The sequence below is a fragment of the Myotis daubentonii genome, chromosome 8 (assembly GCF_963259705.1).
Source record: "Myotis daubentonii chromosome 8, mMyoDau2.1, whole genome shotgun sequence".
NCBI lineage: Eukaryota > Metazoa > Chordata > Mammalia > Chiroptera > Vespertilionidae > Myotis > Myotis daubentonii.
This window is the reverse complement of record NC_081847.1, coordinates 13,910,804-14,054,172: the sequence shown is the minus strand read 5'-3', so window position 1 is coordinate 14,054,172 and position 143,369 is coordinate 13,910,804. Positions and strand designations below refer to the sequence as shown.

The window sequence follows — 143,369 nt, the reverse complement described above, 5'->3', positions numbered from 1 at the left end:
GAGTCACCTTGGCATTGCCCATAGCAGCTGCCAAATTATACTTCTTGAGTGAGGAAAGGGAGAGCATGGTCTCTAGAACTAAGCGTGCCCTGCACTCCTCTGAGGCCTCAGTTTCCTCGCCTGTAGAATGGGCACCCAAGCCGTTGCAGAGCAGTCTTCCCTGCTCCCCGCCCTCCCCCCCTCCCCCCCTCCCCCCCACCCCCCCTCCACAGCGCAGAGGACAGCAGGCAGGCAGGCAGGCAGGCGGGGCTGACTCCGGGCTGGGGTCCAGGGACCTGCTTGTCTTCTTCCCTGAAGGGGAGTCACCTCTTTGGGATCTTTTTCTTCATGATCAGCCCTTCCCTGTTAATTTCTCATGAGTCATCCTAAAACTGGTGTGACTTTTCAACTTTTTGTAAAATTAAAAAAGGAGCTTTTTGTTGTTTGTTTGGACCCCTGTGATGACTTGAAACTGACATTTTCGGAAACATGTAGCTAACTAAAAATAAAGCAACTTCAATATTTTTCATAACTTTTTTGTAACTTTACCAAAATCACTTAGAAACTAACATTACATATTCATCTGAGGTTCAGCCTCACCTGATTTCACTTCATTGTTTTAATTCTGCTAAATTCAAGCAAAATTAAATGTAATACATTTTATTTTAAAAAAAAACAGTTAAAGTGGTTACCTTGGAGAGTTTGAGGTATATTTTTGTTAAACTGTTCTGTATTTTTCAAATTTCCTACCCCAAAATAGGTAAGCTTATAATCAGAAAAAGCAATGGCTGTATGAATCCACAGTGGGGGGCTGGGGACCATGCAGTAACTGGAAACTGCTGTGTAGACTTCAGTGATGAGCAGAACCCAAGCTCCTTCCCCAAACAGTTCTTGTCAAAACCGGGAGTCAGTAAGCACAGCCCCCAGGAGTAGCGTCCCCACCTAGTTAGCATCAGCGTGCATGGGCGTGGGAGCCACGCGGGGAGCCGGGAAATGAAGGCCCCGGGCCTGACGCAGCCTGAGCAGCCCAGCTCCTGGAGCTCAAGGGACAGAAACAGCTTTCATGCTTCAGTCTTCAGCCCCTCAAGTGAGGGCGTCGGCTTCTGTGAGGATGTCATTTGAGGGCTGGACTATTGCGAGGCAGAACCTCAGGGACGCTGTGTGGAACGCGTGGGGGAGCTCACGGCAGCAGAAATCTCTAAGCCGGGAGCCTGTGGGGTTGGCGCTGCTGCTGCCCTCACACCCCCTCTCCACTTCCTGTTGCTTGGGCACCCCTGCCACATGCTAACCCTACCTACCCCCGCAGGACCCAAGGCCCTGCAGGCCCAGATGGCAGTCACCACCACGTGTGGCTACAGAGCACCTGACACCAGCTGGGCCACCGAAAAGCTGAACTTGACACCATTTAATTTAGCGAATGAAATAAAATTTGTGCCTGGGCCATTGCCAGCCTGTGGTGTGGCACGCTAATTTTTCAGGAACATCTGGGGAAAGTCTTAGTAAAGAGAAGCAGTTCACAGACCTAAAAAGCTTCTTCCCACACTCCCTCCCTCCTGGTTTACTTAGATTTTCCCCTAAAACTTTTAACTTTTTAATATCCAAGCAGTACATGACCACTGTAGTAAAATTGACAGATTCACCAGGAGCCAGCAACCAGAAAAGGCCATGTTCACGTTGCAATTCACACAGCCTGTGGGTGTTTCACATTCCCATGTTCTTTATAATAAAAGCCAATGTTCATAGCCTGGATTAGCACACCCCCCCACCGGGCCAGCCTGGCCTCTGAGCATTTCTCCCCACGCCCTTCTCGCTTTGGAGCGAGCCCTGGAACACCTCTGCCCCGCGGCCCACGCTCAGGCCCTCCATCCGGATCCGTGTAAACGGCTCAACCCGACCTGCTATCTGCGGACAAATCCCTGCCCAGCTCCTCCCTCTCCTCACTCCCTGCTCTGATGTTTTTCTTGCCTGTTTATTTGCACATGCGGGATGAAGAGGGCTCATCCCGTGGGGACTGAACCAAGGAGTGAAGTCAGGTTCTTCTTCAGGGAGGAGCCTCGGGTCCGCCTGGGCCTGCTGCTGTGGGGGCTGGGAGAGGAGGATGTGGGGAGCCGAGGAGGGTGCCGGGGTCCCTGGTTCTGCCTGGCTGTCAGAGGCTACGGTGTGCTGGTAGGGGAAGCCCCTCAGGTTGCTTTCCCCACCTTTTATCCAAACATGGGCCTCCTTGGGACAGGAAGTCCAGGCCTCCCTCCCTCCCTCCACCACTGCCAGCTCCATAAAGGAGCCATGTGCGATGAAGTCACCCAGGCCTGGCCCTGTCCTCAGACTTGTACCCGAAACAGTGCAGAAAGAGGCAGCAAGGTGAGGAGTACCAGGTGCTATGGTGCTGCCTGGGGAACGAGGCCCCTAGGAGCGAGGCCTGGAAGCTGGGGAGATGCTAACAAGGGCCCCGAGGTGGAGGAAAGCAGCAGCCTCCTTGTCGGTGAGAAGGCGGGACCAGCCTTGGGCACTTCCCTGTGGTCCACTTGTTGGAGACAAGCTGAGGGGTCGGGGCCAGATGTTGGCCTTGAAGGACAGCTGGAGCGACTTCTCCTGACACCCTGAGGCTACATCCTGTCCCGGGGCTCTGCCACCTCCAGACATGTTCAGGGTTTCTTTAAGACGCATTGGAAATAACCCTGGGTTCTGAAGGGGGCTGTGTGGGCAGGACAGGAACTGTATCTAACCCATCATCGTAACACCCACCTCGCCTGGTCCTCAGGGCAACCATGGGGATTCACAAGAATTGCACGGGGGGGGGGGGGGGGGGGAGAGGGGCGGGGGGAGGTTGTGGGGGGGGGAGGGGCTGGATGGGCCAGGGAGGGTGGACAGGAGAGCAAAGGGTAGGTGGTGAGGGGAGGATGGATCGGTGAGGGGAGGGCAGATAAGTGACAAGCTAGACAGGCTGGGGACCACACTGGGAGCAGAGAGAACTGAGCACCAAGGTGTGAAGACCCTGGACCAAGGGCCCCACTAACAACAGTATTCTTGTCTGGTTCTGTGTTTCTCTTTCAGATGTTTGTTCCCAGACCTTTAACTCAGGTGTGAAGCCAGGATTTCCCAAAACAATCAACACCAACAACCCAGGAGTCCTCAAAGCAGCCAGATACAGCGTTGAAACGTTCAACAACTGCACGAATGACATCTTCTTGTTCAAGGAGTCCCATGTCAGCAGAGCCCTGGTCCAGGTGAGGGTCTAGGTGCTGGTGGCCAGCATCTCCGGGGCCCAGCTGCAGAGGCTCCTACCCCACAGGGGCCCACCGTCCAGCGCCCTGGTCATCTAGAACACAAAACAGGCCAGGAGGCTGGCAGTGGCAGCCACAGAGAGCCTACAACCAGGCCACCAGTGTCACCAGACTTGAACAAAAAGTCCGGGACCGTCTCTTACGGAAACCAACTTCTTTAGGGTGGAGCCACTGGGAGTAGCACAGAGGTGGGCTGGGGTGGAATGGGGACTAGACGTGGGCCTGCTGAAGGCTTTGGGTGGGGAGAAACCAGAAGCTGGGCATCAGGAACCAAACTGATGAAGATGCTGCCCCTTGGAGGGGCCTACTGCACCACCTGCCACAGTTGCCCCGGCCTAGGGCCCCACCCCTGCCTCACCCCCTCATCAGAGCCACAGCCCCATAGCACCTTTTGACGTTCTCCACCTGGGACTTATTTCACATATGAGCTTTGCCCAAAATGCACCCCCTCCCCCACACAAACCCGTCCTCCACCAGCCTTGCCTCAGTGTCACACCCTGTGAAGTTGTCACAGGATGGCTCAGCCACCTCCCACCTAGAGGGGACTCTACAGGGCAGAGCCAGGTCTTGCTCATCTGTGTCCTGAGGACACAGGGTCAGCTTGGGATAAGGGATGCAGAATAGTGATAAGCCACAATGACGACGTGGCTGCCCACGTCTCTGCCTTTCCTGAAACCAGGGATACTGTACAGCCACTCAAACGGAAGGTCCCGGCTGTGGGAAGCTGGCTTTTGGACAAAACCCACACATTCCCATGGGTTTGGTGGTGCGTGAAGGAGGAAAGATGCTGACAGTTTGTACATAACTATTAATGGTTGGTTACCTTGGGTCACAGAATTACAGGTGATTTTTACAACCGTGTTTATTCTTTTGGGCAATTGCAAACTTTTTAAGAGCAGTGCATTTTTTTTAAGATTTTTAAAATTGATTTTCAGAGAGAGAGGAAGGAAGAGGGAGAAAGAGAGAAACATCAATGCAAGAGCGAAACATCAGTCAGCTGCCTCCTGTACACCCCCTACCAGGAATCGAGCCCGCAACCCCAGGCGTGTGCTCTGACTGTGAATGGAACCGGCAACCTTTTGGTGCCTGGGATGACACCCAACCAACTGAGCCACGCTGGCCAGGGCGAGCAGTGCCTTTTTATACTTAGAAAAGTACTTTCTAGAAGGCAGTCTGGTGTGGGAAGGGTTTTTAATAAGGTTTCCATGGAAATAGTCCGAGTGTCATCACTCCAAGGACACAGCTCCGGAGACTGTGAGGCCTCCTGCAGGACCACTGCAAGTGAAGATGCCCAGAGCCCAGTGCCCAAGAGCCTTTGGGGGAAGGGGTGCATTATCCCTCCGTGACGCTGGGGACTGGATTTCACTTGGTACGTGGTGGGGCGAGACCAGGTTGCTGCCACATCCAAGTGAAGAAAGGCTGTAACTGAAAAGAAAATGCCCACTCTGTTGCCAGGAATGGTGAGGAGCCAGCAGACACACTGCTTGCCCTCACCCCATGTAAAGGCCACACAGGGCAGGTGACTGTGGGTGACTGGGGCATGGGAGAGGGGCCAGGGGCAGGACTTCACCATGGCCCAGAGGCCGGGGCAGCCCCATGGCACCCCGCCTCTGCCACCCTCCTGATGCCCAATGGAGAGACCTGGGGAGGAAGGAGCTGTCCTAAGATAGGACACAGAGCCCACGTTTCGCCCCTGGAACCAAGAGCTAAGTCCCTGAGCAGGAATGAGAGGAGCGAAGAAAGGAGAGAACCGGGAGGGGTCTGGGGTCCAGTCACAGGCTTTCTTCCCATTGCGGTTCTAGTATGTTCCACATTCCCTCTCCACCACTCACTCCCTTTCCAGAGGGCAGGGAGGGACCAGTCCCATCAGGGCACCCTCACCACCTGTCCTAAAGCCGCCCTCTGCTGGGTTGAACCATGTAACCCAGGCCCTGCCCTCTGCTCTCTTTAGATAGTGAAAGGCCTGAAATACATGCTGGACATGGAAATTGGCAGAACTACTTGCAAGAAAACCAAGCACCCCAATCTAGACAACTGTGACTTCCAGACCAACCACACCTTGAAGATGGTAAACAAAGGGGCCTCACTCCTCAGACCCCTCCCCACTTTCCTAGCCCCACTCCCTCACCATGGCTCTGGGAAACACTCCTTCATCCTTTCTCTACCCCCACAGTTCCAGATTTCACTCTTGAATCCAGGTCTCCCAGTGTCCAACAGGATCCCACAGACACGGCAGGCATAGAGGGGAGACCCCCTCCTCAGAGGCACATCCACATTCAGGGGCAAGTTAGAGCAAAAAAAGACCTTTCAAATAATTCAGAAATGTATATACATAAGCAGGGGGAAACCAAATGCGGCAACATTTAAGAATTTGTAACTATAGGCAAAAGTATATGTTCTTGAATTATTCTTTCAATGTCTGTAGGTTTGACATTTTTTTACAAGGACCCTCGGGGTATGGAGAGAACTCCTCAGTAAGGAAAGCACACATGCATGCGCACACACATGTGCACGCACACACGTGCACACGCACACAGGCAGCAGCACTGGAAACTGCAGAGATGCAAGTGGCAGCCTCAGCAAGGCGGGCGGTCCCTGCCTGTGGCAAGCAGCTCAGTTCTTAAGGTGCCCTTCTTTGTTCCAGATCCTCAGTTGTTACTCTGAAGTCTGGGTGATCCCCTGGCTCCAGAGGTTCGAGGTGCCCGTTCTCCACTGTCACTGACGGCCTCTCAGCAATACCACAGCTGCTGGCACTTCTGAAGTAGTATCTCCCAGCAAGCAGAATGGAAGTGCCCACGGGCTCATTACAGAGTAACTGGGATGGAAGAGTGACTGCCCCACAGTTAAAATAAATACTTCGAATTCTCTCCTAAGCTAATTCTGCTGATGCTGTGTGCCTGGATTCAGAGTCTGAACATACAGGACTGAATCCTCCAGTGGGAATGTTCTGGGCTCTCAACTCCTGAAGGAGCCCCTCCCACCCAGGCCCTGGGTCCCCGATGCAAGCCCGAGATCTATCCTTTCGTCTGAATACTTGCACACTGGACGAAGGGATTCAGCTGCTATTGAGCACCTTGACCTTTCATCGATGAAGTTATAAATAAACATGAATAAGAACTGACCATCTCAAAGCAATGGCTGCTGCTTTACCTGTTACAGGGGCCTCAGGAAGGTGAGGTGGGCGGTGAGGGGCCCCCTCACTGAGAGCCTGACCGGTCCAGGTGACTTCCACAAAGCGTCCAGGGCTTTCCAGCCTTTAGTCCATGAAAACAACATACTGGAGACCAGAGAGCCAGAACCAGGCCAGCCTATGTCCATACCATGAACCGGCAGGGTAGGGGCACCCCAAGAGGGCGTCCACCTGCCAGCTGTGCTTCCTTCTGATGGGGGATGTCCACTCAATCCTCTCAGCTGCCTTAGAGACTCAGCAAATGCACAGCTGTGTCTGGACAAGTGGGTATAACAGGGTGCTGGGATAATATCCCACACATCCCCTCACAGAGATTCACCTAAGAGAGGGGCACCCGCACCCACAGACCCACCCAGAAGGGAGAGCACCCCCCCCACAGACCCACCAGGACAGGGAGCACCCCCACACATAGCCCCACCCAGAAGAGAGAGCACCCCCACACACAGACCCACCAGGACAGGGAGCACCCCCACACATAGCCTCACCCAGGGGACAGAGACCCCCACACACAGACCCACCCGGGAGAGGGAGTACCCCCCCCAGACCCACCAGGACAGGGAGCACCGCTACACACAGACCCACCAGGACAGGGAGCACCCCCACACACAGACCCACCCAGGAGATGAGACCCCCACACACAGACCCAGCAGGAGAGGGAGACCCCCCCCATAGACCCACCCAGCAGAGGAAGCACCTACACACACACAGACCCACCATTGAGGGCACAGGAGGAGACCACCCAGGGTCCGTGCAAGACAGGCCTCGCGCTCGCACTGGAAGGGTGCAAGACTGGACCGCAGAGCAGAAGCCCAGGACATGCCAAAGCCTGAGAGCCCCGAGGCTTCACTCAGAGAAGATGCCCCCAGACACCCCGCGCCAGTAAGCCTGGTGCAGATGCAGGCCCCCCTTTGGAAATTCTTCCTCCCAACGCCTTCTTCAAACTATGGGCTGGTACAAAATATGTTGTTGCCTTTAAAAAAAAAACACATGGACCTGGATCATTCACAGGAAAAAGGAAATCCGCATTAAATATGTATGGCAATTGGCACACGTCATAAACTTGATCAACGTGAATAACCAAAATGACCCACAGCTTCCTTCAGTGATGACAGAAAACTATGATTCCAAATCCTCAATGTTTTTTGCTGCCTTGATTCACCTCCTTCTGGTCATTTAATTCAGGGACAGGGGGAGCAACTATGACACAAGACATTTAATTTATCCTATGATTCCAAAGGCTCCTGAAGGCAATCCTTTCATAAAGAAAAGTGAGTTCACTCAGTGCTGTTGACCCCCTACATCAGTGGTTCTCAACCTTCCTAATGCCGCGACCCTTTAATACAGTTCCTCATGTTGTGGTGACCCCCAACCATAAAATTATTTTTGTTGTTACTTCATCACTGTAATTTTGCTACTGTTATGAATTGTAATGTAAATATCTGATATGCAGGATGTATTTTCATTGTTACAAATTGAACATAATTAAAGCATAGTGATTAATCACAAAAACAATATGTAATTATATATGTGTTTTCCGATGGTCTTCGGCGACCCCTGTGAAAGGGTCGTTCGACCCCCAAAGGGGTCGCGACCCACAGGTTGGCGACCCACAGGTTGAGAACCGCTTCCCTACATGAACAAGATGGCAGGAGCACCAACCCCAGGAGCATAAGCCGGGCGGGCTTTAGAACACAGCTCAGGGGGGCCTTTGTGGCTTGTGCACGACAATGCAGCAAATGAGGAAGACCCCAGATTCTGAGCTCCCGGTTAGTCCTCACTTACACTTAGGTACAGACCAGAGCTCACCAAGGCCAGGCCTGTCCTAAAATTACTCAGACCTCCAGACAGCCCCACCCCACTGGTTTAACAGGCAGGTCAGAAATGAGAACTTACACGAAGGAAGCTGTTGGGGAGAGCTGCCTCGCAGCCTCACAGCACACCTGCTAGGAGCTGCATTTGAACCCTCTTTCTCCGCCTCTCCTCCCTACCACCGCCCCTGCCCAGCCAGAAGACTATGGGCTAACCTTCCCTCCTGGCAGGGAAGAGAAAGCCTCAAACCCCATCTCAGAACTCTCTTTGAACCCTAACCTATACCCATGATATTCACACTACCACTTGGGTCCAGGAATTGACTGCCTCCTATAAATTGACAGTCTTAGAACTATGGTAAACCAGCCAAGACAGAAGCCAGTGGACTATGTACCCCAACCTCAGGCTTCTGCAAACCCTCCCTCCCTGAGTCCTCAGGGCCTGAATTCCAGGTAGAAAGGGGCTCTACTTTATAATACACCCACAGTTCTATCACCCCCAACCCCAATCTGTTTTACGCAGTGTCCCTCACAGAAGTAATTGCTTGTCTTCAAATACTCTTAAACCTCCCATGTGACACCAGAAGGAAAGGGGCTGGGTGGCAAGCCAGGGTGAAGCTGCCTTGTAACTTGGAAATCAGCAGCTGGCGTACCTTTGCCCCCCCCCCCCCCCAGAGCTGTGTCTACTAAACAAACCCCCGGAGACATTTTGCCCCAGCTTCCTGGAGAGCAGGCACTGCGTGCACTGACTGTCTGCTCCACCCAACGTTCCCATCCTCCTAACTCTGACCACGGTGAGAGACTGTTCTCTCGGGACTCAGCACACCAAAGCCCCACCAGGAAGGAGCCAGAGAGCCCTGCAGTGGGTTCAAACAGAGGAAACCAAGCCCCACATGGAGACAGTGTACTGACCGCAGGTGGCGGATGTCAACCAGTGACCTCAAGTCCTGAATTGTAAACCCAACTCTACCTGTTTTTAAAAACTCATCAGCTTTACTCTCCTCAGAGGGAAGCTGTACCATCATCTGATGGTATTGTCATGGAGAACATGCAAAGTTAAGTGCACAGTATTCTAAGAACAAAAAGAAGCACTTTCTCAAAACCATCAAAATTCTGTTAGTCCTGTCCTAAGGGACCTAGCTTTCCCTGGCCACGGCCCTCCACCCTCCTCCCCAGGCCCCCCGGCTCCAGACATTCACGCAGCCTGCGCCTCTTGAGGTTGCAGATAAGCTCAGACTGTGATGAAAGTCTCACCAGTACCCATGGAGACCACCTCTGGAAGTGTAAACCACAATAATGCCCAGTCCACCCCAGGGAGCTGGGCAGCCCAGGGAACTCTGCCCTGCAGCCAGGATCTGACCCTCAGGCTGGGCGGTGGCCACTGCACAGCCAGGCCCTCACGCCGCCCAGCCCCGTCTCCCAGCTTCCCCAGCAGATTCCACAGTCACAGAACAGATCCTGGCTCATTTGTGTGCTGGCTGTGACTCTGGGCAAGTCATTTACACAGCAGCCTCAGCTCCTACCTGTAAAATGAGGCCCTATCTCCTTGCATCGTTAAAAGGTCCGAGTACATGAAAACACTTTCTAAACTGTAGACCATTCCGCAAGTGTATAGTCATAATAAAAATATCAAAATGGGTCTTCTGTCCTATAAAAAGCAGTAATGAGTCATAATAGGGTTTTTATGATTGATAATAAAGAAGCACACAGTGAATGAACAACTTGATTTAATTTTAAAACCATGTTAGTAATTCACATTAGAGCAAATCCATTTTGTTTACAATAAAAGCGTATCACATATTCAAACCTAATAAGGTTATATTTTGCACCTCACCATGGCAAATAACCGAATAAAATACAGGAAATGACACTTTGAGACAAAAAGTCAACATCTAAATCAAATCAAGACTCCTTTGCTGAAAACTGTGAAAAGCAATTTACCAGCTTCTTTGTAACAGTAAAAATTAAGCACTAAAAGCAAAGCCCTTTCTTCTCATTCAAGAAGTCTACTTAACACCCAGCTGGTGTGGCTCAGTGGTTGAGCGCCAACCCATGAACCAAGAGTTCCCTGGTTCGATTCCCAGTGGGGGGTATGCTAGAGGCAGCTAATCAATGTGTCTCTCTTTGATGTTTCTATCTCTCTATCCCTCCCCTTTCCTCTTTCTCTAAAATCAATTAAAAAATATTTTTTTAAAAAGACGTCTACTTATTTAGGCCCCAAACATTTAAATTGATTTTTGTAGCAGAACGACGGGGTTTTACCCCATTATTCTTATATACTTGCTATATGGGGTACAACATTATCTATTTAAAATATTTAATAATCACTACTCAATTTCCTTTCCTATAAAGTTACATAAATAGTAAGTCATTCATCTGAGACAATGCGGGTTGCACCACCTAGACTGAAGCCAGTCTTTGACTCAGTTCTACTGTTGCTGCATAAAGCCGGCCGGAAGAGGGTGACAGAGATGAGGCCACCGCTAGACTCTGGACTTCCTTCCCCCGAAATCAGGCTGACCAGGGCATGGGCAGAGCTGGCTACACTGGAAAAGGGAGGGAAGGGGTTGGAGGCCAGCCAGTGTGACAAGACACAAAGGTTCAGATTTCACCACAGCTCTCAATCCCCTTTGAACTGTATCATTACCTATTAAAATACTGTCCAGTCAAGTTCTTAAAAACTATCCCAGAAGCCCAAACTGTCCTTCAGGACATTTCTTCAGAAACAGGTATCAGCCCCACTCTGTAGGTTGGAAAACAGGGAGCAGTGTGCTATCAACTTACCCAAAAATGAATCAAGGCCGGAGGCAATGGCCTGAGGCCGCTGCTGCCCCCTGAGGGGTCCCCAGAGGAACTGCTTGACCCTAAAACAAGATCCCAGCTAAAAGGATCCTCACATCAGCACGGGTTGGAGTCAGATTTCAGTCACTGATAATTATATTTAAAGAAGAGAAGAAACTCCTAGGCAACACCATCACAAATAGTTAATCAGCATAAACGTTTATTTAATTATCATCACTACAGAGGTCTCCCTGACAAAACTATGACCAGTGTGTAGACATAGAGCAACTTTGGGCTTTTGACACTGAAGCATATATGACATTAACACCCGTACTATTCACACCTGTGGGTCTAGAGGTGAGGAACAAAGGTGTGTAAATAGGACTGCCCTAAACTCACCCAGCTGCTGGGTCATTCATTCGTGTGGTAGGTTGTTCAGAGAGTAACCCAGGTAGTCCTCTTGGAGCTTTTGAAATCATGCTTCTCCTATGCACTTACTCAGATCCCTGCCTGTATATGACAGGACTCAGGAGTTTTTTTTAAAACCCTGTTATGAACCGGAGGAGGTTGGGGGTGGAAGCAATGGGAGGAAAAGGCCAGGGGTGGAGGCCGTGCCCTGCTCAGCTCTGGAGAAGTCGTGCTGAGGTCGCGCTTGCACAGGCCCTTTTGCACTGAGCACTCCTTGCCCTTCCTTTGCTCCTCCCCATAAGCAGGCATCACCCTGTTTTATAATGAAGATACTGAGGCTGGCAGTACAGAGCCAGATGCCTGGACAACTCATCTACTGCTCTATCCATCAAAACTCTGAGGCCTGCTAAAAGTGCATATCCCCCAAGTCCTAGAGAACTACCGTACTTAGAATTTTTTAAGAGAAAATGGCTTTACATGAACATATCTTCCAATGGCATATGCTAAGCTTCCCTCTAAGTGCAAAGTCAAACCCAGGTGAGTCTGTCCTGCAGGGGCACATACCTCCCCAGGGTCACACCACACTTCCAAGGAACAGTGCTACAAGTGAAAAGGGCTGTGTCCATGGTGCCTCCTAGACCAGGTGGTGCCATGTGCCAACTCCTGGCACAGCCACGATCAGGGCTGCCATCGGGTGGCTAAAGAGACTGAAGGCTGAGTCTGCAGAGGAAGGGGGACCTGAAGGAGCCCAGGTAGAGGTACCCGTCATGCTCGTGCGCTTCGCTGATGTAGGTGGCCACCTGCCCATCAGGATCATGCAGACTTCTCTGGATGGTACCACTGCTGCTGAGTTCTAGGGCGAGGCTATACCGTGGCACAAACTTCATCACCGTCTCCTGACTAAACAGCTGGAAGGGAAGCACAGTGTGAGAAGTTGACCTACTGACTAAAGAATGTGAGCAGATCCAACCTTTTAAAAACAAGATAACAGGCCCCCAGTGGAATCGCTGATAGTAAGCCCACGTCACCAAACCAAGACTTCATTTATTTACAGTTTAGGCTCCCCCAGAAATGGAATCTTAAGCCAGTCAATCAGGAATCAGTCCCTGATGAGCACTAGTTAGGTCATCTGCCTGACAGCCCTGAGCCCCCTACAGGAAAGTGACCTTGCAGCCACCAACATGATTTTTGCTCAGTGTGACATCCTTGTTCCTGTTCTCTCATTTTGTACAGCTTCTTGGAGCTGCTTTTTATCTGTTAGATTGCGTGCTGTCCAGTTCATGAATCATTGAAAAAGCCAATAAGCTCTTTAAAATTTATTCTGTTGAATTTTATTGTTTAACAGACCCTACAGCCCCTCACCATCTAGAAAGGGCCAGCTCCTCCAGTAACGAGGAAGCCATATAGGGCAGAGCCAGGTCAAACCAGTTCCCTACTCCCAGCACAAGGCCTGTCCCACAGCAGGTTTCCCCCAGCCTTGCCCCTTGCCTGGAGGAGATCAGGCCAAGGCGCCTCCTGTTACTTGCATACAAGAGGCAAGGCTAACCCAGCATGAGGACAGTGGCTATCCAACAGCCTTATGCGATACCCCCCAATCCTGCAATGTTGGTACCTCTGGATGCCCTGGCTGAACACAAAAGCACAAATCACATATGAGGAAGACACAGCGTGACATCAACCCCAGAATGCCAGCTTAAAACCAGCACAGCCCGACAGGAATAAATGCCAAGCCCTCTGATTATATTTAAGATATTTCAACTGTGCAAGATGCAAATGATGGAGATCTGAAAGCAGTTCACGTTAAAGACAAAAACCTCAGCAGGTCACATCAACAGTCCCTGCCCTATGAGACACGAGGCAGCTCTAGGCCCTCCTGCAGCCAGTGCAGAGACCAAAGACGCCCATGCTGAGCAGGCACCTCCAGGAGCCTAGCCCCTGGCTCGGCTGGGCCAAGAGGCTCCTGGAGCTATTGAAAGGTTTTAGCAAAGAAAAACATGATGAGATACATAAATTTCTGGCAGAGCAGAAGGATAACATGTAGAAAATGATGACAAAGGACACCACTGCATAAGAACAGCAAATGAAATCAATAGTCAAAGTTCAGCCTTCTAATATAAGGGGAAATAGCCACACAATTACAAATGTCCAATGAATAATGTCTCCTAGTCACTGGAAATGTTCAAATAGACATACAAGTTGACTGTGGTCTAGAACAGCCGTGGGCAAACTACGGCCCGCAGGCCAGATCCGGCCCGTTTGAAATGAATAAAACTAAAAATAAAAAAAGACCATACCCTTTTATGTAATGATGTTTACTTTGAATTTATATTAGTTCACACAAACACTCCATCCATGCTTTTGTTCCGGCCCTCCGGTCCAGTTTAAGAACCCATTGTGACCCTCGAGTCAAAAAGTTTGCCCACCCCTGGTCTAGAAGGTTCTATAGTGATGGATCAAAGTTGTATTACAGCTCAAAATATTCCATAAGGCTTTCCAGGACCCATGAAATCCCACCTCCCTTCAGCCATAGGTCCTCCTCTCTCCATCTTGTACCTAAGAGATCTCATCCCTTCTCGTTCGTTTAGTCACTTTCCCAGGAAGCTCTCAAATCTCTGCCTCTATTTCCGATGCCCAGAGCTAAATTCCTCACTACCTGGGAATTTCCACCTGGACTTTCTAACAGCTCTTCAAACTCAACAGACTCCCCAGCTCAGGAGATGGGGCTCCTGACACCAGCTGCTGAAGCCAGAACTCAGCCCTCACACTTAATCCCTCTCTCTCCAGCCTACCAGCCAGCACCCAGGGGTATTGTCATCTGTTGTGCATTACCAACCCTCCCTGGGCTCTGCCCACGCCTCTCCCGACCACTCTAACCACCTCCACACAGGCTCCCCAAGCAGTGGAACCCTCCTACAAGCTGTTCTCCACACGGAAGCTAGTTATCTTTTTACAACCTTCTTTATAACACATTACTCCCCTCTCAAACAGTTCAGTCAAGAAGCAGCGTGCGGGGCAAGTGAGGCAGGTGTGTGCAGACATACAGCAACTTTGGCACTGAGCAAAAGGGGAACCCCAGTGGCCTAGTCCAGGGAGTCAGTCTGAACAGGGTGAGGGAGAGTCCTCACTGAGGGAAGGGAAAGGACAGTGAGGCGGAGTAGGGGGTCAGAGCTTAAGCAGGATGAGGAGGGTGTTCACCTGGGGAAGCTCTGCAAGTATCAGAGCCCCTCGGAAGAAAGGCTGGCCCCACAACATGGCCACGAGGAGGGAGGAGGCCCAGGCTGGTGCTAGAGCCCTAGCAGAGACCATGTGCCAGGGGACAATGGCTACAAATTGGTGACATTTGGGGAATCTGATCAAATAGGTATGAAGGATAAGGGGATCCAGGTTTCTCACTAATAGAAAAAAGGAAGTACAAGTACAAAAGGAAGAAAACTAGAACAGACCCTGTGGTATTAAGCTGGATGTAGGGATACCAGCTTTACTTATGGTTTTCAATTTAAATAAACAGATGATAAATAAATGTAGGTGTAAATGTGTGTATGTACATTGTATATACGCATATGTGTATACATGTATGACTACACATGCAAAATACATTCCCTGCTTTGTCCATGAGGGGGCCTGGGAGCTGTTATGTGGCACTTAGCCCCAGATCTCCTCTAGAAGGAAGCAGGCTCCTTGAGGAAGTGGCTGATTCCAGAGCTGGGGTGGGGAAAGGATGAGATGAGCCAGAAAGTGAGGAACCACCCAAGAATAATAGGTGCATGTCCAAAGGCCACGAAGCCACACTGAAGGGCTCTCAGTGGCCACAGCTGGACAACCTAAGTATCAAAGTAAATAATGATAGCCCTGACAGTGTGGCTCAGTGGCTGAGCGTCAACCCATGAACCAGGATCATTCAATTCCTGGTCAGGGCACATGATGGGGTTGTGGGCTCAATCCTCAGTAGGGGGCATGCAGGAGGCAGCCGATCAATGATTCTCTCTCATCACTGATGTTTCTCTCCCTCTCCCTCTCCCTCTCCCTCTCCCTCTTCCTCTCCCTCTCCCTCTCCCTTTCCTTCTCCCTCTCCCTTCCTCTCTCTGAAATAACAAATAAATAATGATAGTAACAGATTATATAACCCACTGAGTAAAATAGGTAACCATAAGATAATACTGATATTTACTTAGTTATAAAGTGCCTCCCCACAATAAATAAATTAAATAATATTAATTAATTAATTAAAATAAAATTTAAAAAAGTAAAGTGCCTCCCCACAAAATACTCATTAATTACAAAGGGGAAAAGGGTGGCTTCACAGGGGAGAAGCCTGGCATTCACCACCGAATCAGATGAACTCCAGCATGGGACATGGTGGCATCAGCCCCCTCCTGCAGGACACACTGAAAACCAGCTGCACTCTGTGGTCTCTGCCAGAGATGCATACCCTGACTCTAACCACCAGAAACACCTGCACCCAAATGGAGAGGCTTCCTGAAATATAACTGACCCGCAACCTTCCAACAGGTCAAAACTGGGGAGCTGCTCCAGACCGCAGGAGAATGAGGAGGTGTGTTGGCTGGAGGCCATGTCTGATCCTGGGCTGAATAACCAAGGACATCACTGGGGCAACCGCAGCAACCTGAATGGGCTGTGCGGCTGGACAGCGGCAGGTGTTCATGTAACTTTCCTGCCTGGGCAGGTGGTCTTGAGGGAGAGTGTCCTTGTTGTAGGAAATACACTAAGTATCTGAGGGGCATCAGGCAACAACTTACTTGCAAACAGTTCTTGAAAAAAGTTCTTTGTGCCTTTCTTGCTCTTTTCTATGTCTGATATTGTATCAAAAATAAAAAATCCCCAATGACTTTGATCCCATTTTGAATAAAATCTAACCTCCTACAAGGCCGGGATCCTCACCCGCTTCCCCCCTGCTATCGTCTGTCATGTCTCAGGTCACACACAGATGCTGAGCTCTCCTGCCCCAGGGACCCTAACCATGTTCTCCGTCACCAGGAACACATCCCACTGCTCCAGCTCTCTCTCATATTTATGGTCTCAGCTCTCGAATCACTCATTTATTCAACAGAAACTTCTGAGTGCATACTATGTGCCAGACACTGTTCTCAGTGCTGAGGATAAAGGAGTAAACTAAACAGAAAAGTACCTGCTCTGATGAGCACACATTCTATCAGGGAGAGACAGCACGCACGACCGAGGGGCCACATCCTGGCTGAAGAAAAGCTAAGAGGGCCAAAAACTGAACACTTACTACACTCAGCTAAGGGCATTATGTGCATATTCACATTATATGTTTTCAGCACATAATGAATTGCTATTATTCTTCCCACTTGACAGATGGAGCAACTGAAGCAGAGAGACCACATCTGGTCAGCTGGTGTGATCTTCAAAACTCTTCTTCTTGCCACTCTACCCTTCTGCCTCCTCCTAGATTCCAACGGAAACAGATGTTGGCTCTGAAGTCAGCCAAACATAGAGGAGGGTGTGTTCTTTCTGAACTAATCAGGATTTGCTACACTGACCGCTAAACTCAGAACAACACTGAAGGCCATGGAACAGCCTGACCGAGCAGGTGTATGCAGCCCCTCACTGGGGCCCAAACACAGGGCCTGGCACCACATGGCCTCAGTAATTGATGCCTGCTACCTTTCAGGACTTTAAGTTATAAATATTTTAATATCTATGCAAATATTCAATATCAATTTCAGATACTATTCAGCCTGTAAAAAGAAGCTTTTCAGAAAATAAAATTTCTGTATGAAGGAAGTACCTGTATCAGGAAGTGACTCATCCCCACTGTAAAATGTGTTTTACATTCGGGGCATTTCATGGAAGCCACTGGAAGAAAGGGTAGGATGCTCAACATTTAAAGGCTGTGTTGAATGGTCTGCTGGCCGTTGGCAAGGGTGAATGATTTGTTTTAAATGGGGAAGAATCGGTGTGCTAAGATGTCAAAGGGCAAAATCCTATGGAGAGGGGTGACTGGCAGGAGGTTCCAAAAAGGGAGGAGGGAGCAAGGCAGCATGGGTCCAAGGTGAGTGAGTTACACGTATGGCCACAGGAAGAGGCACCTGGGAACCCTTTGAGGAGAAGCAGTGTCAACTGCTGACAGGGAGGGGATCCAGGGTTTGGAGGAGAAGAGAGACCTTAAAAAGCCATCTCAGAGCAGGAAGAGGGAGGCTGACCGGCAGGGTAGAGACACCAAAAGGTCATGCTGGTGAGGGTGATGATAAAAACGCCTAGACCAGAAAACCAGAAAAAAAAAAAAATCAAAGGGTCCAAATGTTTAAGTTTCATGTCATGCTGAAGAATAAAAGGTGTTTAAAGAAATCACTAAAAGCACTAAATATTACAAGCAGAACTAGAATTTTTAGAGCTATAAATCAAACTAGATCATAATTAGATGCATCTTCTAATTATAGTTTTGAATCTTAGAATTATAGTTTTCAGTTACCTTAAAAATCATTCTTTTAATATAAGGTCTCTCGGATAAGAAATCCAACATTGAAAACCCAGGGTTGGGGCGAATGCTCGACATGCAGACCCAGTAACCCCCGGAGCTGCTGGGCCGGATGTTGTCTGGGAATCCAGGCAGGTTCTCCACGAACATGTCGACCCCTCCCTTCATCAGGCCAGACACGTAGACTCTGAAAAAGTCACCCAAGTAGGTATGAGCAGCAGCCCTCCAATTTAAGGAAAAACTTTAGCCAACCACAAAATTAGTCTTGGTTCCAATAAGTTTATGAAAATAACTATAAGTATGTCCATTATGAACAAAAGCGCAGCTGCTGAAAGAGGCGCTCAAGCACTGGGCCCAGCTAGATGCGGTTTAGGGAAAATGTGGTGCGCCAAGACCCACCGATAGGGAAGGCACATGGGATGTGCATCAGCATTAAGTTAAGACTCTCCCAGATGGTGACACTCAAGTAGGTGAGACATGGGGGAAGGAAACACACCCTTGAGTATGATGTTTGACATCATTACACAAAGGAGAAGGTGCCCTGTCGATTTTCAAATTCTCTCAACTGACACCTCCACACCCACCCCGGGCACAAGGCTCTCTGGTGAACACGGGCCGCTCAGCAGATGCCACACGCACCTCCTTATCCTGGCCATGGTCAACTCTGCCACCAGGACGAAGTCCTCGTCAGGAGAAAGCTGCACTCCGTTAGCGAACCGCAACTGGTCCAGTAAAACCTTTACTTCTTTGGTCTCAGTATCGTACTCCAGCAGGCTGTGGGTGCCAACAGCAAAGGGTCACGCCGGGAGTCCACAACCCCCCTGCTGGGCTAGAGCCTGGCTCACCTCTGGGCAGGGACCTGCGGGAAGGGACTCAGACTCACACTGGAGTGACAAGGCCCCTGGTGGCCCCCTGCTCAGACCTGGGCCCAGGCTGGCCCCTAGGAGCCCTTCCCCACCCACGGCAGCCCCAGGCATCCTCTTCCAGACATCCCCCAGTCATTCTCTCACTGACCGGGAGCAGGCTCAACACCACAGGGCCACCATGGCTCCAGCCTCACCAGAGTTCCCTTTAGAGAGACAACCTAAAACCCAGGCCTGCTTGTAGGTCTCTCCCAGGCTGCCCAGACCACATCCTCACATGAACAGGCCTATTTTTATTCATCACATCAAAGAGAAAGTAAGGTCCCCTTGCTCTGTTCTGTTGCACCCATCACCCATTTCCAGAAGCCATTAAGGTCCTATCTGAAACGCTGAAATACTATGCTCAGAAACACTCCAAAGATTCCTAGAAGCAATCTGCTCTGCTAAAGCTACCCTGCCTGACTGATGATCTCACTGAGCAAAGATGTGAAATACACACTCACCGCCCATCATCCGTTCCCTCCATAACCAGAAGCAGAAAATCTCGTCTTTGCCATTTGCTGCTGGAATCCGTAAAATAAATCTTCCTCCCATCCCGAGTTATTGTAAGGTCGTTCACAAAGGACATTTTCCGCCCCTCGATGGGTATGTCAGAGGACAGCAACAATTTCACTTCACCTGAAGTGCAAAGAAGAAAAGGAGAAAAGGAAAGGAATGAAGAAAGGAAGGAAAGAAGAGAGTGACGTGCTTTTGTTCTAAGAACTCGTATCACAATAATTTTGAAATATTAATTAGCCTGATTTAAAAAGAAAAACTAAAATGAACCTCTCTATGCCATATGTCAAAAAATGCATTGCTTCTTACAATAAAGTGTTTTTCCGTTCTTCCATCAGTTAACTGATGAATACTTTTAGACTACATTAAAGCAAAACCCTTCCCCTGAGAATGAGGAACTTTCTTTTATCGAGATCAACTGACTTAAAAGTTTATGTAAAAGGCAACACTCGATTTGTTTGTTTGAGAGAAATATAAAATGTTCTATTCATCTGCTTTTAAATAAAGAAATAAGAGTATCTCAGTCAGTGAGGCTTGGGGGATTGAGTGTCATCCTATACACCAAGAGGCTGCCGGTTTGATTCCCAGTCGGGGCACATGCGGGGTTCTGGGCTTGATCCCCAATAGGGGTGTGCAGGAGGCAGCTGATCAATATTTCTCTTGCTAATGTTTCTATCTCTCTCTCTCTCCCTCTCCCTACTTCTCTAAAATCAATAAAAAACTATTTTTTTAAAGAAAGTAGTAGGTTTTTTAAATAGTAGAACATTTATTGAGTGTTGAACTCTTTCCATGTATATCATTGAAATCCTCACAACAATCCCACGAGGAAGGCTACTACATTATCCCTATCATGGATGAGGACAGTGTTCACAGCGAGACTAAGTAACCTGCATAGTCACACAGCCAGCCAATGGCATGGCAGACCCATGCAGTTGGTCTGCAGTGCCTGGACCCAGGGCCCCACGCACCTTCCATGATAACAAACTCCTCCATGGTACGACCCTTCCCTGCCAAAGCACATGCAGCGAATGTTATGCCACTGGTCAAGATGACATCATGACCAGACAGGGGAAAGGAACAGGAGGAGAAGCAAGAGAAAGAAAATGAAAAGACATAGACGAAGGATAAGGATAAGAAAAGACTGAGAGGCAGAAAACAAACAGGAAGACAAGACATCAAGAGAAACACAGAAAGCCCAGCCAGCATGGCTCAGTGGTTGAGGGTCGACCTATGAACCAGGAGGTCATGGCTCAATTCCCAGTCAGGGTACATGCCTAGGTTGTAGGCTCGATCCCCAGTGTGGGGTGTGCAGGAGGCAGCCGATCAATGATTCTCTCTCATCACTGATGTTTCTACCTTTCTCTCCCTCTCCCTTCCTCTCTGAAATCAATAAAAATATTTTTTTAAAGAGAGAGACAGAAAAATAAAGATGGATGGAGGAGGTCTAATAACCTCCTCTTGAGACCTGTGGCTAAAACACAAACGCCGGAGGAAATTAGGGTGCTGACGAAATGCACACAAGTAAGGATTTATATGGTGCTTATGCTAGCTGATGTTTGTAAGGCGATGCTTGCAGTACTATTCAATGAGTAAGAAATATCAGAGTCTCCAGCTGACTGTATTGAACAAATTCTCTTAAGTTCACTTATGCACATATTGTTTAAAAAATCTGAAATCATCACAGAAGGAAATAAGATATTGTCACATACGTGTCCAGGGATTCACTTCAAATAGTCCCTTGTATGCGTCAACCACAAAAAGGGTCCCATTGGGCCCCACCCGGATGCCCAGGGGTCTTCCACAAGTAGGCTCGTCGTCTCGGGTTTCTAGGGAAAGGAACGGACAGGAATCAGTGGCTGGTCTGTGCCCCCATTAGTGTGTAAGCACCTCATCCCACCATCAATTCCTAAATTTATGCATAGTTCTATATACCATGCAATGGGATACAGACCCGCACCCCAGTATTCTAGCACCTAGGATTTAGGACAACTGTCCAGCATGTCCAGAGGGACCACCTGAGAATCCAGGTCTGGGCATTTACACAGCAACTGGTACCCAAGAATCATGTTCACATCAGCAACCCAAGACTTGAACAGTTAACACAGGGATGTCATCAGGACCCAGGCCTCGATTCCAGAATCCCCACAGAACCTCAGGAGCTGGGAGGTTCATCCCAACGGCCTGATCTGAATACTCTGCCCATCTAGTAGCATGGTTTTCTCTCCTCCTGGCATAAAGGGAGAGTTCTATTTTATTCCTTAGGTTAACTCTCTTGCTCTACTACCTACACTCTTTTAAAACCTTTGGGGCCCTAGCTGGTGTTGCTCAGTTGGTTGAGTGCGGTCCCTGGCACCAAAAAAGGCTGCAGGTTCCATTCCTGGTCAGGGCACATGCCTAGGTTGCGGGTTTGATCCCCGGTCCGGGTGTATGCGGGAGGCAGCTGATCAATGTCTCTCTCTCACATGAATGTTTCTCTTCCTCTCACCCCCAGCCCTCTCTCTCTAAAATCAGTAAAACATATCGTCAGGTGAGGATTTTAAAAAACTGTGGCTATGCATATTTCCTGCAGGGTGCCCACTGTGGGGTGCCCACTGTGGGGTGCTTGCAATGGAGTGCTGAAAGCAGATGTTCACTGCAGGAGTGCTTACAACAGGATGCTTCCTACAAGGTGCTTACTGCAGAGTGTTCGCTGCAGACGCAGTTACAGCAGGAGGAGGGTGCTTACTGCAGGATGCTTACCAGAGGATACTTACAGCCAAAATATGGAGTGGAAAAGGGCAGGTTAAAGAACCAAATGTAAAGTATGAGTCCACCCCATATAACCATGGGTGGCTGTGAGTTTTCATGAACAGAAAGATATCTGAAAAGTTATTCACTAAAATGTTAATAACAATTACATCTGAGAAGACTCCGGGGTGATTTTTACTTTCTTCTTCGTACTTTTGTGCTGTTTGCATTTCACAATGAAAAGGCATCACTTAAAAAAAACACATTTCAGCTATTAAAAAATGATAAGAAGAAGTCAGGACTACCAGTGTTTAAACAATAAGATTTTTCTACTCTAGTTTTCTAAAATTCAAGTGACTTCATGGTATTTTCACTTTGAATGACACTGCTGAAATTCCTAAGAAGCTAATGTAGGAATCACATTTAAGTATCCAAGTAATGACAAAGCTGTCTGCTTTGCTATGGTAGCATTTCAACAAACCTATTAATTTTCAAGTTACCTTAAAAGTGAGCATGGGCCTCTGCAGAATAGAGAGGGGTGGAGCTAAGAGTAAGCGGCAGGTGCCATGGCCACTGCCTAGCTGGGAAATTGCAATGAAGGGTGACAACCAGGCACCGTGAGGTCCAAGGACCACCAGCAAATGAAGAGCATGTGATAACACCCAAATCAGCCTATTGCCAGATGATCATGGCTCTTTTTCTCCGAGGGTGAACCTGACTTATGGTACATAAGGCCCTTTTGCACCTTTCTGAATGACGAGACAAGACATACATGGGGAGGACTGGGACTAACTTACTGCATGGGCCCGACCCAAACCGGGCGATGGTATCTATTTCACCGTTTTCAATTTTTATGACCCGGCCATCTGCGGTACCAGTAAATATCACATCTGTTTAAAAAAATAAAAAGAATAAGAGTGTTACTGAGTTGGCCTAAAACTGTGATCATACTACCTTCTTCTAAAACATATGTGGCTTATTGGCCATTTTCATCTCCAGAGAAGAAAAGGCATTTCTGAAGATGGAGGAGAAGTGATGTCTGGGAACAAAAAGTCCTTAAAATGTGCAGCAGTAAAATTGTGGGGTTTTGAGGCATCTGCCTGTGGGTTTGAACTAACACTGAAGCAAGGGTGCAGCAGACACCAGGCAGTGATAAAACCACGAGGATTTTCTACTTTCAGAAGAGTACAGGCTCGTGGGCTAGCACTCAGGGGCACGTGCTCATGTCTGCCTCACATCAGTATCTGCTGTTGAGGCTGATCAGATCCAACTAAAAGAGAAGAATTGCTAGGAGGTCCCTCAGGATAAGATTAAAGCACAACAGGTGCTCACTTCAGCAACACATACACTAAAATTAGAAAAAAACAGAGATTAGCACTGCCGCACACAAAGATGACATGCAAATTCATGAAACATTACATCGTTTTAAATATTTATAATAAACTCTAGGGCAACCACTAAACAAATTATAACAGTAACTAATATGCTAAGAAAAAACAGAAAATAGAATGAACCACAAAAACCACAAAAGGTAGAGAGTAGAAGACAAACTTAGGAGCAAAAAATAAGGTCAATGAATAGAAAGCAGTAACAAATATGGTAGCTACTAATCCAACTGCACCAATTTGTACTTTAAACATCAATGGTCTCAACATGCCAAGTAAAAGACAGAGACTTATAAGTCAGAGTAGATAAACAAAAAAAAAAGCACTCAACTATACCCTGTCTATAAGAAACTCACTTTAAATATAAAGACACATATAAGTTAAAAACAGAGGATTAGAGAAAGATGTATCACGCTAACACTAAACAAACAAACAAAATCTAGAATAACTATATTAATTTCAGACAGCCAACTTCAGAGCAAGGAAGTTGTCAAGGGGGGAAAAATGACATTATAATGAAAAAGGGTCAATTCTCCATGAAGATACCTTTAATGTGCATGTGCCTAATAACAAACTGTCAAAATACATGAGGTAAAACTGATAGGACAACAAGGAGAAATAGACTTATCCACTATTAGAGTCGGAGACTTAAGCATCCCTCTATCAGAAATGGAGAGGTCCAGCACCCAGAAAATCAGTAAAGATATAGTTGAACTAAACAGCGCCACTGATCAGCTGGATATAATGAATACCTATCAGCTAGGTAATCCAAGCATACCAGAATATACATTCCTCTCAAGCTCACATGAAACATTCACCAAATTAGAACACATTTTGGTGAATAATAAACACACCTTAACAAATTTAAAAAGTTAAAAATTACATAATGCCTACTCTCAGATCACAATGGAATTAAACTAGAACAGAAAGATATCTGGAAAAATCCCAAAATACTTAGAAATTAAATAACACATGGGTCAAAGAAGAAATCTCAAGAGAAATTTAAAAATTTTTAAAGTAAATAAAAAAAGCAATTTATCAAAATTTGTAGAATGCAGTAAAAGCAGTAATTTGAAAATTTCAGTACCAAATGCATATATTAGAAGAGAAATCTAAAATCAACCATCTAAACTTCCATCTTAACAAACCAAAAAAACCCCCAAGAAAATTAAATCTAATATAAGCAGAAGAAACAATAAAAATTAGAGCAGATATCAATGAAATTGAAAACAGAAAACCAATAGAGAAAAATCAACAAAACTAAAAACCAGTTCTTTAAAAAGACCAATAATATTGATAATCTTCTAGCCAAAATAAGAACAAAAAAGAGCAAATGCAAATGATCAATCTCAGAAATGAAAGAGGGAACATCGCTACAGACCCCAAAGACATTAAAAAGATAATAAAGCAATACTATGAACAACCCTATGCCCCAAAATTTGGTCATCTAGATAAAATGAACCAATTCCTTGACAGACACAATCTGCCAAAACTCATACAAGAAGAAATAAGATAATTTGATTAAGCCTATATCTATTAGAGAAAAGAATCAATAATTAATAACCTTCCAAAACAGAAAACACCAGACTAAGATGGGTTAACCAGTGAATACTACTGCCAAACATTTAAGGAAGAAATGGTACAAATTCTCTATAATCTCTTCCAGAAGACAGAAACAGAGGGAATACTTCCTAATTCATTCTTTGAAGTAAGCATTGCCCTAATACCCAAACCAAAGTCATTATAAGAAAACTATAAACCAATATTTCTCATGAACAAAGATACAAAAATCCTCAACAAAATATTAGCAAATCTAATCCAACAATGTGTAAAAAGAATTATTCACCCAGCCCTAGCTGGTTTGGCTCAGTGGATAGAACGTCGGCCTGCTGACTGAAGAATCCCAGGTTCGATTCCAGTTAAGGGCACATGCCTGGGTTGCGGGCTCAAACCCAGTAGGGGTTGTGCAGGAAGCAGTCATCAATGACTCTCTTTCATCATTGATATTTCTACCCCTTTCTCCCTCTCCCTTCCTCTCTGAAATAAATAAAAATAAAATTAAAATAAAAAAGAATTATACAACCAAACAACTGGGACTTATCCAGGGTGTGTGAGGCTACTTCAGCATTTGGAAATCAATTAAGTAACCCACCACATTAACAGGCTAAAGAAAAATCACATATCAGTAGATGCAGAAAAAGCATCTGACAAAATCCAACAGCTATTCATGATAAAACTTTCAGCAAATTAGGAAGAGAGGGGAACTTCGTTAACTTGATAAAGAGCATCTATTAAAAAAAAAAAAAAAACCTACAGCAAATATCCTTAATGTTGTCAAACTAGAAGCTTTCCCACTGAGAAAAAAGAATAAAACAAGGATGTCCCTTCTCACCTTCATTTACAATATTGTATTAGAAGCCTTAGCTCATGCAATAAGACAAGAAAATCAATACTAATTGGAAAGGAAAAAATAAAATTGTCTTTGTTCACAGATGACAAAATTCTCTATGTAGAAAATCCAAAAGAATCAACAACAACCCCCCCCCCCCCAGAACTAATAAGCAATTATAGCACAGTTGTAGGATATAAGAATAATATACAAGTCAATCACTTTCTTATATAGTGAATAAGTAAAATTTGAAATTAAAAACAGGATACCATTTACATTAGCATCCAAAAGAAGGAAATATAGAGGTCTAAATATAATAAAGTATATAGAAGATCTATATGAGAAAAACTATAAAACTCTAACGAAAGACCAAAAAAAAATACATAAATGGAGAGATATCCCATGTTTATGGATATGAAGATTCAATATTGTCAACATGTCAGTTCTTTCTAACTTGATTTACATATTCAAAGTAATTCCAATAGAAATCCCAGCAAGTTCTTTTAATATACATATCTGCAAACTGATAATAAAGTTTAAATACAGAAAAGCAAAAGATCCAGAATAGCCAACACTATACTGAAGAAACATCAGAGGACTGTCACTACTTGACTTCAAGACAGCCACTTTGGAAGACAGTTTGGTGGTTTCTTACAAAATGAAATATATTCCTACCACAAGATCCAGCAGCTGTGATCTTTGGCATTTACCCAAATGAGTTGAAAACATGTCCACACAAACATCTACATGCAGATATTTATAACAGCTTTATTAATAACGAGAGGCCCGGTGCACAAAATTCGTGCATGGGGGGTTCCCTCAGCCCAACCGGCACCCACTCCAATCGGGTACCCCTCGGGGGATCACCCCTAACCTCTTTGCCTACCTGCCTGATTGCCCCTAACTGCCTGTGCCTGCCTGATCGCCCCTAACTGCCTCTGTCTGCCTGCCTGATTGCCCCTAACTGCCCTCCCCTGCCAGCCTGGTTGCCCCCAACTGCTCTCCCCTGCTGGCCTGATCTTGCCCCTAACTGCTCTCCCCTACTGGCCTGATCGCCCCTAACTGCCTCTGCCTGCCTTATGGCCCCTAACTGCCCTCTCCTGCTGGTCTGATCTTACCCCCAACTGCCCTCCTCTGCCAGCCAATTTGGTTCTGATTGGTCAGTTTCTATGCCAGTCAGCATCAAAAGCTCCGCCTCCTAGGCAGCCATTGGCTCCTCACAGTTGACCCAGATTTGGTTCTGATTGGTCAGTTTCTATTCCAGTCAGTGTCAAAATCTCTGCCTTCTAGGCAGCCATTGGCTCCTTACATACACCCAGATTTGGTTATGATTGGTCAGTTTCTATGCCAGTCAGCGTCAAAAGCTCCACCTCCTAGGCAGCCATTGGTTCCTCAATTCACCCAGATTTGGTTCTGGTTGGTCAGTTTCTATGCCAGTCAGTGTCTCTGAGCCTATCAACAGGGCCTGATCAGAAAGGCGAGGCTGATCAGCAGCCCCAGTGGAGGCCTGGAGAGAAATGGAGGCGCAGCTGTTGGTCAGGCGGGGAGAGAAAGAGAGGCAAGTTCTGATCAATGGCTGCCACAGAGGCTACGGATCAGACCCTGCCTCTCTCTCTGCAGGCCTCTCTCCGGGCCTGATCTGCAGCCCCCTAGGCAGTCAGTGCTGGGTCCGGGCACCTACAGCGGCCCAGTCAGTGCTGGGTCGCCATGGCAACCCAGCACAGACTTCCAGTCTGATCAAGCCTTCAGTTGTTATGAGCCTGGCTCTTTATTATATAGACTAGGGGCCCGGTGCACGAAATTCGTGCACTGGGTGTGTGTGGGGAGGGGAGTGTCTCTCAGCCCAGCCTGCCCCCTCTCACATACTGGGAGCCCTCAGGCGTTGACCCCCATCACCCTCCAATCGCAGGATCGGCCCCTTGCCCAGGCCTGACGCCTCGGCCAGAGGCGTAGACCCCCATCACCCTCCGATCGCCTGATCGGCCCCTTGCCCAGGCCTGATGCCTCCGTCAGAGGTGTCAGGCTTGGACAGGGGACCCCCATCTCCCCCTGATCACTGGCTCTGGCCCCCGCCCAGGCCTGAGGCCTCTGGCCCAGGAATCATGCCTGGGCAGGGGACCCCCATCTCCCTCTGATCGCTTGCTCCACCCCCCGCCCAAGCCTAACGCCTCTGACCCAGGCTTCAGGCCTGGGCAAGAGGACCATCATATCCCCCCAATCCCCGGCTCAGCCCCCCGCCCAGGCCTGATGCCTCGGCCAGTGGAGTTGACCCTCATCACCCTCCGATCACCAATCACCGGATTGGCCCCTTGACCAGGCCTGAGGCCTCTGGCAGAGGTGTCAGGCCTGGGCAGGGGACCCCCAGCTCCCCGCGGTTGCAGGCTCCGCCCCTGCCCAGGCCTAACGCCTCTGGCCTAGGCGTCCGGCCCGGGCAGCGGGGACCCACAGCTGCAGCAGCCCCGCGATCGTGGGCTCTGCTTTAGGCCCAGGCAAGGGACCCCTAGCTCCTGGGACTGCCAGCTTCGACCGTGTCCAGCTCCCATCGCTGGCTCCACCCCTACTTCCTGCTATCACTGGCCAGGGCGGCAAAAGCGCCTGATTCTCCGATCATGGCTGGGGGGCAGGGCAAAGGCGGCCCCAGGGCCGCCTTTGCCCTGCCCCCCAGCTCTTAGCTGCCCCCTGGGTTTCCGATCACTGTCAGTGGCAGGGGGCTTCTTCCTGCTTTCCCTTTTGCCTCCCTGCATTGTGCCTACATATGCAAATTAACCGCCATCTTGTTGGCAGTTAACTGCCAATCTTAGTTGGCAGTTAACTGCCAATCATAGTTGGCAGTTAATTTGCATATAGCCCTGATTAGCCAATGAAAAGGGTATCGTCGTACGCCAATTACCATTTTTCTCTTTTATTAGATAGGACTAGAGGCCCGGTGCACAAATTCATGCACCAGTGGGTTTCCTGGGCCTGGCTCTCCAACATCCCCCAAAGGGTTCCGGATTGTGAGAGGGCACAGGCCAGGCCAAGGGACCCCACCCACGCACGATGGGGGCGGGGAGAGACATGGGAGGTTGGCTAGCCAGGGAGGAACCGCAGGAGGGCCCCAGGGCTTGTCTGGCCCGTCTTGCTCAGTCCTGATCAGCCAGACCCCAACAGCAAGCTAACCTACCAGTTGGAGCATCTGCCCCCTGGTGGTCAGTGCACGTCATAGCAAGCAGTTGAGCAGCCTTAGCATATCATTGGCATATTATGCTTTGATTGGTTGAACAGGCAACTGTACACTTAGCATATTAGGCTTTTATTATATAGGATTGCCAAAACTTGGAAGTAACCAAGATGTCCTTCAGTCAGTGAACAGATAAATAAACTGTAATATGTCTAGGAAATGGAATATTATTCAGGAATAAAAAGGAAAGAGCTATGAAGGCATGAAAAGACATAGAGGAACCTTAAATGCATATGACTAAGTGAAAGAGGCCAATTTGAAAAGCTGCATGCTGTATGATTCCAACTGTATAAAATTCTGGAAGACAAAAACTATAACAGCAGTAAAAAGATCAGTGGTTGCCAGGACAAGTCGAGGCGAGGGAAGGATAAATAGGCAGAGCACAGAGGATTTCTTAGGACAGTGAAACTGCTCTGTATGATACTAAAATAATGAATGCATGTCATTATACATTTGTCCAAACCCACAGAATATCCAACACCAAGAGTGAACCCCAATGTAAACTATGAACTTTGGGTGATAATGTGTTAACTGTAACAAATATACCATCTGGTATGAAATGCTAATGGGGGAAGCTGTGCATATGTGGGGGGAGGGGTTATATGGAATATTTCTGTACTTCCTCTTCATTTTACTGTGAGCCTAAAACTGCTCTAAAAAATAAATATTGTTTTAAAATTAAAACACATTAATTGGTGATTGATTACTCAAGTACCTCCTGGGGCTGATGCCTCCCTCCAATGTCAGCAACACGCCAGCCATCCCTCAGGATAACTTCCAAGTGAGGCAGCAGCAACGAGTCCCTGGGGGCCTCCCTGGGGTTCACACCTGCAGGAGGCTAACTAGATAGGCCCCTCTGTACCTAACCAGAAATGTCACCAAGAAGATAACCAGCTCCTTTATCTGGTGACAGAATACAATGAGATGTTAGCCCAAGTGAAAAGGGGAAAAGAAAGAAAAGCATTCTCTTTGAAAGTTTTTAAAAAATCACTTTAACTCCTCCCAGTTCCAGATTTAATTTCCAATATTTGTTTTTTCTCCCCCCAAAAAACCCACAAAACTTGTAAAATGTATTAATAATAAACAACAATGTCTTTTTAGAGGAAATATAAAGTTCTATCATGAAGTACCTATCACTCTTGAAACAATTTTGACTTTGCAAGTCAAACAAACAATTGCAAAAAGACACCAGTCTTGCCTGGCCAGCATGGCTCAGTGGTTGAGTGTCGACCTATGAATCAGGAGATCATGGTGCGATTCCCAGTCAGGGCACATGCCCAGGTTGCAGGCTCGATCCCCAGTGTGGGGCATGCAGGAGGCAGCCAATCAATGATTCTCACTCATCATTGATGTTTCTCTCTCTCCTTCTCCCTTCCTCTCTGAAATCAATGAAAATATACTGAGAAAAAAAAAAATGCACCAGTCATGGGCTCCTGCATCAAACAGCAGGTCTGGGAAAGACAAGCAGTCAATGTCATGTGAGAAGCGGCTCTGACCTGCCTTCAAAACAAAACAGAGGAGCACCCCCAATGCAATGTCCACCACTACTCCTCAGAAAACATATTGGACTTTGGAATGAGGAGCAGAGTGCTTAGTTCAGCTGCTCAGAAATCCTCACACCATTTTAAGTATAGCACCTTTTCCTTTATTTTTTTTAATTTTATTTTATTGTTTAAAGTATTACAAATAGTAGTACATATGTCTCCTTTTTTTCTCCATTGACCTCCCTCTGGCCTCCCTTACACCCTGGCACATACCTTCACTACCCCTCCTCTCCCCCAGTGTCTTGTATCCATTGGTTATACTTATACGAATGCATACAAGTCCTTCGGTTGATCTCTTACTCCTCCCCACAAACCTCCCCGTCTTCCCACTGTAGTTTGACAGTCTGTTCGATGCTTCTTTGCCTCTGTATCTATTTTTGTTCATCAGTTTATGTTCTTCATATTCCACAAATGTGTGAGATCATGAGGTATTTATCTTTCACTGAGTGATTCCAAAGCTTAATACTCAAGTATTAGAACTAGACCCAATTCTAGTCTTAGGTTTGGTGGAAATACTGAGAATCGTTCATATTCTTTTCAAAAATGAAACTGATACAAAGAGAAACCGAGCTAAGAAACAATGTCCTGTCAAGAAACACCTACCAACTTTGATAAATAAACTAAACATCAATGTCTGCATTTTTCATTTTTCCTTCCATTTTAATGGGTCATATACTTTGAGTAGAATAAAGTATTCCATAGAAATGAACTCAAATCATCCAGGAATAAAATGGCCCACAACTCAGAGAGCCGAGATGCTCTCTGCACATGCACATCCCACATCCACAGCTAACGATGTCAAAAGCTCCTCCAGGGCGGCTGCTCCTACAAAGCCCCCATTTAAGCAACAGACAGCCTCAAAAGCACCCAGTCAGACTCCACAGTTCCAGGGGTTTACTTACCCCCAATATTTGTTATGGACTCTGGCCCAACAAGTTGATTTTCAAATAGTCTTTCCGCCTGTCGTAACTTCGTATTTGGTTGCAGAACACCATGCAAGAGAGGGGGTTCTTTGAAGCTGCAAAATAGTGCAATTATAGGGATCTGTCTACAGAAAATACATTTACAAAGTGTTTACTGAGGACCTACGACATGCATAATTCCATTTGATAAAGAGGGTTCATTCTAATAATAACCTTATTTGCCAGAAACACAAAGGTTAAGAAAAAAAACACTGTCCTAGGATATTAGAAAAGGTCATAGTATTAAATAAAAATAAAAATATAAATACAGCTAATGCAAGAACTTTTGCAATCACCTGCCATTAAGAGCACCCAGGGCCTCCACTCACCTGAACTTCTCATCACTGATCCAATAACTCACAGCAGGTTAGACCTTCTCACACCCTGATTCACACACCCTGGCATTTATACTCCCAGTGTTACCCTCCCACTAAAGTCCAATGGAGATGGAGGGAGCCCTGTCAACCTCTCACAATTTATGACCTTGTTTCATGGAGAAGACAGAAGAAACGAGAGGAAGCAGTCCAGGAACTGGCTCCGCCTCCCCATCGTCCAATATAAGCCCCTCTTAGGACCCACCTGACTTCTCTGAAGACAGCCTCCCCTGGGCCCTGCCTCCCTCCCTTCACTCAGACTGGGCTTCGGGAACTCTGCCCTCTTCCCAGATCCTTCCAACCCACATGCAAATACGCTTTCTCCCAACCCACCAGCAAATCATGCTGATGCCACCTCCAAAAGACAGACAGACATTGAACACCTTCACCCATGTCCATTGCTTCCACCCTGGTACAGGCCACCATCTTCTCTTCCCTGCTTCCTCCCTGTCCCCTACAGTCTATTCTCAACCCTGCATCTCATGTGAGCACAATAGTCAGATAATAGCATTTATCTGCTTAAAGCCCTGTGAAGGCCCCATCTCACCTGGACCCTAAGTCCTTGCTGTGGCTCTTAGGTCTACATCATCTAGCCCAGTGATGGCGAACCTATGACACGCGTGTCAGAGGTGACATGCGAACTCATTTTTTTGGTTGATTTTTCTTTGTTAAATGGCATTTAAATATATAAAATAAATATCAAAAATATAAACTTTGTTTTACTATAGTTGTAAATATCAAAAAATTTCTATATGTGACATGGCACCAGAGTTAAGTTAGGGTTTTTCAAAATGCTGACACGCCGAGCTCAAAAGGTTCGCCATCACTGGCTAGCCTGCCACCTCTCTCTCCTCCTCTCCCAGTAGTTCACTCTGCCCCTCCACACCAGCCATTCCCTGCTGATTCTGGACTGTACCAGGCATCTTCCATCCTAAGTCCTTCTCACTGGCTGTTCCTTTCACCCTCACCTTCTCAGTGAGGCCTGCTCTGACCATCCAATTCAATATTCAACACCTCCCCCAAAAGCACATCTCCTCCCTCTCTAGCCCTTTTCAGCTTCTCACTTCTGTTGTTTATTGTCTGTCTATCCCCACCTGAGCACATGAGATCAGGGATTTGTTCTGTGTTTTTCACTGCTATATCCCAAGCACCTGGCACACAGGAGGCTCCCAATGAACACTACACGAGTGAGGGTGGGGAGTGTGGGAAGGGATAGTTATCTCCCAATTCCCTCCCCACCCTGCCCTCCACCAAGGCAGTTTCCTAGCCAGCCCACCAGAGTGGGAGAACCAAGGGGGAGGTGGTAGCTGAGGATGTAGAATGATGGACAAGCTCTCTACCTTGCTAGCAAAGTACTTCACCTTTGCCACCCCTTCTGAGGCACCTCTGTAGGCCACAGCACAACTTCCCCAAATTAAATTGCCCCACCGCCCCCCAATGTGACTTTCAATCTGCTTAAAAAAAAACATTCTTGACTTTACTAGTTTTAGTTCCAAAGGAAGAATAGGATTGCAACCTGCGTATTTGGTGAAAAAAGCCTGGGCTATAGAATTGGGCACATCTGCTTTCAAATTCTGACCTTGAAGGTCATACTTCCCAACGGTATATGTGAAGACTGAACGATACTGATACACACATAAAGCCCAGGGGTAGAGGAGAGTACACCTGGCATCAGCCCCTCTCACCCAGTCCTTGGACCATGCCTAATTCCCTACACACAGGAAGTCCTCAGGAAAGAATTGCAGAATCAATCTAATCAGTAAATCACACACTGACCCTGCCCACAATGAGCCTGAGTATTATCTCAATAGGGAGACAAGAAGAACACTCATGTGAGGAAATGCAAAGGATAGGCAAGAGAGGGTCCCCACTCCTGCAGCCAGGCAACAGAGGTACCAAGAAAGAGTGGCCCCAGAAAGCCCAAATCAACACTCACAGCCAGCCAGGCTACATGGACTCTGATCAGGGCCACTGAGCTTCTGTTAACTCATTAACTCCTGTTAACTCATATTAATTCCCGCTAACTCCTGCTAACTCCGTGTGTCAAATGTATGCTGAAAGACACTGGTCAACATCCTCCGGAAATCAGGATGTCACATTGTTGTGTTTGTAATAGGCCTCCAATCTTCCAAAAAGGAAAAGAAAGTGGTTTTGCATGGCGGGTGTTTGCCAAAGCCCTGCAGCCTTTCAGGTGACTTAACTCCCTAGAACTGAAATCAACTGCCTAACAACCTGCCCTGGAAGGGTTCCACCCTTCTTGACCCTGGTCTGTCTGTCCTCGGATTTCTCAGAGATTTCTAACTGTTGTCTAAGCTCACACAGACGTCATTTGGCACCCTAACGTGATACCGTTGGAACTGACCTAGTTATTAATAACAGGAAAGGAGCAAAGGGGGAAGCCAGCCCTTATAGGCATGTCATTTGGACAGCTTCACCAGGAAACTACAACTTAACACTCCTCCAGGGGACTGGACAAGGAAGTTAGACCTGTGCCCAATAAAGCTGGGGTGGCATAGGGAAGGTGCTTGCTGTCAATCACATCTGGAGACAGGTGGTAGGCCAGTCTGGGCGTGACCGCTGCAAGGGATCGAAGATTTGGGATATTTAATCCCCTGAACCAAGGAATTTGCTCTCTTGTGCTTTTAGGATCTTTGGGACTCTCCTGCATTCTCCCATGTGGCCCACACCATGAGGACCTCCACACATCATGGACCAATGGACTTCAGCCAGCCCAATGCTCTACTGGACCCAGCTGCGACATGGAATGGAAACTCTGGACACTGGCTTTGTTTCTAGCTTTACTGAAACCCAGGCTACACATCTTCTATGACTGGACTAAGGGAAATGGAACTTTGGAAACCCAGGAATTTAACTCTACACAAATAAAAGTCACTTGTTCTCCTACGTGAGTCTCAGAAAATTCTTTTTCTTGCAGTATCATAAGGACTCCACCTCCAGCAGCACCCAGTGGGGAAGAGGACACCCCCCTCCCCCACTTCATCTGATAACAAAAGCAGACACCCCAAGGCGCTGCTATTGCTGGCCTCCCACCTGCCAGTTGGCCTGATCCCATTGACCATGGCGCCCCCGTGGCTGGGAGATGACTGTCCTCACTCAGACAGTGGGTCTCTCCCTTCCTGGCTCTTTTTGCTCTGAAGAGAGTTTAAAAGGGGCTTTTTTGCTGTTGTCATTAGCAAACTTCAGTTTATTTCTGTTCTTACAATCTCTGCCACTCTCCTGCTTTTGTTCTGCACTTTGGGGCCCATGCTTCCAATTTTTGAGTAAGTCATTCCCAAGTCTGAGTCTGTGGGAGAGACCCTGTCCGCCACACCGATGGCATTAGTTCCTCCTCCTTCCCCATCAGGCCCATCTACTCCGCAGGCAGGACTCACTTGCACAACTTCACATCCTTATTGGGCCACGTTTCCTTTCAGTTTCTGGGCATGAATACCCACCAGTCCTCTGAATTTCTTCACCACTCTTTCCACACATAAACTCACCTTTATTGAGATTAAAGGTCTTCAGTCACTTACGCTCCATCCCTCCCACTCCAACTCAGAAACTCCATCTTTACCTGCTCTCTCCACTTTCCTCCTCTTTCCCAAGACTAGCTCCCCGGCCCAGACTTTGATCCCTACTGTGGACACAGTTCATTTCCTCACCTTGCCAACCGAATAAAGTCAGGTCAGTTTCTCTTTGGGGTGGGCTGAGCCATATCCTTCCACATGTTGAGAGGGGTTAGCAAGAAAGAGGCCCCTCCCCTCAAAGTGTCCTAGACCCCCCTCAGAAAGAACTCCCAGCATGCCCTTGGGAGGAAAGGCATGTGCAAGGAAACACTGGCACACCAGGAATTATAGAGCAAACATACTTATGGGTCTACAGTGCCCAGCCTCCCCCCTTTCTCAATCTTACACAAGCTAATGGTGTTTTCACAACACCATGTACCTTTACCAATTCTAAATCCAACAACGAAAAGTTGACTCTTCTACACATATATCAATCTAAGGTCAAAACTGTGTCCTCTTTGTATCTGATACCCGCCTCTAGCTGAATATGTTTTTAGTGAACTGAATTCAAAAACCTTAAGTTTTATTTACAAAACACCAACACATTATAGTTATAGATGTTATATTTACTCTATAGTAAGATGTGGTTCTTTCTGAAGTTTTTAAAATCTTACATGGCCTAGCTCAGTTAAAATAAACTCCAGAAAGCTCTGGGCAGTTGCAAGGGAAAAAAAGAAACTTATTGAACCAGACTGCACAACCCTCTTACACCACCTTGACATCAATATCATCAATCACATCAATAGGAGCATGGCTTAGTATTACTATAATTAAAAATGTGAATACATTTCATGGAACTCCCCAGGTGTATACTATTTTTTCAAGTTATAATGGACTGCATTATTCACAGATCCCCAAAGATGAAAGGGAACTTAGGAAAAAGAGGTGACTAATTACAAGTTGTTTTTTTAAGTAAGTTATTTATAAAACTTACACAAGGTAACTTAAATTTAACCTTTGTTTGTGTATGTCTTTGCCACTTCATATGAATTCAGACTAACTGTGTCTAAGACTTAAGCTTCTCTCATTTGGGGTTTTTCTGATTTTTGTTTTTTGTTTGTACAGTTTTATTTTTGAAACAATAACATGGACAATACCATGCATATATTCTGTGAAACATAATTCAACATAAAATGGAGGCCACAAAACATCACAAATTTCTATTTCTCGTAATAACCTACCTTTCGGGTCAGACTGGTTTAGTTACTCTAGGAATCATCCCAGCCTATTATATTTTGCCGAGCAATCCCTCCCAAAAATTGCTGGGGCAGCTCACCTGAGAGGCTGTGGATCTATGGGGGAATCCAGCAGCATCATGGCTCCGAGCAGGGGAACGGTGAAGGAAACAGCCAGCATCAAAAAGGTCACTCGGAAAACTCTGCCGCTAAAGGAGCTGCCAGAAATGAAATATGTACAAAGGCAATCAGCTTGGCTGGTTTTAAAGTCCTCCAAGCAGGGGCGAGCCTCTCACCCAGTGTCCCCACCACGAGGCCCTTGACTTCAATGGCATGTGATGAAACTTCAGTGCTGTTTACCGGGATTGGCAAACATGCTTTTGCTGTTTCTTCCCACCCCCCACCCCCGCCCCCCATGTGTGAGGCACTCTTATCAGTTATTTTCCAGATAGTAAGATAGGCTGTATCTTGAATCCTCTAGGAGTTGTAAAGAAGGAAAACGCGCAGCATTGATGAACACAAAAAGTAATGGGAATAAAGAGTTGCAATAAAGGAAGGGAGACACACTCATCTACAGAGAAGACAGTGTTTCCCAAAAGCCACTACTTCCTAGTACATGGATTCAAAGCAGCAACACTCAGTACGGTGTCCCTAAGATTCTCATGTTCTGTGAATAAAAGAAACAGAAACGAATTCATGAAGTAGAAGAAGGAAAACAATTTCCTGAGCACCAATTCCCCAGTCATTTGCTGATCACGTTTTTAAGAACTGAAAAGGTAATCCCAGCTCTTCCACCCTAAAGAGTCTGACAGATACTGACAGTTGTTTACAAAGAATCTATAAAATTGCAAGTCCAAGGACGCACTCCTAAAGCCCTGGGAAGAGCTGAAAGTTGCCTTGGGAATCTCGCACTACATTTTTGGACAAATGACCAACAGTGATTAAAATTTCTCTCAAATGATCCTCACATACATCATTATTCATTTGGTAAAAAAGTGAGCACATTTAGCCTCTTGCTACTAAATAAACTTTACAAAATCATTATTTGCTTAAGTGCATCCAAATTTACTGAGCACTTGATGTTAAGATTAACTTAAAGCAAATAAAATCATGAGCTCCTAAGATGGAGAATCTTTTTCTATTAAAAAAAAAAAGTGAGTTAACCAAAAAAAATAATTAAGACTCGCACCTAACAAATGATTTAAGGGGAGTGTTTTGCTTCATTTTTGACAGGATAATCTTTTGCTGCATAAATCTGTAGAAATGTGGGTGCCTGGATGCCAGTCCCAACTCCGCAACAACCAGCCAAGCCATTATATGTGGGTTTCTTCACCCAAAGCCCATAGGCTCCCCTCTGTGTAATGGGGTATTGGGGCGGGGAATCTCAAAGTTTTGCCCAGTCTGAACATGCATGATTTTATTAAATGCAGAAAATAAAATAAGCCATTCTGTTTCTATAGGGGTAGGTAGAAATAAAAAGCAAAGGGGATAAAAGAAAAAGGAGTGAAGGATAGGCTTTCATGTCACCTTACAGACATTTGGAAAAACAGGACTGTAAAGTGTTTGAATTCTGCCAACAATCTGAGTGGGCAGGAAACAGGTTACCCCCTAATGCAGTGGTTCTCAACCTTCTGGCCCTTTAAATACAGTTCCTCATGTTGTGACTCAACCATAAAATTATTTTTGTTGCTACTTCATAACTGTAATGTTGCTACTGTTATGAATCATAATGTAAATATCTGATATGCAGGATGGTCTTAGGAGACCCCTGTGAAAGGGTCATTCGACCGCCAAAGGGGTCGCAACCCACAGGTTGAGAACCGCTGCCCTAAAGCCTCCACAAAGGAGAATGGCCCTGCAGCACTTGGATTTCAGCCAGGTGGCCTGCCCAGGACTTGTGGCCTCCAGAACTGTAAGATAACCAATGTGTTGTTTCAGTTACTAAGTATGTGGTCATTTGTCACCAGAGCCATAGAAAACTAATACATTTTTCTCATTAAACTAACTTTATTATCTGGAAATGAGATGCTGCTATAACAAATACCTAAAATAGGGAAGTAGCTTTGGAATTGGGCTATGGGTAGAAAATAGAAGAATTCTAAGAAGCAGGATGGAAAAAGTCTAGATTTTCTTAAAGACACAGTTAGTAGAAACATGGATGCCAAAGACCCGGCTAGCAAGTGCTCAAAAAGAAGTGAGTGAGGAGCATGGTAGAGAAACAGACATCATAGGAGGGAACACCTCAATTGTCAATAATAGACTGTGGGCAGAAATACAGACATTGGAGGCACTGCTGGTGATGGCTCCAAAAGATGTCAGAAATAAGTTGGAAACTGGAGGGAAGCAGGTCCTTGTTAATGGTGGCAGACGCTTGGTTGGATTGTTTCCTGCAGGGATGTGAAAAGCAGAACTTGTAAATGATTAACCAGGACATTCAGCTGAGAACATTTCCAAGCAAACTTGAAGGTGCAGCCTGTTTCTTCTTCCTACTTTCTCCCCCAGAGCAGAACAGCTTAGGGGACAGTGCTAACCAGTTCTTTTTTCCTTTTGACACTTTCCCTTTGCCATTTTGTGTCTAATAAAAGGAAAAACAAATTTTGCTCCTGACTTCCTTCTCTTCAGTCACACAGGTTTCAGAACTGCCCCTGGCCAGGTAAGATGCCATGTTGTCGGCCTTTACCCCTTCTGCTAGCTGGGAAAGGAGGTGGTCCAGTCCTACCGACCCTGTAGGAAGAGGCTGAAAGAACCCAGACTCCTGGAAGAGGACAAGTGGCCAGGAAGGACAAAAAGCAACCCCTCTCTCCCAGCCTGTCTCCAAACCCCAGGGCCACACGACCTTCTTCTAAGGTGACTGATGCCAATCAAGGGTACAAGATTACACAGTGTGTGAACATGCATGTCTGGCACAGATCAGCTATGAACCCACACAACAGCAGGCTAATGCAACCTGAGAGTCCTCGGCAGGAAAGGAGTAAGGACCATGACAAAAATCACGATACATGACAATAAGGACGTGCCATGCAATGTGCTTTACCTGGGTAACTAGGGGGATTGTGTCTCTCTCCACTTTACAAACAAGAGAAGTGGACAGGGAAGCACGAGGAGCTTGCCCGCAGACCACTGTCAGAACTGGAAGAACACGACTGAGTGCCAGGTCTGATTCTAAGCCATTAGCAACGCAGCCTGTCAAGCACAGGAAGGCAGGGAGAGGATACCCGGACCTGGAGCCCTCAGAGTCAAGGTCTGAAACACGCTCTGCAAAAGTTAGTGGCGATCTGCCTGTTCGGAACATTTCATATGATGGGATCAAATGGGGTTATACAATATTCGACCTTCCATGACTGGTTTCTTTCTCTCAGAATGCTACAATGTCCACTCAAGCTGCAGTATATATCAGAACATCATTCCTTCTTATGACTCAACAATATTCCACCTGCTGATGGACATTCTGGTGGGAAGGGGAAATGGGGAGTGATTACCTAATGGGTGTAAGATGTTCTTATGGGGTGATGGAAAGGTTTTGAAACTAGAGAGCTGGTGATTGTCCAACACTAAACATTACTGAACTGTACACTCTGAGGGTAATTTTACATTACGTAAATTTCACCTCAATTTTTTTAAAAAGTTAACAGTGATAAAAATGTTCTAAACTTAGATTGCAATGATTATTACAAAACTCTGTGAATGTACTAAAAAACGCAAAACAATTTAAATGGGTAGATTTTATGGCATGTGATTATATCTCAGAGAGGTTTAAAAAAAACAACAGCCTAACCAGTGTGGCTCAGTAGTTGAGCGTCAACCCATGAACCAAGAGGTCCTGGTTCAATTCCTGGTCAGGGTGCATGCCCTGATTGTGAGCTTTACCAATGATTCTCTCTCATCATTAATATTTCCATCTCTTTCTCCCTTCTCCCTTCCTCTCTGAAATCAATATATATATATTTTTTAAAGTCAATGACTCAACTATGCAAACTGCCACTACAGAGGCTGGGACAATCTGTAACTCAAGTGATTTTCTCCTTTTTTTTTTTAGTTTTCACCCAAGGATATGTTATTTATTTGAGAGATAGAGAGGAAGGGAAGGAGGAAGGGAGGAAGGAGGGGGAGAGAGAGAGAGAGAGAGAGAGAGAGAGAGAGAGAGAGAGAGAGAGAGAGAGAGAGAGAGAGAAATGTGAGAGGAAAAACATCGATCAGTTGACGCCTGTACACATCTTGACCAATGATCAAACTTGCAATCTGAGTATGTGTCCCGAACAGGAATTGAATCCACAACCTTTTAGTGTATGGAAAATGCTCCAACCAACTGAGTCACCCAGCCAGGGTTCAAGTGATTTCCTTTAAGTGGCCTAAAGTCTTTCAACACAATGGAAATAACTACTTATAAGTAAAAATGACAGCAAAGACTTTGTGTGGTTCTTTTAAAAGCATAATCCATGCCTGGCCAATTTGAGCATCGATCTATGAACCAGGAAGTCACAGTTTGATTCTTGGTCAAGGCCAAGTTGCAGGCTGGTTCCCCAGAAGGCAGCCAATCAATGATTCCCTCTCATCGTTGATGTTTCTTTCCTTCCTCTCTGAAATCAATAAAAATATTTTTTTCTAAAAAAAGCAGACTCCCAAAAGAGAGAGAAATGGTGAAGATAGGTGCCTGTCAGAGGTGAGTGCTGGCCACATGGCATTCTGGTGGGGTCCCTGTCCGTAAAGGAGGCTGATGCGATCACCCTTCCCCATCCTAGCAGAGGAGCAGTCCCTTGGGGGGCTGTTCAACGTCACCATAGGGCTACTTTACCTTTTCCTCGGCTAATGTGATTCTACGTAAAACGGGATCCTGCTATTTGTCTTGGACTCCTGTAGTTAACTGTCCTTTATCACACTGCAGTTTACATCTTTTTCATCTAAATTCAGTAGTAATCTGATTTAAAGCCTGTGACACCTGCTTAAATATTTGGTTGCCCCTTCTTCACACAATGGTAAAAGGCTCACTATCTCCAAAAATAAAATAAAAAAGTCAAGCCAGGACTGAAAGCAACAGTGCTTATAATTAGAAAGGCAACCAGAGGTCGGGACGATGACCTGTGTCCCACATGGCCCATCCTTGCCAGAGATCTAGGTAATACCCTCTTAAAGTGCAACTAACTGGTCACCACCAACCTTATCTAACTTCCTCCCCAGTGAGAGAAGTCTATCAACACTGGCTAACCATCAGCTAGCCTCTATTGAAAAGTTCTAGAAGATGGCTGCAGAGTAGCTGGAAGCTTCATGCGCTTGCTCCCAACACCGGACCAGACTTGTAGCTAAATTGCAGAGTGTTCATCCAGAAAAAGCAGATGATGTATAGCTGATCTGAAATACTGAGAGCAGGGAACTCAGAGAAAAGGTAGAAGGAGATGAGGAGAGGGTGAGCCAACCTGCACAGGTACACAGCTGGGAAGCAAAGGGATATTGCAGCAGTGTAGCCTTATCTCCTGGAAGTGTGGGGTCTCAGCCAGAGTGACAAGAGAAGAGAGGGGGAGCCTGTGTAGTGTTGAAAGTGGGACTCAGTGGGATTCAGCACACCTAGGAGACCCAGACTACACCATACCAGGCAAATAATGACTTCATTGTTAAACACCAGCCTGAAATGTTCACTCCAATCGAGGACTACTAGAGCCAGGCAGCAGAGCTTGGGGCCAGCAGAGGGATCTGATTGGTGCACCCAAAAGTGACACTGAGGGGCCCTCTATTCTCTGGAAGAACTTTGGGCAGAGAGCCAAACAGGGGCTAGTCTCTGTGGCTTAGGAAAGAGGATTGGTCTTGCCCAATGAGAAAGCATGGTGACATTCCAGCCACCATGTGCAGAGCTCTTCAGTCTGCCCATCCTGTGATCCAAGGCAGAGGGAAGCAGTGCTGGGCTGGAAATCTGAGCCCGTACTGTTCAGTATGATAGTGCAGAGGTCTTGGATATTTGGCCCAGTTGGAGCCTGGCTAGAGGCTCTGCCCAGCGCCAGGCTGGTCATGCAAGAGAATGAAGTGCCAAGCAGAGCTGATTTTTTTTTTATCTCCTACTACTTGGTGTGGCAGCAAGGGGGTGCCAGGGAGCCAGAGCTGAGGTATTGCGACTGTGTCTTTCAGATGGGCTTCTATCTGGAGATAGATGGTCATGTGCGGCTATGGCTGCATTGTGGGGAAGCAGGTACATCCAATCTCCCCAGGGAGTTCAGCCAGCTCAGCCCTGGAAAGGAGAGGAAACACCCACCACCCTGTCTATAGGTTAAGGGTACTATCCCCAACCTGAGCCTGATTAAACTGCCTCCACAGAGTGCAGTTCTGTGGGAGAAGGGAGAGCAACTCAGAGCAGGGACATTCAAGGGGCGTGACCTCAGGTAGACCCAGCCCTTGGGCTCCAGAGGCCCCACCTGCCAGATGGCTTGGGGCTTCGACCTGCTAAGCTTCATGTTACCAAAGGCCAGGCAGGGACAGCAACTGACAATAGCTTGCACCAGAGGACCTCCTAGGAGGCCCCAGCCTGGCATAACAAGTGCCCAGCTTCAGGCAACACTAGAGCAAAATCCAGTGACCTCCAAAAATAGCAGGTCCAAAGGCAAACACAGTAGGCATTAAAATCTGCAAAGAGGAACTCCATTTTTGTGGGTGGTGTCTATGTTTGTATATGTGTGTTATTTTTAATTTCCTTTCTTTTCTTATTTCATATTTTAATTTTTCTTTTCACATCTCTTATTTCTCTCTTTCTTTCTCTTATTCTATTTTCCCTTTCTGTTTTCTTTTTTATTTTGTTTCCCATTTTTCTTTTCCTATTTTATATTTTATTTTATTCATTATTATTACTTTTTAAATTTATTACTAGTTCATTTCTTTTTTTTCTTTACTTTTTTATTCTTATTTTTTTTCTTTTCTTATCTTCCTTTCTTTGATAGTCTATTTTTCGTGGGTTTTTTCCTTCTCTAATTCTTTTGGTCTCTTGTCATTTAGTATTATTTTTGTTCTGTTTGTTTGTCATTTGTTTTCTTATTCTTTTGTATTGTTTTTGGTGGTGGTGGCTTGTTATTTTCTCATGTTGTTTTTGGGTTAGTCTTCTTTTGTGTTATTTTGTTCTGTCAGCACCTGTATAACAGTTGGCATGATGTGTCAAGGTTAAGCCTCACAGTCAACCAGACCAAGGGCTGAGCACACATGAATGGGACAACAACAATTAATACCTAATTACAACAGGAGGGCCCACGTAACCTGCGCAAGGGACATTTCTAGAGCTCAGAAGACCAAGGAGATTACACCTCTGCATCCCACAAGACACCCAGGACAGAGAACCAAACCACCAAGATTGGGGGCCATCGCTATACAATGCATATAAACAAATCCAAAGAAAAAGCAAAAATGGGGAAACAAAGAAACAGGCCTGAAATGACAGAAGGAATCCCTTGAAAAAGAGCTAAATGAAATAGAGGCAAACAATTCATCAGAAACAGAGTATAAAGTAATGGTTTTAAGAATGCTCAACAGCATGAGGTCCCACAGTATCTGGGACAAAGCAATGCAAGCAGAGGAAACACAGTAGCACTCAACAAGCACTTGGCATATGAGTAAAGCATACATGCTTTAGGCATTAACTTAAAGTCTCCATTCCCAAACCTTGACCACAATAACCAAAACAGGGAGTTTGAGGCACAGTGAGTGAGGGGAAGCTGCTCAAACAGGTCAGGCCCACTGCCAGGGGCAGGTCCCACAGAACCCTGCAGACCAGATAAGTACCTGCCAGCACGCATGGTCAATGTCCAAAGGCAGAACAGAGAGCACTTCCCTAATCCTTTGGCTCAAGGACCTTCACTGCTCATGTCATCTCATGCAACATGTTCTGAGAAACACACTTTCCCCTTGCTTACACTGGTAGGTCACAGTTCTACTCTGGGAAACAACAAACCCTTGCCCTCCTAGACAGCCCTCCCTAGAACTGATATCTGAAGTCACACCATCCTCAGTTCTCTCGTCTCCAAGCAAAGCATCCCCAGTCCTACTGGAGCTCCTCAGATGGCGGGGCTTACAGAGCATTCTCTTTTCTGTTGTTTCAGAGTTTGTCAATGTCTCCCATAAAATGTGGTGCCCACAACTCAAGGAAAGCTCTAATTTAAACAAAAATGATCACTCCACAAAATGGCTTTAGCTGACAAAACTAAAAAGTAAAGGATTTCACAGAAAAATATGGTTTCCAGCTTCTCTTGAAAAGGCGGCAGATCTGGCCCTACGAAACCCAAAGTTGCAGGGTGGCTGCACAGGGTTTCCAATCTTCAGACAAGCACACACTCTGCTCTCCCCAGCCTCACACTTGCTGCAGTCAGTATCACATCCGGTTGGTACAAAAACCACTGTGACTGATGCTAAGACCAAGGCGTGGAACACAAAAAGCTCTCGGAAAATGGTAGGACCAGGACTGCAGCTCCCTGGAGGCATCTGAGCCCCTGACTGGTGCAGAGTTCCTTGCAGTGGTTTCTGTACCCATGCTCTAGGCACACTTATTTTATCCCCAGGTTCATTAACTTTTTGCCAGATCCATCTCACTGGTTCCTGCAAACTCACAGTCAACTTCAATTCTGCCTTTCCTCCAGGTGTGCCCCTTGCCTCTGCACTCCTTCATTATGGTAACTTAAATAAAGGACGCCCCACTTATCCCTATCCATTCCTACTGACAAAACCCATCATACTCCCCTTCCCTGTCTGTGCTGACACATTCAGGAGAGCTGATAATTTCCTTCCCAGGTACAGTTTGGGAAATCAACTTGTTTGCCCCAATCTCTTGAGCCTGAAATTTCCTACAGTCTTTAAGTGCCAGAGAACTATTACAGTAATGCAATTACTGTTGGCTCAACCACAATTTACACAATCCTGTACTTTCACCAGCCAAATATGAAAGGCGTTCTCTAACCCCTTCTGCACACAGAACATCAGAGCCTCGAGTAATGGACTGAAGTCCTGACCCACTGACCCTGTGAAAATAAAACAACCCATGATTTTTGTGGGAAACCTGTGAGCCCCAAATCTATATGGGACCAGAACCCCAGCTGTCAAGTGATCTCTGGAAACTGAGAAAGTCAACCAGCAACAAAGTCTGTCTGTTTGAGTGACTGCACCTTAAATTTGTTTATTTTTCACATTCCTTTATACTAGGGCTCCTAGACTGTAAATGTCTTCATATTAGCATTGAAAATAACAAAGAAGTTAAAAGAGCCCCTTGACAACACTTATCGACACAGGGGAAGGGCTGAGAAGAAAACTCCAGATTCCTAAATCCTCATGGCTTCATGAATTTATGACAGCCCTATCTGTTTCTCCACACTGCCTCTCTCACTCTTCAGTCATTTTTTTAAAAAATATGCTTTTATTGATTTGAGAGAGAGAAAGTGAGAGGAATAGAGAGATAGAAACATCAATGAGAAAGAAATATCAATCGCTGCCTCCTGCACACTCCCTACTGGGGATTGAGCCTGCAACCTGGTCATGTACCCTGATCAGAACCAAACCAGTGACCTCTTGGTGCATGGGTTGACGCTCGACCACTTAGCCCCACGGGCCAGGCTCACTCTTCAGTCTTAAAAAAGAAAAAGGAAAATTGACCAAGTAGAGATATGTAATTAGTTTTAAAATCATTTAGGAAAAGCCATTGAGCCCTAGCTGGTTTTGCTCAGTGGATAGAGCATCAGTCTGAAGACTGAAGGGTCCTGGGTTCGATTCCAATCAAGGGCACATGCCCAGCTTGTGGGCTTGATCCTCAGTGGGGGGCATGCAGGAGGCAAGCAATCAATGTTTCTCTCTCATCATTGATGTTTTCATCTCCCTCTCCCTTACTCTCTGAAATCAATAAAAATATATTCTAAAAAAAGAAGAAGAAAAAGCTATAAAAAAAATAGCTATTAAATCTTCAGTGTATTCACTCTTGAGTCCTAAACAGTTATTTTTGGACATAAGACAGCTATTCTCTCTTCCCAGACAAAAATATGTTTCAAAGGGAAGGAATATGTTTCAAAAGGGAAAGAATATTTTCAGTGTTACAATCATTCTAACAATAAAGGTTCTGAAGCACCTGAGGAAATTGATGCCAAATAATACTAATTATAAGCTTGCAATGGTATTTTAAGTGCTTAGCAATGGTATTTTAAAGTGCTATGTTCCACAATGAATAAATGGATTTAATGACTATATTCCTCATCATAGTTCAAACACAGAATATGCTTGTCAATCATTGCCCAGTTGCCAATTCTACCCTTCTTCATTCATTTTCATTTCTTTTGACTCCAATACTCTGTAACTTCGTGTAAACCATTTCACTCACACAGACCTCAATGACCTCATCAATGAAAGAGCTAACATCACCTTTCATGCCAAGAATCAAGAGTTAGCCAAGGTATTGCTAGATGTCCCATTCACTAAAATCTATTGTCCTACTTCTGTTAATTAAATAATGTATCTTCCACAGCTTTCTTTATCCTGTTTAGCACATATAAAGTTTATTTTATAGCTGTCACATTTCTACTTCCTTCAGATCCCTTTACTTCACCAATTATACTCAATGCTTTTTTTGTCTTGTGATGAGTAGTCAACTTTTAAGGTAATCAAGAAGACAATTAGATGAGCTATTTAAAAATGACCACAAAAGAAATGAAAAACAGAGAATCACATGACAAAATAATTTTTAAAAAACTATAGTATCCTATATAATAAAAGAGCAATATGCAAATTGACCAAATGGTGGAACAACTGGTCGCTATGATGTGCACTGACCACCAGGGGGCAGATGCTCAATACAGGAGCTGCCCGCTGGTGGTCAGTACGCTCCTACAGGGGCAGTGCCACTCAGCCACAAGCCCGGCTGATGGCTGGTGAGTACAGCGGCTCCTGGACTGATAAAGGGCACAGGCTGGGCTAAGCCCCCCCCCCCCTTAAGTGCACGAATGTCATGCACCAGGCCTCTAGTTATGATAATAAATGTAGAGAGGAAGATGGCTGACAAAAACTCACTATGAAAGAGACCATTACAGATATATATGGTTTCCCAGTCCTTGCGTGAACATTCTAAAAGGCTCCTCGGTCATCAGCAGAGGATGGCTTCACTATGTCCACAGCCAGTAGGGTGACCACCGTGTCCTGGTCTGCCAAGGTTAGGACTGAAAGTAATGCGTCCTTGGAAGTCTCTGAGTCCAGGGAAAACCAGGGTGGTTAGTGACAATACGTCAGAGCTCTGTTATATCCCCCGCCTTCCACTGAGCCCAGAAGTCAGATATCACCAGAACGTCTTTTCATCGAATCGCCTTTCTAGAGCCCAAGCAGTCCCCTCTGCCATCGCTCTCTTTCCAAAGTGTTCCTCTTTTCCTCATCAGTGAGTAAATTCGGTCTGTCCCGGCCAAACCTGTCCCTTACTCAGTATGTACCACACCCCTTGGCACACACCAATAAATATCTCCATTATTTCTCTCGACCTACAAGTCAATCTGTTCCACGACTTCCAGCTTGGTCTGTCTAGAGCCGCTTGAATATCAAAATATTCAAAGCTGTGAGACTCAGGACATAAAATTTAAAAAAAAAAGGAAGTTTATTTTATATTAAAATAGATAGATGTCTGAGGATCATGTTTCCGTTGGTGGTTAACAAAACACGGCATGCTTAAATTCTAGAAGGTTGAGAGAAGCAGCAAAGGCCAAAATCTGATATTTCTTCCATCGGGCATCAATAGCTACCGTTTCCTATGCTTCTCCGTCCGTATCGGGGGAAAATCTGCAAAGCTGAATTCTCACAAAATAATTGCCGATCCAAGTCACTTCTGAGCTCTGCCCTCTCCGGAAAGCCTCGGTGAGGACGGGTCGCCAGCGAGGAGGGCCCGGTGCAGAGGACAGCCCGCGCGAGCTGGACCTCCGGGGCGACCGGACGTCTTCTCGGACCCCCCTGCGGGACGGTGCGAGCGCGGGGCCGGAGGACGCAGGGCAGGGGCCGGGCGGCTCTCCCCGGGGACCGGGTGAGCCAACGGGAAGGACAGCGCGCGGAGGAAAGAGGCGCGAGGGGAAGGCGAGGACACCACCGCTCTGGAAGCGGGAGCGGGCGGGGCAGGTGCAGTGCGTGGCGGCCTCGAACCCGGAGCCTGGGACACCGCAGTGACAGAGCGCAGAGGGGGCCCAAAGCCACCAGGACCCGGCAGGGGCATCCGCTTGGACGGAGCCTGTTTCCTCCCCGTAAGGCGAGTGTTGCCACAGGGACTACCCGACACGGGCGCATGCCGCGCGTTGGCACCGGGTTTACCGGGCTGCTGTCACGGCCATCCTCACGCTTGGGGGCCGGGCCTACCTGCCATCCTGGGCCTCCGGGGTCTGGCTGTCGTCCGTGACGACCGGCGGCCGCGGGGGCCGGCGCTGCCGGAGCCCAGCCGCCTCGCTCATTTTGGAACTGTCACCGCCGCCTGACCGCCGGCACCGAAACGGAAAAACGCCAGAACGCGGGCTCCGAGGGCCGCCGCGCCCCGCCCCTTCCTGGTCCGCCCCGCCCCTTCCTCGCCCGCGCGCCCCCGCTACGCACTCTGACCCCGCCCCTTCCTGCCTCCCGGCTGTCACTCAGTGGGCCTTCCAGGCGCTTTCCAGCGGCCGGGGTGCTGGTTCCCCGCCTCTCGGGGGGCCTGCAGTCCAGAGTGAGCGCCTTGGCCTTGGGCTTCGGGAGCCCAAACGCGCGCCGCCTGGTGCAGCCCCTGCGCTGCCTGCTTTCATTTCATTTCATTTCATTTCATTTCATTTCATTTCATTTCTGATGGTGAATGACAACAATTGTTGTGCACATGGACAGTGAGGTGTCGGTGGTTTGTGTTGGTAAAGAGGCTGGTGCAGCTTCTTGGGTTCCTACAGGCAGCGTAAAAAGTAAGTTCATAATCTTGGAGATGTTAGAGGCACCTCTCACAGGCACCTGAGCCACTGGGAGAGGGCTGTCCCCAATCTCAATTCTTGTCTTCTCACATATTTGAATTTAAATGAGAAAACGCCGGATGATTGCGCTGTGATGAAGCCAGTTTTATTAAAGCAAGCAAATTTATTACAGAAGCAAGCAAATCTAGACCTCGGGCTTCTAAAGCACAGGTGGGCTCTCAGCTAATCCGAAGAGCGAGTTGGGTGGGGGTCCGAAGCGTTATATACCTTCCTGTCTATAGGTTTCAGAATGCCTCTGCTGAGTATTTTGGTACACATTAATGCTCATGGTCCCGTTTTACTTTGTTACGGCCTTCCCAGAATTCATGGGATGCACCTGGCAATTTTATCTTGCCAAGCCTTGAGACTGCTGGCTTTTCAGCTTGCAGTGGTTCTCAACCTTCCTAATGCCGCGACCCTTTAATACAGTTCCTCATGCTGTGGTGACCCCCAATTTCATTGTTACAAATTGAACATAATTAAAGCATAGTGATTAATCACAAAAGCAATATGTAATTATATATGTGTTTTCCGATGGTCTTAGGCGACCCCTGTGAAAGGGTCGTTCGACCCCCAAAGGGGTCGCGACCCACAGGTTGAGAACCGCTGGCTTAGGGAGTAAAACTGCCCTTATTTCTTTCATCTTTCCCCCTCCTTTTCTGCATTCTCTGGTTAGGGAGGCTTTTAACCATTAGCTCTCAAGTGTCCTTGGTTTGGGGAAGATAATGGCTTGTTATTTACAAGCCAGCTGCAAATTGCCCACACTGGTTGGCCTTGTTTTAACTTTCCTGTCTCGGTTTCCCTATTCTTCTTGCCCTGAGATTTCCCTAGCTTTTCACTGCCCTGTAACAGAGATACAGCAGGGCAACAACCCTCCCTTTGTCTGAACAGATCTGGTTAAGGGGAAAATAGGCTGGAAATTGTCCATATGGTTAAGGCCAGATGTTGAGCATTAAAATCTTTTTGTGATGATTACAACAGACATTTGATAAAGTTTATGAAAGTGATAAGAAACAAATTCTAAATTAAATGACAGCAGGAGAGTGAAAGAGACAGAACTGCTAGTCTGTTAATGGATGCTGACCAGTTAGCAAAACACTTCTCACATTCCTGTTTTGCCTGTTGGAATTGCAGATTAATTTCCAGGTGGATATTTCCACAGGTTATTTTATCCAGGCACCAATGTCAACATAAGAAACGTTCAAATGTATAGAGATTTTTATGAATTTATTTGAATCAAACTGAGGACAATTGCTGGGAAGCAAAAACTCAACAGATTGAGAAAATGCTCCAGAAAAAAAATGGTAGTTTTGCACCTTATTTTATACATTCCAATCAAAAGAAAAGATGTAAGTGGGTTACATGAAATCCATTGGTGATGGATTAGGGAGAATGGGTGGGGGACCTCTGGGATTGGATAAAAAGTAAAATGATAGGCACATACTTCTTTTACATAGGTGAGTACAGGATAGATAACAATCAACAATTAGCATGATAACCATACAATGAGGGGATTTCTGGTCTCCACTCTGCAGGTTCAGTGCCTGTGCTTTGAGGGGTCCAGCAAAAGGAAAATTACTTTGTTATTTCAAAGGCGTATTTATCAGGTATGTTATCCTAGATACAAAAAGACAATAGGCAGGCTTAGTTAAGGTGAGGATTGACCTTTGTTAGGGAAATATATTGCCTTAGGTCAAGACTACCACCATGAACCTCTTTTAGTTAAAAAGTTTTCATTTCAGCCCTAATTGGTTTGGCTCAGTGGATGGAGCATTAGCCTGCAAACTGAAGAGTCCCAGGTTCAATTCCAGTCAAGGGCATGTACTTTGGTTGCAGGGTGTGCAGGAGGCAGCTGATTGATGTTTCTAACTCTCTATCCCTCTCCCTTCCTCTCTGTAAAATTAATAAAATATACTTTTTAAAAAAAGTTTGCCTTTCAGACCATCCCGTGTGGTTACTGTAGGTCTCTGAGTTTGTAAAGGCCGCCACACAGGCCTCCCCTGAGCTTGTCAGGTTTAGTATTTGGCCCCATTTTTTCATTCATACATCTAACACCAGGAGTCCCACCTGTTTACAGGAGGGCTTTTCAGACTGCTACCCTCAGCCAATCTACAAGAGCAGACATTTCTTTATTCCAACTCTGCAACTATCCCAGGGCTGGCCCGTTTCACCTTCCCCAACTTCATTGCCTATAACTCATGTAAATTCTTTCATATTACCACTTACTTCTCCCTTCCCCTACTTGATGTATAAAATGCTTACAAAACTCTGGGACCATCGAAATGCTGTCTTTTCTACCTAGCCATGCTGCTGGCAATTAACCTAGTTATTAATAACAGGAAAGGAGCAAAGAGAAGATAGATGCATGCCCAATAAAGTTCAGGGGACTAGCAAAGGTGCTTACTGCCAATCACAGTAATTGTGTTATTGGAGAAATTGGGGTAAACTCTTCCTCACTAGGTGCTGGGGGTGGGGTCCTTATGATATCCTCAGAAAAAGAATTTTCTGAGACTAGCCCGGGAGGATGAGTGATCTTTGCTTGCATAGAATTAAATCTGCATTTCTAGAGACACAGCTGACTCTCATAGCCAGTTAGCCTGGAGGTCAAATCACCCCTGGTATTACCGACAACAATCAAGGCTTAACTACAAGACTGCGCACAAAGACCACTAGGGGGTGCACCAAGAAAAGATAAAAAAATGCGGAGACAAAGAAACAGGACGCAAATGTCAGAAATGGAAGATATAGAGCTCAAAACCACACTCTTAAGGTCTCTCAAGAACTGTCTAGAAGCTGCCGATAAACTTAGTAAGGCCCTCGAAAAGACTGGTGAGACCGCCGATAAATGTAGTGAGATCCTCAAGAAATCTAATGAGACCCTCGATGTTGTAATAAAGAACCAACTAGAAATTAAGCATACACTGACTGAAATAAAGAATATTATACAGACACCCAACAGCAGACCAGAGGAGCGCAAGAATCAAGTCAAAGATTCAAAACGCGAAGAAGCAAAAAACACCCAACTGGAAAAGCAAAAGGAAAAAAGAATCCTAAAATACGAAGATAGTGTAAGGAGCCTCTGGGACAGCTTCAAGTGTACCAACATCAGAATTATAGGGGTGCCAGAAGATGAGAGAGAGCAAGATATTGAAAACCTATTTGAAGAAATAATGACAGAAAACTTCCCCCTCCTGGTGAAAGAAATAGACTTACAGGTCCAGGAAGTGCAGAGAACCCCAAACAAAAGGAATCCAAAGAGGACCACACCAAGACACATCATAATTAAAATGCCAACAGCAAAAGACAAAGAGAGAATCTTAAAAACAGCAAGAGAAAGAAACTCAGTCACCTACAAGGGAATACCCATACGACTGTCAGCTGATTTCTCAACAGAAACTTTGCAGGCCAGAAGGGAATGGCAAGAAATATTCAAAGTGATGAATACCAAGAACCTACAACCAATATTACTTTATCCAGCAAAGCTATCATTCAGAATTGAAGGTCAGATAAAGAGCTTCACAGATAAGGAAAAGCTAAAGGAGTTCATCACCACCAAACCAGTATTATATGAAATGCTGAAAGGTATCCTTTAAGAAGAGGAAGAAGAAGAAAAAGGTAAAGACACAAATTATGAACAACAAATATGCATCTATCAACAAGTGAATCTAAGAATCAAGTGAATAAATAATCTGGTGATCATAATAGAATCAGGGACATAGAAAGGGAATGGACTGACTATTCTTGGGGGGGAAAGGGGTGTGGGAGATGCGGAAAGAGACTGGACAAAAATCGTGCACCTATGGAAGAGGACAGTGGGTGGGAAGTGAGGGCATAGGGTGGGGCGGGAACTGGGAAGAGGGGAGTTATGGGGGGAAAAAGAGGAACAAATGTAATAATCTGAACAATGAAGATAAAAAAAAATCTGCTTTCTAATGTCCCATTTCCCTTAGTCCAGTTATAGAGGAAGTGCAGTTGGGTTTCAGTAGAGCCGGAAGCAAAGCCAGTGTCCAGTTTCCATTCCATTCCATGTGGCAGCCATGTCCCGTTCAGCATCAAGTTGGTTGTAGTCCATTAGCCCAATGTATGTGTGTATGTTGGGGGGGGGGGGGGTCCACATGGCCCATGGCCACGTGGGAGAATGCCAGGAAGCAGGGGCAAGAGAGCCTACAAGCCAGGAGTCAAGCACAACAAGAGCATAAGAGAAAGCAGGAGGGCAAACTCCTTGGTTTAGGGGATGTAATATCCCAAACTTCACACCCTTGCAGTGACCACTCTGGCCAATGACCTGTTCCCAGGTGGGACTGACAGGCAGGTACCTTCCCACGGTCACCCCAACTTTACTGGGCATGGGTCTATTCTTCTCCCTGTCCAGGCCCTTCCCCTGGGGACCTGTGGGGAATGTACTGATGGTTCCCTGGGGAGTGTAAAGCTTTAGCTTCCTGGTGAAGCTGCCTAAATGACATGCCTATAATATTGGCCTCCCCTTTCCTGTTATTAATACGTAAATAGGTTAATTACAACAGTATCAATGGGCTAAAATGGGCGTGGCCACTGCAAACACAAGAAGATTTGGGATATTTCATCCCCTGAACAAAGAAACTCACTCTGTTATGCTCTTGTGCTCCTGTGCTTTCAGGACCTTTGGTACTCTCGTGGCTTGGGGCACACCCTCCTGTATTCTCCTGTGTGGCCTATGGCCGTGTGGCCCCCCACACACAATGGACTAATGGACTACAACCAGCTTGATGCTGTACTGGACCCAGCTTCAACATGGAAAGGAAACTAGACTCTGACTCTGCTGCTAGCTTTCCTGAAGGGATGTAATTCCACGGAAATAAAGCTTTCTACCATATCTCATCCTCCCACAGGGGCCTCCACAAATGCTTATTCCAGCAGTATCCCAAGAACCCCACCTCCACTGCTAACCCTGTTGGTTTAGGTCAGTTGGTTCTCAATCTTGGCTACACATTAGAATCACCTGGGAATCTTTTTAAAATCCTGATTTCTGGGCCTCATCCTCCGGAAATTCTGTTTCTTTGTTATGGGGTGGGGCCACAACATTGGTAACAAAGAAACAATTTTATTTTAAAGAAATCAGGATTTTAAAAAGATTCCCAGGTGATTCTAATGTGCAGCCAAGGTTGAGAACCACTGGTTTAGATTCTATGTCCCAAGACCCATCTTTTGGCTAGCGCTTTTGGCTCAATGAAACCTTAATTACAAAAAGACTTTCAGCTGTGGTGTAACACGGTATAGAATATTTTAAAAAACAACAACTCACATTTAATTAGCTAACTAGCCAAAAATTAAAAGTAAGAATATACTAACAAAAAACTTATAGCCTAAAATATTAATAGTTCCATATGTAAGCATGTTACAGGCAACAAGAGTTCCAGGAGTCCCCTTTTCACTGGCCTCAACCACAGGAGTATAGCAGATGCTGATGGCTGGCCAGGCCTGCAACATCCTATTCCCAGAAATAAAAACTGCCGAGAGGAAAACAAAACAAAACACCAGACACTGACACACATGAAAGAGAGTACCAAAAGCACCCAAGAACTGGAATGTGAAACTGCACATCACCAAAATTCTTTAATTCCCCTCTTTCCAGGATCCCTCTATAAAAGCCCTTTGCCTACTGAGATGTTAAGATGGTTGTTAAGGCATGAGCCTGCCATCTACTCGGGAGATCAGAACCTGAATAAATCACTTTCCTTCTAGGAGCATCTGTGTCTTGTGTTTGGGCCAATTTCAGTAGATGTTAAAAAATTTTAGTTAGCATATCGAAAGGTTACCCTTGGAATTATAAAGGCAGGGTATAAATAACAATAAAGTGCAAAAAGCATGACATAATCATCAGTTTGTTCATTAATGCTATTTTAATGAGCCAGTGCTGAGTGCTGGAAGATAATGGTGAGCAAACCACAGACAAACTTGCTCACTTATGGATATTTAACTCAGGAGAGAGACAACTTTAATCAGCTCACCATAATAAATGTAAATTTTATTTTTTTTTAATATATATTTTTATTGATTTTTTACAGAGAGGAAGGGAGAGAGATAGAGAGTTAGAAACATCGATGAGAGAGAAACATCGATCAGCTGCCTCCTGCACATCTCCTACTGGGGATATGCCCGCAACCCAGGTACATGCCCTTGACCGGAATCGAACCTGGGACCTTTCAGTCCGCAGGCCGACGCTCTATCCACTGAGCCAAACCGGTTTCGGCTAAATGTAAATTTTAAAATATATTTTTATTGATTTCAGAGAGGAAGGAAGAGGGAGAGAAACATCAAGTGTGAAAGAATCATTGCCCTAGCTGGTTTGGCTCAGCGGATAGAGCATCGGCCTGCGGACTGAAGGGTCCCAGGTTCGATTCCGGTCAAGGGCATGTACCTGGGTTGCAGGCACATCCCCAGTAGAGGGCATGCAAGAGGCAGCTGAATTGATGTTTCTCTCTCATCGATGTTTCTAACTCTCTATCCCTCTCCCTTGCTCTCTGTAAAAAATCAATAAAATATATATTTTAAGAATCATTTATTGGCTGCCTCCTGCACACCTCAAACTAGGGTTCAAGCCCACAACCTGGGCATTTACCCTAACCTGGAATCAAACTGTGACCTCCTGGTTCATAGGTCGACACTCAACCACTGAGCCATGCCAGCTGGGCTAAATTTTTAAATGCAATAATTGCATTAAAGTGGAATAGGATGATCTTGTGAGAACATTTGACAGATAAAAATGCTGAAAGGTTAATAGGATTAGGTGAAGAGAAAGAGAAGAGGATTTCCACGCAGAGGAAACCAAGTCCTGTTACTATATATCATCACTAGAAAAGGCAAAATTAAATATTAAGAATTAATTTCCCCATTGCACTCAAAGGCCAAAGGCTTTCCTGATGGAAATGTGCCTTTACCTTTCTTAGTGCTAGATGGCACTAGAATCCCACATGACTGTTCCATAAGGAAAGAGATAAAGAACCAGCATGAAGGAAATAAAAAGTTCTATAAATCCAGGTCTGCAAGGGCCCCAGGTTATAATTCAGGCATTGCCACATTTTACTACATGCCCTGTTAAATACAACCAGTGTAGCTGTTATGTCAGGGACACCTTTAACAGTACTGCGTGATCTGGCCCTTCCTGCCTGCCTAGATTATTCTTCCTGCCCTGAGTCCCATGTTTCAGACACTCAGAATTGCTTGCTAATTCTAATTCTATGCATCCCTGCCTTTGTCCATATTACTCCTTCTCCCTGTGATAAAGCTTTCCTTCACCTCCACTTCGCCAAAACCATTTTTATTATTCAGGACCTACTTCAGGTATCATTACTGAAAATCATTCCTCTAATTTCTCAAGCAGAACAATTCTTTGTTTCTAAGACACTTTGAACATGCCTGAATTAAAGGACTTAGTCCCCTGCATTGGAATTGTTTATATTCCATGCCCAGTGTTAAAGCCCTCCAACCAAAAGCAACCAGGAACATATCTGAAAAAAAATATAATAATACTACTGCCCCAGTGCACGGATTCATGCACATTAAGATAAAATTAATTAGAAGGTGGCTGGTGGGGCAGGACTGGGCAAGATGGGCCAGACACATCCTGGAGCCAACCTCCCACGGTCCCTCCCCAGCCGGCCGCACCTGGGGTGGTGCTGTGGCTCAAAGGGCGTCTGTGGAGTGAGCAGGGTCCCTCCAGCAGGTGGGGTCCCTTGGTATGGCCTGCGGGAATCAGGCTGAAACCAGCTCTCCGACATCCCCCGAGGAATCCCAGATTTCGAGAGGGTGGTTCTTGGGTGACACACCCCTGAATCAGGCTCCCTCCTCTCTGGTTCCGGGATGTGTCACCCAAGAACCACCGCTGCCAAGTCACCACAGCAAAGCAGCTCCTGCATTGAGCATCTGCCCCCTGGTGGTCATTGCACATCATAGCTGACAGTCGGACAGTCACTTAGCCTTTTATATACTGTACAGATTAGTGTACTGCATACTGACTGGTTAATAATACTGTATTGCATATTTGCAAGTTGCTAAGATAATAAATCTTAGTCCTTTTCACAAAAAATAATCTGTGACTATGTATGGTGATGGTTGTTAACTGGATTTGTGATCCTCTCACAATATATACAAATGTTGAAAAATTATGTTGTATACCTAAAACTAATGTAATGTTAGATGGCAATTATTCCTCAGTTTAAAAAAATAACAAGTTAGTTTTATTGAACTTGCTACAACAAAGGAATTCACCAGAGACCCCGTGAGGCTCCTCAAAACAGTAGACTTATGGAAGGGTCCTCTTGGAATTTAAGAGCTGATGTAGTCACAGATGGCCTTGTCAGGGGATAGGTCAGAATTTGTAAACTAGCAGAGTCACTGGAAGGAGTCAGTGGTCTTCTCTTGGAGTAGATGGTCTGAATGAGCTAAATGAGTTAAATGATCTGAGCTTAGATCCCTGTACCTTGTTCATATCATTTTTTTTGTTTGTGAGTCATGGTGAGGTACACTTTTGATAGCTGTGCTGTGTTTCTCAACACTATTAGCATTTGGGGCCAGATGATTTTTTGTTGGGGGTTGGGAGTGGGAAAGAAGCTGTCATGTGCATTGTAAGATGTATCCCACACTAATTAGCAGTCTCTGTGCAACATCCAGATTCCTGATCTGAGAATCTGATGTTCCCAACTTCAGTGAAGTGCCGGAGCCTCGCTGATTGTCTGTGTTAGAGGATAGGACCCCATGACCCACCATTCCGTGGGAACCAGACTAGACCAACGATCACCAACCTTTCAGACCTCACGGACCACCATCGGTCCGCCGACCACCGGTTGGCGACTGCTGGACTAGACAGTGTCAGCATGAGTAGGGTAGAACTGTCACATGGAATTATGTTGGTCCCAGTGAAAAGAAAGCAGGCAGGGGTAGAGGTGAGGATTATAAAGAGGCTAACAGGAGAAAAAGTCTTCAATAGCCCTAATGAGGAAGATTCTGAAGTTCAACACAGACTTGAGAGGAAAACGTGTTCAGTAGGAAAGACGTTCAGCAGTCATCTGCCATGGGCATGATGTTCACGTTTGCTATCGCTGCTGAAAAGTGAACTCAGCTGTCCCTTGTTCCCATGGGATGCTTAAACTGACATTTCACGCTTGGCATGAGTCACTCATTACAGCCAGAAACCATTTCTTGAAAGCAACTAATCATTGCCCTTTGTCCTGTTTCTGCTCTGCCTTTTGAATAAGCATATGCATACCTGTAGGCATTAAAGGTTTCCTTGATTCTCAGGAATAAAGAGATGTGTGGTTGGGTGAAGCGATGTCCTGTAGGAAAGGAATTGGCCACTGGTGTGTCTGTTCATTCAGAAGGCTGCCTAGCAGAAGTTTGGATCTGCAGGAGCAGGAAGACTTAGACGACTCAGGATTACCCAGTTAATGGCTCTTACCCAGAAAATTTTACCCTGTTGCAAGAGAAGTTAGCAAACTGGTTATTCCAATATGTTTTCTGAACTTCTTATTAAGGCTTGTACTTACTGGTTTGTTAATACTATACTGGGACAGCCAAAATCCGCCTTTCTTCCCTCTTCTACCTCTGGCTTTATTCAGAGTAGGATTCTTGCCCTTTGGCTTTTCATCTCCTTAGAGACAACACCAAGCAGATTAGCACTTCTTCCTGCCCTTCCTGCTTCATAGCCAGTTTGCTTCCTCTTAAGTCACCTATTCCAGGAGGACCATCCCAGTGGTTAGTTACCGTAACAGGAGTGTTGTTACCGTAACAGGAGTGCTGTGACCTTCACAGTGGCAATGACTGAACTCAAAGACATTACATGAAAGTAAAACTAAACACATACACTATGCAACACTGGCAAATACTTCAACTGGTCATCGTGATAAGATAGTACTTTGTCTGTACATGAGAATCATCTGGGAAACTTTAAACTATGATGATGTCGGCACCCTACCCCAGAAATTCTGATGTAATTGGTCTGGGGTGTGGCTTGGGCATCAGAAGCTTAAAGTGCTTCCAGCTACTTTTAAAAGCCAAAGTTGAACATTGCTGCTTACAGAGGAAACAGGAATTAGAGAAGTCTATATAGCAATCCAGTTTGTGGGAGGGATAGAATTTGAATCCAGTGTCCCTAAGATTGGAGACTTGGAGAATCACCCCCACCAACCTGAAGGACTGCCTACCCACAAGAAACATCTGGGAGATAATTCTAAGCTGAGAGAGGTGGGGGTGGGGAAGACTTAGGCAAGACCCTGATAAAACAACCCTTCTTTGGACTGGGACCCTGAGGGCCTGTGACTTGGCAGTGGGAGCACAAATTTTTATGAGGAATGGGTAGAGGGTAACTTCCAACATGCTGGCAATGTTTCATGTCATAACTTTGGTGAGGGTTACCTGGATTTTTGTTTTATGTTAATCTGTACATTTGTGTTTTTTGCACACATTTCTATTTGTTTGTTACACTTCACCAAAAAATAAAAGAAAAATATTATTGCCTGGCTTGAAAGATCTATCTAGGCCACTTTCTTACATTGAAATAAAAGGAAATACATTTAGTGTGGGGCTTGATGAGTGATCCCCAAAAGTTGGTCACCAGGGCCTGACTAACTGTGAAAAACAACTGGAAATTATTAAAATCCCAGATTCCCAGACCCAAACCTCCTGAAAACCAAACTCGAAATTCTCAGGGAATCACCAGGGCAGAGTGAACAGTGTGAGCCAAGCTAATGGAAACTCGGATACGGCTGCCAGTCAGCTCTATGACGGGGGCAGTCCCAGCACAGGAACAATGACCCCTGCGAGCACCCCTGTCTGGGAGAAAGCCACCCTTAAGTTCTTGCCCTGATACCAGACAATCCAGTTCCTCCCCCAATTGTCCCAAGTTTCTTTAAAGCCACCGCCCCAGCGTTGGAGCCCAGAGGAATCGAGTCTGAGTAAGTCCATGTGCCGGCCCTTTAAGAGGAACTGCCAGGATCTCCAGCAGCATCTGTGTCAGTCAGCCACAATCCCCACTGGTTTTGATATCCTGAAGTACGGGGACTTCTCTTCCCAGCCCTGGGACCCTAGGCTGGGGGTCTGGTGTGGGGCTGGGACCCCTTGCTCCTCATGGGAAGTCTCCACAGCCACAATGTCTCTCCATATTTAAAAAAAAAAAAAAAAAGACGCACATGTGGGTGCCAGCCCAGCCCACTCCATGCCTCTGTCCCTCCTACCAGTCTCAATGTGCTCTCTTCTTTACTTCTCTAGTTGTAGGACTTCCATTCAGCCAGATCTCAGGCAGTTCTAAATGATGGTTGTTCTGTATTTTAGTTACAATTCTGATGTGGTTGTGGGAGGCAGTGAATACCGACATTTACCTACACTGCCATCTTGTTTTGGTTTTTTTATGTTGTATTTTTTTTTAATTTATTTTTAGTCTCTACTTCATTTATTTCCATTCTGATCTTTATTATTTCCCTCCTTCTGCTTACTCTGGGCTTTTCTTGTTCTCTTTTTTATTCTTTTAGTTGTAGGGTAAGATCATTTATTTGAGATTTTTCTTGTTTCTTGAAGTATGCCTGCAATGCTATCAACTTCCCTATTAGGACTGATATCACTATGTGCCACAGATTTGGGTTGTTGTGTGATCTTTCTCATTTGTTTCCAGCAAGCTTTTTATTTCTTTCTTGATCTCATTGGTAAGTCATTCACTGTTCAATAACATGCCATCTAGCCTCTGTGTATTTGAATGTTTTTGAGTATTTTTATTGTAGTTGGCTTCTAGTTTCATGCCATTGTGATCTGAGAAGATGCTTGACATGATTTTAATTTTCTTGAACTTTGTTAAGACTTATTTTGTTTCCTAACCTGTGGCCTATCTTTGAAAATGCTCTTACCCTACTTATCCTCTATTGGGGGGTCTGCAGCACCCTATGGTGGATTCCTATCTGTCCCGAGTGTGGGGGGGCTTACCTAGGGGAATCCTGTTCGAGGTGCCAAATGTTGGGGTCCAGCCCCAGCAGGTCCAGGGGTTCCCAAAGGTGTGGACGGAGTCGGCGAAGAAGGAATGACACGGAGACAGTGTTCAGTTGATCAGCATAGCCAGGTTCTCTCTTTTTCTCTCCCTTATTGTCCTATTACAACTGTATTTATAAGCATGACACAATGGTATGTTTTGGGTCCTCCCTTGGCCTTCTACAGTTCCTGGTTTCATGTGCATAGTTTCTTATCTGACCTTTACCAAAAATCCTGTCTCTATCTAGTTCTGTTGATTTTAATCTTGTGTAGGTTAATCTCTATGTCCCACTATAAGGGCTATTCCAAAGTCACTATTCTACTGCTCTATTGATAAGCTACAAGGAAGTGGCTGAAGGAGATTATCCTACCCAATAAAGGTTATGTCCTCCCAGCCCCAATGCTTGCCTTCCCTGGGACTGCCCTGTGTCAGTGGGTCTCCAGGGGTATAGGCTTTGGTGCTTTCTCTGGTGGGCAGACCCCTGGGGATGTGGGCCCAACAAGTCCCAAATTTATTGCCAACAGTCTTAGTTCTTCATAAGTAGTACATGGTATTTCTGTAACACTAGGGGGTTTTACTGATTCATTCCCCTCCCCAGTCCCGTCAATCCCCAACTCCAGGGAAACATCCCCACCTGGGGAAACAACCTTTCTCGGGGAGGAGGCCCTGGTTAAAACACATAGCGCTAAGAGGGGGAGCAAACATATTAAGAACAGTATGCCATATACGCCAGGTCCCTTGAAACATATGCTGTGCAGATGTTTCTTCCCTGCAGCGACTATGTCAAGCAGCAAGGATGAACCAACTTCTGGCAAAGAATGTATATTCTGCAGCTCTGGGATTAAATGCTTTGTAATATCAATTAAATCCATCTGATCTATTGTGTGGCTTAAGATCACTCTTTTCCTTGTCTGGAAGATCAATCCAGTGATGTCAGTGAGGTGTTCAATTCCACCACTATGATTGTATTGCTGTCTGTCTCTCTCAAATTCCTCCAGGAATTTTTATTTTTATTTATTTTTTTAAAATATATTTTATTGATTTTTTTACAGAGAGAAAGGGAGAAGGATAGAGAGCTAGAAACATCGATCAGCTGCCTCCTGCACACCTCCTACTGGGGATGTGCCCACAATCAAGGTACATGCCCTTGACCGGAATTGAACCTGGGACCCTTCAGTCTGCAGGCCGACGCTCTATCCACTGAGCCAAACCGGTTAGGGCATCCAGGAATTTTTAAATAGATTTCTGTGCTCCTATTTATGTGAAGATATGTTTACAAGGGTTATATCCTCTTGTTTAATCAATCCCTTTAGTATTATGTAGTGACCTTTTGTGTTTCTTTTATGGCCTTGGATTTGAAGTCTATTTTGTCAGATATAAGTATTGCTACTCTAGCCTTCTTTTTTATTTCCATTTGCATGGAATATTTTTTCCATCCCTGCACTTTCATCCTGTGTGAATATTTTGTTCTGAGGTGGGTCTCTTATAGACAGTATATATACTAGTATGGATCATGCTTTTGTGTTCAGGAACTCTATGCCTTTTGGTTGGAGCATTTAATCCATTTACATTTAAGTTATTATTGATAGGCAACTATTTATTGGCATTTTTATTCTTTAGGCCTATGTTCCTCTCTCTCTCCATTTTTTCTTCTCCTTACAACAGTCCCACGATTAGCCTTTCCTGCAATGCTGGTTTGGTGGTAATAAACTCCATTAGCCTTTTAAAAAAATCTGAGATGCTCTCTATTTTACCTTCAATTTTGAATGATAGCCTTGCTAGATAAAGTAGTCTTGGTTTCAGATCCTTGCTTTTCATTATTTTGAATACTTATACCATTCCCTTCTGGCCTGTAAGGTTTCTGTTGAGAAATCAGCTGACAGCCTTATGGGGGCTTCCTTTAAATAACTGACTGTCTTTCTCTTGCTGCCCTTAAGATCCTATCTTTGTCTTTAACGTTTGCCATTTTAATTATGATGTTTCCTGGTGTCGGTTTCTTTGTGTTCATCTTGATTGGGACTCTCTGTCCTTCCTGAACTTGTGTGACTTTTTCCTTCATCAGATTAAGGAAGTTTTCAATCATTATTTCTTCATACAGGTTCTTTTTATTGTTTGTTTGTTTGTTTGTTTGTTTAAAGTATTACAAATAGTAGTACATATGTCTCCTTTTTTTCCCCATTGACCTTTCCCCTCCTCTCCTACCCCCACACCCCTCCACCCCCACCCCACATGCCCTCACCCCACCCCCTCCAGTGTCTCGCGTCCATTGGTTATGCTTATATGCATGCATACAAGACCTTCGGTTGACCTCTTACCTTATGCCTTGCTCAAGTTCCTCTCCAGCTAGTACTCTTATGATGTGGATGTTATGTTGTATACTGTTTCTTGTCTTCTAATTCTTTGATTCAATCCTCTGCTTCCTTTAACCTACTGTTTATTCCTTCCATGGTTGTCTGTATTTCTCATGTATGTCATTTTTTTTCATTTCCAACTGGTTCTTGTGCATGGCTTCTATGTGCTTTTTCACGCTATTGAGCATTCTAAAAATCATTATTTTATATTCTGTTTCTGATAAATTGCTGGCCTCCATTTTATTTAGCTCTTTTTCTGGGGATTCCTCCTGTTCTTCCAGCAGAATGAAGTAATCAAGGAGAGGGGGGTGAAAAGTTCTCTATGTGCAGTCCAGCACACACCATTCTGATAAGAACCTCAGAACTGATCAAGTGATAGTCTGGTGTGCATTATCCTGGTTTTATGTCATTCTGGTTCTGTGGCTGAAGGTCAGCAAATCTCCTAGAGCTGGGATGACTGAAGGTCGGAGTCTGTATCTTCTGAAGTTAGTTCCTAGGATTCTTATACACACATGCCGTTTATCTACAAGCTACATATTATTCAGAGTCAGCATTTACAGAAACAATGTCAAAAGAATGGTGAGGTGGGTTATGATTTTCCACTGTTACAATACTAGCTTAGCACATGACTACCAGCCATTACTCACTTTCAGTTAGAAAGTTTTAATTTCAGACTATCCTAGCTGGTGACTTTAGGTCTCTGAGTTTGTAAGGCTGCCATACAGGCCTCCTGTGAGCTTGTCACGTTTACTATGTGGCCTCTTTTTGTCCACATTTTCCCCTTTTTGTCATAAATCAATCCCGAGGATGCATTAATGACAAAATTTTGATTGGATAATGTGGTCCCACTGTGCTAAGAAGGCTCATTCCTAGAAATTATTAGTGTCAGTGTTGGTCTTGCTGAATGATCAACCACTGGGGATGGGGCAAGACTGTGACCTTGGATAGAAGTCAAGGCCAAATTTTTTTCAAAAGTGAAGAGTGGATATATGGGAGGCAGTCAGGTCTAAGAGCCTTCATTAAGAAAAACACTCTGGATCCAGGTTTTGCTGTTTCCCTTCTCTGTATTTTGCATCTAGTATATTTACTTATAGTTTGAGGGCACACCATATACCTCCAATTTTTACAGTCTGACCATGGGATGGGCTCCCATTTACTATGGCCCATTGGCTTCCCATTGGAAACCCTCAAGTGCTGTTCATTATTAATCTGATTCCTGCTAGTTGTGCAATTGGGAACTATAACCTAAAGATTTACTCAGGAACCAGGCTGTAAGAACACAATGCTGTAAATTACAATTACTATCTAAAAATTCCAGAGGCCAGAAGGACAGTAAGTTTCACAACTAAATTTTCTATGCCTTAGCAGCAATTATAGAGGGCCATGTTTTTATAGCCACTTTAGCTTCCATTTGAATGAATATAATTAGTAGTTTTTGTTGGGTTAGGGTGTAAGCACATTCCCATAATTAGGTTCTAGAATTTATACATAAAATTTCTTTCTTAATATTTCTTTGCCACTAACCTTCTACAACTTGCCTTATTCTTCTTAGTTTATCTCTTACTCATTCAGAGATAACCAACTTATTAGGACAAACTACTTACTTTTAACTTCTCTTAAAAACATATATATATCCCTTTCCTTCTTTTTGCTATAGCAGTCCTTCTAAATTTCAAAAGACAAACCATAAAAGGAGCATTATTGATAATAGAAATGTAATCTTATACACCTTTAGCAATTATTAACAGTTGGATTATGTACACAAGGTTTGAGAAAAGCCCAAAGAACAAGTATAATTATGACTAATATTAACAGACAGGTATAGATAATCAAATTAATAAGTTCAACATCAATTTGTAGGTATACAGTCCTTGTCAATGTTTTGAGAAAGATGTCTTTCTCTGATGTCAGCAACTACTTATCCTCAAGAAGTCTTTGATCTCTACTCTAGGTGGAGGCAAGAATCAGAGACAGGGGTAGATGTCCATTTGAAGTTTGGGGCCTGGTAAGGTCCCATCCAATAAAGGGAAAGAGCCTTTAATCATTATCTTTTCCAGTGGACATAATCTTCTGGTTGTAAGTTGTGGTCTTTGAAGTCTTCATCTCCCCGAAGCACACTTGTGAAATGAATGTCACTAATTTATCAGTCCCTATAATCTGGTTAATAAATTCTTGATAATAATGCAGAATGTCTTCTTCTAGTAAGGCTGATTTATATGTCCCTTCATCCAGATGCATAGGGTGACCAGTGACTATTTAATGAGGAGATAAGCTATATGTTTACCAAAAGAAGTAAATTTCAGGTTGAGGAGCACCATAAGAAAAGCTTTTGGCCTAGGGCTATTAAAAGCTTCAGAAAATTTACTTAGTTGACTTTTAATTGTACCCTCTTCATGATCCACACAATTGGGGTGATAGGTACAATAAAAATACTGTAGAGTAGGCCAAATATTACAAATGGATTGAATTATTTTCCCAGTGAAATGAGTCCCTCAATCACTAACTCAGAGGGAATTCCCCAGTTGGGAATAATTTTTGCAAATAATAAGTTACCTACTGTTAAGACTATTGCTGTCCTGCAAGCAAATGCTTCATCCCAGTGAAAAAAATATACAAATCTGCCCAAACCGGTTTGGCTCGGTGTATAGACCATCATCCTGCGGACTGAAGGGTCCCAGGTTCGATTCCAGTCAAGGGCATGTGCCTTGGTTGCGGGCACATCCCCAGTGGGGGGTGTGCAGGAGGTGGCTGATCGATGTTTCTCTCTCATCGATGTTTCTAACTCTCTATTCCTCTCCCTTCTTCTCTGTAAAAAATCAATAAAATATATTAGAAAAAATATATATACAAATCATAACTAACATATTTGTATTCTTTAGATGGTGGCATTGCATAAAATCTAATTACCATACTTCAAATGACTCTAAAGAATGTGGGAAATGGCTTTGAGACACATGGAATGATTTTCCAGGGTTATATTTGGACAGATAGAACAACTGCTATACACTTTACGAGCTACAATAGGAGAAGATTTCCAGTAATATTGTTTATTTCATGAAATCATATTTTCAGGACTCCAACGTGTTAGCACATGTACATGTTAATGTATAGCTCATTAATTCCCTATAGATAAAATTGGCTTCTGATTCATACCATTTCTGGATCAAAGGTTCCTTCATTTTGTTGCCATATCCTCTTCTTCTGCAGCTGTCTATTGGAACTGCAAAAGATAGTTTTTTATTGACTTACTAGAAAGCAAGGAGCATTCTTGGGTCTGGATAATTTGCCTCTTTAATGCCACCTGCCTAGCTGTAGCATTGGCTAAATGATTTCCTTTTGCTTCCATGGCTGTAACTTTAGAATGTCTTAAAATTTTGATAACTGTCAATTGTCTTCATTTCTGTATGACATCTAATAATTCTGCAACCTAGTTTACACTTTTTATGGGCTGCCCTGAGGAAGTTAAAAAACCTCACTGCTTAATAACATTCCAAAGTCATGAGCTACACCAAATGCATAGTGACTATCAGTGTAAATGTTGGCTACTTGATCTTTGCCCAATTGACAAGGCTGAAGTAGAGCAATTAGTTCAGCTTGCTGGGCAGGTCTTGTTTCAGGTAGACAAAACCTTCAATTATGCACACCACAAAAGTTATTGCATATCCAGCTCGGTAATGTCCCTGTTCATCTTTCAGATAAGATCCATCTATAAATCAAATTAAGTCAGCATTATCAGTAGGAGTTTCTTGTAAATCATTCCTAGGTGGTCAATAAGCAAAACACAATTGCGGGTGTTTTCATCCTGTAAAAAGGGTAACAAAGTTGCAGGGTTAAGATGATTACATCAAGTTAAAGTAAGATTAGGTGCAGAAAGCAAGAGCCAGTCAGTTGACAGTAGTGTTTAATGTGATGAGAATTCAGTGGAGATTCAACAGAATGAGGAACATAACCAAAGGAGAGCCCATAACTATCTCTTCTGTTTGTTTATACAACATGGCTGTAGCAGAGATGGCCCTCATACAGGGAGGGAGCCTTTTGCTACTGAATCTAGTTGCTGACTAATATCCTACGGGTCTATAATGATCTCCATGTTTCTGAGTTAAAACTTCCAAAGCATTTCCTTTCTTTTATGCATAAAAATTTAGAAAGTTTATAATTAGGTGTCCCAGAGCAGGAGCTTTAGATCATTCTTTAGAGATTTTACAGCTTGTTTCCCTTCTGGGTTCTACTGAATTGGATCAGGTCAATTTGACTTTAATAGTACATGTAGAGGCTGGGCCATTAATTAAAAATTTGGAACCCAATTGAGACAAGCTCCAGTCAAACCCAGGAATCCTCTAAGCTATTTCTTGTTTTTGGAAGAGGAAAAGATAGGATTCCTCCGAGTCTCTCAGGGTTAATCAGTAGCTCATTTTATCTTATTTTTTTAAATATATTTTATTGAGTTTTTACAGAGAGGAAAGGAGAGAGATAGAGAGTTAGAAACATTGATGAGAGAGAAACATCGACCAGCTGCCTCCTGCACACTCCCCACTGGGGATGTGCCCGCAACCAAGGTACATGCCCTTGACCGGAATCGAACCTGGGACCTTTCAGTCCTCAGGCCAACGCTCTATCCACTGAGCCAAACCGGTTTCGGCATCATTTTAGATATGAGATGGCCAAGGTGTTTTACGTGAGGTAAGCAAAATTGAAGCTTATCCTTTGAGACCTTATGTCCTTTTACAGCTAGCTGTTGTAATAGGTAAATTGTGTCCTTTGGGGAGTCTAGTAATGTCCTAGAGCACAAAAGTAAATCATCCACATGTTAGATTAGAGTAGAATCTCTAGGAAATTTAACATCATTTAAATCAGTCTTTAATATCTGGGAGAAATAGCTGGGACAATCTGTATATCCCTGGGGCATTATTGTCCAAGTAAATTGGCAATCTTCCCAGGTGAAGATAAGAGATATTGACTATACTTTTCTACTGGAATGCTAAAAAAAAAAGACACTACAGAAGTCTATTACTGAAAATTATGGCAGTCCACAGGAATGGCTGTAATAAGGCATGTGGCTTTGGAGCCACGGGATGTCTGGGGATAACGATCTTATTTATAGCTCTGAGCATCTGTACAAATCTCCATCTGTTCCCATTGACTTTCCTTGCTGGAAGGATAGAAGAATTACAGGGGCTTGTACTTGGAATTATTAGACCCTTTTAAAAAGTGATCTTGTATATTGGGCTCAATGCCAACTTGAGCATAAGGAATATCAGTGACTGGAGGTGTACTGGAATATCCTATAACAAATGTTCAGTCAATCTCAAGATTAGTTTCCTCTTGTAGAGGTTTTTTAAAATCATTGTTTTCTCAAGTGGTTCAGTATCTGATTTACTTAGTTCTAAATGCATTTCACCCTTCTTGGAAAAGGATATGCAAGTGTCATGGGTTTCAAGGAAATCTCTCCTTATCAAGTGAATTAAGGCCAATTTGACCAGTAAAAATATATGTTGCCCTGTAACATTCCTTAGTTGGAAGGAGACTGGCTCTGATTTAAGAACACTCACTGGTTGATCACCTATACATACTATTTTCACAGAAGCTTAACTCTGAGGCAGAAGGCAACTTAATTGGGTATGGTTAAGAACAGATAAAGTAGCCTAAGTATCTACTAGGGCCTTAGTAATTTCCCTTAGTGGTAATTTCAGTTTATCTTAAACTATTGTAGACGGAAGGGAAAATGCCCTCTCATAGTCCTCAGAGCAACCATATTGAAATAGGAATTTTTAGGGGTGAAATAGGCAGGTTTAGGGATTTTTTTTTTTTAATAAAGGGAGTCCATGGAAAAAGCACAAGCTACAAAGCTGCAAAAGGATCATTTCCATAAGACAAGGGAGCTGAAGAAGTTACATTTCCATAAGACAAGGGAGGTCGGAGAGGCAGCAGTTACATTTCCATAAGATAAGGGAACTGGGAGTAGCAAAAGGTCCATATTTACAAAATAAAGGAGGGCCTCACACATCCCAAGTGAGGTTTGACTTTTGAGAGTCCCATGTGAGGTTTGACCTTTAAGCGCAGGAGTTACTATAGTGACCAGATCAAAGGGAATAGTGTCCAATCAGAGGGGATATCAAGGCACAAAAACTGCAGCCTTTATAAATGGAGGGGGGAGGGACTCAGTGGGACTCTTTCCCACTCCCTACATGGGAGTCTGTGCTGTGGGACTCTCTCCCCTTCCCCATGTGGGAGTCTGTACTTGTTCTTCAATAAATTTCCAATTTTGCTCTACCACCTTTTGACTGTGGTTTCATTCTTCAACTCTACCTGATGAGACCTGGGAGACCATCCTGCCAGGGAAACACCTCTTGTTTCCAGTCCAAAATTCCCATATCAGTATGCTTGCTTCTGCCTCTTTTCTCTTTCTAAATCCCATTTTAGTTTTCTATAGCCCTTCTGAAGGTGAACAGATTCCTCGACAGGAGTTTCCCAGCAAACCTTATTTAGTAATTCTGTTGTTTTGCTCCCAGAAACTAGTAGGCATATTAATTAGAATAGGTCAGAATAGCCAGAATCACATGTTCTAACAGGTCAATTAAATTATTTTGTGAACCCATCAGGGTCCCAAAGAAAATCGTGGAAATCTTTAGGTAGATTCCTTAAATCTGTTCTAGTCCAAGGCATCTACACTAATAAAAGAGAAAAATGGTAATTGGTGTATGACGATACCCTTTTCATTGGCTAATCAGGGCTATATGCAAATTAACTGCCAACTATGATTGGCAGTTAACTGCCAACAAGATGGCGGTTAATTTGCATATGTAGGCACAATGCAGGGAGGCGAAAGGGAAAGCAGGAAGAAGCCCCCTGCCACTGACAGTGATCGGAAACCCAGGGGGGAGCTAAGAGCTGGGGGGCAGGGCAAAGGCGGCCCTGGGGCCGCCTTTGCCCTGCCCCCCAGCCATGATCGGAGAATCAGGCGCCTTTGCCGCTCTGGCCAGTGATAGCAGGAAGTAGGGGTGAAGCCAGCGATGGGAGCTGGACACGGTCGAAGCTGGCAGTCCCGGGAGCTAGGGGTCCCTTGCCTGGGCCTAAAGCGGAGCCCACGATCGCGGGGCCGCTGCAGCTGCGGGTCCCCGCTGCCCGAGCCGGACGCCTCAGCCAGAGGCATTAGGCCTGGGCAGGGGCGGAGCCTGCAACCACGGGGAGCTGGGGGTCCCCTGCCCAGGCCTGACACCTCTGCCGGAGGCCTCAGGCCTGGTCAAGGGGCCGATCCAGTGATTGGTGATCAGAGGGTGATGAGGGTCAACTCCTCTGGCCGAGGCATCAGGCCTGGGCGGGGGGCGGAGCCGGGGATTGGGGGGATATGATGGTCTCCTTGCCCAGGCCTAAAGCCTGGGTCAGAGGTGCCAGGCTTGGGCGGGGGGTGGAGCAAGCGATCAGAGGGAGATGGGGGTCCCCTGCCCAGGCATGATTCCTGGGCCAGAGGCCTCAGGCCTGGGCAGGGGCCAGAGCCAGTGATCGGGGGGAGATGGGGGTCCCCTGTCCAAGCCTGACACCTCTGGCGGAGGCGTCAGGCCTGGGCAAGGGGCCGATCAGGTGATCAGAGGGTGATGGGGGTCTACGCCTGTGGCTGAGGCATCAGGCCTGGGCAAGGGGCAGAGCCAGCAATCGGAGAGGTCTGGGGGTCCCCTGCCCAGGCCTGATGCCTGGGCCAGAGGCATCAGGCCTGGGCTGGGGGCAGAACCAGTGATGGGGGGAAATGAGGGTCCCTTGCCCAGGCCTGACGCCTCTGTCAGAGGCGTCAGGCCTGGGCAAGGGGCCGATCCTGCGATTGGAGGGTGATGGGGGTCAACGCCCGAGGGCTCCCAGTATGTGAGAGGGGGCAGGCTGGGCTGAGAGACACTCCCCCCACACACACACCCAGTGCACGAATTTCGTGCACCAGGCCCCTAGTATATATATAATCATTGGTTCCCCCTGCCTGAGGCTGGCTTTTCCCTGAAAGGAGCTGATAGAATTTCTGGATTACCCTTGTCAGAATTTCTATTCTCATTTTCCCTTAGGTTAGTAGGGAATGCCAGTGGAGTAGATACAGAGAAGATAGAAGGGAAAGAAAGAAATGAGAGGTGGGCAAGTCCAAACAAGAAAGCTCAGAAAGCAAAGGATAGAATGGAGGAGCTGCAGTAGCGGGGAGAATGGGTTGTTGGCATTTATTAGCTTCAGAAGCCTTCCTTAATTCAGAGACTGTCTCTAAAATGTCTTCTCAACTTCTTGTAGAGAAGAGATTTTATCTGTGCTTCTCCTAGATTCTTTTAATTTCCAATCAAGATATGCTTCCCATTCATTCAGTTTCACTTTAGGACCAGCCTTTTCTAATTTTGTATGCAAAAAAAAAAATTAATTTAGGCATCAAAAGAATTCCATTTAGGCCATCTTCAGTTGCTATCACTTCTAGTTAAATAGTCCCATTTCTGTGAGTACTTGCAAGTAAAGGCTTCCTATTTATTGTATATCTGTGGAAGTATTAAGAGAGGCTGGAGCTGGAATTTTTTAGCCTTGGAGGCACAATTTCCCATGTTAATTTTAGTTTGCAGAATCTGAACAAATTTCTAGGGATATTGTGTGGTAGGTTGAAGTGTGCTGCTTATGAGTTGAGATCCAAGAGGCTGTAACCTGCCAAGTTGCACCAACCCCTCTTATATGTCTCAGTTTCTCTTTTAGCTGTCTAATACGGCTGGAGGACTTGGAGCACTAGCTAACCAACACTTTTGTGCGTGTTTCCAGGTGACTCAATTATTTAATTACAGTTGAGTTGGAATTTCTATGGGGCTCCTGCACATCGTGAGGGATGCCTTCTGACACCTCCACAGAGATTCTTAGTCATTTAACACTACCCAAGATTCGAGGGAGGAGGAAGTGCCCATTAATTTCAGAGCTGAAAGAGTTCAGACTCTCATTTATCCAGTAAACGGTTTTGTTCAAACTCTCTATGGTGAATTCCAATCGAAAAGCCAAAATTAAAATGAGCCACCCATCTCAACTCCAACCTGAGTTTTCAACTCTTACCTTTAGCTTAGGTTCTCTCAACTTTTACCCTTTAGCTCCACCTGAAGAAATCTTTTTAAACAGCTCAAATGAAGTCAGGCATCTTACTTTAAAACAGGGAAGTCTGGAAATTTAAGAAAAACTCATCCAAGTTCACCTGATGCAAAACAAGAAGCCAGTGGGGCCTCTTGGCTGCTGATAACTAGCGTAAGTCGAGGTCTTCAAGGTGGTCCAACAGGATTCCAGAGAAGGAATCCTGCTGCACTATGCCAAGTAAATGTCAATGTAAGAAATGTTTAAACCTGTAGAGAATTTTTATGAGTTTATTTGAGCCAAACTGAGGACAATTGCCAGGAAGCAAAATCTGAACAGATTGAGAAAATACTCCAGAGAATGACTGTTGTGCACCTTATTTTATTACAATCAAAGGAGGGGGCATAAGAGGTTACATGAAATCCACTGGCAATACTTTAGGGAGATGGAAGAAAGCAAAGTGGGGAAATCTCTAGGGTTGGATAAAAAGTAAAGGAAATAGACACATACTTCTTTTACATAGGTGGGTATAGGCTAGGTAACAGGTAACATGCAGCACGGTAACAATAGCAATGAGGGGCTCTGAGTTCTCCTGCTCTGGTGGGCAATTGTGCCCCCAAGGGGTCTGGAAAGAGGAAATTATCCTACCATTCCAAAGGTATGTTATTCTGGATGCAAAACAACAACAATAGACAGGCTCAGTTAAAGTAAAGACTGACTTTTGTCAGGAAAGATACCAGTCTAGGACATGACTACCAGCCATGACTCACTTTCAGTTAGAAAGTTCTAATTTCAGACCATCCTATGTGGTTATTTAGGTCTGAGTTGTTGTTTTTAATTTTTTAAAAAAATTATTGATTTTAAGAGAGAGGAAGGGGTAGATAATGAGAGCGAGAGAAACGTTGATTTGTTTCACTTATTTATGCATTCATTAGTTGATTCTTTATGTGCCCCGATCTGGGATAGAACTCACAACTTTGCTGTATCAGGACGATGCTCTAACCAACCGAGCTACCCAGTCAGGGCTAGGTCTCTGAGTTCGTAAGGCCCACCATGCAAGTTTAGTATGTTACCCCCTTTTCATCCACACTGCCTCGGAAGGGGTAAGGATGAAATGAATGATGGAATTGAGAACCTGCTCAGCTCCTCCTTGCATATCGCACTCAGTAATGCAAGCACTTCTGTCCTCATTCCCAATATTGGGTGTCTTGAGAGTAGTGGTCAAAGTCAGCTCTGCAAGGACTAGCACAGCTTATGGTGATTCTGTTGCCAGTGGAAATGGGGTCCTTTCATGGGGCTATTAAAAAAGCATTTCCAGGGACCCACACATGGGAAAGTGGGGTGTTGTGGTAAGGTATATTGAAGCTGGAGCAAACACAAAGGACTGTCCTTGGTTCAGCTCTGTCCCATTGTGGGAAAAGTCCAGCCTTTCCTTCCTCAGACCCAGACATAGGGCCAGTGTCTAGAAATTCTGTGCCATGTGAAGACTTAGTCCAGGTTAGGCTCTGTCCCCATCTGGCTAGCGTGGTCTGTTTCCAGCTGTGCTTTGGCTGGTTCAGTGCCCAGGTTCAGGCTTGGAGACCACACCTGCAGTCTGTGTGGCTGCGGGACCCCAGGTGGCTGCTAGGCCCCCATGGTTGCTATGGAGAGAGAGTACATGAACAAATCCAGCAAACGCATGTTACCTGGCAAGAGAGAGCTTTGTGAAGCTTGGGTTACAGTATATTATCTGGGGCTTGGGAAAGACTAGGCGCTCTTTCAAACCAATCAATTTCTCAATCCTTTACAGGCTTGCATTGGGTCCTTCCCCTAACCAATCCATTTCCTCTATCTTCCAGGGTTCTGTGTCCCCTATCCAATCGGGTCCTTTTCCCAGGCTAGGCTCCTCCTCTTTATGGTTGCCATCTTAGTTCCTATTGTGAATGCATTATAGGAGAACCACCTCCCCCGACACCATCTAGGCTTCTACTGAGCATGCCCCCAATAAAGAAACGTCCCCTTTATTGCTTATTCCTCCCCCTGTAGTTTGGAGAAACGGACCACTTGTACCCTGGAGAGACTGGAAAGCCAGTCTTTTCTCCCTACAAGGGGAGGGAAGGGTATTAATCCCCCTGTTCCAGCAATGCTGTGATCCCTAAGTGAGGTGCCTATGAATGCTACAGCTTCCTAGCAAAGCAGGACCAATATTTGATTCAGCTCCCTCGTTTATTATGCTTAATAATGTCTGAATCCCTTTGCTCTCTTCATTAATATCTAGCTACTTATGATAACAATGCCACAGCCAAATCTCCACTCCTCAGTCAAGCTGAGGAAATGGGATGAGGATTCTATTTTCTTCCCCACAAATTCAGCTGCTGTGTGTGAACCAGGAACAGTGTGTGCCTGAATCACCTTATGATTTACTTTTAGATAAATGTTGTGCAAACCATGAACCTTAGCCATGATTTCTTTTTTCTATTTAATAGGAACATATTTCCCCTTGGGAATTAATCATGTTGAAAGTTGAATTTTCCCTTTGACATGACATTTGTGTTTTTTTAGCCACTTTAAGGTAAAAGAGAATTATTCTTTTTTTAAAATATATTTTATTGATTTCAAAGAGGAAGGGAGAGGGAAAGAGAGAAAGATCAGTGATGAGAGAATCATTGATTGGCTGCCTCCTGCATGCCCCCCACCGGGGATGGAGCCCGTAACCCGGGCATGTGCCCTGACCGGGAATCAAACCATGACCTCCTGGTTCATAGGTCAACGCTCAACCACTGAGCCACGCCAGCCAGGCAAGAGAGTTATTCTTAACAGGCACTGCCTACTGCTTTTCTGAGTATGAATATAATTTCCCTTGGGAACTTAATGGTTATTATGAATGTAATCTCATGCCTGGGATCTACTTAATGTTCAGATTAGCTGTCTCTAAACTTGGTCTGTGTGCTTCCACACCCACACCATCAGATGTCTCACCTCTGCTTTGGCCGCAGCTGTCTGCTCTTCTCTCTGCCTCTCAGTAGCACTGACTTAGGTTTTTGTCAGGATGTTTCAGTTAAGATAGAAAAGCCAAAGCAGGAAGTGAAGTCTGGGGGTAGGGTGGGCCTGGTACAGCTTGGCCAGGCCTCCATGCATCTCTCCTGGGCTCCATGTCTTCTGCACTTCCCTGTTCCCAGGCAGGCCCTGCCCTGTGATGACTAAAAGGCTACTGTAGCTCATCTCTGTGTCTTGTCTTGTGCATATTGCTCATGTCTTTGTGTCTGCTTCCTAGGGGCCCTGATAGCATTGAATGGTCAAGCATGAACTTGCCACTTAGTCCAGGGACTGAGATTCTGGGAATAACCATTACAAACCCCCTAGCAGCCAGGATGGATCCCTGAAAATGTAGGAGACAGGATGAGGCCCAAAATCAATCAGGATGGCTTTACCAGAGAGGGGCAGTAAGGACAACCTAGCCTGTTAACAGTCTCCCTGTAAGCCTTTTACAATGCCCCACCGGGCAGGGGGCGGATACAGACTATTCCGGAAAAAAAGCTGTCCTGCCGTGACTTCCCACAGCACCCAAAGGTGCACAAGTGTGTCTTTTCCAGTAAGTTGCCTTTCTGTGCATCCAAACTACCTCAGTAGGCGCCTGAGAATCCCCCCAGCCTCCCTTCCCCCATTCCCGAGGCACAAGAACTATCACCATCCTGGGAACAGCCACTCCCAGCTCCTGCTTTAGAGGCAACTGTGGGTTTGGGTTTTGTGGGAGCCAAACCAGCCTTTCACATCTCACCTCTCACGGCACCAGTTCAATGTGTCCTTCTGTTTCTCTTTCTAGTGAAGGACATGGGAAACCTCATCCACCCACTAGTGTAAAGACAACCTGGGCTACATGGGATGTCTCCCAGGCAAGCCTGGGCTTCTCCAGGATGCAGTCTGTGATGCTGATTCAGCTGCCTAGAGGCCCTTTTGTGTCCTAATTCTCACCTGTGTTTTAGGTCAGCACTCACTACCAGACACTGCGTGATGACTGCAATATTCTCATCCATATGTCCGATCTAGTAGCTACTGACCACGTGTGGCTACTAAGCACTTGAACTGTGGCTACTGCCATGGAGGAACTGAATATCTATTCTATTCTGTTTTCTATTCTATTCTATTCTATTCTATTCTGTTTTCTATTCTATTCTATTCTATTCTATTCTATTCTATTCTATTCTATTCTGTTTTCTATTCTATTCTATTCTTTTATTTACATTTAACTAGCCCCATGTGACTAGTGTATTGGACAGCACAATCATCTAAAGACAGGTGAACTTAAGTCTAAGATGGGTGACCTCTTATTGTGTAGTTCCACCCTAACAGACAATCGTGTGTGTGTGCGTGCGTGCGTGTGTGTGTGTGTGTGTGTGTGTGTGTGTGTTCTCTTTTGAGTGATAGGCCCTTTCCAATTTTGTTCTTGGGATTATATTCAGCAACATTATTTGATCAAAAACATCACCGCAAACAGAAGAGAATGAACAAAATAAAGCTTTATTAGAGCTGCCCTGCAGATCACTCTGAGGCCCTGGGCACTGTTAAGCTTACATCTGAGCCATTTCATAAAGAGCACCATAACTACAGTCTTCTGAGTGCACCACACATGTGACAGGTCCAGGTGCATGGTTCTCTGTGGCTAAGCACTGTGACAACAGACCGTCACTCGGCATATCTGTGTGCTACAGCCAATGGCCACTCCGTTGGTGTCACAGGTGTACTTGCCTAATCCACCCCAGAGGCCAGCACAGCTACTGCCCACAGTAAGTATCCAGTACCCCATACACTCCTTAAACACCTACACAGGTGCAAGGTACTATGGACTGTGAGGTAACGACAAGGATAACCTTTCCCTGTCCTCAGCAGGCTACCTTCCCCTGTACTCCACACCATCGTCCCTGGCATGCTTGGCTAATAAACAAACACTTTCTGACTTGATGATTTACATCATCATGCTAACCTGAGGGGACGTAAGGCACATTGAAAGAGAGAAACTTGATTCAGGGCTCCAGCCCTCATCCCTGGGCCTCTATGGTTCTTATGCCCCAACGACAGAATGAAGACAGGCAGAGTTCTAGCCGAGTTCATGCTCTCAGTTACTGGAGTTTTCACTGGCTTCCCTGAACTACCCCACAAATTTGGAGCATGTTGACCTCCTACCAAGAGGTATCCAAGGTAGGGAGGGGGAAATCTTCCCAGATCACAGTTTGGAGAAACAGGACGTGTGACTGGAGCAGCTTTAGAACTAGAAGGGGAGCACATCCATGCCACCACTTTACAAGTTGAGTTTCATTTGTACACAAACCAAGAGAAGTAGAACTTTATACCAAAAAAAAGGATGCTGCAGGCTCGAGCATTCTCAAGAGAGCTGTGTTTAGACTGAGGTACAAACACTTCCAATTCACATTTCCAGCTATGGCAAACCATCATTGCAAGTGCACCCCGATCCTCTCCATGTTTGCCCACGGGCAAAGGCAGACAAGATCTTCAGAACTCTAGATGTTACAAAGAGCATGTACAAGCAAACCCACACATTCCCCATGTTGTTTGCATGTTATGCTTCCAAAATATAAAAGTACAAAAATAACACATCCACCTTTTATATCTAGAAATATCTGGAAAAAAACCTACCTGCTTCTACTTCTCAGTCACCTGAGCAGGCACACTTTACTGGGTTTTTCACCTTCCTGTGCAGTCTGGCACGGGCACAGAAACAGACACAACAGGGACTTCTCATTCAAGGAAACCAAATTCAGGACAAGGAGAACAGACTCTAACCAATTTTATAGAATCGTCGCATGGGTTCTCCAACACAAAGGGGAAGGGGTTTTAGCACGGACTGTCCATGAGGGGCGGTGTGGGTTATGTGCTGGGAGGGCACTTCTCTGGGACATCTAAAAACAAGCCAACTGACAGCCATGTCCTAGGACAAGTTAGGGGCTTGGGCGCTGGGTCTTGGTCACAGCCCATCACTGGCGAGCAGCCTTCTTGTCTTTGTGCTTCTGGTAGGCACTCAGTATTTCTGAGATGATGTTGGGGTCCTCCAGGGTGGTGGTGTCCCCCAGATCCTGAGCTTTGCCCGTGATGATCTTCCTCAGGAGCCTCCGCATGACTTTTCCAGACCGAGTTTTTGGAAGACGTTTCACTATCTGGCAAGGAAGGGGTGCAATATTAGAGTCTCAGGTGTTGCCCGCATACCCAGCCAGCGTCCGACTGCATTGAGGTAAGAAGGGCTCTTCCCAGGGGATCGTGAGGCCCACAGTCTCTGGTTTCATCCACCTACAATCTGGACCTGAAGCTGTATCAACCCAAAGGGCAGACTCAGCTGCAAATCCTGCCAGAGCCTCCAGCAGGCCCGGGTTCCCCTGTACCTGCATTCGCTGCACTGCCGACACCTCTGTTTCTCCCATAAGCTACATTAGCGAGGGCCCCAGGCAGCAACAGAACCAAACACGTGCCACAGCAGCTTGTCGCTACCCCCTGGCCCGGGTCTGGGTTGGTTTTGTCTTATGTAGGAGGTGAGAGCTACTTAAGAGAAACAACATTGTCTTGCTAGGGTGTAGAAATTTAGCATTTCACATTTTCCAAAAGCCGCGACCCATTCACGGTCAATGGCAGTACCTTAGGAGCTGTATTTGGGCTCTTTAATAATGACCTATTTTTTTGAAAGAGTTCAGTTCATGCAAGGAGAGTTCGGATCTCCCTGAAACTCTGGTCCCCAGGCCCACAGCTTGACCTTGTGCCACACCAAGTGGGGCTTCAGAGGGCCGCTTCCAGGCGAAGGAACGCCATGGGGGAAATGTAACACAGGAAGGAATGAGACACTAACGGGGCTGAGAGGGTGGCCCAATTCTTCCACTAAACCACTCCAACACAGGCTCCCTCAGATAGGCTCTGCGGCATCTGCTTTGCTGGCACTGGGAAAGGTGTTCAGAAACCACCCAGGGCCCTAACCGGTTTGGCTCAGTGGATAGAGTGTTGGCCTGCGGACTGAAAGGTCCCAGGTTCGATTCCGGTCAAGGGCATGTACCTGGGTTGCGGGCACATACCCAGTAGGGAGTGTGCAGGAGGCAGCTGATCGATGTTTCTAACTCTCTATCCCTCTCCCTTCCTCTCTATAAAAAACCAATAAAATATATTTAAAAAAAAAAAAAGAAAGAAACCACCCAGGAGCTGAAAAACTTTGGTACTTCCCACATGTTTCTCCATTTCTCCCTAATTTTCTTCTGCTCCTTGTAACCAGCCCCCAAATGCTAAAATAAGAGAGCATCTAGTCCTGCTCAGCACTACCCCTGAAGAGGCAAGCTGTTCAAACTGAGGCCGCTACATCTCCCTGCCCGCCCCCGCCCCCTCTCTGACAATACAGCCACGCCACCCTCACCTACCACCCAGGAAACCAAACAGCTGGTGTCAGTTTTGTTGTGATGTTAGTTGTGTGAAGAGGAGAAGAAGGTGTAGATGAGCAGTGCAGTCCGATCTGAGGCCATAAGTCCACTCACCAGAATCTCATCGGGCACAGCATACTTGGCAATCTTGGTGGCCACTGTGGACCTGAGCTCATTCACCACTGCATCCGCGTCACCTACGCTATCTTTCAACACAATGAAGGCAAATGCAGCTGGAAGGAGAGCAAGATTTTAGGATGTGTTAGCCCAGCGGTTCTCAACCTGTGGGTCGCCAACCTGTGGGTCACGACCCCTTTGGGGGTCAAACGACCTTTTCACAGGGGTCGCCTAAGACCATCGGAAAACACATATATAATTACATATTGTTTTTGTGATTAATCACTATGCTTGAATTATGTTCAATTTGTAACAATGAAAATACATCCTGCATATCAGATATTTACATTATGATTCATAACAGTAGCAAAATTAGTTATGAAGTAGCAAGGAAAATAATTTTATGGTTGGGGTTCACCACAACATGAGGAACTGTATTAAAGGGTCGCGGCATTAGGAAGATTGAGAACCACTGTGTTAGCCAGAGTGTTGTACACAAATCACCATAAATTCAAAAGATTTCAAATCCTATGTAGGATTGATGATGATCTTGTAGCAGCTGGTTTCTTTAGCTGCATCCCTAAAGATGCATTGTCGTCTTCGTTCAAAAAGAAAGTGATTCTGTCAGTTCCTCTGAATGTCGCAGGTAGGTGGGCCTGGGTGGATGAGAACTTGGCACCATGACTCTGGTGTTGACTGGCTGCGTGTGTGACCTTGAACACATGACAAATCCTCTTATCCTCTCTCACTGTCCTTGCACCTGTGAAATCGCCTATCACCTGGGCTCCTAGGAAGTTTGCTATCAGCTCCCGTGAGGTAGTCCTGCACATGGCACCAAATTTGTGGGTATTGTCCAACATAGTAAGCACTAGCCACAGTGGATATCTAAATCTACACTAATAAAAGAGAAAAATGGTAATTGGCGTACGAGATACCCTTTTCATTGGCTAATCAGGGCTATATGCAAATTAACTGCCAACTAAGATTGGCAGTTAACTGCCATCTAAGATTGGCAGTTAACTGCCAACAAGATGGTGGTTAATTTGCATCTGTAGGCACAATGCAGGGAGGCGAAAGGGAAAGCAGGAAGAAGCCCCCTGTCACTGACAGTGATCAGAAACCTAGGGGGGAGCTAAGAGCTGGGGGGCAGGGCAAAGGCGGCCCGGGCCGCCTTTGCCCTGCCCCCCAGCCATAATCAGAGAATCAGGTGCCTTTTCCGCCCTGGTCAGTGATAGCAGGAAGTAGGGGTGGAGCCAGCGATGGGAGCTGGGCAAGGTCGAAGCTGGCAGTCCAGGGAGCTAGGGGTCCCTTGCCTGGGCCTAAAGCGAAGCCCACGATCGCGGGGCCGCTGCAGCTGTGGGTCCCCGCTGCCTGGGCCGGATGCCTCAGCCAGAGGCATCCTGCAGGGGCAGGGGCGGAGCCCGCGCGATCGCGGGGCCCCCCCGCTGCCACTGCAGGTCCCCGCTGCCCGGGCCGGACGCCTAGGCCAGAGGCGTCAGGCCTGGGCAAGGGGCCAATCCTGCGATTGGAGGGTGATGGGGGTCAACGCCTGAGGGCTCCCAGTATGTGAGAGGGGGCAGGCTGGGCTGAGGGATACTCCCCCCCCACTCCTACCCAGTGCACGAATTTCGTGCACCGGGCCCCTAGTAAAAATATAAGTAAAAAAAATGCAGTTCCTTGGTTACATGAGCCCCATGATGGACAGCTCCGTCATGGCAGAGTCTGCTGGGCAGTAACGGACATCCCATACTTTAGCACAGACACTTTGTCAATATCCTACCACGTTCCAGAAAAGCTTTACTGTAGCTCCCACGGCTACTGTAAATACATGCATTCCTTTTTAATTTATCTGGGATAAATATAAATACCATAATCTTTATATAGTATGACATCAGGATCTAATTCCATTTTTTGTCCATTTGAATAGTCACTTGTCCCAACACCGTTTTGGACAGTCTGTCCTTCTCCTCACTGACCGGCAATGTCCTCCTCTCTCATACACAAAGTTTATATATATGTATGTGCAGCCTTCCTTATTGTTTATTTGTATTTTATTCCTACACCAGTTCTACCCCATCCTAATGAATTCTCCTTCTGGCACATATCACCTAACATACTCTGTAGTTTCCTCACTGATCATGTTTATTGTTTATGTCTTTCTCTCCCCTCTAATCTCTAACCACTACAGCATGACAGCTCTAGGGAACAGGAACTTCTGTCTCTTTCACTTTCTGTGGTGTCTCAGTATCTACAACTATGCCTGGAATATAGTAGGTGCTCAACAAATGTTTGTCAAATGCATCAATGAATGACTTTCCTGAATAAGCTACAAGTTGTAGATACTTAGTACAGCCTTTCCCTGAAAGCCTCGTCCCATTTCCACCTGGCAAACTCCTATTCATCCCTCAAGACCCAGTTCAGCTACCTTGCACTCTGTGAAGCCTTTCCTGGCTCTGTCCATGAATGCAGCTGTGGCACTTGCTACGTGTGAACAGCTGTTGGTCCCCCATGCCCACCTCACTAGGTTGTGAGATCTCTAAGGGGAAGAGCTGCACTTTTCTCTCCTTTCAGTATTTGAAATTCCAAACAGTCAAGGCCCAAACCACTGGAGCTCAGAGGAAAGGCACCAAGCTAATACCTGAGCTGTCTGGGTAGGCCCACTGAGAGATGTTTATTGTGGATTGAATTAAAATTGTAAAACTACCAAAGCAACACATACTGATTACCAAAATTAAAACACAGTAGAAGTATATAAAATAAAACCACACCTTCCCTCCTGGCTCTCTTCCTTCACTCCACTCCTTAAAGGCAGAGCAGAATTATGATTAGGAGAGACCGTCCTTGCTCCATATTCTGGCTCTGCCACGTGCTACCTGTGAGGAAGGCACTTAGCCATGCTATGGCACAGGTTTCTACCTGGGACCTGGGGAGCTAGCAGTACCTGCCTCGTGGCTGCGTCAGGATTAAATGGTGACAGCCCCTGTACAAAACCCACAAGGACAAGGTTCTCAGGGGCTCTGGCTGCTGTCCCCAGACACAAATTTTAAAGCTAACTCCTGGGTCTACACTGCCATCTTTTAGACCCTGGTGGGATCACACTGGACATGCTGCCATGTGCCCCCTTGCCACTAACTGGCACCCTTCCCTGCCAGTCACTTGTATCTGTAACGAGATGGCAATAAAATGAGCCTGGATTGGTGAATTCCAAGCAGGGATGGGTCAGGAAAGCCTGGAAGTGGGAGAAGAAGTCGGCTGCGAGCCCGGAGGAGGCGTGCAAGGCTGACCTCAGGGACTAGTGAGCCAGGCTGATGGCAGAGGCATGGCACAGTGGTCAGATGAAGCTCAGGCAGAGAGCATGGGCACAAATAAATGCACAAAAGCTTTCGCAGATGGCTTTAGAGTTTAGCAAGAGCAGTTAATGGGTTATGTACTACAAATGACAGATGCTCCATTTTGTAAGAAATCGGGAAAACACATTCATCATACTCATTATGTACAATTCTCCCCCACCAGCCTGGCAGACATGAAAAGCCTTGGCAATATCAGCCGCTTAGGATGCCAGGGAGCAGTGCTGAGAGCTGCTTACGGGAGCGTGAAGTGCCCAAGGCCTCAAGAGTCACACATGAAGACCTGCTCCCATCTCCACCCGCCCTGATCCCTAAAAGCTCCCCTCAGCCCCGTCTCCTGTTGACAAAGGGAAGGCGGCCTCATGGGCACAGCCTTCTCATGGCCACAGAACGTGATTTTTTAGAGCACTGACATAAATATCAATTTTTACACAGGGCCAACTTAGAGCAAGTGCTGAGCAAATAACGGAGCAGTGACACACATGGAAGGGAGACCCGTGACCTCTGGGACACACGACGCCGACTGCCTCTGACGGCAGGAGGAAGAGCGCCCAGGCCGGACCACTCGGCAGGCAGCTGAGGTCAGTCCTCCCAGCAGTGCAGCACAGGGTCAGTGGGTCTCCAGGTCATGCAGGGCCAGTGTGGCCACAACACTCAGGTGACCCTGCACCTTCCCACTTGCTTAGAAACCAGCAGGCTTTGGGACAAAGTACGTCCACGGTACAGAAGACAATTCTGGCCCTCGCCAGTCTGGCTCAGTGAATAGAGCATCAGGCTATGGATTGAAGGGTCGTGGGTTCGATTCCCGGTCAAGGACATATACCTCGGTTGCAGGCTCGATCCCCGGCCCTGGTCAGGCCACATGTGGGAGGCAGCCAATCATTGTGTCTCTCACATGGATATTTCTCTCTCTCTGTCTCGCCCCCTCCCTTCCATTCTCTCTAAAAATCAATAGAAAAATATCCCCAGATGAGGATTCACAACAACAAAAAGAAGACGTTTCTGATCGCTTGTTCTGCATTGCCCTCTGCGTGTCGCTGTGCAGTGGGAACCTCAGGTCAAATTCCTCTAAAAGGAGTCCAGAAGCAGCAGAGGAGGCCGCCGGGCACAGCCTGGTCGGCCAGTGTAGCTGTAGAGCTGGCACTGGGTCTGTGCACCAGCCTGTGCAAGGAGATGCGGTGAGCAAGGCAGGACGTGTCACCCTAAGTCCTCTGTGATGGCGCTCTCAGTCACCACGCACAGAGCAGCGAACTCCCCAGCTCAGCTGGAGCCAAAGAGCTCAGGGCTGCTTGCGGATGCGTGTCCTTAAAGGACAGCAAAGCCAGGGCATCTCAGAAACCTGGCCTTAGTCCAGGGGTGGGCAAACTTTTTGACTCGAGGGCCACAATGGGTTCATAAACTGGACTCGGAAGAAGGAGCTGCGGCCGTGTTTCCCGACGTTGCCATGTTAACACGGCTGCTGGTGAAGGAGCAGAGGGGAGAGCAAGAGAACCCTCCGCTCTTTCGGCTCCGCGGGCCGGATAGAACAGCCGAACGGGCCGGAGTTTGCCCACGCCTGCCTTAGTCTAACAGGCATACTGCTCAGCCTCCTCACCCCAAATCTGCACTTGAAAGAGAAGAAAACCAACAGCTTCACCCATAAACACCAGAGGCTGTTGTCTCTACAGAGGGGCTGTGATGGGAGCGAGACCAGAGTTCCTTCTGCGTCTCACCTTCTCCTTTGATGTCGTGGGGGTAGCCAATGACAGCGGTCTCGGGCACTTCAGGGTGGCTCGCCTGCACAGAACAGAAGCAAAAAGGCAAAATATGTGGGAGGGTGAACACCTGACACCGCAAATGACAGCCCCAGCCGGGCGAACATGGCCTGTGCTCACCATCGCATCCTCGACCTCCGCAGTGCCCAGCCTGTGGCCGCTGATGTTGATGACGTCGTCCATCCGCCCCGTGATCTGGTAATGGCCTCCCTCGGTTCGGAGAGCTCCGTCTCCAGTGAAGTAGTAGCCTGCACCGGAGGAGGGAATTCAGAGCCAGCACCTCCCAACCAGGACCCAGCGGAGCTCGCACCCTTCCTTCGCGGACACAAGGGGGCTGTGTCCCAGCCATGCTCTACCGAAGGAAGCTCAGAATCCCCGCACCCTGCCGGCCTCCTGCCTGCTGGCCCTCCCTGCAGGAGACACTGTCCAGCTTTGCCGCGCGGCTGTTGCTAGGGCAAGGGCAGATGGCTCTGATGCAACCGAATGCAATCAAGGCTGCAAATGTCTGGGGAGCGGAAGACATTCGAGGAGCGCACTCAACTTTCCCCAAAAGTGAGTCTCGTTTAGACTCGAGACTAAAGATCATGGGTTCTAATAGCTATACGATATATGCAAACTTCCAACCAATGACACAAAAGCCACCTGGGGGAAATAAGCCGGAAGAAAACCATCCGTCCTGACAGCCTGAGGTGTCCACACCATGGGCCATGCGCTCAGGGGTCTGTCTGCACGCTCTCCCCCTCAACCCCAGACATTCCCAAGGTGAGTCTTTTCCATAAAGTCAGGGAGGCAGAGGGGGAGAGAGCAGGACTTAAGTTCATGCCTCAAAGCACCTGCTCTGGACCTGCACGAGGGACGCTCACAGGCACTGTCCCCTTAGAAACATGTTCTGAGAATAGGGCTCCAGCAGGGTGTGGAAAGGCATCCCGCTCACCTGGGTAAACCTTGAAATAGGTCTCTAGGAACCTCTGGTGGTTTCCGTAGATGGTCCTGGACAGGCCCGGCCAGGCCTGTGAGAGGCACAGAGACCCGGAGACATTGTTGCCCTCCAAAACGTTCCCCTGCAGACCAGGGAGACATGCATTGGAAAATAAGGACAGATTAGGCTTGAGAAGCAAAGAACTGAAATCAGTATCATCCTCCTAGCTGCTTGGCTTGAGGCAGAAAAATAGCAAGTGTGCCCCGAAGGAGCTGTCCAGAGCCTCTTGCTCTGCGAGGAGCCCTCCTGGAGAGGGCTCCCGCCCGCCCCTCGTGGTAACTGCCTCCACCGTGTCTACATGTCTACGAGAAGCCTTCAGTGCACGCTGCTGAGGACACAGGCTCCTCCCACCACCTGCCAGTTCCCGGGCATGTGCGACGTGGGCGAGTGGGCAACGGAGGCCAGGAAGGCAGGAAGAAACACCAGGGCACTCAGTGGGGTGTGCGTGGAGGAGGGGATGCCCTTACACACCTTGTCATCCATGAGAACCGGGATAATGCCAAAGAAGGGCCTCATCGCCATGGCAGGGAGGATTTCCGCCCCTTCTTCCGAGGGCCGTGGTGCGATGCAGATGCCGCCTGTCTCTATGGGGATGACAGGGAAGAGATGCCGATGGGCCGAGGGGCTAGAGCAGGGGTGAGCAAACTCTTTGACTCAGGGGCCACAATGGGTTCTTAAACTGGACCGGAGGGCCGGAACAAAAGCATGGATGGAGTGTTTGTGTGAACTAATATAAATTCAAAGTAAACATCATTACATAAAAGGGTACGGTCTTTTTTTTTTTTTTTTTAGTTTTATTCATTTCAAACGGGCCAGATCCGGCCCGCGGGCCGTAGTTTGCCCACGGCTGGGCTACTGCCACATTTATCCAGGCCAACCCACCAAGAATCGGGGACAGACTGGCTGGGACAGAGTGGGTGGAACTGCCGATTTGGAGCAAGGAAACAGCCCCTACTGTCACAAGGACTTTTCTCTGAGACGAAACTAGACTTGGATCCTGGTCCCCTCCACTGTGGGTTGGGAGTGGGCCCAGGCAGGGGGCTCCGGCCCAGGTGCTGTGGCTCCATAGCCCCGTGAGTGCTGCCTCTCCTCCTCCATGGCCCCGCTGGTCCCGCCCTCACGTCAGTGGAAGAGGTGGAGCCCACCTACTCGCACAGGAAGATGAAGAATCGCTTCTGGACCAGTGCCCCAAACAACAAAACCAGAAGCCCACAAATTCTGTGTCGCATTATTTCTCTTCCTTCTGTCAGCCTGCATGGCAGTACCTCACAGGACTCAGCTGTAACCTTAGTCCTGCGCCCTCCTGAATGGATGAGAACTAAGCCACTCGTAATGCCCCAGTTTTCCGGCTTCCGGAAAGACGAGCCCTCAGCTACATCAGTGGTGGTCGCCTGCCCCAAACATCCTAGTAAGTCAGATACTCAGGAGACGAGGGGGCAAATCTAAACCAAATGCCCCAGAAAACTCCTTTTCCCACTAAAATTTAGGTTTAGACTTAGAGTCCCTTAAACAGCAAGGCAGAAAGGGGCCCTCATGAGGAGAGTGAACGTTTAGCTGAGTGCCTACTGCATGTCAGGCCTGGGGCAACATGAGTGAATGGTCTCCTTTCATTTCATCCTCATTCAGAGCCTGGAGGGAGCACCCCATTTTACGAATGAGGAAACTGAGTCTCAGAGAAGTCATTACACAGCCCAAGTCTTACAGCTGCAAAGCCAGGCTCCCCCTCTGAGCTTCAGCCACCAGGTTTTCCACAACCACCTATGTGGAGGGCTGAGGCGTTCGTGGTGTTGATCCCACATTCACACGCCTCACGCCTGAGCCCCCCCCCCCCCCCCCACACACACACACACACTCGGTGCTCAGCCGCGTGCTCTCAGTGCAGTAACACGAGAGCAGGAAAGGCCCACGTGGCGCGCCCTGCATGGGTTCCCAGGGGGCCCTGGAGCTCCTCCTGGGAGACGCTCTCACCTGTCTGCCACCAGGTGTCCACCAGCGTGCATTTGCTGTCCCCCACCACTTTGTGGAGCCAATCCCAGGCCTCACGGTTGATTGGTTCTCCCACTGAAATCACACACAAAAGAAAAAAAGACATTAACAGGCCGCAATAGACCCCAAACCCAAAAGGAATAGATTGTTCAGGGGAAAACAGCTCTGCAATTTTCCTCAAGGGCATAAAAAGAAGGTTTAAAAAAGCACTGAAATCTGTCACATTATGGCCATCAAAGAAATAAAAGTTAAATGAGGTGTTTTTACCATTGGAGGGTCAAAATTTTTTTTAAAAAAAATAACAAGAATGTAGGGGAAAGAATACCTCATGCACAGTAGGAGTGTAATTTGATGCAGCAATTTTGGGGAACAATTTGGGTACTTCTTTTAATATTTAAAAGTGCATACATCCTATACACCTACTTTGGTCAACTGGGGCAGATTACATTAAAGTTAATATCGGTCTATTCTATTACTTAGAAATGTCACTCCTGACACACACGCCACAAAAACGGGTGCCTATGCTCACCAAAAATGGACACAAACAAGAATGCTCACGGTGGCCAAAAACTAAACACTATCCATCAAGAGCGGAATGGAGAAAAAAAATGTGATGGGTTCGTGCAGAGAAATATCATACCCTACAGCATGAACGTGAGTAAGCCACCACTACCCCCACACCAGCAGGGATGAACCCCAGAGTCACAACCCCAAGCTACTACAGCAGGCACAAGAGTAACACATGCAGCATAGCCCATGTATATGAAACTCAAGAACAAGCAAACCAATCCACGCTGAGAACAGCAAAGTAGTGGTCATATTTGAGGGCTCCTGGCTGGGAGGGGGCATAAAGGGGGCCTTCTGGGGACTGGAAATTTCTATGGATTGATCTGCATGTGGTAACATATTTAGACATATATGTAAATAGTTTGAAGCTGAACACCTGACATTGTGTATTTCACTATATTTTATACCTCAATAGAAAGGGGGAAAGTGCTTATGCTCCAAGACTCTATTACTGATTATCAGTGTCTACCAGCTGGGGTCCGAATGTGTATGTCTCCCAAATTTATGCTGAAATCCTACCACTAAGACACTACACTAATGACACACCCACACCAGACTAGCATTCAGCCAGAACTTGCAGGTTCTGAGATGCTTTTGCTAAAATACTGAAATGCTCTCTTGCTGGTTGTCTCTTCCTTGGGACCACCCATGAAGCAGCAGCTAACCAAGGCCTGTCCTGACTGGGGTCTTCCATGCTGGTCACCCAGGGGGCTGGGTTTCGTGTGTATCGCCCCTTCACTCACGGATGTCCACAAGGAGGCAGGAAGATCCCACTGCAGCACTGGGTGATACTGGGAAACTGCCAATAGCCCCAGTAGCCAACCACGGGGACGTGACTACAAGGACCATGGCAATCCCAACAGGAAGGTGTGAGCAAGTTTTCAGAGCCATGTGGAAAACTCTCCTATTGTGGAGTTAAAATAAAGATCACGTTATAGCAGTATAGTGTGATGACACTCATGATGAAGAAATCATCTCAGAGCCGAGCTGTGTCTTTGCACAGGAATATAACTTTGAGGAACATGTTAGAAGGTATGCAAGCAACAGGGTCCCCTGGGGCAGCACTCACAGAGGACATCAGCTTTCATGGCAAAGTACCGAGTTTGCTTCTTATAATAAGACTAGTGGCCCGGTGCACGAAATTTGTGCAGGTGGGAGGGGTCTCTCCCAGCCTGCACCCTCTCCACTCTGCCCCTAACCACTCTGCCTGCTGGCCTGCTCGCCCCCAAATGCCCCCCCCCACCAGCTTGATCACCCTCAACTGCCTCCCGTGCCAGTGTGCTCGCCCCCAACTGCCCCCCCCCACTGGTCTGCTTGCCCCCAGCTGCCCCCCTGCTGGCCTGCTCACTCCAAATTGCCCCCCCTCGCTGTTCTGATCACCTCCAATTGACCCCCACTGATGGCCTGCTCACCACCAACTGGCCCCCCTGCTGGTCTGCTTACCCCCAACAGTCCCACCCCCCATCAGCCTGATCACCCACAACTGCCGTTTCATCCTGGCCTGATCACCCACAACTGCCCTCTCCTCTTGGCCTCTAACCACCTCTACCTTGGCCCCGGCACCATGGCTTTGTCCAGAAGAACGTCTGGAAGATCTCCTGGAAGGTCTCCCAGTCTAATTAGCATATTACCCTTTTATTCGTATAGATAGAGGCCTGGTGCACAGGTGGGGGCTGGCTGGTTTGCCCTGAAGGGTGTCCCGGATCAGGGTGGGGATCCCACTAGGGTGCCTGGCCAGCCTGGGTGAGGGGCTGATGGCTGTTTGCAGGCTGGTCAAGCCCCCCTTACCCCATAGGGGTGTGGCCAGCCTGGGTGAGGGGCTGAGGGCCATTTTCAGGCTGGCCACACCCCCTTCAGGGTCATGGGGGGGGGGGGTCCCACTGGAGTGCCTGGCCAGCCTGGGAGAGGGACTGATGGCCATTTTCAGGCTGGCCACACCCCATAGCAACCCAAGCTCCCAGCCTCTCCTTTTTTCTTTTTTCTTTTTTTTTCAGTGCCTCCTTGAGCGAAGGCCAGGGTGGGCTGGAAGCAGGTATCTGGGATTTATTTATCTTCTATAATTAAAACTTTGTAGCCTTGAGCAGAGCCCAGGGCAGGCCAAGGCAGGCGGGAAGCTTGGCTTCCTCCATCACTGGGGGCAACCCAAGCCTCCTGCTGGCTCCAGCTCTGTGGACCCCACCATCTTAGGTGGGTTAATTTGCATACTTGCTCCTGATTGGCTGGTGGGTGTAGTGGAGTGGCAGAGTGATGGTTAATTTGCATGTTTCTCTTTTATTAGTGTAGATTATTTCTGTGTTACTTATAAAATTTAAAGTTAAAAAATTCTCTTAAGAAATGTAAATCTTGAGTGAGCTAGATTCTGCTGACTGACTGGTCAGATTAAAAGAAGTCAAAACACCAAAGGCTGAGGGCTGTGAGGGCTAATCCAGCCTAGAAGGGGCCTGAGCTATGACCACCTCAGGAGACAGCACCAAGCTGGCCCTGCCCAGGTATGAAACACACAGTTTGCCTGAGAGCCGACCGCCCAAGTTCCACAGCAGCCAGGAAACCCCGGGAGCAGCACAGAGATGGACCTTGAGGGAGGGTGGGCATCCTGAGCTTGGAGCGGGCAACAGGACACTGTAGGCAAGGGGGGCAGAGTGAACCAGGGCCCTACGTCCTGTGCCAGTGCTGCTCACCTACATCACTGACAAGTAACGTGTGCACACCATCACTGAGCTATCTTTTCCATGGACAAAAGTGGCAGAAAGACACATCCCATGAAAAACCACCAAGCAGATCTGTCTATTCACCACAGAGCATGGAGGGCCTCCCACCTTATTTTCCTTCCTGACCACACCTGGCAGCACATGTAGGGACACCAGGGAAAAGCAGAGAGAACAGGCAGGGCCTCCAAGCTACCCTCTGAGTTAACCCCATAGCCTTTCCCCAAAGCTTTCATGTGCCTTGGCAACCTCAGTTAAAACTAAAAATGGAGATAACCTGTACTCTGCCACCACTTGCATGGAAATATCTCGAGTGAGAGCAGTGCACAGCACGGAATGACATGTATTACAGGGCTTGGGAATAACCGTGCCCAGCATCATGGGAATGCTCAGTGGCCAGCAGTTGACTTCCACAGGGCAATCCCATGCAGCCACTGAAGAAAGGGCTCAGCCCTTACCTTACAGAGTTGGTAAGGATTCATAATAAGGATGCCGCCCACTGGTGTAGCTCAGTGGTTGAGCATCGACCCGTACTCCAAGAGGTCGCTGGTTCAATTCCCGGTCAGGGCACATTCCCAGGTTGCGGGCTCAATTCCTGGTAGGGGGTGTGCATGAGGCAGCCAACCAATGTTTCTCTCTCATTGATGTTTCTAGCTCTCTCTCCCTTCCTCTCGCTCTAAAAATCAACAAAAATATACTTTTTAAAAAAGTATTTCAGCACTGAAACAGATCTCAATGGTACAGTGATAATAATAATAATAAAGCCCATAATAAGGATGGGTGCAGCAAGTGTCTGGAGTGCTGTGCCCAGACTGTTAACAGCTGTGGGCTCTGGGGAGGGGCTGACAGGCCTCTGCTTTCTACTCGATGGGGTCTGACATTGTTTGAATTCACCACAGACACAGATACGTAGCTTTTGTGATTAAAACCATCTAGAAGCCTGCAGTGGCTCTGACAGACAACACCCACACCCTCTCCAGCGACAGAGCAGTGCTCACCTGACCCCAGAGTCCGCAGGGACGAGCGGTCATACTTCTTCACCCAGGTGTCGCCATATTTTATCAACAGCCGGAAAGCCGTTGGGGCTCCATAGAACTGATTGATCTTCAACCTCTGCACCACTTCCCAATACCGACCTACAAAAGGGCCCCAATTCAGTCCATCAGAGAGCCCACCAGACAGTATCTATTTTCACCCAACTTAGAAATCAGTCAGCAATACTGGGTACTGTACACATGCAAGCCTGCATTCAACACCCATCACCGGGATGGGAAGGGAGACCTCTGGAAAGGGGCTCCCTGTGGCAGTCAACTCCTGACACACCCCCACCCACAGGCTGGCCCATTTGTAAAAAGCCCCCACCTGGCTCTGGACAGCTCCATCCCCATAGTGTACCCCATACGATATAGGGAGGAATCAGTTAAAAATACGTTTCTATGAATTTAAAAATCAGCCAGTAGCCTTAATGTAGAATTCGTGTTCAGTTGCACTTAAGTGGTCTCTAAAGTGGTGGCTGGTGCTTCCCCTGGAATACGGCAGACAGGCCACCAACGCCTGTGTCTCCCAGGGTGCTCCCTCCCAGGGACCCGATTTGGGTTCCCAGTCCTCACCAGGATCAGGGTAAACTGGAGTGCTCTCAAAAAGGACACTGGTCGCTCCATTGCAGAGGGGCCCATATAACACGTAGCTGTGCCCAGTGATCCAGCCAATGTCGGCCATGCAGCCGAAGATGTCTCCCGGCCGGTGGTCAAACACATGCTGCAGAAACAGGAGAGGCTGTCAGAGCCTGGGACCCACGTGTTCTATAACTACAGTGTAGCCGCTCCATTGGCCACAGAGAGCAGAGGGGGACGTGAAAAGACAGAGTTACTGGTACAAGCGACAACACGCTGACTCTGGCAGAGGACAGTGAAAGAGGCCAGCCCTCAGAGTGCACACGGTGCAAGCCCCAGCCTGACAAAGCCAATCTGCGTGCAGAGGTCACACTAGCGCTGGTCTCGCCGGGGGGCTGCGTGTGAGGGGCGCGGCAGGGCCTTGCAGGGGCTGAAGATGCCCCGTGCTTGTGTGTACTCACAGGGAACACTTTATCGAGTGGTATGTATAAGGGCATCTTTCTGCATTGTTATACCACAATTTAAAAAATTATTTTTTATACATGTAGTGTTTTTTTTTAATTCGTTTATTTTAGGGAGAGAGAGGAAGTGGGGGAAGAGAAACATTGATTTGTTGTTCCACTTATTTATGCATTTATTGATGGATTCTTGTATATGCCTTGACTGGAAATCGAACCCACAACCTTGGTGTATCAGGATGACAGTATAACCAACTGAGCTACCTGGCCAGGGCAAGTTATGCCACAATTTTTGAAACCCTTAAAAACTGCAAAAAAAATCCTATATAATAAAAATATAATATGCAAATGGTCATTACGTCTTGAAGCATAATGACCAACCACATAATGACCAGATCACGGATCATCAGGAGGACGGGGCAGTGAGCTACAGGAGGGGGCAGGGCAGCTAGCTATGAAGGAGGGCGGGAGAAGGAGGGTAGGGGGAGCTACTGGAGGGCGGGGCAGTGGGCGGAGAGCTACTGGAGAGCAGCAGTGAGCTACTGCCGCACGGACTCGTGCACAGAGCTACTAGTTAAAGTATAAAAGGCCAGAAATGCCTCAAGCATCATCAGCTTCTAAGACTTTTACACTCCCCAAATCAGTTCACATTCCCATCATCCCTTCAGAGTCAAAAGTCCTTTTCCCTGAAGAAACCAACTGCCCTAATATCCTCTGCATGTGCACACAAACACAGGTGCACACATACATAGACACATGCGCACACACACACACACACACACACACACTCTTATCTACAGACAGTTTCTATTACTAATACTTCCCCCCAAAATTTCATTGTATTGAAAACAAATTCAAAAGATGGTGTTTGTCCCTATATCCCCACACCTCTTTTGTTCATGTAGGTAGTTTCCTGGAAACGCAAAACACCTTAAAAATGCAAAAATAAAATAGAATGATGAATCTCTCACCTTAGCTTCCCTAATATTAATTTTTTTTTATAAATTGATGGAAACAATTTGATTCATTCTGTGACTTTCTTGGTATTTTGTCTCAGTGTTTATTTATATTTTCCAAAGTATTTTTGCTTACATGATATAACTTCCCTACCAAGAACTGAGAAAGGGTGGGGTTTTTCAGATGAGCACATGAAGGTCTAGAAAGGCTCTGTGACATGCTCAAGGTCACCCGCAGCCAGAGGCCACTATTTGAATAAGTGTTTGTATTAAGTGTAACACACTGTATGCTCAGCCTGGTTCGGTCTTTCCGCCTCACTTTCATATTCTTATGGGTGGTGTGAGGGGCCACCAGTGGGACCTGGACATTGCCACATGGTGGCCGTGTGCATGCGGCCCAGCACCTGCTCCTCATCCACACTCATTCAGCAAGTTCACCTCCCACATGACCCAGCCTGGCCAATCAGCATATTTCACCCCCATCCCCACCCCCACCCCCACCCCGACCACAATGACTGGGATCGTGGAGGCTCCCTCTGGTCCATGGGGAAGCCAAGTTGATAGCCTGTTTGGGAACCTCATGGACCTAGAAGAGGGCTGAGGCAAGGAAGATACCACTACCCAGGACAGTGTCCAAGCCCTGACTGGATGGGCCTGGGCTTTCTAGTCGCCTGGCCAGACACTTCCCTTTGCTGCTGGCACCTGCTGGAGCCGAGTTTTGGTTCTGCAGCCGGGAGAGTCTGGCCCACAGATGGTATATCGAAACCTAATTCCACCTGGAAATGTCAGCCACTTCCCAAGGCAACCAAGGGTGCCATGTGAAACCGCAATCCTCCACCAACATTAAAATGAGTCCTGGTTTCTAAACTGATTGATTGGAATAACAAAACGTGTCACAGAGTTTGCTTTATAATCCCTCAAGATGGCTTACTGTAATGTTATAATTTCCACATACTGTCCTAAATTTAAGTTTCTTTATCAAAGTGAATTTTTTACTTTTAAAATATGGTCCCAATGGGCAGGGTCTAGAGGTCACGATAGTTTTAGGGGCTCATGGAAATGTTTTATTTTCTCTTAAAATCAGGAGGGAAAAAATATGATCTTTTAAGTTTAAAAGAAGTTATAAAATATAATAGTATATATTATATATTGGACATTTATTTAATAGAGGAAGGGGCCCAGGCAGGCCAAAGCGTCTTGGGCCTGAGCATCAGAATGTGGCCCCACCAGCGAGCACATCGGAGCTGGCGAGGGCCCGATTCCTGCAGGCGTTCGAGCCAGTGGGCGACACAGGCACAGGTGCAAAGGGCTAAACACCAGCAGTGAGTCCAGGTTTGGGGCCTGGACTCTTTCAGCAAAAACAAGAGCACGGCTCCCCTCCCAACCCACTCCACCGGGCCAGTGACGCGACCTGCAGCAGCCCTGCTCACTGCGGAAACTCGTGAGCCCCTCACGCCCCCGGGCACTGCTTTATTGCAGGAGGAGTTCGAGCCCTACACCCAGCCCCACCTGGCCCCCTGCCCGATCCCACTAGGGAGGCGAGCACCACCCACGCTCTGCCCCCCACCAAGGCCGTACCTTGTGCGTCAGGGCGGCAAACAGCAGGTAGCCCGCCTGGGTGTGCACGAGCCCCTTGGGCTTCCCGGTGCTCCCGGACGTGTACAGCAGGAAGAGCATCTCCTCGCTGCCCATGCTCTCGGGGGCACACACAGGGTCCTCCTGGGCCATGGCCTGTAACGGGGAGACAGAAACAGCCCCACCCAGGGCAGTTAGCCTCTCCCTCCATCCAGCGCCCCTGGGAACACCTCTCCCGCTGCTGCTGTGAGACTCGGCGGACGGGATCCGAGCTCATCTTCCCTAACTTAGTTCCATTCCAGATACAGAGAAGACGCAAAATAAAAGGATGAAGCCAATCATTTCTGTTACATCAACTGTTTGACTGTTTGTCGTGTTGGGGTTCCATCTTCCCAACCAGATGTAAGCCCATCAAATACCGCCCGGAACATCTCAGGGAGACCCAGATTCAAAACCACAATCTGACCAGACTCAGACCCAGATCACCCAACAACAACCTCTCCTCATCGAACTGTACAAAGCGAGGCGGACCCACCTCCTCCAGCGGGACATCCAGCTTCCCCATGGGGACCTTGTTTTCCGTCCTGTGAGCCACCAGGACATGCTGGACCGTTGGGCAGTGCTTCACGGCTTCATCCACTATCTTCTTCAGCTCCAACACGCGTCCTCCCCTCAGTCCTTGGTTGACGGTGATAACCACCTTGCACTTTGCTGACAGAGACAACAGACATTTCTGATCAGTTTCCTCTCCACTTTTGACCCTCACAGCCCAGACTGGCAGACACACATTCCAGGCACAGGAGGGTGATAAAGTCCAATATTGAGTAAATGAGTCAGCAACCCAGTGAAGGGTGAGCCTGCTCTGCAATCTTTGTGAAGAATATAGAAGCTCCGGGCCTTTTCCCAGCTCTGAGGAGGAGCAGGAAGTCAGTGGAGACAAGTAACTTTGAAGCTGAACTCTCCCAGCCTTCCACTCGTCCTTCCACCTGCCCAGCAGCTTTCCTAGATGAGAGGCCGTCACATCACCTCCAGCCACAGTCACCAGGAGCAGAGACCAAGAAAGCTGGGCAGCCAGAGAGCGAGCCCCAATATGTCCTGTGCACTATCTCAGAGACCACACCCCAGGTGAATGCCAGGAGTTGCTGGCCCTGCCCTCCCCTTCAGGGAAGGCCCTCCAGGATTACAAGTGCCCTTCAATAACCCAGCCAGGTCAGCGGCAATGCCAGACTGACCGGAGCTTCCATTGTTAACCTGGAGGCGGGGCAGAGCAGGGAATCATGTACAAACACAACCAGGCCTCAGGACCACAAACAAATGAACCTCACACTGCACCCTTAACTTGGATGACCTGGAGGAATCAAGTTACAGTGGGTTTTTACTTCCCCAAGGAAGAACCTGGAACAACCATCCAGTGTAGGGCTGGCTGGTGGGGTCCCAGGCACATCACTTTAACCTTTTAGTCACTCTGCACCAAGGGCTTCTTTGGGAGCCACAGGCAGAACCCCGACTCCAGCAGCCCTCAACAAGTGACTCTCAAAAACCGGAATATATATACCCCACTCCCTGGTCCCTGGGTAGACGGGTTATCCTGACACATGTGGTTGCATCAAATTACAAGGTTTCCCTGTGGGACTGAGCTCTGGGCACCCACTGTGAAAGTTGCTCTTATTTGATTCCTCTTCCAAGCCTCACTCCCACTGCCCTGTAGCACTTCACGGGACCACTTCCCAAATGAACTTGAACTCTCATCTCAGGGTCTGCTTCCAGGGGAGCCCTGACTAAGGCACCAATCTCCATCAGCTTTTCAGTCTGAAAAGCAATTTCAAGCAATATATCCACATTCTTTCTTCCTCCTGAAAGCCCTAGAAATGACACAGCCGTGAGGGCTACCTGAGAATTCTCTACACAGGCCTTTGCAGCTGGATGACTCAGCAGGGTCTATATGGGGATCAGAGATCCTGACTCATCGCTCCTCCTCGGACCTTCACAATCAATCACCTTGTTTAAACAAATTCTGTTGGATAGAACCTGTCAGAGACTCTCCAGGCCTACGTCCCCCAAAAGCTGGGACTGGTCCAGGTGAGCTCCCTTCAGGAAAAGAAGGGAGATGACCCAGAAGGTTCAAATGGATCCTTCTCAAACAAGCGCTCCCTCATTCCCCTCAAGACAAAACATGGGCCTGCCCCATCCAACATGCTAAACATCCTGCAATGTGGTTTTAGCTCCTCCCCAGCCTTCCACGGCCCATGCCTCACTCCTGGACCTCCTTTGTCCAAAGCCTCTACTTGGGTAGTTAGTTGTCCAGGGCAGGAGCCTGTGTGCACAGGTTTGGTCCCTAGGAGGTGCGTGGGGAGCACATATCGCCTTGTGGTTCCCCATAGCTGGGCAGCAGGTACAGGGTGAGTGCACAGCACTGGGGCTCAGGCAGGATCAGCCTGACGCTTCGAGAGGATTCAATTTACCTTCCTGGATTTTGAGCAGGTATCAGCATCTGTATTAATTTTCTATGGTTCCCATAGCCAATTACTATAAATTTAGTGGCACAAGCACTAATTTTTTAGCTCAGAGTTCTACAGTCCAGGTGAGCTCCACGGGATTCTGTCCTAAGAGTCTCAAGGCCAAAATCAAGGGGTCAGGGTGTTATTGTCGTAATTAGCTAGCTAAATTTAAAATAGAAAGAAAGCAACGTGGAGGCCAGACATTGCAAGCATGGTCACCTTCACTAGGGAGCTGCAACTTTACACTCCCCAGTCCACATGCTCACCAGTCCATTCCCTGCAGATTACTGGGGCAAGGGGTCCAACAAAGGGGGAGATGGGCGCATGTGCAGTGAAGTCCGGGTGACATAGAGAAGGCAGAAATGAAAACGTTGATCCTAAAATGGTTATGGAAATGTAAGAACTCCAATGGCCCCCAGAACTTGGCACCGTCCTTGGGAAGCCAGCTCAAGGACTCTCTCTAGAATCTCACTGGAGCAGGGTTCAGACTGCATGGACATGGGGCACCATGCAAACACTGGACTCTGACACTTAAAAAAAAGGAAGGAGATGCTATTGTTCTGGAACTTCTGACCCACCTGCGGACTAAAGCCTTAAAGATACATCACCAGCTTCCATACCTGACTCTAGGCCTCCAGAGATGGTCCCTCATCATACTTCACATTGGAAGGCTTCCAGCTATTGACCTGTGAGACCTCACCTGTACATCCCCAGCATCATCCCTTCTCCTCTGGAGTGACACCAGCCTACTCCAGGTCCTCGGGCACACTGTACTCCTCTCACCACTCAGCTGGTACCTATGCTGTTCCCTCCACCTGGAATCTTCCCTCACCTTCCTCACCTGGTTAAATCCATCACACTTGGATCTCAGCTCATAGGACAAATGCTCATTGAGTGGTAGGTCTGTCAACTGTGTGACTTTTATTAATGTCTGCCTCTAAGTCCAAGGAACAAGGGCCAGGGGCCTCTGGGCTCCTCCCTCGCTCCCTCCGCCGGCCACATGCTTACCATCATTGACCCTCCCAGCCAAGGACTCTGCACTGAAGCCAGCAAAGACGACATTGTGGACAGCCCCGATCCTGGCACAGGCAAGCATTGCAGCCACAACCTGTGGGGACACAGGCATGTAGATGGCCACACGGTCCCCTCGACGAACTCCATGCCTCTTCAATGTGTTGGCCAGGCGGCATGTGGTCTCCAACAGTTCCCTGTGGCACAAAGAAGAGAAGGCCATCAGAGATGGAGGAGGCCCAAAACTCAGAAAATGTGGAGTGGAATAATTCTGCAAGTACTATATACACGCACAGCCAGTGCCTAGAGGATAGCAGACAATCAAATACTTATTGCATGGTGAGGTCGTTTTTAGAAAATAATGTTTTTAACTTTGTAGACAGGTATTGACATAGATTCATTATCACCTCTGAGGTAAAATGACTGTCCTTGTGTCCATGTAGGGCATGGATTCTCAAAGACTGTAAGCATCCAAAGCCTAGATCATCATATCCCTGAGACTTCTTAAAACATTCACCTCCAAAATAGAGATTGCATAAGTAAGACAGTGGGAAAATGCAAGGCCCCGTCTTTTTCATCAACACAGTCCATGGCATCAAGGAAGGCTCTTGCCAGGCAAGGTCCCAACCCAAACTCACTCAGCAGACCCCAGACTCTGTAAACCCACAGTGAGTCAGAAGGGAAGGTAGGGCAGTCACCCTCCACGCAGCCCCGAAGCAATGTTGGTGGGCAGTGAGAGCACCCCATTTCTCTTGATGCTAAGTGCTAAATGGGTGCAGCGGGATGGAGACTATGCTAGGGGCCCACTCGCCCACACCTCTCCCCTCCCACACATGACCCCACCCTCTACTCCCAGGCTTATTGTGAGGCTCAGCCTGCCAATCAGAACCCTGTAGCTCCCTGAACAAACTGATTGGTTTAGGGGTTAGCACATGACCTAAACCAGCCCAGTCAGAGTCTAGGGTAGTCCATAGACTTCCTACTTTTCTGGAATAGAGCAGGAAATGGGAGAAAAGCAGCAGTGTGTATATACATACACATACACATGCACACATACAGGGTGAGGCAAAAGTAGGTTTATAGTTGTCGGTATGGAAAATATTTAATAAATGATAATACAAGAATAAACTCCGTTTCCCATACTCATCTATATATGACTGGGTTCCAAGGATGAGGTTCCACACCCACTAGTGGCCCCAAATTTTAGAATGCTACCCAGACTTGAGGACAAGTCCACTTTTCCAGCTCGGAAGCCTTGGGGAACTCAGGATGCTCAGTTCCTGAGGGGATTATTTCAGCACCCCGTGAAACCAAAGTGGAGGACATTCCCCTTGAAATCTCACCTCTATCCCCTATGATCTGATGACTTCCCAGTAACAGTCTCGGGGCCGGCACTGGGCTCATGTATAAGTGATAAACCCCACTGATTCTGGAAGCTATCCCCCGGGTTACGCTGGCCTGTCTGAGCGGGTAGGCCCACGTGTGCTGTGCTCAACAGCACAGTTTGCATATTTGAAGGGTAGGTAAAAAGGCCAGACTTAATTTGTTCAACAGCTGCTGACATTAGACTCGTGTCTTGAGAAACTGAATCAGTCCCCAGAGAGGTGGTCGTTAGCGTATTAGCAACAGTAGTTAGCCGTGGCTGACACCCTGGAGAATACACGCCTCATCAGTCCCTGCTAATACAGAGCTATTAGAAAAACTGGCCGAAGTAACAGATTTCAGCGCTGACACAGGAACCTGGGATAACCAACTTGAAGACAGGGTCTGAGTTTTCCTAGTAGATGACGAAGAGGATGAAGATGAAGGTGGTGACACAGAAGAGTTCTGTACAGTTTTGTTGAGGTTTTCCTTAATGTTACTTGCATAACTTATTTTAGGCACTATTTTAGCACTGCTGTTGTTCACTGGAAAAACTGGGGGAGGTTTAAGTAGGGCCCAAGAGGCCTCTTTGGAGGCAACAGCAGAAGCACGCTTTCCTCTGAGCCAATCATCAAACTTTTTCTGCTCACACCAGGTTTAATATCAGTTTTTCTGCAACATATCATCCACAGCAGGTATTCCTCGACTCGTTCCTCCAGGCCCAGTTTCATATTTTAAGATGGGCTTCAAACCATCTACTCGATTTCCCTCTTGCTCACCATAGTCAGGATTGAGAGTTTCAAGTCCCTATTTTAAGGTTGAGACACTGGTCTCTTGTTGCATTATTTTGTCCTATACTAATCCTATATAATAAAAGGGTAATATGCAAATTGACCCTAACAGCAGAATGACTGGGAATGACTGGTCACTATGACACACACTGACCACCAGGGGGCAGACGCTCAATGCAGGAGCTGCCCCCTGGTGGTCAGTGCACTCCCACAGGGGGAGCTCTGCTCAGCCACAAGCCAGGCTGATGGCTGCCAGTACAGCAGTGGTGGTGGCAGCCTCTCCCGCCTCCTCAGCAGCACTAAGGATGTCCGACTGCAGTTTAGGCCTGCTCCCCGCTGGCAAGTGGACATCCTCCAAGGGCTCCCGGGCTGCCAGAGGGATGTCTGACTGCCAGTTTAGGCCCAATCCCCCAGAGAGTGAGCCTAAGCCAGCAGGTGGACATCCCCTGAGTGGTCCCAGACTGCGAGAGGGCACAGGCCGGGCTGAGGGACCCCCTGAGTGCACAGATTTTTTTGTGCACCAGGTCTCTAGTCTATATATATAAAAGCCTAATATGCAAAGTGTCCCCTGAAGGGTTCAACTGGGAGTTCGATTGCTCGCTATGACGTGCGCTGACCAGCAGGGGGTGGCGCAGAATGAAGGCAGGCCCTGGCTGGCAGCCGGAAGGCCCCTATCGGCCCTGATCACCAGCAAGGCCTAGGGGCCCTACCTGTAAAGAATTTCGTGCACTGGGCCTCTAGTAAATTAAGTTTTTCACAATCTTTGGCACTATTGTGCCTAGTTTTCCTTTTGTTAGGAATGGTATATCCACTACCACCATTATCTGTTCCTTTGCCCATATAACCATTAGTCATACAGCCAGAATTATTTGTTACAACACCATTTGGAATTACTACAAGATCACTCTTCTACAGAGGGGTTCTCTTCAGATTTACTGTCATAAGTCTTTCCATTCTTTGTGTCTATACTGCTTTTCTGAATAAAATTCCTGGTTTTAATTCCTGCTTTCCAAAAGGTGCTGGTTTTTACCATCTGATTCAGATTAGTGTCTACAACTTGCTTGTCACCACTGAGGACCCTGGCAATAGGGTTGGTAGCTTCATCGGAACCCAGCTTCTTTAAAGATATTTCTCTTTCTCCAGCATTTCCATTTGGTTTACCACAGCTTGTATTCTTCTTTGGTGTTTCCTGGTACTGCTACAGGGCGTGTTTCTGCTCATGTTTCAGCTGATTTGGCTGGGTGTTGGGGCAGCTAGGTTCCATGCTGCAGGTACTAGTGAGGCTGCTGGTGAACGTGGTGGTGATGGCGGTTGTGGTTATGGCTGTAGAAATAATAACGGTGGTGGTGGTACAGCCACTGCTGTTGCTGTTGGGCAGATGGTAGTGGCTGTGATGGTGTTGAGGTTGTGGCTGGGACTCCTAGCTGAGGCTGTGGGCTGCTGTACCATCAGGATCTGAGCTGGCCTTTCTTGTTTTCTCTTATTCTCCAACATATCCCCTAGTAAGAGCTGACTGAACAAGTCAGGGAAGGGTGGAAATTCCAGGAGGAACTAAGCCTGCAAGAAAGAACCAGATAAAAAGCCCAAGACCACAGCTAATAAACTGGTCTGCACTGGAAGGATCCAAGATGGCACTGGCAACCCCTTCCTGAGTGGCCTTTTGACAAGCTCCCCTCCATTAGCATGCTAAAAATCATGCCCAGCGTGGAGACTTAACAGGAATGAGACGTGACGTATGGCCAGGCATGTTCCCAGCCTGTTTTGAAGCTGTACCTACTCCCCTGCAATTCCTAGCTCTCTTCGCCCTTTTCTCAGAAATCCTCACCCCTGAACCCACCTACCCGCCACCAACCCTTTAAGACTCTCCTAATATCTTCAAGTTGGAGAGAAGGTGTCTTTAGAGCATAAGCTTGCCCTTCTCTGTGCCTCAATCGAAGAATGAAGTTTCTGCTCTGCTTTACTGAATATGGTCTGATTCTCCTGCTATGGGCAACACTGGGCAGAAGGACCTATTGTGGGGTCTCTGACTGACAAGGGTTTGGTGACACTCTCTCTGGCTGAGGCAGGACCACACCCTTGCCCTCTGCAGTGCTCTGAGAGGCCCCAAGCGGGCAGCGGTGGCCTCCGCAGTCAGCAGTGGGCCAAAGGTCAGACTCTCCTCCAAGCTCTGCAAGCCCCTAAAACATTTTCATAGTTCCCCTCTGTTCAAAGGGCCATCGAGGAAAGGGCTACAGAGAAAGGCAAAACTCAACAAGAGGCTGCACAGGAAACTACAGCAGAAGAAAAATGAAAGGTCCCCACCACAGGCAGGGACCTGCAGGGGGCTTTTGCTTCTTCCCACAGCCATCATACAGGAGACCAGATGAGAACCAGAGCCCAACCCCCACCACCCCCCCCCCCCCCGCCCCCCAACCACCACCAGCAACTCCTGCCCAGGCAGCTCCAGAACGAGAGTTCATCTTTTCTCCTTAAAGCTTCCGGAAGGAGGACAAAGGTACCTTTCAATAGCACCCCACCCACCACTTGCCAAATGTTATGATGTAAGAAAGAGTCCCCCAGCATCTCCCAACACTGAAGTCCCCAGAATCCAGGGGCCAGAAACACGCCGACTACATCCAGGGGAGGAGGCTGGGATGGCCTGCGACAGTGCTGAAGAGGCAACCATGGTCAGTGACACGGAGAGTAACCTCAGGTTCAGGGCAGGTGCCATGGCCATAGCTCTGGGCAGTGCTCGGGGAGATGGAGCCGGAGTGTGAGTGACAGGTCAATGGTGACGAGATCCAGTCATCCTGCAGGCCAAAGGCAGCAGTTTGCAGTCAAGAAACAAATGTAAACTGTTCCAACAGAGAAGCCGGCGTTAGTTTCTATAGCAACTGCACAAGCACGGGAGCTCACCTTTCTCACCTGAGACACAGCAGGCACCGTCCACCTCGTGTGACGGTCACAAGTATTAACGAGAAGGATCACCACCTGGAACCCTGCCAAACGTTCAGTAGGCATTGTCTTTCCCATCAGATATCTTTGTTTGAAATCATTTTCTAAAATGACTAAAATCAGCTAACCCACTTTAGCGAACTGCCAAGATGTTAAACATTCCTTTCTAGGAATCATGGGGCTGAGGGGGGCATCAGACAAGGAAATGAGAAGGAATGTTTCCTCCAAGAGCACAGGTCTGACAGGGGAAATGAAGGTACATGCACAAGAGTGTGGAGAGCATTATCACCTCAGTGTGGTGACGCACGCTGAGGCAGCAGGGAGAGCCTTCCGGAAAGGCTGGCTGTAGGGAGGAAGAGCAAGGCAGCACAGGGGAAATGAAGGAGTGGATATTCCCTACAAGGGCACATGCCACCTGGCTGTCACAGCTGGGCAGTTGACCCATAGCCCTGGGGGAGGGTCTGGAGTCCACCCCAAGGCAACCTTTGTGTCCCCTGGAGGGTCAAGGGGACTCAGCATGTGCCCAGGGGCTGGCGCTGGGCCTGGGGGAGAGAGGCACAATCCTGCTGCATCCAGAGGAGAAATTTCTGATAAAGAATTTGATCCAGGTATATCTCTAAGCTCACTCCCCTTCCTATCCACTCTGCCAAAGCCATAAATCTCAAGGTCAAAGGAATCCTTGAAGGTCAGAAGATACAGCCTCCCCAGGGTTTAGAAATCTCATTGTAACATTCCTTTTTTGTTTTGTTAATCCTCACTGAGAATATTTTTTCCATTGATCTTCAGAGAGAGTGGAAGGGGGCAGGGGAGAGAGAGAGAAACATCAATGTGAGAAAGACATATCCATTGGTTGCTTCCCACATGTACCCTGACCAGGGCTGGGGATCAACCTGCAACACAAGAACATGCCCTTGACCAAGGAATTGAACCCACGACGCTTCAGCGCAAAGGCTGATGCTCCAACCACTGAACAACACTGGCCAGGGCTCATTGTCACATTCTTGATCACAGCAGTCCAGCCTCTGCTTCAACACCACACTGCTGTGAGTCAACACCTCACAGGGCTGCCTCTTTGTCACTTCAGTAGAGAAACAGTCTTCCTAAAATTGGACCAAGATTTGTAGCTGTTCAAATCCCACTCTTCGGTCCTGGCTGAGCCCTTTAACGCTTCCCTGAATAAATCTGCTTTTTCATTCAATGATAGCCCTTTAAACTTCTGAATACTCACCACTATCCCATGAAGCCTTTCATCTCCCAGGCTCTCTCATCCAACCCTCCATGACTCCACTTTCACTCTCTAGATACCCCTAGGTTATCAAATGTACCCCACACTCCATGGTATATGCCCATGGTACTCAGAATAAAGGTACCCAAACCCCTGACCTCAACTCTACCTAACCATGTAAATTAAGAGCATATTAATATTTTAATACCTGACACAGGTAGCTCAAATTCAGTGGGTTCACTAATCCACCCCATCCCCCAATACATGGAACAGCTACTCTTTAACCAGTGCTTTCCTACATTGGTCAGAGAATTCTTTTTTTTTTTTTTTTTTATACATTTTATTGATTTTTTACAGAGAGGAAGGGAGAGAGATAGAGAGTTAGAAACATCGATGAGAGAGAAACATCGATCAGCCGCCTCCTGCACATCTCCCACTGGGGATGTGCCCGCAACCCAGGCACATGCCCCCGACCGGAATCGAACCCGGGACCCTTCAGTCCGCAGGCCGACGCTCTATCCACTGAGCCAAACCGGTTTCGGCCAGAGAATTCTTTTAAAGCAGGCCTTCCCGATTGTCCATTTGTCCCTATTTAATTCAATTTCTACTCATCTTTCCAGGTAACCCATTATTTTTTGAACTTGGATTTTCCATTTTTAACTTCTGCTTTTCGATAGCCATCGCCTCCCGACTTAAACCATTGGAAAATATGGTGAGCGAACCTAAGTCTTCAAAACATTAAGACATAAATGTTATTAAAATGATCTTGTTATTCCAAGTCCTCATAGATTGTTCAAATGCATGTTTGTGGATACTCATGCCTTCTCAACGACTTCCGCAAACTGAAATGCTACTGCTTCCGCATCGGACCGATAACACAGCCACCCAGTGACCAGAGCTTCGGGCTGCCGCTGCAGGCAGCACCGGCTGCCTCCTGGCCTGTGGTCTCTTTCCGAGGACAGCTGTGCACAACTTTTTGAGAAATGATGGCACTGAAATGATTTAAAATTATATTTTCAAGTGCAAAGAGAAATATGACACTTATTATTCAGGTACTGAGCAAGATATCTAAACTTGTCTGCCATGTATACTCCTTGCGGCCAAGGATTCAACCTGGGCATATGCAAATAATGTCACCGGATACATAAATGTGGCCTTGTGTGCATGGTGCTTAATACCAGTAAAATGCTGACTGGCCTTGAGGGGAAGAAGACCTTGTATAGCTAACTCCTAAGCATCCACTGGGAATAACATCCTATCCTAAAGACATCATTTGACTATAAGTATTTGTAACCAATATGATACCTGCCCCAGCTCAGGTAGTATAAAGACACCCCGGATGCAGCTCAGTCCAAAGCAAGACACGTTGAAGTGGAGTTCAGAAGAAAGAGAAAGAAATACACCAGTATCTATTTATCTGTCTTTAAATAAAGCTTTTTTTTTTTCATGGTGACTATTTGAAAGTATCTTTCCTTCCTAGCTCTTGCCTGATGACAGCCCAGGGAAGTAAGATAAGCCGTGTACAGTGTGATCTTGTATTTAAGGGGAATGAATGCATGATTTGCTCACTCCCCAAAATTACTCTGGCTCTTAGTGGTCATTAAATAAACACCAGCTGCCTGATTTACCTCTGACGTACCCACTGAGTACAATCTCTACTCAGGCAGAGACTGGGGATTTATTGCCTCCTTCTCAGGGTCTAGAACTGAGCCTAGCTCCATGGTCGGCAAACCGCGTCTCGCGAGCCACATGCGGCTCTTTGGCCCCTTGAGTGTGGCTCTTCCACAAAATACCACGTGCGGGCGCGCACGTACAGTGCGATTGAAACTTCGTGGCCCATGCGCAGAAGTCGGTATTTTGTGGAAGAGCCGGTATTTTGTGGAAGAGCCACACTGAAGGGGCCAAAGAGCCGCATGTGGCTCACGAGCTGCGGTTTGCAGAGCCGCAGTTTGCCGACCACTGGCCTAGCTCATTCAGGACACTCCATAGGTATTTGTTGAAGTAATGGGAACAAGCAGGTAACCCTGAAACGACAAGAGCCTGGCAGGCCCGGGGTCACTGGAGCTTGTGCTCTAACCATGACCACTGTCCACCTGCAGGTGCCTTCCACCTGCCGAACCGAGAATGGGCGGGTGAGGTTTGCCATCACCTCAGTGTCACACTGGCAGGTAAATGTCCTGCCTCTTTCAGAGAGCGCACACAAAGGACCACCACCACTAATAAACCAACTCACGGCTACTTTCCTCTTCATGCCCTCATAAAAGAACCCCCCTCCACCCCCCTCCCCAGCTCCCCTGCCCCTCCCCCCGTGCGAGGACACAGTGAGAAGGTGCTGGCTGTGATTCAGGAGGAGAACCTCAGAACGTCACCACACTGGTGCCTGAACGTGGACTTCCAGACTCACTACTGTGGGAAATAAGTTTCTGCTACTTACAGGACCCCAGGCTCTGGTGTTCTGTTATAGCAGCTGGAACCGACTGAAGACAAGGATCAAATACGAGGTCCCAGGCACAGTTACTGCAGGAAGTGGCAGAAAAGGAACGTAGTGAAAATCGGTGGCTCCTTCATAGAAGACGGGCAGCTCCAGGGCCTGTCCTCAGGAGGGAGGATGGAAATGCCAGTTTGGTTTTGTGAAGCTGCAGGCGCTGTGTCTGTGTTACCCACTGGCTCAGAGCGAGTGAGCCTCGCAAGCATGTGAATGCCATGCATGAAGCCTCGCCTACACGGCCCACCTGCTGTGGCCTGTGGCAGGGGCCGTTGGGAAGTCCTCGCCTTGGGGAGGGGGCGGATCTGAAAAGGGTGCATCATCCACAGTCAGGTCTGCTACCAGCCTGCCGGTTCCCAGCACTCACTCAGCCGGTGGCCTGTGATTCTGAGAGGCTGGAGGGAAGACAGACAGACCCACCCCTCCATGCTCTGTGCACCCCACCCATCCATCACCCACGACATCACCCCACAGTCTCCATCACAACCCCACCTCCTCCAGCCACACCTGCCACCAACTAAAGCACAAGAGACCGCCTCTCTGGGCCCATCATCTCCTCCCTCCTCAGCATCGAGGGGCTGGCTCCTTCTCTAGCCCCCATGTGTTACTATCCAGAACACCCTCCTCCTAGCGACCTACCCCCCATCACAGTTCCTGCTCATGGAATGACAACAGCAACTGTTACTAAGTGCACGTCCTGTGCCCGGTGCTGCTCTGCATCCTTTCACATCCATTTAACCCTCACAACAGCCTATCACCACCCCACCCTCATTTTCCAGGGAGGCACACAGGCTTTCTCACGGCTCTTCAACTGAAAGGGTTAGGCCTGGCTCCACGGGTCTTCTCTCAACCAGTTCCTCCATAAACCTCAGCATCAGAACTGCTCACTTTCTGTGGCAAAGGTGCCTGGACTTCTGGATTTTTGCCATCTGCCACCCCTGTTATATATGTAACATTGTGTGTGGGGGGGGGCATTTTAAAATATATTTTTATTGTTGATAGTATTACAGATATCTCTAATTCTGACCACCCCCCCCCCGTTAACTCCCCTCTTCCCAGCCCCTACCCACCACCCCCAGGTCTTCCCTACCCTATTGCCCGTGTCCATTGGCTATACATATAAGTATATAAGTTCTTTGGTTTATCTCTTGGGGGGTAGTTTTATGTAAATTTATATTTTAATATGTTTTTATTGATTTCAGAGAGCAAGGGAGAGGGAGAGAAAGATAGAAACATCAATGATGAGAGAGAATCATTGATTGGCTGCCTCCGGCATGCTCCCTACACGGGATCAAGCCCAAAACCCGGACACGTGCCCTGACCGGGAATTGAACCATGACCTCCTGGTTCATAGGTTGAGGCTCAACTGGGCTATGTAAATTTATTTTAAGAATAAACTAAAGGCTCTGGACCTGAAGCTGACCCATTCAAAACAGAAATTAGGAAGTGTTAAAAGTCTGCTAACTGCAGTTACATCCAGCCTTTCTTGTAATCAGGAAGAAGGAGAACTGGGGTGGAAGTAGCTTTTTCCTTCATAACTCAGTGTTCGGTTCCACACTCAGGACCACCTGTCCTAGGGTGGTTTCCCTGTGCCTATCCAGGTCAAATGCCGCATTCCAAGTCTCTCTCTCCTACTCTGACACAGCCTAGCATGTCACTGGCCTCTAGACAAGCCTTGTGCAATGGAAGTAACCGTAAGACTTCAGAAAAGCTCTGCCCTCCTCCCTAATTAATGCCTAATTTCCGTCCGGGCCCATGTCCCCTCTGACCCCAACAACTGGCCTTCAAGCAGAGTCTTGTCCCCTGAAAAGACGTTCTTTCCTTTCTAGAAGAAAGCCCGCTCGTATCACTTGAGGAAGAAGCCAGGTTCCCATGCTCCAGGGGCGCCTGCAGGCTGGCAGCCTGGACAAGAGACACTGGTGGACTCCGGCCTGGAACCCCGCCCGGAAAACAGCTGGTGTCCCGGCAGGACATTCACCCATGCCCGGCAGGCTTGTTTACCTTCCAGGAAAGCCACAGAAGTGATGATCTTTCCCGGGCAGGAAATGAGAGAGGATGTCGGTTTTCACTTTATAAGTACATGCACTTTCCCCTGTGGTTAAAGGGGAAACTGCCACAGAAGGTTGTTCCGGTCCCTCTCCAGGTTTACATGCCCACGTGCGATCTGGTGGGTCTCTGCCGCTCCGCACAAGTCCCCTGGGCCACAACAGCAACGACAAAACAGAGCAAGTGGGCTTGATACCGTTGTAATCAACCAGTTATTAGTAACAGGAAAGGGGCAAAGGGAAGGCCAGACTTACCCAAGTTCCCTGCAAAACACTGGGGGAAGGAGACTGGACAAAAGGAAGACAGACGAATGCCCAGTAAAGCTGGGAGGACTAAAGAAGTGTTTGCTGTCGATCACACTTGGGGGGGCGGGGTGAAGATTTAGGGTATATAGCCCCCTCAACAAAGGAGTTTGCTCTCTTGTGCTCTTGGCTCTCTTGGGACTCACGTGACTCTGGGCTTGTGGGCTCCTTTGCTCCCGTTCCCCTGCATTGGCCCACACACCATGGACTAATGGACAGCAGCTAACCTGATGCTGTGCTGGACCTGGCCCCCACAGGCAAAGGACACTCTGGACAATGGCTTTGCGTCTAGCTGTGTTGAAACCCCAGCTACACGTCTTCTATGACTGACCTAAGGGATATGGGTCTTTGGAAATGCAGGGATTTAACTCCACACAAATAAAAATCACTCGTTCTCCCATGCGAGTCCCAGAAAATTCTTTTCTCAGAATATCATAAGAAGTGCAACCCCCTCCCCCACAACACACAGTGGGGGAGAGGATCCCCCACTTCGTTTGATATCAGGTTCACACGGAAAGTTTCCGACCAGACACAGGTGAGGGAGGCTCTATTTCTCAGGCTTTGAGGGGATCCACAGAAGTGAACCCCCGAAGGAAAGTAAGTGGAGCCAGTTTGCTCTGGCAGGCACAGCCACGTGGGTGGGGATCCAGAGGGCACACTCAGCTCAGTGTGACTGCCTCTGGCCCAGGTTGTTTTCCTGGCCTTTGGGTCGCAGCTTGGAGAAAAACTGCTAACAAGAATGACTCATGTAGTCCACTGCTGTGCCAGCAAATGTTTAACAACCAACATCCTCAGGGAAGAAAGCCCTGATTTATAGCATTTGCCAATTCTTGTAGTGTAAATAGATAGTCCCACCACATTCGATTTCCAGCTACCAGCATGACCTCCTGAATGACTGCGCCAGGACTTGGGAAGAGGAGCCCCTATAACACCAGATCCAATCCTGTGGGCCCTCAGCACCCCCAACACAGCCTGTCACTCCCCACTGAGGCTGGCGCCCAAGGCCATTGCAACCAATGTCTTCCTTCACAAAAACAATCACTGTTCAAATTTAAGTCACTTTACTTAATAATTACTCATTTAATAATAAATACATAATTGCTAATAAAAATGACAGCTGTGTGGGCTGCCAGTCAAAATGGCGAAGTAGGTAAATACTACAGTTGCCTCCTCCCATGACCACATCAAAATTACAACTAAACTACAGAACAACTATCACTGAGTACTGCTGAAGTCTAGCTGAACAGAAGCCCTATAACTAAAAACACACAGAAGAAGCCACACAGAGACTGGTAGGAGGGGCAGAGATGTGGAACGGGCAGTTAAAAAAAAAAATCAGGGACATCTCAGCTGTGGAGGTGCCCCCTGAGGATAGAAGAGTCCCAGCCCCACCCCAGGCTCCCCAGCCCAGGGTTTCAGTGCTGAAAAGAGAAGTCCCCACAGCTTCTGGCTGTAAAAACCAGCAGAGACTGTGGTTGAGTGAGACAGGAGGTTTCTTTTTTTCTTAATCCTCAACCCAGGATATTTTTTCCATTGACTTTTTTTTGAGAGAGAGAGAGAGGGAGAGTGAAGGGGAGAGAGAAGGGGGAAAGAGAGGGACTCATTGATTGTTTGCATCCCTGCACACGCCCCAACTAGGGCCAGGGATTCAGCCTGCAATTGAGGTATGGGCCCTTGACCAGGAATCGAACCCACAACCCTTCAGTCCATCGGCCACCGCTGCTCTAACTACTGAGCCAAACCAGCTAGGGTGATACAGAGAACATTTTGATGGCTGCTGGAAAGGAAAGAGTGGAGAGAGGGGTAAAACGGTGAAGGGATTGAGAAGTACAAATTGGTAGTTACAAAATAAGCATCGGCATGTAAAGTACAGCTTAGAGAATAGTCAATATATAATGACTATGTATGATGTCAGACGGATACCAGATTTATCAGAGTGATCACTCATAAATATATACATGTCTGATCACTGTGTTGTATAACAGAAATTAATATAATATTGTATGTCAACTGTAACTCAAAGATAAAAAAATTAGTTAAAAAAAAAAAGAAAAGAAAACTGGCCTCGCTGGTGTGACTCAATAGTTGAGCGTTGACCTATCAACAGGAAGTCAAGGTTGGATTCCCGGTCAGGAACATGCCGGGTTGCGGGCTCGATCCCTAGTAGGGGGCATGCAGCAGGCAGCTGATTGATGATTCTCTCTCATCACTGATGTTTCTATCTCTCTCTCTCTCTCACTTCCTCTCTGAAATCAATCCTATCTAATAATAGAGAAACATGGTAAGTAGCCATACCTCCGCTACCCTTCCCATTGGCTAATCAGGGTGATATGCAAATTAACTGCCAAGCAAGATGGTGGCCGGCAGCCAGGCAGCTTGAAGCGAACAGGAGGCTTGCTTGCTTCAGTGACGTTCTCCGCCTGCTGCTGCCAGCCTCTGAGCTTGCAGTTTAAGAAACATTGTTACAAATATAGAAGCTAAACAAAACCCCAGAAACCTGCTTTCAGCCAGCCGGGCTTCAGCCAGCAGGACCGCAACATTGTTTCAATTATAGAACAAACGTAGATCCCTGCTTTCAGCCAGCCGGGATCTCAGAGCTGGAGCCAAGCCTCAGAGCTAAAGCTGGCCCAGAATTAAAAAAAGAAAGAAAAAAAGGACAGCTTGGGAGCTTCAGTCACCCGCCATCCTGAAAACGGCCCTCAGCCCCTCACCCAGACTGGCCAGGCACCCCAGTGGGGACCCCCACCCTGAAGGGGGTGTGACCAGCTGCAAACAGCCATCATCCTCTCATCCAGGCTGGCCAGGTACCCCAATGGGGACCCACACCCTGATCCAGGACACCCTTCAGGGCAAACCAGCTAGCCCCCACCCATGCACCAGGCCTCTATCCTATATAGTAAAAGGGTAATATGCCTCCCAGCACCAGGATCAGTGGAGCTGCGAGGCCTCCCGGCACCAGGATCAATGTGACAGGGGGCAGCGACCAAACCCCCTGATCGCCCTGCGGCTCTGTGTGTGACAGGGGGCGGGGCCATAACCTCCCTATCCGCCCTGCTCTGTTCGTGACAGGGGAAGGCACCCCAACCCCCTGATCAGCCCTGCTCTGTGCCTGATAGGGGGTAGCTCCCCAACCCCCTGATTGCCCTGTGGCTCTGTGTGTGACAGGGTGCGGCACCCCAACCCCCACTCCCCCCACGGGCCCTGCTGTGTGTGTGACGGGGTAGAGCCATAACCTTCCCATCGGCCCTGCCCTGAGTGTGACAGTGGTGGCGCCCCAACCCTCTGATCAGCCCTGCTCTGTGGGTGATAGAGGGTGATGCCCCAACCCCCTGATCTGCCCTGCTGTGTGTGTGACAGGGGGGAGCTCCCCAACCCCCTGATTGACCCTGCTCTGTGTGTGACAGGGTAAGGAGCCCCAACCCCCCTGATTCGCCCTGCTCTGTGCGTGACAGGGGGCAGCGCCCCAACCCCCTGATCCGCCCTGCTCTGTGCGTGACATGGGGTGGCACCGCAACCTCCCTATGGACCCTGCCTTGAGTGTGACAGGGGGCGGTGCCCCAACCCCCCAATCAGCCCTACCCTGAGTGTGACTAGGGGTGGCATCGCAACCTCCTGATCCGCCCTGCTCTGTGCATGACAGGGGGCGGCACCCCAACTCCCCAGTCGGCCCTGCTCTGAGCCCGACCAGGGGCTGCACCTAGGGATTGGGCCTGCCCTCTGCCACCCGGGAGCAGGCCTAAGCCAGCAGGGCGTTATCTCCCGAGGGGTCCCAGACTGCGAGAGGGCACAGGCCCGGCTGAGGGACCTCCCCTCCCCCCACCGAGTGCACAAATTTTTGTGCACCGGGCCTCTATTAAAAATATATTAAAAAATAAAACTGTTCACTTGGAAGGAATGAGAGGAACATAATGCATGCCTCTTTTATTCCACTCCCAGCCATCACCTTTTTTTTAAATTTACTTTTGATTATAGTTGACATACAATATTATATTCGTTTTAGGTGTGCAACACTGTGATTAGTTATCTATATATTAAGTCACCTTCTTTTCCAGGCCACAGACCCCTGTTCCTGGGCTTAAGGCACTGAAATAGGGCTTCCACAGGCTCCACTCCCATCTTTCGGGTCAGAGGCAGAAAGCACTCTCAGGTACAGTCCCTGACAGACCACTGTAGCTGGCTGTGCAGCTCGGTCAGCCCGGTTCCAGGGCACTAGCTCCCCGTACCCCAGAGCCCTCCCAGGCCTTGCACCACCCTTTCGCAGTTCCACAAAAGTGCCCTCATTTGCACCAGCTGCAAACATGACCAAGACTTCCTCATGTGAAACATTAGACTGGAAAACTATCCATCATTTACTTGTAAGGGTTAGAAAAATAATGGGCGTTGTAATGTGAGGATAACAAACAATCCTTTTGGAAAATAGCCAATGCACCTGCAACAAGTATACATCGTGACTGTGGCCCACCCTGGTGGAAGCACTTAGTTACAGGTAAAGCCTGGAGCCTAGTAGTTAGAACAGAACTTGAACAGCTGTGGTGCACAAAGGAGGGTTCAGAGGTCCTCGTCACTTGCACCGGGAGGAGGGATGACCAGGCCCCACCCAAGAGCCTGGGACTGGAGCAGGTACAGGCCCAGTCCCCACACTGCAACAATCAACCACCCAGGCATCAGCTGGAATTGGATCCACAAACCCACCCTGCCTGCAACTGCCATGGCATTCTCTCCACATCCAGGCCAGCCTCCCAGGGGTGCATCCGCCACCTCAGATGCCTCACATCCAGGTGTGCAGGTGCCTCAGGTTGCACCAGGTAGCTGCATGCAGGAGCAGTTGCATGGTGGGCTGCTGTCTTGCTGCCACCCAGTGTGAACAGGAGATGCTGCGTTTTTCCTGGAGAGGTTCCACTGACTGCAAGAGGCAACTGAGCCAGCAATAATCGTGGTTTCCTGACCCTTAGACCAAAGCCATAACAATGTGTTTGAAAGCTCAGCAGTGTCTGTGGGTCTCATGAGTCCATTCTGATTGCCCCAGAGGCAAGGGCTGGAGTCTGCCAGAGGCTGCTCCTTGGTGGGTTTGTAAGCACCTGCTATAAATTCTGTCTCTGCTTAAAAGAGTGGCAGTGACTTCCCTTTTCTGCAACCAAATCCTGACAAATACTTTCTCGCCATGTGACCAGAGATGCATTTGCACATGCGAATCCCCAGGCCCCACCAGGAGATCCTGGCTCAGGGCCCAAGCAGGGTCTGGGTTTGTGTTGTTAGAAACCTCCCAGGAGACTCAGGCACACCTGGGCGGGATCCTGCTGCTTTAGATCCTGCCGAATGGACACGTCACTCAAGCTCTGGCATGTTTGGAGACCACAGGAAACTTCTGAAAACGTTTGCATCAGCAAGGCCCTTACACCCTTTTCTAAATTCCATGCCCACACTGCATAAACTCGGTCAAGGCCGCCTTCCAAGGAGAACCAGCAGGGGGAGAGGGGCTGTGGCAGCCCAGACAGGAAGCATGCCGATCCTCTCATCTGCCAGTGGCCCAGAAACCTCGCTCCAAATTTCTAAGGGGAAGTTTAACTGGGCTTGTTGACAGGAAATGGTCAAACCTCTCACCCACCCCAACTCCCTGCTGTTGCCACAGCAGATGGGATCCAAGACAGCCACAGGGAGGGCCAGGAGAAAGAATGGCGAGGAAGGAGAGACAGGGCCAGCACCTGTCCTGAGGAGCATGCAGCACCCACCCATTGTCCCTTCCTCCGGTGCCCACAGTGATGCCCTCTTGCCACCAAAGCACCCGAGGTCTGCAATGCCACTCGAGCATGTGTGCTTTCTCCCTGTCCCACTATGACACCAGGACTCCACAGCCCAGCCTCCTCACCTCCTCCTATGCCTCGTCCCTCCTCCCAGCGACCTGGAACCCCTGGTACTGGTGAGTCCCCTCCTCCCAAGCTGGTATTTACACTTCATGTGTGTCTGCTTCTCCTGGGGGGCTGGGAGGGGGGCGGGTAGAGAGGAGGGGAGGGCAACATCTGGAACACATCGCCCTGATCAGTGAAAGGGAATGTTATCTGCACACAGCAGAGTTCAGGCTCTGCACACAGGCCTTGGAGCCTGTCACCAAGCTAGTGCTCCTTGGGACTCAGGTGCCTCACACAGCCAAAGAGCCAGGCAAGGCTGAGGTCAAACTCTACCTCTGACCCTTCCAGCTGGGTGGGCTTGAGATTTCCTGATGCTCGTTGGGTGACAGGCCCTGGGCTTTAAAACCAAGGGCCACCATGAATATGAACTAAGATCGTCAGTGTGAGCTCCTACCCAGTTGACCAGGGGCTGCCCCCAGGCCAATGGGTCATCCATGACTACAGGAGGACAAAGGGCTGGGGTGCCCTATTCCCAGCCTGGTTGCAAGATTTTTACTGCCACCTTCCCCAGATTCGTTCCTGGTGGCCCTGGTCCCGGGCAGGTCCTGATGGGGACCAGGCACAGGGCATGGTGGTGTGACTCGCATTGAGGCCCACAGCACAGCTAACCCCACTGTCTTGAGCCTCTAGAAGCAGAGGGGACACACAAACAGGAACAACAGAGCACTGTTCTGGAAGCTTAGCTCCCAGTGCCAGCTGCAGCACAGCCTGTGCCCTTCCCCACCCACCCCGAGCACAGGCAACCCACCCCACCCCACCCCAAAGGCTGGCACTAGCACTCCCAGAGTCTGCGTTCTCCCCTCACCAGGCTGTGCACCTTCACCTCCCACAGCCCAACCCCTCCTGATGGGAGAAGGGGGTTCACAGAAGCAAGGACCCAGTTCCAAGGGGTGTGTGCTCCCCCAAGTAAGCCTCTCCCACTGCGCTCAGAAAGTCCCTCAAGGAGGTCTCCCAGGATGTGCAGACAGACTCTCTCGGTGTGGGTCATTCTAAAATATGAACCTCCAGGGGCCTTAGCTTGCCCAAAAGAGGGACAAGGAAAAATAAGTGGAAGGTTCAAAACACTTCCACTTCAACACCAGGAGCCAAAGTCCTAAGGAAAGTCTTTAAACCCAGCACGATCCAAGGAACACCGGGTTTCTATGGGATCCTGGTAGTCAGCTTGCATATTCCTCTCGGGCTAGAAGCTGGGACACCACCATACGGACGGAAGCCACTGGCTTCTCTGCCCTACCCAGGGGAGCCCATTGAACACGCCAACTTTGACCTGTGTGACAAGTGACCAATCACCACACCCATCAACCTCATTAAGCCAGTTTATGATCCTCCCTTCAATTGCCCCAATATTTTAATAAAGGATCTGCTTACTGAAGTAATTATTTGGGGGTGAGAAAAAGAGCAAGGTGCAAGGGTCAGGCACAGGAAAGGTGAAAGGGAAGCCTGTTAGCTGATGTGACTGTTCTCCTGAGTCGAAGTCCTCACCCTGGAAATGCAGCTCTATCCTCCCAGCTCCAACAGCCATAGGGCCACCCTGTCCCCTCCCCATTGTCAAATCTGAAATCCTCTGCTGACCTCCCTTCAACTGGCCCCCAACCTACAGCTAAAACGGACCCTCATCCTCCCAGATACTGTTCTGGGCTTTGATCCCCCATGTCCTGCTAACACTCAGCCACCTAGTGGAGGAGAAGTGTGTTTCCATTTTCCAGATGAGAAAACCGAGGGTCAGAAAGCTGGAGTGATTTGCTTAAGGTCACACACACAGCCAGGGGACGGAGCGCGTGGAACACAGGCCTCCCATCTCCACCCATGCTGGCTGCCTCACCCAACAGTGTGCTCACATATCACTACCCACCCTGCCTCCACCATCACGCCTCCCCTTCCTCTGCCTCCCCAAACCCCAACCCTCCACAGGACTTCCCCAGAGCCTTCTCAATCAAGGTGAGACTCCCCGCTTCCTTCCCCTGGTGCCCACAAGAACCGGCCACTTCTGTGACCTGAATAAGTGGCCAAGTTTGAAGACACCCAGGAAGGTCACAAACAAGCCTCTGGGGGAGGTGCCTCTAGGCTGCGAGCCCGTCTGCTCCCTCTGCCCATGTGCGCTGGTCTAGCTGCCCTGGACAGAGGGGCGCTCCCCAGGGCCAGGCCCCATCTTATATTCCTGGGCCCTCCCCGCAATAGGCACTGGGCTGCATCAAGTCTCGATGGTACCCAGTGCCTGGCCGGGCACCTGAGCTCTGAGGCAGGCGGGGTGCAGGAGGGCCCGATGCTCCCCCGGCTCCTCACTGTGGAGAGGGCCCCCCCCAATAAAAGGCCCCGATAGAACAACCACAGAAACCCTCCTCTCCAGGGGCTTGACTTGCAGTGAAAACTACACTCAGTTCCACAAGGGGGGGGGGGGGTTGGGAATGCGGGGGGAGGGGCACAAACACGAGAGGACGCCTGCCCTTCCTGGAGCAGCACCGATGCCCAGCTCTGCTACTCTGTGTTTTACAGCACTGGGCATGACACCATGCGCTGCCCACACCCACTAGCGCTGGCACAGGACTGGTCTCTAATCCCTGTGTGACACCTGAGGATGCTGTGGTCCACAGTGTTAAAACCTGTTCCAGCTTAATTACAACGGTCACATCTGGACTCGGGTTCAAGTTCAGAGCCCTCTTTAAAGAACCTCAGGCTGCCCTCGCTGGTTTGGCTCAGTGGATAGAGCATTGGCCTGCAGACTGAAGGGTCCCAGGTTCGATTCCAGTCCCATGCCTGGGTTGCAGTCTCGATCCCCAGTGGGGGGCATGCAGGAGGCAGCCAATCAATGGTCCCACTCATCACTGATGTTTCTCTCTCTCTCTCCCTCTCCCTGCCTCTCTGAAATCAATAAAAATATATTAAAAAAATAAAAATAAAGAACCTCAGGCAAAAGCTTTGGTAAATACTCTCAGCGTGGCACCCGCAGCCTGCTCTCTCCTGTTTCTGGGCACCCACACACACACCATGGGTCTGAATCGACCTGAGACCCCACCACCACTGTCCTGAAGGAAAGGGATCTGTGCTTCTCCACATCCCCATCCCCCAGGGCCTCTGAAATCTGCCAACCAGAAGTACAGGTGAAGGACAATTGTGTAAAATAGGCACAGGCTGGAGTGCTCCTGTGGACAGCCCCGGGCAGTACAAGAGGGGTTTGCAGTCCTGCTGGTTCATAGGTGAGAACAGCATCCTCAGGCCATTTCTGAACTACATCTTAAACTGGGCTGGGTGGCCCTCAGGCCCTGGCTCCAGCCTCAGGTCACAGGCTGCCCTCTTTCCTGGGAGATGGAGAGATGTGTACGGACTATCCCAGGCTGATCCCTGCCAAGCAATCCCTGTGGGAGGCAACCAATAGATGTCTCTCTAACATCTCTCTCTCCCCTTCCACTCTCTCTAAAAAAATTTTAAAAAAATGGAAAAATATCCTTGGGTGAGGATTAACAACAACAACAACAAAAACATACTTGGGGAATGGAGAATGAGCCTGTTTAAAATGTATACGTGCAAGTACATGTCTATACACACACCCCCGTGGGCATGTATAGGTATGTCTGCCTACACATATGGAAAACAGTGGCAATTCTTGTGAGTGGGATAAAGGTGCTGCCAATAGTTATTCGGGCAGGAGCTGTTGGTTTGTTAACAAACTCTAACAAATTCTTCAGAAATGGGCCTCATCCAAAAAATTTAGCAGACCCAGGAGTGAAAGGCTTCGGGCACCTGGGGAATGAGACATTCGCCCAAGCTACTGCCACCGGCAACCCCAAGGTGTTTCTGTAAAGGGTTCAGGCTATGAATCTATAACTTGATCTTTGGGCTTGTGGCCATCCTGGGGCATCTGGGTGCCACCACAGGGAACACCTAACAGGACAGCACTTTATTTTAGTGGCAGTTTTTACGCTGGCAAAACAGCCATCACCAGTGTCTAGGTGGCTTTACTCCGAGGGGACAGAAAGAAAACCTTGTGTCAAAAATGACCAGGAAAACAATAACCCAAGTCTCTCAAACACTAGCTGCACTTTTAGACAACCTGTACGTACACCTTTCTTTTTAGTCAAAGAGTAAATAGTAATAGCCATCTGGTGCTAAGATGGGTAAGGTATGTACAGCTGTTCTGGGCTAAACCTCCACATTTTGGGAGAGAGAAGAGTTTGCCACTTGCCCAGGGTTCCTTTGGTGACGTGGAACTAAAGTTTTTCTCAGCTTGAACACGATGGCTATGGTCCTGAAAATTCCCCGAGGTTTACAATTAACCACACATCTCCAAAGGCCGGCCTGAGCCCAGCTCTCAGACTGTCGAACGCGGCTGAACAGCCACTCAGTGTGTGCACAGGCGACACCCAGCAAGGAGATGTGACCCATCGCCCACCCGCCCCTGCCCCGGGATCCAGGCATGCCCGAGGCAGCGATGGAAGGAATTCAGCCTGTGGCTGAACCACTTTATCTCAGCATCCAGATGGTAGGCTCCTCCACCCCCACCCACAGGGCCTTGCTCTTTTTACTAACGAATCACACATCACTCCAGCTGGGCCAATCATGGTAAAGAAGAGTGGAGCCGGTCTGTCTATTGGAGCAGCGCTCCCTAATCTCTCGTGTGCACAGGTGTCCTGGGGCCTGCCTCCGTTGTCTGATGGGGCCTGAGGCTTCTATGTTTAGGTTCTCGGCTCGGCCGGTGGGTGACAGGTCGATGCGGAGGCTGGAAAGGCCATGAGGGGCTGTGGCCGCTGAGGGTCTTGGCAAAAACAGGAGAGGACCCTACGGCAGTGCCCACTGGAAGCTGCAGCAGATTAACAAACGTCAGTGTACTGCCCAAAAGTAAACCTGAGTAGTTTTATCATCTTTGGCGAATTTTACCACCTTTGGTGATAAATCCCAAGTTCAAACAAGAAACTAGAGGTGCCCAGTACTCTCCCCTGCCCCCTCAGTCACCCGAGTGGCAGGAGAGGAACTGCTGTTCTCAGGCCCCTGGGTCTGAACCTGCTTCTCTGACTCTTCCTCCCACCACATTCCCTCATCCCATCACCCCAGCCACAGGCACCTTCTCTCTGTTCCCGGGGACCTACGCTGAATAAGGACCCCAGGGTTCTGAATTGGCCTGGGAAGTTCTTACCCCATTCTTCTCATGGCCGCTTCTTCTTTTTTAAAAAAAAAATATGTTTATTGATTTCAGAGAGGAAGGGAGAGGGGGAGAGAGAGAGAGAGGAACATCAATGATGAGAGAGAATCATCAGTCGGCTGCCTCCTGCATGCCCCGATTGGGGATCGAGCCCGCAAACCGAGCATGTGCCCTGACCAGGAATCAAACCGTGACCTCCTGGTTCACGCTGTGAACACTGAGCCATGCCTGTCGGGCATGGCTGCTGCTTCTCATCAGTAGACCTCAGCTTAAATGTCACCTCCTCAGACACGCCCAGCCACACTGCTCTGTGCTTGGGGACTGTGGTACAGTGGCACACGATGAAACGTGCTGAATGATTGCACATAAAAAACTGTAAGACACCCACCGGGAGCATCATCGTGCTCATGACTCCTTGATGGGGAGTGAGGGTGGTTGTAAAGGACACACAACTTAGTGTCTGAGAAAGTACTGTACAGGGAACCCGAGGGACCTCAAGGCTTTAGCAAAAGGAGACTTAGCCCCGGGGAAAGGAGACCCAGTGCCCTGCAGTGACGGACAAAGACCCCAGGCAAGGCTGTCCCCACAGGAGGCAGCTCGGTCAGGAGGCCAGTACACTTCCTGGACAGCGGGTTTGTTCAAACTCCTCAACACACACACAATATCCAGAAGGGTGCGTGGCACTTAGAATGTGGGAAGAACTTAAGGAGTCAAAGAATACAAATGCCAGGTGTACCCCCTCTTTAAAAGACTTGATTTTATTTTTGGTCCCACTCTAACAAGCGCACTGAGAGTAATTATAATAATTATGTCAGTGTGTGTTTCATTCAGCTCGCGTTCATGCTCACTTTTCCTGGGATGCGAGAACATGCCCAACGTTCCTTCGTATTCAGACAACCAGGACGCCTGCCCAGGACCAGACACACACTCACAGAACTGTGCCAACAGCCTCCCAATGCCCTGAACATTCATCATCGTTGTTCCCAAAGAACCAGTTCCTTCTATGGGAATCTGAAGACAATGAGTATTGCCAAGTGAACAGGAAAGCCAGGCCTCCTCCAAACGGGGCAATTCTGGAAAACAGCTCAGCAGAGGCAGCTGGCGCCAGCGTCTACAGCAGACACAGAGGCCCAGGAGACCCGTGGGGGGTGGGGGGCACCGAGATGCCCGCCATCAGGGAGCACACAGTACCTGTAGGTGATCCTCACTTCCGTTCCGGGTTCGTCTCGCTCCCAGATCAAAGCAACACTCTCCGGGGACTTCTGAACATGCCGATCCAAGCAGTTAACTGCACAAAAACAGGTTAACAAAGATTAGACTCAGTGTTCTTAGAGTTTGAATATGTGGGGGGGGGGGGGTCTGGTTCGCTGTGACCTGCACTACTCTCTGATGAGGTGCACCCTTCCCTCATCAAAGGGGAGGTTTCTACTTCCTTGCAAGGAGAAGGGTGATTGTCAGAGCCTGGGAAAACAAGACAATAACTACCCAAATTTGACCTCACAGGTTTAGAGTGAGCCCCTGTGGACAATCTGAGGCAGGTACTTCACACCAGTAGTCTCAAGCCCAGTGACACATTGGTGTGACCTGGGCCTCCCCCAGGGACCCTGACCCAATTGACCTTGTGGTTTCAAGGCTCCCTGGGTGGTGCTAATGTGCAGCTGGGGCTGAACACCACAGCCTGAGCTGTTGGAAAGAATATTTCATGCAAATAGGATGCTCCTGATGCAATACAAGGTTCATGCCAGGGGCTCTCGCGTGTGGTAGAGATGCACACAGTCCAGGCCAAGAAGCCACATTCCTTCTCAGGTGTCCAGCCAGCACCCTAAAACCTAAAACCAGCCTCTGCTCCAAGGAGTGTTGCAATGATGGGGAAATGCAATGCTGGTTTGCCGGAAGGCTCTGCTCACCGCCCCCCGCCCCCCCGCCCTTACTCAAGCCCAGGTCACATGACTTCCCATAAAAAGAAGAGGTCAGTTCTTCCGGTGTACTGTAAACTGAAGATTAGTAAAATCATGTTCATTTGCTGACATCCTGTTCAAGGTGAGCTTAACTGTGGCTGGTGATGCCAGCCTTCAAAGCCGGCCTTTCATTGCTCACCTCCCCATCAGCAGGGGAAATGAACATCACACATAGCTGTTGGGGGTAGCAGCCATCTGCCCACCTGCTCTTCAGGTCACCCCAATGTCCAGACATACAAATTTGTGTGTTTTTTTCTCTTCGGGGCAGTTACTTATCTTCTTCAAATCAATCTCCTCCTACATAACTGGGAGCTGCATTATCTATTATCTCTAACTCAAGAGGCCATGACCAGGAACAAATGAAATACGGAACGTTAAAGTACCGTTATATAAATACAAGGTTCTATATTGCCAACTGATAAATACCATACTATGAGTTAGAGACTTTTAAATGGGATAACCATTCTGACAAAAGTTATGGGAGATACCAAAAGATCATATGATTCCTATAGTTCTTGAGAGGGTGCACTCACGTGAAAATATTACATAGTTTAGTGTGTGTGTATGTGTGTGTGTGTGAATTACATTTTTCCCTCTTGGGTTATTTTATTCTTTATAATAAAAAAAATCATTTCAATTTCCTGGCTCATAACAGGATATAAATTATACGTCAAAAAATTTTAAATATGAGGTAGATATCATGGAAAAAGTTGCTAATACTACTGATGCAGAAAAGTTATTTGAATTATTAGAAAAATAGAAGAGAAAAAATGCCCCCTCCCCCCCCAAAAAAAACAGAAAACAGAAAAGAGGAAAAACAAGATGAGAAACTAAGAAGAAGGGGCTTGGTGGTAGAACCTGGATTTATACAATAAGCCCAAATCAATGTGTGTATGAGAGAGAGAGAGAGTTAGAGAGAGAGAGAGAGAGAGAGAGAGAGAGAGAGAGAGAGGGAGAATGGTCTGAAGTTCATAAATCAAATTCCCACTAAAGCTAGGGATCTCTGACTTCTCTTGAACAATCAGCAGATGAGGAACACTCTCCCCTGGGAGCTAAGGTGGAAGCCACGCCTCAGTCGGCGTGTCCTGTCCCCCCTCCACTGCCTGGCCCCAATGGAGTGGGAAGCAGTGACCCTAAACAGGTCATGACAAGCCTTGGATGCCCAGCTCCTCGAACTGAGGACAGATGCTGAGAAAGGACTGGAGGGGAAACAGGGTGAGTTAAAGCTGTGCACTGAGCTGGAGTCCACTGAGCAGGAGTCCGGCAGCAGGGTGCTGCTTCCGTGTGTACATGAGTGTTTGTTGGACCCTGGCTGCTCCAGGCATCCCAGATGCAAACCCCTAACCCCACCCCGGATCAGTCCTGAGAAGACTCCAGGTGACAAGTGTGCACTCTTATCTGAGAAATCTGAAATCAACACACCTTCTCCCGCCCTGAGGTGGACCTTCTGAGTCACCCTGGAAAGTGGCCAGCTCATATATAGCTTAGGAAACAGTCTACAGGTGGTCCAGTGACCTGCCCAAGACCAAGCCAGGAAGCAATAGGAAGGGCCTCAAAACACAAGTAACACCTTACCTGGGGCTCATGTACCCATAGCACCTGCTCCCACAGCAGCCAGGGTGCCAACACATGACTGCCCAACTTCGAACCTAGACCCTCAGTGCCACGGAGCCAAGCAGGAGGGCAGAGGTGCAGAAGGTGGAGGGAAAAGACTTGCCCCATGATGGACAGCACCCAGAATGTTGCTGGCTGGCCAGCGAGACCAGCCCTGTGGCCACCTCTTCCCAGGGCTGACAAACTGCAGGAATTCAGGCAGGTAGGCACTGAGCCCAGGTGCAGTGTCCCTAGGTACCTTCCCTGAACATGGGAGGTGCTGGACAAGTGGCCACCAAGACCCTGAGTGATCGACCTCTCCCTATGGCAGTGCCGATTCTGGTGAGCACCTTCCAGCCTCGGGACCTTTACATGGCTCTTCCTTTCTGTGGCACACTGTCCCACTCTCTCACCTACTGCCCACTCTCCTGCAGGTCCCGACCTACACATTCTCACTGTCTCAGTGAGCACTTCACGTCCCGGTGACCTCTAACTCGCTTGAGGCGTTTGCACTTGCTGTCCCTCTGGGGGCAGGGGCCAGATGTCCTGTTCATATCTTCACACATGCAGCCTAAGCCGGAGCACAGAGCAGAGAAGCACCCCAGCTCCGGATGGTGGGCAGGCCATTCAAGTCCTTGAGCTAAAGAACAACGATGGAGTCTAAATGGCACAAGGCTGGCCCCATGCCCAGGGGAGGGAACAGACTTCTTCCCGTCTTCATGGCTTTGTTCCTCAAGAAGTTCTCTTTTTGGACTCAGTCAGCACTTCTAAATCCCCCAGAACCTCCAAAGGGCTTCTTAGCACACACATTATGACCCCACAACTACTGGAAGTCTGAGTGAGCAGATCTGGGCAGCCTGAGATTTCCCCTCTAACAGATCCCAGTGACGCTGTTGCTGCTGGTTCAGGCCCAGGCTCCCATAGACAGACATGCATGGGTACCTCTACACGCATTCTACTTTGTATGTATATTCCCAATTCCGGGGGGCTTTCTTTTCCCTACGGGGACAGGAGTGATCAAAAACACTGCCAGGGAGATGAAAGGTGGAGGCTGCATTCACTTTCTTCCAGCCATGGACCAGATTTACAGCTAAACTACTTGAAAACCAACTGAAGTGTAGCTGATCTGAAATAGTGTTTCTAGGTAGCACCGAAGAAGCCATGTAGAGACTGGTAAGAGGAGATGCAGAAAGGGAAAGCCCCCCTCAGGCAGGTGTGGCGGCCGACAGGCCAGACAGATATTGTCCCTGAAAAGCTCCCTCCCCTGGGAGTGTGGAGGCTCAACCCCATACAGAGATCCCCAACCCAGAGCAACAGAGACGGGAAGAGCCTGTGTAGCATTGGGCAGAGGGATTCAGGGGGATTCTGTCCACCTGGGAGACTCGGACCGCACCTACTGTTAGCAGCCACAGCCAGACAAGTTTGCTCCAGACTCTGACTGCTGGAGAGGTTGTGCGGCTGTGTTTGGGTCCAGTGGAGGGGTCTGCGGGCTGCACCCAGCAGTGACTTTGAGGGACCCTCTACTTTCTGGAAAAGTATTGGGCAGAGAGCCCCAGTCAGTGACTAATCTGTGTGGCTTGGGGGAAAAGGAACGTCTCTTCCACATTGAGCACAGGGCCACAGCCCCTCGCCCACCTGTGGAGCCATCTGGTCTGCCCAGCCTGCTGGCTGGCAGCACAGGGGAGCAGTGCAGGTCTGGGATTTTAGGCCCGTACTACAGGGTTCGGAGCCCAATCAGAGCTGGGAATTTCAGCCCCACTTTGTGGAGACCAGCCACCCAGAGAGATCAGAGTCCTGCACAGGGCTGATTTCCTGGCCCCTCCTCCTTGCTTTGGTGGCACAGAGGAGCTAGGATTTGGGGACTGTATCCCCCAAGGAGGCTTCTGTCAGGGAGACAAACAGGGAGTGCTGACCTCTGTGACTACACTGTGGAGTGGCAGATCCAAGCTTCCTGTGAGTTTCACCTTGCAGGCCCAGGAAGGAGAGGCGGTGCCAGTCCTCCACTCCTGCAGGCTGCCGACACCACTCCCAACAGGAGACTGTCTGGTTCAGCCTGTGAAGTTCTGGATATCCCCGCTGGGTCAAGTTCTGTGGGGGATGGAGAACAGCTCACAGCAGGTCATTCAAAGTGTGAGTCCCCACCTGCAGGCTGGGCCCCAGACATCCTCAACAGGAGACTCTTGATCTATCCCGCTGAGCCCAGGGGGGCCGAACCTGGTGCTGCAGAGGAGACTGCAGACTGTATCCAGCCTGAACCTGCAGTGAGACCCCAGAGGGGGAACTAGAGTTGGAGTCTCTGGCAGAAACTAAAGAGTTTGGCTTGAATTTATTAGAAACAGAGCTCAAACCACACAAGACGCCAATCCAATTAGCCACATAAAATGGCACATCCAAAGGGGAATCCTGGCAGGTTCCAGACCCTGCTGGGAATAATCCCACCTTGGGGGGCAGCCCCTGCACAGCATCTCATCCATGGTGATCAAGGTTTACCTCAATAGACACCCAGCCCAAAAGGTTAATGACTATGCCACTGAGCCTATCAAGACACCTTGAGATGGGACCTGCCCAGCAGTTTGCATGCCAGGGGGGGGAGGGGGGGGTTGAGCCTCATATTCAGCCTGAAGGTCGATCCCACCCACAAATGGACCAACATCAATCAAAACCCAATTATAATAGGAGGGCCCAAATAACCCGCACAAGAGGCATTCCTAGAGCACCCAGCTCAGGAGATCAAGGAGACTGAACCACTGGGTCCCACAGGACACCTACTACAGAAGGCCACCCCACGAAGACTGGTAGTCATTGCAGTCCTATCTAATACACAGAATCAAACACAAAAAGAAAGCCAAAATGGGGAGAAAAAGAATCGGGCCCCAAATGATATAATAGGAGGAATCTCCAGTAAAGGAGCTAAATGAAATGGAGGCAAGCAATTTATCAGAAAAAGAGCTCAGCCAAAACCGGTTTGGCTCAGTGGATAGAGCGTCAGCCTGCATACTGAAAGGTCCCAGGTTCAATTCCGGTCAAGGGCATGTACTTGGGTTGCGGGCACATCCCCAGTGGGAGATGTGCGGGAGGCAGCTGATCGATGTTTCTCTCTCATTGATGTTTCTAGCTCTCTATCCTTCTCCCTTCCTCTCTGTAAAAAATCAATAAAATATATTTTAAAAAAAGAAAAAAAGAGCTCAAAGTAACTGTTCTAAGGATATTCAACAGCATAAAAAATAACATAGAAACCATAATAAATAATAGGTTGAAAATGAAGAATGTCATATCTGAAATACAGAATAGACTGGAAAGAATAATCAGTAGGCTGAACAAAGCAGAGAGTTGGTCAGTGAATTAGAAGACAAGATAGAAAATAAGTCACTCCATCCAAGCAGCAAAAGAAAGAATTAAAAAACAAGAGGGTAGTTTAAGGATAATTTGGCACAATGTGAAATGTAACAACATCTATAGGGATAGCAGAGGGAGAAGGAAGTGAGCAAGTGATAGAGAACCTCTTTCCAAAATCCAGAACCCATTTTTAGATAAAAACTCTCAGCAAAGTGGGAACAGAGGGATTATACTTGAACATAATAAAGGCCCCAAATAGCCTTAGCAATCTTGAGAAAGAAGAACAAAGTTGGAGGGATCACAATACTAGGTATCAAACTATACTACAAGGCCACTGTCATCAATACAGCCTGGTACTGGTAAAAGAACAGGCATATAGGTTAATGGAACAGAACAGAGACTGTTCAGAAATTGACCCATGACATTATGATCAATTAATATTTGAGAAAGGAGGCAAAAGCATACAATGGGATATAGACAGTCTCTTCAATAAATGGTGTTGGGAAAACTGGACAGGTACATGCAAAAAAAATGAAACTAGACCACCAACTTACACCATATACAAGAATATACTCAAAATGGATAAGCAACTTAAATATAACTTGCAAAACCATAAAAATCCAAGAAGAAAATAGGCAGCAAAATCTCAGATATCTCATGTAGCAGTATTTTTGCCAATACATCTCCTAGGGCCAGAAAAACAAAGGAAAGAATAAACAAATGGGGCTACATCAAACTAAAAATGTTCTGCACAGTAAAAGAAACAATCAACAAGATGAAAAGGGAACCCACTGTAAGGGGATAACATATTTGCCAACAATACATCTGATAAAGGATTAATCTCTAAAATATATAAAGAACTTGTATAACTCAACAATCCAATTAAAAATAGGCAAAGGACCTGAATAGACACTTCTCTAAAGAGGACATAACAGGTGGCCAAGAGACATATGAAAAAATGCTCAACATCACTAATCAACAGATCGATGTAAATTAAAACTACAATGAGGTATCACCTCACACCTGTCAGAATGGCCACCAGCAACAAATCAACAAACAACAAGTGCTGTCAAGGATGTGGAGAAAAGGAACCCTAGTACACTGCTGGTGGGAATGCAGACTGGTGCAGCCACTGTGGAAAACAGTATGGAGTTTCCTCAAAAAACTAAAAATGGAACTCCCATTTGACCCAGTGATCTCATGTCTGGGAATATATCCTAAGAATCCTAAAATACCAATCAGAAAGATTGGTATTTTCTTTCTGCCTATTTTCTTCTTGGGTTTTTATGGTTTTGCAAGTTACATTTAAGTTGCTTATCCATTTTGAGTATATGCACCCCTGTGTTCATAGCAGCATTATTTACAATACCTAAGATCTGGAAACAGTCCCAAGTGCCCATCAGTAAATGAGTGGATAAAAAAGCTGTGGGACATTTACATAATGGAATACTATACAGCTGTAAAAATGAAGGATCTTTCTGTTACCCTTTGTAACAGCATGGAGGGACCTGGAGATGATTATGCTAAGCAAAATAAGCCAGTCAGAGAAAGACAAATATCACATGATCTCACTCATATGTGGAATCTAAAGAACAAAGTAAACTAGTGAACAAAATAGGCCCAGAGGTACGGATGCCCAAATGCCCACCAGTAGATGAGTGGGTAGAAAAGCTGTGGTACACTTCCAGAATAAATACTACCTGGCTGTAAAAAAGAAGGAACTCTTATCCTGGCAGGTGTTGCTCAGTGGTTAAAGCTTTGGCCCGCACACAGAAGGGTTATGGGTTTGATTCCCAGTCAAGGCACATACCTGGGTTGCAGATTCTTTCCTTAGCCCCCAGTTGGAATGTGTGGGAGGCAACCAATCAATTTGTCTCTCTCACATCGATGTTTTTCTCTTTCTCTCCCTCTCCCTTCCTCTCTCTCTAAAAATCAATGGGAAAAATATCCTCAGGTGAGGATTAACCAAAAAATATATATATATAGAAGAAACTCTTCCCTTTGCAACAGCATGGTGAACCTGGATATTAATATGCTAAGCAAAATAAGCCAGTCAAAGAAAGATAAATACCATATGACCTCAGTAATATATATAATCTAATGAACAAAATAAATTGATGAACAAAATGGGTTTAGAGGAGGCACGGATACATGGAATAGACTGACAGATCTCAGAAGGGAGGGTGGGGAAGGGGATGGGAAAATATTAACCAAAGTATAATTATGCATATACGCACAGCCCCTGGACACAGATAATAGTGTGGTGGAGGCCAGGGGTGTGGCAGGGGCTGGTCGAGAGGAGCAAAAGCAGGGAAAATGGTGGACATCTGTAATACTGTCAACAATAAAAATAATAATAAATTTTTAAAAAATAAAACACTTGCTGAAACCGGTTTGGCTCAGTGGATAGAGCGTCGGCTTGCGGACTGAGGGGTCCCAGGTTCGATTCCGGTCAAGGGCATGTACCTGGGTTGCGGGCACATCCCCAGTAGGAGATGTGCAGGAGGCAGCTGATCGGTGTTTCTCTCTCATCGATGTTTCTAACTCTCTATCTCTCTCCCTTCCTCTCTGTAAAAAATCAATAAAATATATTTAAAAAAATAAAAAAAATAAATAAAACACTTGCCAGCTCTGTAAGACATCTGACCTCACCTACATCACAGGTCAAACCCACCCTCCAGAGTCCATCCCTGTCCAAACACTCATTAAGCAGAGAGGACACACTTGTTATTTAATCTAAATGTCACTTTCTTAATCCAAAATGGGGGTAACAGTTCCTAAGTCTGGGCGAGACAATAGGAATTAGATGCCACTGGAGAGTTTCCCGTCACAGGGTCAGATTGTGTGCAGTGTTCCCAGGGACAGGCAGTTTCTCAGCTGCCATGGTTTACACTCATTTGACAAGGGCACCTAGAGAAAGCACAGTGCAGGGTCTGAGTGACAGCGGCCCTAAAACACCATGTGATCCGTTGGCATTTAACACATATGGATGTTTCCTGCTATTGCTCCAACTTCAGGGAGAAAAGCAAAGAAGGAAGGGAGAGAGCAAGGATAAAGGAAGAAATTCTTACTCCTCCACACAAATGTCTCCACCCATAGAACTGAGCAGTGGGACAAGAAAATTCTGCTTACAAGCATTGCCAGGAAGAGTTGGGCAAGACCCTAATGCAATTTAAGGCTCAGCTCAAACCCCACCTCCTAACTCAAATTTCCCAGCAATGATCTCTCTTTCTCTCCATCACGCAGTGGCCCACACCATTTAACACTTAGTTATTCTGCCCAGTGCTCCCATTCTGGGACACAATGCTGGCTCTGCTAAACTCTCCTCAGTCTAATTCACAAGGTCCCTAAGATTCACATATCATGGGAGCTGACATCATAATTCTTCCCTTAGCAACTGTAAATGCCTTGAGGAAGTTACCCTAGAGTGGATTTGCTCATTTACTGATCTGTGATTCACCTCCTCATGAGAATGCACTCTGTGGCACTGGGGCATTTTCTGCACTGCTCATCACTGTACATGAGTTGGAACCTTTATTTCCACATCTGTACAATGGGACCACCAACCACTTCACACTGCTGTCATGACAATGAAATGAGAAGAGACTCCATCATGTTCACCTCAAGGCAGGTCTACCATTGAGCCTAACACAGCTCTGCAAATAGTTCAGCAAATGACTGCTGATGGTTCATAGGTTTGGGTTTTTGTTTTTTGTCTTTTAAAAAAAAAAGAGGTTATAATATCCATTATAAAGACGGCACACACTTATGTAGGTATTTTCAAGAACTCCTGTCAGTTGTTTAAATACATCCTTCCCCTCCCCAACTTGAAGTAAACCCACATACAGAAATTCTATCTTAATCAAAAGAAACAAGGGAGCTAATATTCACAAAAGGATTCACAATGGGTTTTCCTTAAATAGAAACTCTCCCTGGCACGAGGTAAGCTATTACATCAGTCACAAAAATTGTATCTGCCAACTTTCCAGAAGCATCTGCTCTTTAAAACTCCAGGCCTCTGAAAACCACAGAGAAATCAGTCCCTTCTGGAAGACCTTTCTCCTAAGACCTGGGGTCACATTTTCATTTCAAGTTCCTTGGAAAACCGTAGACACGTTACTTCAATTGCTGAGAAATAAGCAAAGCACCAGGACTATAGTGTCTTGCGATTGTCAGTGTATCCACCTTCTAAATGATTGGAGGCGCGTCATAAAGAAAAGTATAGCAAAGTGGTTCCCAGTGCTGCAACGAATGTCCCCAGAAGCATCCAGAAATCTCTGTGTTCAATGCTTGGTTAAAAATAGTTTCTCTATCCCCTTGCTTGAAAGTAAGAATACACACACTTTAAAAAAATCAGACTCAGAATTTGGTATTTAGAAAAGAGAGTACGGTTGTGTGTTTTGAAAGCAACATACGCGATTACCCTCCAGTTCTGCATCTGCACCTTCCTGACATCTTGAGTCTATACACCACAGAGCAAAACATCAGTTGAGCCGTGTGGAGGACAGAGCCAAATTTCAAAGTCTAGGAAGAATCCTTTTTAGATCTTTGGAGCCCTGTTGACCACCTGCATACCCTCCTGACCCATTTCCAGCCTCATCCAGACTGATTGGACGCAAGCGCGTGTGGACCTGTTCAGAGGAAACACAGCACTCTCAGCAGCACTGCTGAAGGTCAGGCTCAATGTCACAGCCCCCTAGCCACCCCCAGCTCCCCTACTACCACAGGATTCATTAATTAATAACAAAGGCCAGTGAATGGATGTGAGTAAAGACTGTGCAGAGAACTTTATAAGTGTTTTCTCATTTAATGCTAACAACAGCCCTAGGAGTCCCCAGGCCATCCACTTTGGGTCAGAAGAAACCTAGCAGCTTCTGCTGTAGTGTCTGTGACCTCTGGTCGATGTCCCCTGGGCCCTGTGTAAGTGGTTTAGGACACAGTTCCAGCTGAGCCAGTCAAGGCCCCAGACTTGTGACGACAGCCTGAGACACAGATCAATGGGGAGCAGAAGCAAGCCATGCCCACGGGGCCCTGTCCAAAGTCCTGACCCACAGAGCGGTGAGAGTACTAAGACTCTTGGGGGCGGTTTGATAAGCAACAACAGTGACTAGAACAGAATTCAGACTGTCTTACTGTACAGACAAGGAGATCCATGTAGAGAACAGTAAGGGGAAAGCAAGGAGGCAGACCCAGGTGGAATTCTCAAGACATACCCAGAACCACTAAGCTGTACTGCACCACCCATCTGCCATTTCTGTTTGCTTGCTAGAGTCATCTCCAGGACACTAGTCCCAATTCTGCCCATTTAGAAGAGTCTTGTCTGCCCCAGCTTGGGGCCTATAGGTCAGTGGTTCTCAACCTTGTACGTCCCTCAGGAGCACCCGGAGAGCTTATAAACACAGATGGCAGAGCGCCACCCTCAGGTTTTGGATTCCAGGGTCTCGGATAAGGCCCGAGAACTTGCATACCTAATAAAATTCCCAGGTGCCACTGATCTGGGGACCACAGTTTGAGAATTAGTGGTACAGATGTTCCCGAAGGGGTAATGGGAGTTTCAAAAGTGATGCTCCTTTGGAATAAGCCATTGTTACAGTGACTATCACACAGACAGATCAGCCCAAAGCATACCCACCATTCCACAGCTTTCTAGGGGGCTCCCAGAGCAGCTATGGCCTGGCCTGGTCTTTTTCATGCCATCGCCTCTGTGGTTTGCAGACACTGTCAAAGGGCAGAGATATTCCTGACAGATGAGAGGGTGGACATACACATTCAAGGTGAGAATGGTGCTGAAAACCTGTTTTTCCACAGGGCAGGTTCTGAAGCTCAGTTTCTGGTAAAATAAGTGAAAGAAAAAGAGGCACTTCTGCTGGCCAACCACAGGTTGAGCCTGACTGAGTGGGGCTCAAGAGGCCCTTCCTGCCTGTCCCAGGAGGTCCATCCCCAGTGACTGATCTGGGAGTGAGAGGCTACAAGTGCGCATGAGCCAACCCTGACCATCCCCAGCGGCCTCGGGCCTCCACAGCCCCAGTCGCTTGCACAAGCGCTGCACATTACATGTTCTGCTCTCTCCTGCAAGTGGCTCTCCTCCCTTCAAGGGTAACTCTGCAAACCTAAGGGTTTGTTTTGTGCTTCTTTTACCCACTAGTTCAAGGACACTTGCTGCTGACTCAATTTTAAAGAAAACACTTATCTCGTCAGTGATTCATTTTAATTAGGCCATCAAAGTGGTATACAAAATGGGGGGGGGGGGAGAGGGGGAATCTGGCCCAAAGTTCTTCCCTAAGTTTCTTTGTTTGAAAAATAACTGCAAGAGCCCTAGCTGGTTTGGCTCAGTGGACAGAGTGCTGGCCTGCAGACCAAAGGGTCCCGGGTTCGATTCCGGGCAAAGGGCATGTACCTTGGTCGCAGGCTTCTCCTCGGCCCGGACCCTGGTCAGGGCTCATGCAGGAGGCAACCAATCAATGTGTTTCTCTCACATCGATGTTTCTCTCTGCCTTTCCCTCTCTCTCCCACTCTCTCTAAAAGATCAAAGGAAAAATATCCTCAGGTGAGGATTAACAAAAAAATATATTTAAAAAAAGAAAAAAGAACTGCAAGACACTACCTATCATTGTATGGCTATTTGTAAATATGATAAAATTGCTCTTACTTATTGATCACCAATAAGTGCTGGGCCTGTTCCACACCTCCAGCACTCTGTCCTCACAATCAACCTACAAGCGGGCTTACTGCCCCCGTTTATAAATGAGGCGACAGGCTCAGAGGAGGAGTCACGGGCCCAGTAAATGGTGGAGTTGTGCAAACACCAGACCCTACCCCGAAGTTCAGGTCTTGGCCAGGACCTGACCCTGCCATTAAGATCTGCATGTCCTCCCCAGAAACATCCCCTAGACCCCACTTCCACCTAGCTGGGTACCCCATCCTCCCTAGCCATGCAGCCCCCCTCCCAGCACCCCACCTGGCTGTAAATCCCCTCCTCCCCAGGCTACCCACACCCCAGTCTACCCTGCCTGGATGGCCTCCAGTTCCTGGGCCTTCTCTCCTGGCAGCCTCCGGGTACAGTGTACTCCTCCCACCACCCAAATCCCAAATCTTAACTGGACAATACAGTAGTAGACTCAATCTCAGCAGATCCCAAAGGACTCAGAGGCTGGTGGTGCTGGTTTCTGGGACCTCAAACAGAACCAGGTCTAAAGCAAGCCATGGGTCTTTTTGTTTGGGGGGTGGGGAGGGGATTTGGGAGGGGCACGGTCATCTGAAACTGAGAGCTGGGAGGCCCCGCCGGTCTTTCTTCCCTCCCACAGGCACCGCCAGGGAGCAAGGAGATAAGTGATTCCAGCTGCTGGCCCCTGGGTTTCCTCCTCCCAGGCTACGTGCCACCGCTCGGTTTGTTTACTTGGGCAACATATCTCCCCAGGCCAGTCGCCGGGCGGGCAGCTGGTGGTAACACAGAGTACGGGGAAGCCCCGGCTCCTGTGCACCCGGCACCCACCACCCCAGCCTGCCCCGGGTGTCGCCTGCTGCTCCCGCCGTTACACTTGAGAGCCCACCATTGGAGGAGGCGGCAGGGCAGGCAGGGCCAGCAGCTGGGCGACCCGAGCTGACACCGGGGCGCAGGCTGAAGCCGGGGAAGTGGGGGGACGCGGAGTGACAGCGGAGAGGCAGGCTGGGGCCTCGGGGTCGGGAGGTGCCGGCCCACGGGCCAGCGACCCGTCCCTGACGGCTGCGCTCGGAGTCGCCTCTGGACGTCTGAGCCGGGGGCGCCCTGGTCCCCGCCGCCCACTCACCGGACACGTTGAGCTGGCCTCCCAGGAACCAGCCGATCTTGCCGCTGCTGAAGTCACAGTCCCAGACGGTGTGGAAGGGGGTGTCCCACACCAGCATGTCGCGCGCCAGCGGCCCCCAGAAGGCGTCGGGCTGCCGCTCCGCCAGCGCTTTCAGCGCGGGGTACGAGGCGGGCAGCGCTGCCCCGGCGCAGGGGGCGCTGCCCCGGGGCCCAGAGGCCGCCCTGCGCGGCCCGATCCCTCCGCCGGGCGGCCACCCCCGAGGTCCCTGCAGGACGCTCCGGAGCCGCCGGACGCCGCAGCCCACACTGCGCGCCGCCATCTCCCCAACGCCCCAAGGCCTCTGCACCCCTAGCCAGACTCCCAGTCGGTGGGGAGGAGGGGGGTGTCGCTCTCTCCGAGGGCCCGCCCCGTCTCCGCCCTCCCGCCACCACCCACTCCTCGGACCCCTCCTGGCCTGAAGCTGCCTTCAGAGCCCCCCTTCCCGCTAGAGAAGGGACCGCGAAGGAGGAGGGAAAGCGGCCCGGGGAGGGGCGCTGGGGAGTCCCCGCCCCGGCGAGGCTGAGGGCGGACCCCTTGCCTGCGCTCCCTGCGCTCCCTACGCTCTGGGCCGGCGGCGGAGCTTTGGCCGTTTTAGTTTCAGTTTGTGTGTCGGGTTCGGAAAGCGAACTGCAGAGACACGTGCGTCCAGGCTGGGCCCGCGCCCCGGACTTCCGGGGCCGGAGCCTCATAGAACCATCGACTAACGCAGCGAAGTGCACAGGTGGGCGTGCGAACCCAAGTCAGGTCGGTTCGCATCTCAGGCTGAAGTCTGCATAGTAATCCCTGTGCTGTTCAGAGAGAACCGCCGCCTCCACGCCCCTCATGCCAGACCGGTCTGTACGTCCTCGCACACAAACTCCAGTAGCCCCCCCGTGGGCTAAATGGCTGATCAGGCGCCACCGGCCAGGAGGCTGTGGGGACCTGGGGTCCATTGCTTCTTTCACCCAACAGCCTGGTTTGGAACTGTGTCGCTTTGGGATTTTCCTCCAATTGCCTCAGTCTCCGTGGCCTGGGTTCAACCCCTGGATTTCCTAACTCTGTGGTCTTGGGCAAGTTCCTGAACTTCTCTGTGCTTCATTTTACTTCTGTAGAAAACGGGAGTAATATCTCCCTCCCCTGCTACCGTGAAGAATAAACGAGATTGTGTCGGAAGCGTCAAAGGCCAATAGGAATCCCCAGTTTGAGGTTGAGGGAAACTATTCAATGCAAACAGCTCAACTGTGATACAGCACAGCTATGCATCAGCAGCACCTCTCCGGCTAGACAGCTCTGCTCCCGCTCCAGACAGGCATCGTTGGTGTTTCCCCTCTGGGGAAAGGAAGTCTTCAGGTGGAAAGGGACAGTGCACTCCCAGAGCCCAAGGAGAGCTGACTTATATAAACAGAAGCCCTTGCCTCTGGTCCCTGGTGCAAATGAGGACTCCAAATCCTCTCAGTTTGGTTGGTCCAAGAGGCACGTTCCTGATTGGTCAGAATAGTGCCTCCCTGATGAGTCAGTGAAGATGTTGAGAAAGTCCTGCAGATCCAATGGGAAAGGGAAAGTCTCAGTCCTATTGGTTGAAATAGGATTCCAGGAATTTCTTTTTTTTTTTAATTAAATCTTTATTGTTCAGATTATTACAGTTGTTCCTCTTTTTTCCCCCCATAACTCCCTTCCACCCAGGTCCCACCCCACCCTCCGCCCTCACTCCCCACCCACTGTCCTCATCCATAGGTGTACGATTTTTGTCCAGTCTCTTCCTGCATCCCCCACACCCCTTCCCCCCCCCCCTCCAGAATAGTCAGTCCATTCCCTTTCTATGCCCCTGATTCTATTACAATCACCAGTTCATTCTATTCATCAGATTATTATTCACTTGATTTTTAGATTCACTTGTTGATAGATGTGTATTTGTTGTTCATAGTTTGTATCTTTACCTTTTTCTTCTTCCTCTTCTTAAAGGATACCTTTCAGCATTTCATATAATACTGGTTTGGTGGTGATGAACTCCTTTAGCTTTTCCTTATCTGTGAAGCTCTTTATCTGACCTTCAATTCTGAATGATAGCTTTGCTGGATAAAGTAATCTTGGTTGTAGGTTCTTGGCATTCATCACTTTGAATATTTCTTGCCACTCCCTTCTGGCCTGCAAAGTTTCTGTTGAGAAATCAGCTGACAGTCGTATGGGTATTCCCTTGTAGGTAACTGACTTTCTTTCTCTTGCTGCTTTTAAGATTCTCTCTTTGTCTTTTGCTCTTGGCATTTTAATTATGATGTGTCTTGGTGTGGCCCTCTTTGGATTCCTTTTGTTTTATAAAGGGCAAGATCAGAGGGCAGGAACACAGTGCAGTTCAGGTGAGTGCAGGAGGCAGTAGCTTATTGCAGGCTTCCCCCTGAAGTGCCGTTTGCATGAGAGGCCTCTGTGTGCAAATGGCTGCTAGGCTCTGTTTTTGTTTGTCTGAATCTAGTTAGCCACCAGGAGCCCATCATATTAGGTATCTTCTTTCTCAGGTCCACACCTGGAATCAGCACCCAGGAGCTTCATAGTAGAGGTGGTGTTTTTCTTGTCAACCCAGGAAGGAGAGAAGGGAACTCATAGAAACTTGTCTCAACCAGATTCCTAAATGTTTCAACACCCAAGAAGAAAGCACATAATAAGGAAAGGCAAGCACGTGGGAAAGGGGGTTTTTGAAAACTGGTTGGTTGAGTTCTTTGGGCTTAGGCAGGATTCTGCCCGCTTAGCTGTGAGATTTGCAGAGGGAACGTCCCTGCCATTCCAAGGAGATTCTGCTGTCATTTAGCCCCAGGCCATGTCGAATACCTGCTTCCTGCCACAGAAGAGAGGGTTTTAAGGCTGGAAAACCAGTGATAGTAGCTAGCACTCGACATGTGCGCTGACCTGTGCTGAGCTTGATCTGCATTTGTTTTACTTAGTTTAAAAGGTATTTAGTGCTGTCGACTCCTGCCCATCATAAACCTCTACTGGAACCAATGAGGAGGCTGAGACCAAATGAATCAATTGACTTACTAAAGAGCACATGGACTGACAGGGTAGCAGCACCAACACCCAGCACCCTCCATTCCCCCCACTCAATATCGAATCACCACTTAGCCTGAACCCTCATTTTTTAAAATATATTTTATTGCTTTTTTACAGAGAGGAAGGGAGAGGGATAGAGAGTTAGAAACATCGATGAGAGAGAAACGTCAATCAGCTGCCTCCTGCACACTCTCTACTGGGGATGTGCCTGCACCCAAGGTACATGCCCTTGACCAGAATCGAACCTGGGACCCTTGAGTCTGCAGGCTGACGCTCTATCCACTGAGCCAAACCGGTTAGGGCCTGAACCCTCATTTTTAGTAAAATACACACAATTGTAAATAGAGAAAGGCCATGACGGTGGCAGGGGTCCCAAAGATGGCCACCAATGCTGTATCCACTGGGTAAGTGTGTGAGAGGTGCACTCCATCAAGAGGAGTGCACCTGTTCCCCCCTTGAACCTGGCCTGTTGGATTGTTCTGACAGAATGAGGTGGGAATGCTGCTCTGACAGCCCCAAGTTTGGGCCCTGTGAGGCCACAGCGCCACCCCTGCTGTCTTGGAACCCAGCTGCCATGCTGTAAGGGTCTAGCTTTCCAGAGGAAGAGGCCCTACAGAGAGAATAATGAAGAGTGTACATAGAATTGACTCTTCTTTAAATAAACACATGCATAGACCCCATTTCCTTCAGGTGTACACTGTATGTACATAAAACACCTCAGAACCCATCAGGTGGCACAGAATTGCACTTCCTACAACCCAAGTCACCAGATTTCCTCATGAGCATCACAACCTCTGAGGCCAAGGCTGTCCCTGCTGTGTCCTGGAAGCAGGTCTCCCTGAACTAGAACAAGGCGGAGCCACCCACCCCTGCCCTAGCCATGCCCACCAGCTGTGTCCTGTGGGGCCTGGATAGTTCTGGGAGAACAGAAGGTTACCCAAACTACACTGATCACATTTCCTCCCCAGGAAGCCCCCCTTAGCCTTAACATGAGCAGGGCCCTCCAGCCCTGAAAGCTGCAGAGTTAGGAAGGACTGGGGAGGTTTTCTGCAGGAACCTTATATCTCAGACCTGAAGGAACCTTATATCCCAGACCTGAGCTTTAACTGGAGATGGTGGTACAGCCACAATTGCTGACCCTCACAATCCTGAGAGATAGATGCTTTGATCATCACTTTACATATAAGAAAACAAGCACAGAGAGGATAGATGCCAGGAGCTGGTCCATCCTTGCTGTTTCAAAGGACCTGGCATATATGGCATACTGTTCTTAATATGTTTGCTCACCTTCTTGGCACTTTGTGTTTTAACCAAGGTCACCTCTCTGAGAAAGGTTGTTTCCCCAGGTAGGGATTTTCCCCTGAAGTTAGGGAGGGAATAAAACCCCTTAACTAAGTGCCAGGCGGGTAATTAATCACTTTAACTACGAACAATCATGCTTAAGCTACATAATCTTTACTCCCTGAAATGGAGATAAGAAACGCCCTAACCTTTGGAATAGAGATTGATAGGATTGAATCAACTGGTATAAATACAGATGTAACAAGACAACAGGAGACAGAACTTAGAAGACAGAACCTAGAGACACAGAACCTAGACACAGAACACACAGAACCTAGAGACAGAACATGGCAAAAGATCCTGGACAGAAACTGGCCACAGAACCTAGAGACAGAACCTAGCAAGAGAACCTGGCTGAAGATCCTAGAGACAGAACCTGGCTACAGAACCTGGATAGAACATGGCAAGAGAACCTAACTAGAACCTGGTGACTGAACCTGGCAAAAGAACCTGGACAGAACCTGGCTGGAGAACCTAGTGAGGGAACATGGCTACAGAACCTGGCTGGAGAACCTGGAAAACCTAGCTGGAGAACCTAGCAAGAGAACATGGACACAGAACTTGGCTGGAGATTGTGGCTAGAGATCCTGGCAAGGCTGCTGATCAACTGAAAGCTGTCTCCGTGTCATTCCTTCTTCGCCGACTCTGTCCACACCTTTGGGGACCCCTGGACCTGCTGGGACTGGACCCCAGCAGATAGATGCTCAAGGCCACACAGCTACCAAGTGGTAGAGCCTTAGCTTTCTGCCTCCACAGCTTCTAGTTTATTTTGTTCATCTCTTTGTTTTTGTTTATTTGTTTTTGTTAATCCTCACTGAAGACATTTTTGCCATTGATTTTTAGAGAGAGTGGAAGGGAGGGAAGGAGGGAGAGAGAGAGGGAGAAACATCGATGTGAGAGAGACACATCAATTGGTTGTCTCCTGGACCAGTCCCGACTGGAGCTGGGATCAAACCTGAAACCCAGGCACAAGCCCTTGACTGGGAATCAAGCCCACAAACCTTGGGTGCATGGGCTGATGCTTTAACCGTGGAGCAGACCTGCCAGGGCCAACGCTTCTAGTTGTAACAGCTTTTGCCGTTTGTCTTCATAGATCCTACAACCAATATTACTTAGAGCAGCGGTTCTCAACCTGTGGGTCACGACCCCTTTGGCGGTCGAACGACCCTTTCACAGGGGTCACTTAAATATATCCTGCATGTCAGATATTTACATTACGATTCATAACAGTAGCGAAATTACAGTTATGAAGCAGCAACGAAAATAGTTTTATGGTTGGGGGTCACCACAACATGAGGAACTGTATTAAAGGGTCGCGGCATTAGGAAGGTTGAGAACCACTGACTTAGAGAGATGTAGCACTTGGATGCCAGTCTTTGCTTTAACAGATCCCCTGGGAGACCCACCTGCCCCCAGTCAGCAAGACCTAGCATCAAGTCCCCAAATTTGTTCACTGTTAGTCAGGTGCCTTCAATGAACCTTTAAAGCACTCTGCTTCTTCTTCCCTATATTATTCCTTCACCCGTTCTTTTCATTCCCCCATTTCTTCTTTTCAATGACACACAAACAGTATCTGTGGAGCCCATTCTGTGTGCACAGCCCACGGGGGGGCTGTCGGCTCAACAAGGATGGACCCAACACTGCCCTTGAACTCAAGATGATGACTGGGGGAGGAGTGTGGGGAAGAACAGAGAGACAGACACCAGCTCAAATAACAGAGATTCAAAGCAAATCCAAAACAAAACAAAAAAAAATCCACAAGTAAAGCCTTGAAGGGATTTGGAGAAAGGAGAGGACCCAATTGGCTGGGAGTATGGGAGTAGCTTCTTGAGAGTGAAGGGCTCACCTTCCCTTCCAGTGCCCATTTCCTGATGTTCCATGAACTCAGTGGTAGCAATGACATGTGAGGAGGCTATGTAATCTGCATTGGGGGGTGGGGGGGCTTCGTGATTCCCATACAGCTGCAGCAAAACCTTTGCCTCTGTCTTGTAAGTCGAACACTCGATCCTTGTGGGGCTTACCCCACAATGCATAGCAACTCCAGGATGAGCAGGTTCACCACCAAAGAACAGGAAGACACAGGAGGTGAAAAGCAGGACCAACGCCAGGTGGTGCCAGGCTGGCAGCTGCGTGTTCTCAGAGGGGTCCCTGGAGCTGGGGGACAC

The 143,369-nt window shown here is 47.8% G+C and overlaps 3 protein-coding genes, 1 non-coding gene and 2 pseudogenes across 6 annotated transcripts in view; 2 read left to right on the top strand and 4 right to left on the bottom strand.

Annotated features, from left to right (window-relative positions):
* Window positions 1-6,382, top strand: part of CST7 (cystatin F) — a 9,300-nt gene extending 2,918 nt beyond the window's left edge. Inside the window, exons 2-4 of the mRNA XM_059707533.1 lie at window positions 3,031-3,203; window positions 5,212-5,328; window positions 5,905-6,382. Of these exons, the coding sequence (XP_059563516.1) occupies window positions 3,031-3,203; window positions 5,212-5,328; window positions 5,905-5,982 (368 nt within the window). The 3' untranslated portion in view covers window positions 5,983-6,382. The remainder of the gene's footprint in view (window positions 1-3,030; window positions 3,204-5,211; window positions 5,329-5,904) is intronic.
* A 4,277-nt stretch (window positions 6,383-10,659) lies between these two features.
* APMAP (adipocyte plasma membrane associated protein) lies at window positions 10,660-49,171 on the bottom strand. 2 transcript variants are annotated; one of them, XM_059705379.1, is made up of 10 exons: window positions 48,992-49,131; window positions 38,948-39,054; window positions 36,769-36,885; window positions 31,493-31,608; window positions 22,850-22,942; window positions 21,035-21,151; window positions 19,274-19,448; window positions 18,547-18,681; window positions 17,902-18,094; window positions 10,660-12,355 (listed from the first exon to the last, which is right to left on the bottom strand). In XM_059705379.1, exons 3-10 carry the CDS (start codon window positions 36,846-36,848, stop codon window positions 12,146-12,148), a joined length of 1,119 nt encoding a protein of 372 aa, XP_059561362.1. In that variant the 5' UTR covers window positions 36,849-36,885; window positions 38,948-39,054; window positions 48,992-49,131; the 3' UTR covers window positions 10,660-12,145. The 2 variants fall into 2 exon arrangements, with proteins under 2 accessions (XP_059561362.1, XP_059561361.1); XM_059705378.1 differs by lacking the exon at window positions 38,948-39,054 and having other exon boundaries at window positions 48,992-49,171.
* LOC132240340 (U6 spliceosomal RNA) lies at window positions 23,377-23,479 on the top strand. Its single transcript, XR_009454263.1, has one exon. It is a non-coding gene; the product is annotated as a U6 spliceosomal RNA (small nuclear RNA).
* Window positions 49,172-77,477: 28,306 nt separating the features above from the next.
* ACSS1 (acyl-CoA synthetase short chain family member 1) lies at window positions 77,478-137,379 on the bottom strand. Of its 2 annotated transcripts, XR_009454017.1 has the most exons (15): window positions 136,807-137,379; window positions 123,324-123,420; window positions 99,945-100,144; window positions 96,974-97,149; window positions 96,442-96,594; window positions 93,447-93,594; window positions 92,835-92,972; window positions 88,547-88,639; window positions 87,050-87,162; window positions 86,534-86,660; window positions 85,720-85,847; window positions 85,558-85,621; window positions 80,496-80,614; window positions 78,276-79,145; window positions 77,478-78,002 (listed from the first exon to the last, which is right to left on the bottom strand). XR_009454017.1 is itself a non-coding variant. In XM_059705376.1 (14 exons), exons 1-14 carry the CDS (start codon window positions 137,123-137,125, stop codon window positions 78,966-78,968), a joined length of 2,055 nt encoding a protein of 684 aa, XP_059561359.1. In that variant the 5' UTR covers window positions 137,126-137,379; the 3' UTR covers window positions 77,478-78,965. The 2 variants fall into 2 exon arrangements, 1 of the variants encoding a protein (XP_059561359.1); XM_059705376.1 differs by having other exon boundaries at window positions 77,478-79,145.
* On the bottom strand, window positions 100,180-102,152 carry LOC132240087 (FMR1-interacting protein NUFIP2-like; annotated as a pseudogene).
* LOC132240086 (FMR1-interacting protein NUFIP2-like) lies at window positions 102,656-105,100 on the bottom strand (annotated as a pseudogene).
* Window positions 137,380-143,369: the final 5,990 nt, after the last annotated feature.

Bases quoted from the DNA above. Each gene is read 5' to 3' on its own strand.
- ACSS1 (XM_059705376.1), bottom strand. From the start codon at position 137,125: ATGGCGGCGCGCAGTGTGGGCTGCGGCGTCCGGCGGCTCCGGAGCGTC. The intron at 86,661-87,049 runs GTGTGTAAGGGC...CCTGGTCTGCAG, and splicing joins CGGTTCTCATGGATGACAAG to GGGAACGTTTTGGAGGGCAA. The intron at 80,615-85,557 runs GTGAGACGCAGA...CTCTCCTTCCAG, and splicing joins CCACGACATCAAAGGAGAAG to CTGCATTTGCCTTCATTGTG.
- APMAP (XM_059705378.1), bottom strand. From the start codon at position 49,083: ATGAGCGAGGCGGCTGGGCTCCGGCAGCGCCGGCCCCCGCGGCCGCCG. The intron at 18,682-19,273 runs GTGAGTGTGTAT...TGGCACCCACAG, and splicing joins GAGGGAACGGATGATGGGCG to CCTGCTGGAGTACGATACTG. The intron at 18,095-18,546 runs GTGCGTGTGGCA...TGACTTTTTCAG, and splicing joins ACCATGGCCAGGATAAGGAG to AGTCTACGTGTCTGGCCTGA.